General features: G+C 49.6%; 1 protein-coding gene across 1 annotated transcript; it reads left to right on the forward strand.

Annotated features, from left to right (window-relative positions):
* The first annotated feature begins 21,237 nt into the window (after nucleotides 1–21,237).
* Nucleotides 21,238–93,491, forward strand: LOC139547255 (unconventional myosin-X-like). The gene is made up of 18 exons (XM_071356316.1): nucleotides 21,238–21,297; nucleotides 23,377–23,500; nucleotides 26,949–27,192; nucleotides 29,500–29,595; nucleotides 64,817–64,910; nucleotides 65,415–65,613; nucleotides 67,498–67,686; nucleotides 68,008–68,165; nucleotides 68,373–68,496; nucleotides 69,231–69,528; nucleotides 74,054–74,261; nucleotides 77,410–77,546; nucleotides 81,372–81,495; nucleotides 83,602–83,772; nucleotides 84,117–84,251; nucleotides 84,922–85,083; nucleotides 89,382–89,573; nucleotides 92,557–93,491. The coding sequence occupies exons 1-18, from the start codon at nucleotides 21,238–21,240 to the stop codon at nucleotides 92,659–92,661; spliced, it is 2,820 nt and encodes a 939-aa protein (XP_071212417.1). The 3' UTR covers nucleotides 92,662–93,491.
* Nucleotides 93,492–126,065: the final 32,574 nt, after the last annotated feature.

Below are 126,065 nucleotides of genomic sequence, written 5' to 3' on the forward strand. Positions count from 1 at the left end.
CAGGGTTGGAGAGACCATGGCATACAGAGTACTGGGTAGCTGCATGAACAGGGTAGGAGAGCCCATGGCATACAGAGTACTGGGTAGCTGCAGGAACAGGGTTGGAGAGACCATGGCATACAGAGTACTGGGTAGGAAAAGGGTTGGAGAGACCATGGCATACAGAGTACTGGGTAGGAACAGGGTAGGAGAGCCCATGGCATACAGAGTACTGGGTAGCTGCAGGAACAGGGTTGGAGAGCCCATGGCATACAGAGTACTGGGCAGCTGCAGGAACAGGGTTGGAGAGACCATGGCATACAGAGTACTGGGTAGCTGCAGGAACAGGGTTGGAGAGACCATGGCATACAGAGTACTGGGTAGCTGCAGGAACAGGGTTGGAGAGCCCATGGCATACAGAGTACTGGGTAGCTGCAGGAACAGGGTTGGAGAGCCCATGGCATACAGAGTACTGGGTAGCTGCAGGAACAGGGTTGGAGAGACCATGGCATACAGAGTACTGGGTAGGAACAGGGTTGGAGAGCCCATGGCATACAGAGTACTGGGTAGCTGCAGGAACAGGGTTGGAGAGCCCATGGCATACAGAGTACTGGGTAGGAACAGGGTTGGAGAGCCCATGGCATACAGAGTACTGGGTAGCTGCAGGAACAGGGTTGGAGAGACCATGGCATACAGAGTACTGGGTAGCTGCAGGAACAGGGTTGGAGAGACCATGGCATACAGAGTACTGGGTAGCTGCAGGAACAGGGTTGGAGAGACCATGGCATACAGAGTACTGGGTAGGAACAGGGTTGGAGAGCCCATGGCATACAGAGTACTGGGTAGGAACAGGGTTGGAGAGCCCATGGCATACAGAGTACTGGGTAGGAACAGGGTTGGAGAGCCCATGGCATACAGAGTACTGGGTAGGAACAGGGTTGGAGAGCCCATGGCATACAGAGTACTGGGTAGGAACAGGGTTGGAGAGCCCATGGCATACAGAGTACTGGGTAGCTGCAGGAACAGGGTTGGAGAGACCATGGCATACAGAGTACTGGGTAGCTGCAGGAACAGGGTTGGAGAGCCCATGGCATACAGAGTACTGGGTAGCTGCAGGAACAGGGTTGGAGAGACCATGGCATACAGAGTACTGGGTAGCTGCAGGAACAGGGTTGGAGAGACCATGGCATACAGAGTACTGGGTAGGAACAGGGTTGGAGAGCCCATGGCATACAGAGTACTGGGTAGGAACAGGGTTGGAGAGCCCATGGCATACAGAGTACTGGGTAGGAACAGGGTTGGAGAGCCCATGGCATACAGAGTACTGGGTAGGAACAGGGTTGGAGAGCCCATGGCATACAGAGTACTGGGTAGCTGCAGGAACAGGGTTGGAGAGCCCATGGCATACAGAGTACTGGGTAGCTGCAGGAACAGGGTTGGAGAGACCATGGCATACAGAGTACTGGGTAGCTGCAGGAACAGGGTTGGAGAGCCCATGGCATACAGAGTACTGGGTAGGAACAGGGTAGGAGAGCCCATGGCATACAGAGTACTGGGTAGCTGCAGGAACAGGGTTGGAGAGCCCATGGCATACAGAGTACTGGGCAGCTGCAGGAACAGGGTTGGAGAGACCATGGCATACAGAGTACTGGGTAGCTGCAGGAACAGGGTTGGAGAGACCATGGCATACAGAGTACTGGGTAGCTGCAGGAACAGGGTTGGAGAGCCCATGGCATACAGAGTACTGGGTAGCTGCAGGAACAGGGTTGGAGAGCCCATGGCATACAGAGTACTGGGTAGCTGCAGGAACAGGGTTGGAGAGACCATGGCATACAGAGTACTGGGTAGGAACAGGGTTGGAGAGCCCATGGCATACAGAGTACTGGGTAGCTGCAGGAACAGGGTTGGAGAGCCCATGGCATACAGAGTACTGGGTAGGAAACAGGGTTGGAGAGCCCATGGCATACAGAGTACTGGGTAGCTGCAGGAACAGGGTTGGAGAGACCATGGCATACAGAGTACTGGGTAGCTGCAGGAACAGGGTTGGAGAGCCCATGGCATACAGAGTACTGGGTAGCTGCAGGAACAGGGTTGGAGAGACCATGGCATACAGAGTACTGGGTAGGAACAGGGTTGGAGAGCCCATGGCATACAGAGTACTGGGTAGGAACAGGGTTGGAGAGCCCATGGCATACAGAGTACTGGGTAGGAACAGGGTTGGAGAGCCCATGGCATACAGAGTACTGGGTAGCTGCAGGAACAGGGTTGGAGAGACCATGGCATACAGAGTACTGGGTAGCTGCAGGAACAGGGTTGGAGAGCCCATGGCATACAGAGTACTGGGTAGCTGCAGGAACAGGGTTGGAGAGACCATGGCATACAGAGTACTGGGTAGCTGCAGGAACAGGGTTGGAGAGCCCATGGCATACAGAGTACTGGGCAGCTGCAGGAACAGGGTTGGAGAGACCATGGCATACACAGAGTACTGGGTAGCTGCAGGAACAGGGTTGGAGAGCCCATGGCATACAGAGTACTGGGTAGCTGCAGGAACAGGGTTGGAGAGCCCATGGCATACAGAGTACTGGGTAGCTGCAGGAACAGGGTTGGAGAGCCCATGGCATACAGAGTACTGGGTAGCTGCAGGAACAGGGTTGGAGAGACCATGGCATACAGAGTACCGGGTAGCTGCAGGAACAGGGTTGGAGAGACCATGGCATACAGAGTACTGGGTAGCTGCAGGAACAGGGTTGGAGAGACCATGGCATACAGAGTACTGGGTAGCTGCAGGAACAGGGTTGGAGAGACCATGACATACAGAGTACTGGGTAGCTGCAGGAACAGGGCTGGAGAGCCCATGGCATACAGAGTACTGGGTAGCTGCATGAACAGGGTTGGAGAGACCATGACATACAGAGTACTGGGTAGCTGCAGGAACAGGGCTGGAGAGACCATGGCATACAGAGTACTGGGTAGCTGCAGGAACAGGGTTGGAGAGACCATGGCATACAGAGTACTGGGTAGCTGCAGGAACAGGGTTGGAGAGCCCATGGCATACAGAGTACTGGGTAGCTGCATGAACAGGGTTGGAGAGACCATGGCATACAGAGTACTGGGTAGCTGCAGGAACAGGGTTGGAGAGACCATGGCATACAGAGTACTGGGTAGCTGCATGAACAGGGTTGGAGAGCCCATGGCATACAGAGTACTGGGTAGGTGCAGGAACAGGGTTGGAGAGCCCATGGCATACAGAGTACTGGGTAGCTGCAGGAACAGGGTTGGAGAGACCATGGCATACAGAGTACTGGGTAGGAACAGGGTTGGAGAGCCCATGGCATACAGAGTACTGGGTAGGAACAGGGTTGGAGAGACCATGGCATACAGAGTACTGGGTAGGAACAGGGTTGGAGAGACCCTGGCATACAGAGTACTGGGTAGGAACAGGGTTGGAGAGCCCATGGCATACAGAGTACTGGGTAGGAACAGGGTTGGAGAGCCCATGGCATACAGAGTACTGGGTAGGAACAGGGTTGGAGAGCCCATGGCATACAGAGTACTGGGTAGCTGCAGGAACAGGGTTGGAGAGCCCATGGCATACAGAGTACTGGGTAGCTGCAGGAACAGGGTTGGAGAGACCATGGCATACAGAGTACTGGGTAGCTGCAGGAACAGGGTTGGAGAGCCCATGGCATACAGAGTACTGGGTAGCTGCAGGAACAGGGTTGGAGAGACCATGGCATACAGAGTACTGGGTAGCTGCAGGAACAGGGTTGGAGAGCCCATGGCATACAGAGTACTGGGCAGCTGCAGGAACAGGGTTGGAGAGACCATGTCATACAGAGTACTGGGTAGCTGCAGGAACAGGGTTGGAGAGCCCATGGCATACAGAGTACTGGGTAGCTGCAGGAACAGGGTTGGAGAGCCCATGGCATACAGAGTACTGGGTAGCTGCAGGAACAGGGTTGGAGAGCCCATGGCATACAGAGTACTGGGTAGCTGCAGGAACAGGGTTGGAGAGCCCATGGCATACAGAGTACTGGGTAGGAACAGGGTTGGAGAGACCATGGCATACAGAGTACTGGGTAGGAACAGGGTTGGAGAGACCATGGCATACAGAGTACTGGGTAGGAACAGGGTTGGAGAGACCATGGCATACAGAGTACTGGGCAGGAACAGGGTTGGAGAGACCATGGCATACAGAGTACTGGGTAGCTGCAGGAACAGGGTTGGAGAGACCATGGCATACAGAGTACTGGGTAGCTGCAGGAACAGGGTTGGAGAGCCCATGGCATACAGAGTACTGGGTAGGAACAGGGTTGGAGAGACCATGGCATACAGAGTACTGGGTAGCTGCAGGAACAGGGTTGGAGAGCCCATGGCATACAGAGTACTGGGTAGGAACAGGGTTGGAGAGACCATGGCATACAGAGTACTGGGTAGCTGCAGGAACAGGGTTGGAGAGCCCATGGAATACAGAGTACTGGGTAGCTGCAGGAACAGGGTTGGAGAGACCATGGCATACAGAGTACTGGGTAGCTGCAGGAACAGGGTTGGAGAGACCATGACATACAGAGTACTGGGTAGCTGCAGGAACAGGGTTGGAGAGACCATGGCATACAGAGTACTGGGTAGGAACAGGGTTGGAGAGACCATGGCATACAGAGTACTGGGTAGCTGCAGGAACAGGGTTGGAGAGACCATGGCATACAGAGTACTGGGTAGCTGCAGGAACAGGGTTGGAGAGACCATGGCATACAGAGTACTGGGTAGCTGCAGGAACAGGGTTGGAGAGACCATGGCATACAGAGTACTGGGTAGGAACAGGGTTGGAGAGCCCATGGCATACAGAGTACTGGGTAGGAACAGGGTTGGAGAGACCATGGCATACAGAGTACTGGGTAGGAACAGGGTTGGAGAGCCCATGGCATACAGAGTACTGGGTAGGAACAGGGTTGAAGAGCCCATGGCATACAGAGTACTGGGTAGGAACAGGGTTGGAGAGCCCATGGCATACAGAGTACTGGGTAGGAACAGGGTTGGAGAGCCCATGGCATACAGAGTACTGGGTAGGAACAGGGTTGGAGAGCCCATGGCATGCAGAGTACTGGGTAGCTGCAGGAACAGGGTTGGAGAGACCATGGCATACAGAGTACTGGGTAGGAACAGGGTTGGAGAGACCATGGCATACAGAGTACTGGGTAGGAACAGGGTTGGAGAGACCATGGCATACAGAGTACTGGGTAGCTGCAGGAACAGGGTTGGAGAGCCCATGGAATACAGAGTACTGGGTAGCTGCAGGAACAGGGTTGGAGAGACCATGGCATACAGAGTACTGGGTAGCTGCAGGAACAGGGTTGGAGAGACCATGGCATACAGAGTACTGGGTAGGAACAGGGTTGGAGAGCCCATGGCATACAGAGTACTGGGTAGGAACAGGGTTGGAGAGACCATGGCATACAGAGTACTGGGTAGGAACAGGGTTGGAGAGCCCATGGCATACAGAGTACTGGGTAGGAACAGGGTTGGAGAGCCCATGGCATACAGAGTACTGGGTAGGAACAGGGTTGGAGAGCCCATGGCATACAGAGTACTGGGTAGGAACAGGGTTGGAGAGCCCATGGCATACAGAGTACTGGGTAGGAACAGGGTTGGAGAGCCCATGGCATACAGAGTACTGGGTAGGAACAGGGTTGGAGAGCCCATGGCATACAGAGTACTGGGTAGCTGCAGGAACAGGGTTGGAGAGCCCATGGCATACAGAGTACTGGGTAGCTGCAGGAACAGGGTTGGAGAGACCATGGCATACAGAGTACTGGGTAGCTGCAGGAACAGGGTTGGAGAGACCATGGCATACAGAGTACTGGGTATCTGCAGGAACAGGGTTGGAGAGACCATGGCATACAGAGTACTGGGTAGCTGCAGGAACAGGGTAGGAGAGACCATGGCATACAGAGTACTGGGTAGCTGCAGGAACAGGGTTGGAGAGACCATGGCATACAGAGTACTGGGTAGGAACAGGGTTGGAGAGCCCATGGCATACAGAGTACTGGGTAGGAACAGGGTTGGAGAGACCATGGCATACAGAGTACTGGGTAGCTGCAGGAACAGGGTTGGAGAGCCCATGGCATACAGAGTACTGGGTAGCTGCAGGAACAGGGTTGGAGAGACCATGGCATACAGAGTACTGGGTAGCTGCAGGAACAGGGTTGGAGAGACCATGGCATACAGAGTACTGGGTAGCTGCAGGAACAGGGTTGGAGAGACCATGGCATACAGAGTACTGGGTAGGAACAGGGTTGGAGAGCCCATGGCATACAGAGTACTGGGTAGGAACAGGGTTGGAGAGACCATGGCATACAGAGTACTGGGTAGGAACAGGGTTGGAGAGCCCATGGCATACAGAGTACTGGGTAGGAACAGGGTTGGAGAGCCCATGGCATACAGAGTACTGGGTAGGAACAGGGTTGGAGAGCCCATGGCATACAGAGTACTGGGTAGCTGCAGGAACAGGGTTGGAGAGCCCATGGCATACAGAGTACTGGGTAGCTGCAGGAACAGGGTTGGAGAGACCATGGCATACAGAGTACTGGGTAGCTGCAGGAACAGGGTTGGAGAGCCCATGGCATACAGAGTACTGGGTAGCTGCAGGAACAGGGTTGGAGAGACCATGGCATACAGAGTACTGGGTAGCTGCAGGAACAGGGTTGGAGAGCCCATGGCATACAGAGTACTGGGCAGCTGCAGGAACAGGGTTGGAGAGACCATGGCATACAGAGTACTGGGTAGCTGCAGGAACAGGGCTGGAGAGACCATGGCATACAGAGTACTGGGTAGCTGCAGGAACAGGGTTGGAGAGACCATGGCATACAGAGTACTGGGTAGCTGCAGGAACAGGGTAGGAGAGCCCATGGCATACAGAGTACTGGGTAGCTGCAGGAACAGGGTTGGAGAGACCATGGCATACAGAGTACTGGGTAGCTGCAGGAACAGGGTTGGAGAGACCATGGCATACAGAGTACTGGGTAGCTGCAGGAACAGGGTTGGAGAGACCATGGCATACAGAGTACTGGGTAGGAACAGGGTTGGAGAGCCCATGGCATACAGAGTACTGGGTAGGAACAGGGTTGGAGAGCCCATGGCATACAGAGTACTGGGTAGGAACAGGGTTGGAGAGCCCATGGCATACAGAGTACTGGGTAGGAACAGGGTTGGAGAGCCCATGGCATACAGAGTACTGGGTAGCTGCAGGAACAGGGTTGGAGAGCCCATGTCATACAGAGTACTGGGTAGCTGCAGGAACAGGGTTGGAGAGACCATGGCATACAGAGTACTGGGTAGCTGCAGGAACAGGGTTGGAGAGACCATGGCATACAGAGTACTGGGTAGCTGCAGGAACAGGGTTGGAGAGACCATGGCATACAGAGTACTGGGTAGGAACAGGGTTGGAGAGCCCATGGCATACAGAGTACTGGGTAGGAACAGGGTTGGAGAGACCATGGCATACAGAGTACTGGGTAGGAACAGGGTTGGAGAGCCCATGGCATACAGAGTACTGGGTAGGAACAGGGTTGGATAGCCCATGGCATACAGAGTACTGGGTAGGAACAGGGTTGGAGAGCCCATGGCATACAGAGTACTGGGTAGGAACAGGGTTGGAGAGCCCATGGCATACAGAGTACTGGGTAGCTGCAGGAACAGGGTTGGAGAGCCCATGGCATACAGAGTACTGGGTAGCTGCAGGAACAGGGTTGGAGAGACCATGGCATACAGAGTACTGGGTAGTTGCAGGAACAGGGTTGGAGAGACCATGGCATACAGAGTACTGGGTAGCTGCAGGAACAGGGTTGGAGAGCCCATGGCATACAGAGTACTGGGTAGGAACAGGGTTGGAGAGCCCATGGCATACAGAGTACTGGGTAGGAACAGGGTTGGAGAGACCATGGCATACAGAGTACTGGGTAGCTGCAGGAACAGGGTTGGAGAGCCCATGGCATACAGAGTACTGGGTAGCTGCAGGAACAGGGTTGGAGAGACCATGGCATACAGAGTACTGGGTAGCTGCAGGAACAGGGTTGGAGAGACCATGGCATACAGAGTACTGGGTAGGAACAGGGTTGGAGAGCCCATGGCATACAGAGTACTGGGTAGGAACAGGGTTGGAGAGACCATGGCATACAGAGTACTGGGTAGGAACAGGGTTGGAGAGCCCATGGCATACAGAGTACTGGGTAGGAACAGGGTTGGAGAGCCCAATGCATACAGAGTACTGGGTAGGAACAGGGTTGGAGAGCCCATGGCATACAGAGTACTGGGTAGCTGCAGGAACAGGGTTGGAGAGCCCATGGCATACAGAGTACTGGGTAGCTGCAGGAACAGGGTTGGAGAGACCATGGCATACAGAGTACTGGGTAGCTGCAGGAACAGGGTTGGAGAGACCATGGCATACAGAGTACTGGGTAGCTGCAGGAACAGGGTTGGAGAGCCCATGGCATACAGAGTACTGGGTAGCTGCAGGAACAGGGTTGGAGAGACCATGGCATACAGAGTACTGGGTAGCTGCAGGAACAGGGTTGGAGAGCCCATGGCATACAGAGTACTGGGCAGCTGCAGGAACAGGGTTGGAGAGACCATGGCATACAGAGTACTGGGTAGCTGCAGGAACAGGGCTGGAGAGACCATGGCATACAGAGTACTGGGTAGCTGCAGGAACAGGGTTGGAGAGACCATGGCATACAGAGTACTGGGTAGCTGCAGGAACAGGGTAGGAGAGCCCATGGCATACAGAGTACTGGGTAGCTGCAGGAACAGGGTTGGAGAGACCATGGCATACAGAGTACTGGGTAGCTGCAGGAACAGGGTTGGAGAGACCATGGCATACAGAGTACTGGGTAGCTGCAGGAACAGGGTTGGAGAGACCATGGCATACAGAGTACTGGGTAGGAACAGGGTTGGAGAGCCCATGGCATACAGAGTACTGGGTAGGAACAGGGTTGGAGAGCCCATGGCATACAGAGTACTGGGTAGGAACAGGGTTGGAGAGCCCATGGCATACAGAGTACTGGGTAGGAACAGGGTTGGAGAGCCCATGGCATACAGAGTACTGGGTAGCTGTAGGAACAGGGTTGGAGAGCCCATGTCATACAGAGTACTGGGTAGCTGCAGGAACAGGGTTGGAGAGACCATGGCATACAGAGTACTGGGTAGCTGCAGGAACAGGGTTGGAGAGACCATGGCATACAGAGTACTGGGTAGCTGCAGGAACAGGGTTGGAGAGACCATGGCATACAGAGTACTGGGTAGGAACAGGGTTGGAGAGCCCATGGCATACAGAGTACTGGGTAGGAACAGGGTTGGAGAGACCATGGCATACAGAGTACTGGGTAGGAACAGGGTTGGAGAGCCCATGGCATACAGAGTACTGGGTAGGAACAGGGTTGGATAGCCCATGGCATACAGAGTACTGGGTAGGAACAGGGTTGGAGAGCCCATGGCATACAGAGTACTGGGTAGGAACAGGGTTGGAGAGCCCATGGCATACAGAGTACTGGGTAGCTGCAGGAACAGGGTTGGAGAGCCCATGGCATACAGAGTACTGGGTAGCTGCAGGAACAGGGTTGGAGAGACCATGGCATACAGAGTACTGGGTAGCTGCAGGAACAGGGTTGGAGAGAGCCCATGGCATACAGAGTACTGGGTAGCTACAGGAACAAGGTTGGAGAGACCATGGCATACAGAGTACTGGGCAGCTGCAGGAACAGGGTTGGAGAGACCATGGCATACAGAGTACTGGGTAGCTGCAGGAACAGGGTTGGAGAGCCCATGGCATACAGAGTACTGGGTAGCTGCAGGAACAGGGTTGGAGAGCCCATGGCATACAGAGTACTGGGTAGCTGCAGGAACAGGGTTGGAGAGCCCATGGCATACAGAGTACTGGGTAGCTGCAGGAACAGGGTTGGAGAGACCATGGCATACAGAGTACTGGGTAGCTGCAGGAACAGGGTTGGAGAGCCCATGGCATACAGAGTACTGGGTAGCTGCAGGAACAGGGTTAGAGAGACCATGGCATACAGAGTACTGGGTAGCTGCAGGAACAGGGTTGGAGAGACCATGGCATACAGAGTACTGGGTAGCTGCAGGAACAGGGTTGGAGAGACCATGGCATACAGAGTACTGGGTATCTGCAGGAACAGGGCTGGAGAGCCCATGGCATACAGCGTACTGGGTAGCTGCAGGAACAGGGTTGGAGAGCCCATGGCATACAGAGTACTGGGTAGCTGCAGGAACAGGGTTGGAGAGACCATGACATACAGAGTACTGGGTAGCTGCAGGAACAGGGCTGGAGAGCCCATGGCATACAGAGTACTGGGTAGCTGCATGAACAGGGTTGGAGAGACCATGACATACAGAGTACTGGGTAGCTGCAGGAACAGGGCTGGAGAGACCATGGCATACAGAGTACTGGGTAGCTGCAGGAACAGGGTTGGAGAGACCATGGCATACAGAGTACTGGGTAGGAACAGGGTTGGAGAGCCCATGGCATACAGAGTACTGGGTAGGAACAGGGTTGGAGAGCCCATGGCATACAGAGTACTGGGTAGGAACAGGGTTGGAGAGACCATGGCATACAGAGTACTGGGTAGGAACAGGGTTGGAGAGCCCATGGCATACAGAGTACTGGGTAGGAACAGGGTTGGAGAGCCCATGGCATACAGAGTACTGGGTAGGAACAGGGTTGGAGAGCCCATGGCATACAGAGTACTGGGTAGGAACAGGGTTGGAGAGCCCATGGCATACAGAGTACTGGGTAGCTGCAGGAACAGGGTTGGAGAGCCCATGGCATACAGAGTACTGGGTAGCTGCAGGAACAGGGTTGGAGAGACCATGACATACAGAGTACTGGGTAGGAACAGGGTTGGAGAGACCATGGCATACAGAGTACTGGGTAGCTGCAGGAACAGGGCTGGAGAGCCCATGGCATACAGAGTACTGGGTAGCTGCAGGAACAGGGTTGGAGAGCCCATGGCATACAGAGTACTGGGTAGCTGCAGGAACAGGGTTGGAGAGCCCATGGCATACAGAGTACTGGGTAGCTGCAGGAACAGGGTTGGAGAGACCATGGCATACAGAGTACTGGGTAGCTGCAGGAACAGGGTTGGAGAGCCCATGGCATACAGAGTACTGGGTAGCTGCAGGAACAGGGTTGGAGAGACCATGGCATACAGAGTACTGGGTAGCTGCAGGAACAGGGTTGGAGAGACCATGGCATACAGAGTACTGGGTAGCTGCAGGAACAGGGTTGGAGAGACCATGGCATACAGAGTACTGGGTATCTGCAGGAACAGGGCTGGAGAGCCCATGGCATACAGAGTACTGGGTAGCTGCAGGAACAGGGTTGGAGAGCCCATGGCATACAGAGTACTGGGTAGCTGCAGGAACAGGGTTGGAGAGACCATGACATACAGAGTACTGGGTAGCTGCAGGAACAGGGCTGGAGAGCCCATGGCATACAGAGTACTGGGTAGCTGCATGAACAGGGTTGGAGAGACCATGACATACAGAGTACTGGGTAGCTGCAGGAACAGGGCTGGAGAGACCATGGCATACAGAGTACTGGGTAGCTGCAGGAACAGGGTTGGAGAGACCATGGCATACAGAGTACTGGGTAGGAACAGGGTTGGAGAGCCCATGGCATACAGAGTACTGGGTAGGAACAGGGTTGGAGAGCCCATGGCATACAGAGTACTGGGTAGGAACAGGGTTGGAGAGACCATGGCATACAGAGTACTGGGTAGGAACAGGGTTGGAGAGCCCATGGCATACAGAGTACTGGGTAGGAACAGGGTTGGAGAGCCCATGGCATACAGAGTACTGGGTAGGAACAGGGTTGGAGAGCCCATGGCATACAGAGTACTGGGTAGGAACAGGGTTGGAGAGCCCATGGCATACAGAGTACTGGGTAGCTGCAGGAACAGGGTTGGAGAGCCCATGGCATACAGAGTACTGGGTAGCTGCAGGAACAGGGTTGGAGAGACCATGACATACAGAGTACTGGGTAGGAACAGGGTTGGAGAGACCATGGCATACAGAGTACTGGGTAGCTGCAGGAACAGGGCTGGAGAGCCCATGGCATACAGAGTACTGGGTAGCTGCAGGAACAGGGTTGGAGAGCCCATGGCATACAGAGTACTGGGTAGCTGCAGGAACAGGGTTGGAGAGACCATGACATACAGAGTACTGGGTAGCTGCAGGAACAGGGCTGGAGAGACCATGGCATACAGAGTACTGGGTAGCTGCAGGAACAGGGTTGGAGAGACCATGGCATACAGAGTACTGGGTAGCTGCAGGAACAGGGTTGGAGAGACCATGGCATACAGAGTACTGGGTAGCTGCAGGAACAGGGCTGGAGAGACCATGGCATACAGAGTACTGGGTAGCTGCAGGAACAGGGTTGGAGAGACCATGGCATACAGAGTACTGGGTAGCTGCAGGAACAGGGTTGGAGAGACCATGGCATACAGAGTACTGGGTAGCTGCAGGAACAGGGTTGGAGAGACCATGGCATACAGAGTACTGGGTAGCTGCAGGAACAGGGTTGGAGAGCCCATGGCATACAGAGTACTGGGTAGGAACAGGGTTGGAGAGCCCATGGCATACAGAGTACTGGGTAGCGGCAGGAACAGGGTTGGAGAGCCCATGGCATACAGAGTACTGGGTAGGAACAGGGTTGGAGAGCCCATGGCATACAGAGTACTGGGTAGGAACAGGGTTGGAGAGCCCATGGCATACAGAGTACTGGGTAGCTGCAGGAACAGGGTTGGAGAGCCCATGGCATACAGAGTACTGGGTAGCTGCAGGAACAGGGTTGGAGAGACCATGGCATACAGAGTACTGGGTAGCTGCAGGAACAGGTTTGGAGAGCCCATGGCATACAGAGTACTGGGTAGCTGCAGGAACAGGGTTGGAGAGCCCATGGCATACAGAGTACTGGGTAGCTGCAGGAACAGGGTTGGAGAGCCCATGGCATACAGAGTACTGGGTAGCTGCAGGAACAGGGTTGGAGAGCCCATGGCATACAGAGTACTGGGTAGCTGCAGGAACAGGGTTGGAGAGACCATGGCATACAGAGTACTGGGTAGCTGCAGGAACAGGGTTGGAGAGACCATGGCATACAGAGTACTGGGTAGCTGCAGGAACAGGGTTGGAGAGACCATGACATACAGAGTACTGGGTAGCTGCAGGAACAGGGCTGGAGAGCCCATGGCATACAGAGTACTGGGTAGCTGCAGGAACAGGGCTGGAGAGACCATGGCATACAGAGTACTGGGTAGCTGCAGGAACAGGGTTGGAGAGACCATGGCATACAGAGTACTGGGTAGCTGCATGAACAGGGTTGGAGAGACCATGACATACTGGGTAGCTGCAGGAACAGGTTTGGAGAGCCCATGGCATACAGAGTACTGGGTAGCTGCAGGAACAGGGTTGGAGAGCCCATGGCATACAGAGTACTGGGTAGCTGCAGGAACAGGGTTGGAGAGCCCCATGGCATACAGAGTACTGGGTAGCTGCAGGAACAGGGTTGGAGAGACCATGGCATACAGAGTACTGGGTAGCTGCAGGAACAGGGTTGGAGAGCCCATGGCATACAGAGTACTGGGTAGCTGCAGGAACAGGGTTGGAGAGCCCATGGCATACAGAGTACTGGGCAGCTGCAGGAACAGGGTTGGAGAGACCATGGCATACAGAGTACTGGGTAGCTGCAGGAACAGGGTTGGAGAGCCCATGGCATACAGAGTACTGGGTAGCTGCAGGAACAGGGTTGGAGAGCCCATGGCATACAGAGTACTGGGTAGCTGCAGGAACAGGGTTGGAGAGCCCATGGCATACAGAGTACTGGGTAGCTGCAGGAACAGGGTTGGAGAGACCATGGCATACAGAGTACTGGGTAGCTGCAGGAACAGGGTTGGAGAGCCCATGGCATACAGAGTACTGGGTAGCTGCAGGAACAGGGTTGGAGAGACCATGGCATACAGAGTACTGGGTAGCTGCAGGAACAGGGTTGGAGAGACCATGGCATACAGAGTACTGGGTAGCTGCAGGAACAGGGTTGGAGAGACCATGACATACAGAGTACTGGGTAGCTGCAGGAACAGGGTTGGAGAGACCATGGCATACAGAGTACTGGGTAGCTGCAGGAACAGGGTTGGAGAGACCATGGCATACAGAGTACTGGGTAGGAACAGGGTTGGAGAGCCCATGGCATACAGAGTACTGGGTAGGAACAGGGCTGGAGAGACCATGGCATACAGAGTACTGGGTAGGAACAGGGTTGGAGAGCCCATGGCATACAGAGTACTGGGTAGCTGCAGGAACAGGGCTGGAGAGACCATGGCATACAGAGTACTGGGTAGGAACAGGGTTGGAGAGACCATGGCATACAGAGTACTGGGTAGGAACAGGGTTGGAGAGCCCATGGCATACAGAGTACTGGGTAGCTGCAGGAACAGGGTTGGAGAGACCATGGCATACAGAGTACTGGGTAGCTGCAGGAACAGGGTAGGAGAGACCATGGCATACAGAGTACTGGGTAGCTACAGGAACAGGGTAGGAGAGACCATGGCATACAGAGTACTGGGTAGCTGCAGGAACAGGGTTGGAGAGCCCATGACATACAGAGTACTGGGTAGCTGCAGGAACAGGGTTGGAGAGACCATGGCATACAGAGTACTGGGTAGCTGCAGGAACAGGGTTGGAGAGACCATGGCATACAGAGTACTGGGTAGCTGCAGGAACAGGGTAGGAGAGACCATGGCATACAGCGTACTGGGTAGCTGCAGGAACAGGGTTGGAGAGACCATGGCATACAGAGTACTGGGTAGCAGCAGGAACAGGGTAGGAGAGACCATGGCATACAGAGTACTGGGTAGCTGCAGGAACAGGGTAGGAGAGACCATGGCATACAGAGTACTGGTTAGGAACAGGGTTGGAGAGCCCATGGCATACAGAGTACTGGGTAGGAACAGGGCTGGAGAGACCATGGCATACAGAGTACTGGGTAGGAACAGGGTTGGAGAGCCCATGGCATACAGAGTACTGGGTAGCTGCAGGAACAGGGCTGGAGAGACCATAGCATACAGAGTACTGGGTAGGAACAGGGTTGGAGAGACCATGGCATACAGAGTACTGGGTAGGAACAGGGTTGGAGAGCCCATGGCATACAGAGTACTGGGTAGGAACAGGGTTGGAGAGCCCATGGCATACAGAGTACTGGGCAGCTGCAGGAACAGGGTTGGAGAGACCATGGCATACAGAGTACTGGGTAGCTGCAGGAACAGGGTTGGAGAGACCATGGCATACAGAGTACTGGGTAGCTGCAGGAACAGGGTTGGAGAGCCCATGGCATACAGAGTACTGGGTAGCTGCAGGAACAGGGTTGGAGAGACCATGGCATACAGAGTACTGGGTAGCTGCAGGAACAGGGTTGGAGAGCCCATGGCATACAGAGTACTGGGTAGCTGCAGGAACAGGGTTGGAGAGACCATGGCATACAGAGTACTGGGTAGCTGCAGGAACAGGGTTGGAGAGACCATGGCATACAGAGTACTGGGTAGCTGCAGGAACAGGGTTGGAGAGACCATGACATACAGAGTACTGGGTAGCTGCAGGAACAGGGTTGGAGAGACCATGGCATACAGAGTACTGGGTAGCTGCAGGAACAGGGTTGGAGAGACCATGACATACAGAGTACTGGGTAGGAACAGGGTTGGAGAGCCCATGGCATACAGAGTACTGGGTAGGAACAGGGCTGGAGAGACCATGGCATACAGAGTACTGGGTAGGAACAGGGTTGGAGAGCCCATGGCATACAGAGTACTGGGTAGCTGCAGGAACAGGGCTGGAGAGACCATGGCATACAGAGTACTGGGTAGGAACAGGGTTGGAGAGACCATGGCATACAGAGTACTGGGTAGGAACAGGGTTGGAGAGCCCATGGCATACAGAGTACTGGGTAGCTGCAGGAACAGGGTTGGAGAGACCATGGCATACAGAGTACTGGGTAGCTGCAGGAACAGGGTAGGAGAGACCATGGCATACAGAGTACTGGGTAGCTACAGGAACAGGGTAGGAGAGACCATGGCATACAGAGTACTGGGTAGCTGCAGGAACAGGGTTGGAGAGCCCATGACATACAGAGTACTGGGTAGCTGCAGGAACAGGGTTGGAGAGACCATGGCATACAGAGTACTGGGTAGCTGCAGGAACAGGGTTGGAGAGACCATGGCATACAGAGTACTGGGTAGCTGCATGAACAGGGTAGGAGAGACCATGGCATACAGCGTACTGGGTAGCTGCAGGAACAGGGTTGGAGAGACCATGGCATACAGAGTACTGGGTAGCAGCAGGAACAGGGTAGGAGAGACCATGGCATACAGAGTACTGGGTAGCTGCAGGAACAGGGTAGGAGAGACCATGGCATACAGAGTACTGGTTAGGAACAGGGTTGGAGAGCCCATGGCATACAGAGTACTGGGTAGGAACAGGGCTGGAGAGACCATGGCATACAGAGTACTGGGTAGGAACAGGGTTGGAGAGCCCATGGCATACAGAGTACTGGGTAGCTGCAGGAACAGGGCTGGAGAGACCATAGCATACAGAGTACTGGGTAGGAACAGGGTTGGAGAGACCATGGCATACAGAGTACTGGGTAGGAACAGGGTTGGAGAGCCCATGGCATACAGAGTACTGGGTAGGAACAGGGTTGGAGAGCCCATGGCATACAGAGTACTGGGCAGCTGCAGGAACAGGGTTGGAGAGACCATGGCATACAGAGTACTGGGTAGCTGCAGGAACAGGGTTGGAGAGACCATGGCATACAGAGTACTGGGTAGCTGCAGGAACAGGGTTGGAGAGCCCATGGCATACAGAGTACTGGGTAGCTGCAGGAACAGGGTTGGAGAGCCCATGGCATACAGAGTACTGGGTAGGAACAGGGTTGGAGAGCCCATGGCATACAGAGTACTGGGTAGCTGCAGGAACAGGGTTGGAGAGCCCATGGCATACAGAGTACTGGGTAGGAACAGGGTTGGAGAGCCCATGGCATACAGAGTACTGGGTAGCTGCAGGAACAGGGTTGGAGAGACCATGGCATACAGAGTACTGGGTAGCTGCAGGAACAGGGTTGGAGAGACCATGGCATACAGAGTACTGGGTAGCTGCAGGAACAGGGTTGGAGAGACCATGGCATACAGAGTACTGGGTAGGAACAGGGTTGGAGAGCCCATGGCATACAGAGTACTGGGTAGGAACAGGGTTGGAGAGCCCATGGCATACAGAGTACTGGGTAGGAACAGGGTTGGAGAGCACATGGCATACAGAGTACTGGGTAGGAACAGGGTTGGAGAGCCCATGGCATACAGAGTACTGGGTAGCTGCAGGAACAGGGTTGGAGAGCCCATGGCATACAGAGTACTGGGTAGCTGCAGGAACAGGGTTGGAGAGACCATGGCATACAGAGTACTGGGTAGCTGCAGGAACAGGGTTGGAGAGACCATGGCATACAGAGTACTGGGTAGCTGCAGGAACAGGGTTGGAGAGCCCATGGCATACAGAGTACTGGGTAGCTGCAGGAACAGGGTTGGAGAGCCCATGGCATACAGAGTACTGGGCAGCTGCAGGAACAGGGTTGGAGAGACCATGGCATACAGAGTACTGGGTAGCTGCAGGAACAGGGTTGGAGAGCCCATGGCATACAGAGTACTGGGTAGCTGCAGGAACAGGGTTGGAGAGCCCATGGCATACAGAGTACTGGGTAGCTGCAGGAACAGGGTTGGAGAGCCCATGGCATACAGAGTACTGGGTAGCTGCAGGAACAGGGTTGGAGAGACCATGGCATACAGAGTACTGGGTAGCTGCAGGAACAGGGTTGGAGAGCCCATGGCATACAGAGTACTGGGTAGCTGCAGGAACAGGGTTGGAGAGACCATGGCATACAGAGTACTGGGTAGCTGCAGGAACAGGGTTGGAGAGACCATGGCATACAGAGTACTGGGTAGCTGCAGGAACAGGGTTGGAGAGACCATGACATACAGAGTACTGGGTAGCTGCAGGAACAGGGCTGGAGAGCCCATGGCATACAGAGTACTGGGTAGCTGCATGAACAGGGTTGGAGAGACCATGACATACAGAGTACTGGGTAGCTGCAGGAACAGGGCTGGAGAGACCATGGCATACAGAGTACTGGGTAGCTGCAGGAACAGGGTTGGAGAGCCCATGGCATACAGAGTACTGGGCAGCTGCAGGAACAGGGTTGGAGAGACCATGGCATACAGAGTACTGGGTAGCTGCAGGAACAGGGTTGGAGAGCCCATGGCATACAGAGTACTGGGTAGCTGCAGGAACAGGGTTGGAGAGACCATGGCATACAGAGTACTGGGTAGCTGCAGGAACAGGGTTGGAGAGCCCATGGCATACAGAGTACTGGGTAGCTGCAGGATCAGGGTTGGAGAGCCCATGGCATACAGAGTACTGGGTAGGAACAGGGTTGGAGAGACCATGGCATACAGAGTACTGGGCAGGAACAGGGTTAGAGAGACCATGGCATACAGAGTACTGGGTAGGAACAGGGTTGGAGAGACCATGGCATACAGAGTACTGGGTAGCTGCAGGAACAGGGTTGGAGAGACCATGGCATACAGAGTACTGGGTAGCTGCAGGAACAGGGTTGGAGAGACCATGGCATACAGAGTACTGGGTAGCTGCAGGAACAGGGTTGGAGAGCCCATGGCATACAGAGTACTGGGTAGCTGCAGGAACAGGGTTGGAGAGCCCATGGCATACAGAGTACTGGGTAGGAACAGGGTTGGAGAGACCATGGCATACAGAGTACTGGGTAGCTGCAGGAACAGGGTTGGAGAGACCATGGCATACAGAGTACTGGGTAGCTGCAGGAACAGGGTTGGAGAGACCATGGCATACAGAGTACTGGGTAGCTGCAGGAACAGGGCTGGAGAGACCATGGCATACAGAGTACTGGGTAGCTGCAGGAACAGGGTAGGAGAGACCATGGCATACAGAGTACTGGGCAGCTGCAGGAACAGGGTTGGAGAGACCATGGCATACAGAGTACTGGGTAGCTGCAGGAACAGGGTTGGAGAGACCATGACATACAGAGTACTGGGTAGGAACAGGGTTGGAGAGACCATGGCATACAGAGTACTGGGTAGGAACAGGGTTGGAGAGCCCATGGCATACAGAGTACTGGGTAGCTGCAGGAACAGGGTTGGAGAGCCCATGGCATACAGAGTACTGGGTAGCTGCAGGAACAGGGTTGGAGAGACCATGGCATACAGAGTACTGGGTAGCTGCAGGAACAGGGTTGGAGAGCCCATGGCATACAGAGTACTGGGTAGCTGCAGGAACAGGGTTGGAGAGACCATGGCATACAGAGTACTGGGTAGCTGCAGGAACAGGGTTGGAGAGACCATGGCATACAGAGTACTGGGTAGCTGCAGGAACAGGGTTGGAGAGACCATGGCATACAGAGTAATGGGTAGGAACAGGGTTGGAGAGCCCATGGCATACAGAGTACTGGGTAGGAACAGGGTTGGAGAGACCATGGCATACAGAGTACTGGGTAGGAACAGGGTTGGAGAGCCCATGGCATACAGAGTACTGGGTAGGAACAGGGTTGGAGAGCCCATGGCATACAGAGTACTGGGTAGGAACAGGGTTGGAGAGCCCATGGCATACAGAGTACTGGGTTAGAACAGGGTTGGAGAGCCCATGGCATACAGAGTACTGGGTAGCTGCAGGAACAGGGTTGGAGAGACCATGGCATACAGAGTACTGGGTAGCTGCAGGAACAGGGTTGGAGAGACCATGACATACAGAGTACTGGGTAGGAACAGGGTTGGAGAGACCATGGCATACAGAGTACTGGGTAGGAACAGGGTTGGAGAGACCATGGCATACAGAGTACTGGGTAGCTGCAGGAACAGGGTTGGAGAGCCCATGGCATACAGAGTACTGGGTAGCTGCAGGAACAGGGTTGGAGAGACCATGGCATACAGAGTACTGGGTAGCTGCAGGAACAGGGTTGGAGAGCCCATGGCATACAGAGTACTGGGTAGCTGCAGGAACAGGGTTGGAGAGACCATGGCATACAGAGTACTGGGTAGCTGCAGGAACAGGGTTGGAGAGACCATGGCATACAGAGTACTGGGTAGCTGCAGGAACAGGGTTGGAGAGACCATGGCATACAGAGTACTGGGTAGGAACAGGGTTGGAGAGCCCATGGCATACAGAGTACTGGGTAGGAACAGGGTTGGAGAGACCATGGCATACAGAGTACTGGGTAGGAACAGGGTTGGAGAGCCCATGGCATACAGAGTACTGGGTAGGAACAGGGTTGGAGAGCCCATGGCATACAGAGTACTGGGTAGGAACAGGGTTGGAGAGCCCATGGCATACAGAGTACTGGGTTAGAACAGGGTTGGAGAGCCCATGGCATACAGAGTACTGGGTAGGAACAGGGTTGGAGAGCCCATGGCATACAGAGTACTGGGTAGCTGCAGGAACAGGGTTGGAGAGCCCATGGCATACAGAGTACTGGGTAGCTGCAGGAACAGGGTTGGAGAGACCATGGCATACATAGTACTGGGTAGCTGCAGGAACAGGGTTGGAGAGACCATGGCATACAGAGTACTGGGTAGCTGCAGGAACAGGGTTGGAGAGCCCATGGCATACAGAGTACTGGGTAGCTGCAGGAACAGGGTTGAAGAGACCATGGCATACAGAGTACTGGGTAGCTGCAGGAACAGGGTTGGAGAGCCCATGGCATACAGAGTACTGGGTAGCTGCAGGAACAGGGTTGGAGAGCCCATGGCATACAGAGTACTGGGTAGCTGCAGGAACAGGGTTGGAGAGCCCATGGCATACAGAGTACTGGGTAGCTGCAGGAACAGGGTTGGAGAGACCATGGCATACAGAGTACTGGGTAGCTGCAGGAACAGGGTTGGAGAGCCCATGGCATACAGAGTACTGGGTAGCTGCAGGAACAGGGTTGGAGAGACCATGGCATACAGAGTACTGGGTAGCTGCAGGAACAGGGTTGGAGAGACCATGGCATACAGAGTACTGGGTAGCTGCAGGAACAGGGTTGGAGAGACCATGACATACAGAGTACTGGGTAGCTGCAGGAACAGGGCTGGAGAGCCCATGGCATACAGAGTACTGGGTAGCTGCATGAACAGGGTTGTAGAGACCATGACATACAGAGTACTGGGTAGCTGCAGGAACAGGGCTGGAGAGACCATGGCATACAGAGTACTGGGTAGCTGCAGGAACAGGGTTGGAGAGACCATGGCATACAGAGTACTGGGTAGCTGCAGGAACAGGGTTGGAGAGCCCATGGCATACAGAGTACTGGGTAGCTGCATGAACAGGGTTGGAGAGACCATGGCATACAGAGTACTGGGTAGCTGCAGGAACAGGGTTGGAGAGACCATGGCATACAGAGTACTGGGTAGCTGCATGAACAGGGTTGGAGAGCCCATGGCATACAGAGTACTGGGTAGGTGCAGGAACAGGGTTGGAGAGCCCATGGCATACAGAGTACTGGGTAGCTGCAGGAACAGGGTTGGAGAGCCCATGGCATACAGAGTACTGGGTAGGAACAGGGTTGGAGAGCCCATGGCATACAGAGTACTGGGTAGGAACAGGGTTGGAGAGACCATGGCATACAGAGTACTGGGTAGGAACAGGGTTGGAGAGCCCATGGCATACAGAGTACTGGGTAGGAACAGGGTTGGAGAGCCCATGGCATACAGAGTACTGGGTAGGAACAGGGTTGGAGAGACCATGGCATACAGAGTACTGGGTAGGAACAGGGTTGGAGAGACCATGGCATACAGAGTACTGGGCAGGAACAGGGTTGGAGAGACCATGGCATACAGAGTACTGGGTAGCTGCAGGAACAGGGTTGGAGAGACCATGGCATACAGAGTACTGGGTAGCTGCAGGAACAGGGTTGGAGAGACCATGGCATACAGAGTACTGGGTAGGAACAGGGTTGGAGAGCCCATGGCATACAGAGTACTGGGTAGGAACAGGGTTGGAGAGACCATGGCATACAGAGTACTGGGTAGCTGCAGGAACAGGGTTGGAGAGCCCATGGCATACAGAGTACTGGGTAGGAACAGGGTTGGAGAGACCATGGCATACAGAGTACTGGGTAGCTGCAGGAACAGGGTTGGAGAGCCCATGGAATACAGAGTACTGGGTAGGAACAGGGTTGGAGAGCCCATGGCATACAGAGTACTGGGTAGCTGCAGGAACAGGGCTGGAGAGACCATGGCATACAGAGTACTGGGTAGGAACAGGGTTGGAGAGACCATGGCATACAGAGTACTGGGCAGCTGCAGGAACAGGGTTGGAGAGACCATGGCATACAGAGTACTGGGTAGCTGCAGGAACAGGGTTGGAGAGACCATGGCATACAGAGTACTGGGTAGCTGCAGAAACAGGGTTGGAGAGACCATGACATACAGAGTACTGGGTAGCTGCAGGAACAGGGTTGGAGAGACCATGACATACAGAGTACTGGGTAGCTGCAGGAACAGGGTAGGAGAGACCATGGCATACAGAGTACTGGGTAGGAACAGGGTTGGAGAGCCCATGGCATACAGAGTACTGGATAGGAACAGGGTTGGAGAGCCCACTGTGTCTGATAAATGAACAAGTCTACATATCATGGAGCATAGCCAGATAACATAACATCACTAACAGAACCATACTATCCTAGCCTGGTCCCAGATCTATAACAGAACCATACTATCCTAGCGTGGTCCCAAACCTGTAACAGAACCATACTATCCTAGCCTGGTCCTAGACCTACATAACTAACAGAACCATACTATCCTAGCCTGGTCCAGATCTATAACATCACTAACAGAACCATACTATCCTAGCCTGGTCCCAGACCTACATCACTAACAGAACCATACTATCCTAGCCTGGTCCCAGACCTACATCACTAACAGAACCATACTATCCTAGCCTGGTCCAGATCTATAACAGAACCATACTATCCTAGCTTGGTCCCAGATCTGTAACATCACTAACAGAACCATACTATCCTAGCCTGGTCCCAGACCTATAACATCACTAACAGAACCATACTATCCTAGCCTGGTCCCAGATCAATAACATCACTAACAGAACCATACTACCAGAACCATACTATCCTAGCCTGGTCCCAGATCTATAACAGAACCATACTATCCTAGCCTGGTCCCAGACCTGCATCACTAACAGAACCATACTATCCTAGCCTGGTCCCAGATCTGTTTGTGCTCTGGCTAGACATTAGCTGTGTAATAATATGTCTATGTATGTGATGTTCAGTTTATAGACAGTGACACAAGCACCGATGGTTATGTGGACACAGACGAGGAGGTGTCCAATGGGAGGGTCAATCTACTGAACGGCTCTGGGCCTCCATACTTTCACAGCTACCTCTACATGAAGGGTGAGTACATTCACCAATGGCACCCTATTCCCTATATAGTGCACAACTTTTGACCAGGGCCCATAGGGGATAGGGTGCTATTTGGGACAGATGCTAGATAAACCACTGGTCGACAGGCATGTAGATGTTTCAGGCTTCTGTTATGTTGTAGTGGACTAGTAGTCTAGCAGGCTTCTGTTATGTTGTAGTGGACTAGTAGTCTAGCAGGCTTCTGTTATGTTGTAGTGGACTAGTAGTCTAGCAGGCTTCTGTTATGTTGTAGAGCTCTAGTAGTCTAGCAGGCTTCTGTTATGTTGTAGAGCTCTAGTAGTCTAGCAGGCTTCTGTTATGTTGTAGAGCTCTAGTAGTCTAGCAGGCTTCTGTTATGTTGTAGTGGACTAGTAGTCTAGCAGGCTTCTGTTATGTTGTAGTGGACTAGTAGTCTAGCAGGCTTCTGTTATGTTGTAGAGCTCTAGTAGTCTAGCAGGCTTCTGTTATGTTGTAGTGGACTAGTAGTCTAGCAGGCTTCTGTTATGTTGTAGAGCTCTAGTAGTCTAGCAGGATTCTGTTATGTTGTAGTGGACTAGTAGTCTAGCAGGCTTCTGTTATGTTGTAGAGCTCTAGTAGTCTAGCAGGCTTCTGTTATGTTGTAGAGCTCCAGTAGTCTAGCAGGCTTCTGTTATGCTGTAGAGCTCTAGTAGTCTAGCAGGCTTCTGTTATGTTGTAGTGGACTAGTAGTCTAGCAGGCTTCTGTTATGTTGTAGAGCTCTAGTAGTCTAGCAGGCTTCTGTTATGTTGTAGTGGACTAGTAGTCTAGCAGGCTTCTGTTATGTTGTAGAGCTCTAGTAGTCTAGCAGGCTTCTGTTATGTTGTAGAGCTCTAGTAGTCTAGCAGGCTTCTGTTATGTTGTAGAGCTCTAGTAGTCTAGCAGGCTTCTGTTATGTTGTAGAGCTCTAGTAGTCTAGCAGGCTTCTGTTATGTTGTAGTGGACTAGTAGTCTAGCAGGCTTCTGTTATGTTGTAGTGGACTAGTAGTCTAGCAGGCTTCTGTTATGTTGTAGAGCTCTAGTAGTCTAGCAGGCTTCTGTTATGTTGTAGAGCTCTAGTAGTCTAGCAGGCTTCTGTTATGTTGTAGAGCTCTAGTAGTCTAGCAGGCTTCTGTTATGTTGTAGTGGACTAGTAGTCTAGCAGGCTTCTGTTATGTTGTAGAGCTCTAGTAGTCTAGCAGGCTTCTGTTATGTTGTAGAGCTCCAGTAGTCTAGCAGGCTTCTGTTATGCTGTAGAGCTCTAGTAGTCTAGCAGGCTTCTGTTATGTTGTAGTGGACTAGTAGTCTAGCAGGCTTCTGTTATGTTGTAGAGCTCTAGTAGTCTAGCAGGCTTCTGTTATGTTGTAGTGGACTAGTAGTCTAGCAGGCTTCTGTTATGTTGTAGTGGACTAGTAGTCTAGCAGGCTTCTGTTATGTTGTAGAGCTCTAGTAGTCTAGCAGGCTTCTGTTATGTTGTAGTGGACTAGTAGTCTAGCAGGCTTCTGTTATGTTGTAGTGGACTAGTAGTCTAGCAGGCTTCTGTTATGTTGTAGAGCTCTAGTAGTCTAGCAGGCTTCTGTTATGTTGTAGAGCTCTAGTAGTCTAGCAGGCTTCTGTTATGTTGTAGAGCTCTAGTAGTCTAGCAGCCTTCTGTTATGTTGTAGTGGACTAGTAGTCTAGCAGGCTTCTGTTATGTTGTAGAGCTCTAGTAGTCTAGCAGGCTTCTGTTATGTTGTAGAGCTCCAGTAGTCTAGCAGGCTTCTGTTATGCTGTAGAGCTCTAGTAGTCTAGCAGGCTTCTGTTATGTTGTAGAGCTCTAGTAGTCTAGCAGGCTTCTGTTATGTTGTAGAGCTCCAGTAGTCTAGCAGGCTTCTGTTATGTTGTAGAGCTCCAGTAGTCTAGCAGGCTTCTGTTATGTTGTAGAGCTCTAGTAGTCTAGCAGGCTTCTGTTATGTTGTAGAGCTCTAGTAGTCTAGCAGGCTTCTGTTATGTTGTAGTGGACTAGTAGTCTAGCAGGCTTATGTTATGTTGTAGAGCTCTAGTAGTCTAGCAGGCTTCTGTTATGTTGTAGAGCTCTAGTAGTCTAGCAGGCTTCTGTTATGTTGTAGAGCTCTAGTAGTCTAGCAGGCTTCTGTTATGTTGTAGTGGACTAGTAGTCTAGCAGGCTTCTGTTATGTTGTAGAGCTCTAGTAGTCTAGCAGGCTTCTGTTATGTTGTAGAGCTCTAGTAGTCTAGCAGGCTTCTGTTATGTTGTAGAGCTCCAGTAGTCTAGCAGGCTTCTGTTATGTTGTAGAGCTCTAGTAGTCTAGCAGGCTTCTGTTATGTTGTAGAGCTCTAGTAGTCTAGCAGGCTTCTGTTATGTTGTAGTGGACTAGTAGTCTAGCAGGCTTCTGTTATGTTGTAGAGCTCCAGTAGTCTAGCAGGCTTCTGTTATGTTGTAGTGGACTAGTAGTCTAGCAGGCTTCTGTTATGTTGTAGAGCTCTAGTAGTCTAGCAGGCTTCTGTTATGTTGTAGAGCTCTAGTAGTCTAGCAGGCTTCTGTTATGTTGTAGAGCTCTAGTAGTCTAGCAGGCTTCTGTTATGTTGTAGAGCTCTAGTAGTCTAGCAGGCTTCTGTTATGTTGTAGTGGACTAGTAGTCTAGCAGGCTTCTGTTATGTTGTAGAGCTCTAGTAGTCTAGCAGGCTTCTGTTATGTTGTAGAGCTCTAGTAGTCTAGCAGGCTTCTGTTATGTTGTAGAGCTCTAGTAGTCTAGTACACATATTCTTGGTTGGGGAGTGGACCTCTCTCTCTCTCTCTCTTTCCCCCCCCCCCCCCCCTCTTTCTCTATTTCTCTCTCTCCCCTCTCTCTCTCTCCCCTATTTCTCTATTCCTCTCTATCTCCCCCTCTCTCTCCCCCATATTTCTCTCTCCTCTCTCTCCCCTCTCCCCTCTTTCTCTCTCTCTCCTCTCTCTTCCCTATTTCTCTATTCCTCTCTCTCTCTCCTCTCTCTCTTCCCTATATCTCTATTCTTCTCTCTCTCCCCCTCTCTCCCTATTTCTCTATTCCTCTCTCTCTCCTCTCTCTTCCCTATTTCTCTATTCCTCTCTCTCTCCTCTCTCTCTTCCCTATATCTCTATTCTTTTCTCTCTCCCCCTCTCTCCCTATTTCTCTATTCCTCTCTCCTCTCTCTTCCCTCTTTCTCTATTCCTCTCTCTCCCTTCTCTCTCCCTTCTCCCCCCCCCTCTCTCTCGCTCAATTCAGTTCAATTTAATACACTTTATTGGCATGGAAAGTTAACTTCCAAAGTAAACCTATAACCAAGCTGGTGGAAGAAGAGAGGTAATGTAATCTCTTTCCCCTCTCTCTCTCCTCTCTCCCCTCTCTCCCCTCTCTCTCTACCTCTCTCTCTCCTCTCTCTCCCCTCTCTCCCCTCTCTCCCCTCTCTCTCTCCTGTCTCTCCCAGGTGGACTGATGATCCCGTGGCGACGGAGGTGGTGTGTATTGAAGGACGACACCTTCATGTGGTTCAGGGCGAAGCAGGACAGTCTGAAGAGTGGCTGGCTGTATAAGAAGGGAGGCGGCATGTCCACTCTGTCCAGAAGGAACTGGAAGCAGCGTTGGTTCGTCCTGAGAGACGATAAACTGATGTACTTTGAGAACGACAGCGAGGAGAAACTGAAGGGGACCGTCGACATCCGCTCCGCCAAGTAAGAGCCTCTGTGTGTCCCAAATGGCACCCTATTCCCCTGTGTAGTGCACTACTTTTGACCAGGGCCCATAGTTCTCCTACACCCTATTCCCCTATGTAGTGCACTACTTTTGACCAGGGCCCATAGTTCTCCTACACCCTATTCCCCTGTGTAGTGCACTACTTTTGACCAGGACCCATAGTTCTCCTACACCCTATTCCCCTGTGTAGTGCACTACTTTTGACCAGGGCCCATAGTTCTCCTACACCCTATTCCCTATGTAGTGCACTACTTTTGACCAGGGCCCATAGTTCTCCTACACCCTATTCCCCTGTGTAGTGCACTACTTTTGACCAGGGCCCATAGTTCTCCTACACCCTATTCCATATGTAGTGCACTACTTTTGACCAGGGCCCATAGTTCTCCTACACCCTATTCCCCTGTGTAGTGCACTACTTTTGACCAGGGCCCATAGTTCTTCTACACCCTATTCCCTATGTAGTGCACTACTTTTGACCAGGGCCCATAGTTCTCCTACACCCTATTCCCCTGTGTAGTGCACTACTTTTGACCAGGGCCCATAGTTCTCCTACACCCTATTCCCTATGTAGTGCACTACTTTTAACCAGGGCCCATAGTTCTCCTACACCCTATTCCCTATGGAGTGCACTACTTTTGATGCTATAGGCCCTTGTCAAAAATAGTGCACTAGTGTTCCCTTTTGGACAGAGCCCTGGTGTCATTTCCGATTCAATGCAATGTTGGCCGACTGCAGTTAACCTAATTTCTCCAATTCATAACCTGTCTCTAACCTGTGGTGTCCTATCCTGCTGTCTTCAGGGACATAGTAGATAACCTGTCTCTAACCTGTGGTGTCCTATCCTGCTGTCTACAGGGACATAGTGGATAACCTGTCTCTAACCTGTGGTGTCCTATCCTGCTGTCTACAGGGACATAGTGGATAACCTGTCTCTAACCTGTGGTGTCCTATCCTGCTGTCTACAGGGACATAGTGGATAACCTGTCTCTAACCTGTGGTGTCCTATCCTGTTGTCTACAGGGACATAGTGGATAACCTGTCTCTAACCTGTGGTGTCCTATCCTGCTGTCTACAAGGACATAGTAGATAACCTGTCTCTAACCTGTGGTGTCCTATCCTGCTGTCTACAGGGACATAGTAGATAACCTGTCTCTAACCTGTGGTGTCCTATCCTGTTGTCTACAGGGACATAGTAGATAACCTGTCTCTAACCTGTTGTGTCCTATCCTGCTGTCTACAGGGACATAGTGGATAACCTGTCTCTAACCTGTGGTGTCCTATCCTGCTGTCTACAGGGACATAGTGGATAACCCGTCTCTAACCTGTGGTGTCCTATCCTGCTGTCTACAGGGACATAGTAGATAACCTGTCTCTAACCTGTTGTGTCCTATCCTGCTGTCTACAGGGACATAGTAGATAACCTGTCTCTAACCTGTGGTGTCCTATCCTGCTGTCTACAGGGACATAGTGGATAACCTGTCTCTAACCTGTTGTGTCCTATCCTGCTGTCTACAGGGACATAGTGGATAACCTGTCTCTAACCTGTGGTGTCCTATCCTGCTGTCTACAGGGACATAGTGGATAACCCGTCTCTAACCTGTGGTGTCCTATCCTGCTGTCTACAGGGACATAGTAGATAACCTGTCTCTAACCTGTGGTGTCCTATCCTGCTGTCTACAGGGACATAGTGGATAACCTGTCTCTAACCTGTGGTGTCCTATCCTGCTGTCTACAGGGACATAGTGGATAACCTGTCTCTAACCTGTGGTGTCCTATCCTGCTGTCTACAGGGACATTGTAGATAACCTGTCTCTAACCTGTGGTGTCCTATCCTGCTGTCTACAGGGACATAGTGGATAACCTGTCTCTAACCTGTGGTGTCCTATCCTGCTGTCTACAGGGACATAGTGGATAACCTGTCTCTAACCTGTGGTGTCCTATCCTGCTGTCTACAGGGACATAGTAGATAACCTGTCTCTAACCTGTGGTGTCCTATCCTGCTGTCTACAGGGACATAGTGGATAACCTGTCTCTAACCTGTGGTGTCCTATCCTGCTGTCTACAGGGACATAGTGGATAACCTGTCTCTAACCTGTGGTGTCCTATCCTGCTGTCTACAGGGACATAGTGGATAACCTGTCTCTAACCTGTGGTGTCCTATCCTGCTGTCTACAGGGACATAGTGGATAACCTGTCTCTAACCTGTGGTGTCCTATCCTGCTGTCTACAGGGACATAGTGGATAACCTGTCTCTAACCTGTGGTGTCCTATCCTGCTGTCTACAGGGACATAGTGGATAACCATGCCAAGGAGAATTCTCTGAACATCGTGACTGAAGAGAGAACATACCACATCTACGCAGAGACTCCTGAAGAAGCCAGGTATGTTCAGACTACGCCACACCAGCAGTCATGATTCATCAGGTCTTAACTGCCTGGTCTTCAGGGCTCTATTGTCCCTCCATCAGGTCCTAAGTGCCTGGTACTCAGGGCTCTATTGTCCCTCCATCAGGTCTTAACTGCCTGGTACTCAGGGCTCTATTGCCCCTCCATCAGGTCTTAATGGCCTGGTACTCAGTGCTCTATTGTCCCCTCCATCAGGTCTTAATGGCCTGGTACTCAGGGCTCTATTGTCCCCTCCATCAGGTCTTAATGGCCTGGTACTCAGGGCTCTATTGTCCCTCCATCAGGTCCTAATGGTCTGGTACTCAGGGCTCTATTGCCCCTCCATCAGGTCATAATGGCCTGGTACTCAGGGCTCTATTGTCCCTCCATCAGGTCCTAAAGGTCTGATACTCAGGGCTCTATTGCCCCTCCATCAGGACCTAATGTCCTGGTACTCAGGGCTCTATTATCCCTCCATCAGGTCCTAATGGTCTGGTACTCGGGGCTCTATTGTCCCTCCATCAGGTCCTAATGACCTGGTACTCAGGGCTCTATTGTCCCTCCATCAGGTCCTAATGACCTGGTACTCAGGGATATATTGTCCCTCCATCAGGTCCTAATGGCCTGGTACTCAGGGCTCTATTGTCCCTCCATCAGGTCCTAATGGTCTGGTACTCAGGGCTCTATTGCCCCCTCCATCAGGTCTTAACTGCCTGGTACTCAGGGCTCTATTGCCCCTCCATCAGGTCTTAATGGCCTGATACTCAGTGCTCTATTGTCCCCTCCATCAGGTCTTAATGGCCTGGTACTCAGGGCTCTATTGTCCCCTCCATCAGGTCTTAATGGCCTGATACTCAGGGCTCTATTGTCCCTCCATCAGGTCCTAATGGTCTGGTACTCATGGCTCTATTGCCCCTCCATCAGGTCATAATGGCCTGGTACTCAGGGCTCTATTGTCCCTCCATCAGGTCCTAAAGGTCTGATACTCAGGGCTCTATTGCCCCTCCATCAGGTCCTAATGACCTGGTACTCAGGGTTCTATTGCCCCCTCCATCAGGTCTTAATGGCCCGGTACTCAGGGCTCTATTGTCCCTCCATCAGGTCCTAATGGCCTGGTACTCAGGGCTCTATTTCCCCTCCATCAGGTCCTAATGACCTGGTACTTAGGGCTCTATTGTCCCTCCATCAGGTCTTAATGACCTGGTACTCAGGGCTCTATTGTCCCTCCATCAGGTCCTAATGGCCTGGTACTCAGGGCTCTATTGTCCCTCCATAAGGTCCTAACTGCCTGGTACTCAGTGTTAGTAGTTTGTAGATGAGTCTGTTAGTAGCTGGTAGATGGGTCTGTTAGTAGCTGGTAGATGGGTCTGTTAGTAGCTGGTAGATGGGTCTGTTAGTAGCTGGTAGATGGGTCTGTTAGTAGCTGGTAGATGGGTCTGTTAATAGCTGGTAGATGGGTCTGTTAGTAGTTAGTAGATGGGTCTGTTAGTAGCTGGTAGATGGGTCTGTTAGTAGCTGGTAGATGGGTCTGTTAGTAGATGGTAGATGGGTCTGTTAGTAGATGGCAGATGGGTCTGTTAGTAGTTGGTAGATGGGTCTGTTAATAGCTGGTAGATGGGTCTGTTAGTAGTTAGTAGATGGGTCTGTTAGTAGATGGGTCTGTTAGTAGATGGTAGATGGGTCTGTTAGTAGTTAGTAGATGGGTCTGTTAGTAGCTGGTAGATGGGTCTGTTAGTAGCTGGTAGATGGGTCTGTTAGTAGTTGGTAGATGGGTCTGTTAGTAGATGGGTCTGTTAGTAGTTGGTAGATGGGTCTGTTAGTAGCTGGTAGATGGGTCTGTTAGTAGCTGGTAGATGGGTCTGTTAGTAGCTGGTAGATGGGTCTGTTAGTAGTTAGTAGATGGGTCTGTTAGTAGTTAGTAGATGGGTCTGTTAGTAGCTGGTAGATGGGTCTGTTAGTAGCTGGTAGATGGGTCTGTTAGTAGCTGGTAGATGGGTCTGTTAGTAGATGGGTCTGTTAGTAGTTGGTAGATGGGTCTGTTAGTAGTTAGTAGATGGGTCTGTTAGTAGTTAGTAGATGGGTCTGTTAGTAGATGGGTCTGTTAGTAGATGGTAGATGGGTCTGTTAGTAGTTAGTAGATGGGTCTGTTAATAGCTGGTAGATGGGTCTGTTAGTAGCTGGTAGATGGGTCTGTTAGTAGTTAGTAGATGGGTCTGTTAGTAGCTGGTAGATGGGTCTGTTAGTAGTTGGTAGATGGGTCTGTTAGTAGTTAGTAGATGGGTCTGTTAGTAGCTGGTAGATGGGTCTGTTAGTAGTTAGTAGATGGGTCTGTTAGTAGCTGGTAGATGGGTCTGTTAGTAGTTGGTAGATGGGTCTGTTAGTAGTTAGTAGATGGGTCTGTTAGTAGCTGGTAGATGGGTCTGTTAGTAGCTGGTAGATGGGTCTGTTAGTAGCTGGTAGATGGGTCTGTTAGTAGTTGGTAGATGGGTCTGTTAGTAGTTAGTAGATGGGTCTGTTAGTAGCTGGTAGATGGGTCTGTTAGTAGTTAGTAGATGGGTCTGTTAGTAGCTGGTAGATGGGTCTGTTAGTAGCTGGTAGATGGGTCTGTTAGTAGTTGGTAGATGGGTCTGTTAGTAGTTAGTAGATGGGTCTGTTAGTAGTTAGTAGATGGGTCTGTTAGTAGTTGGTAGATGGGTCTGTTAGTAGATGGGTCTGTTAGTAGATGGGTATGTTAGTAGTTAGTAGATGGGTCTGTTAGTAGCTGGTAGATGGGTCTGTTAGTAGATGGGTCTGTTAGTAGCTGGTAGATGGGTCTGTTAGTAGCTGGTAGATGGGTCTGTTAGTAGCTGGTAGATGGGTCTGTTAGTAGTTAGTAGATGGGTCTGTTAGTAGCTGGTAGATGGGTCTGTTAGTAGCTGGTAGATGGGTCTGTTAGTAGTTGGTAGATGGGTCTGTTAGTAGATGGGTCTGTTAGTAGATGGGTATGTTAGTAGTTAGTAGATGGGTCTGTTAGTAGCTGGTAGATGGGTCTGTTAGTAGCTGGTAGATGGGTCTGTTAGTAGTTAGTAGATGGGTCTGTTAGTAGCTGGTAGATGGGTCTGTTAGTAGCTGGTAGATGGGTCTGTTAGTAGATGGGTCTGTTAGTAGCTGGTAGATGGGTCTGTTAGTAGCTGGTAGATGGGTCTGTTAGTAGATGGGTCTGTTAGTAGATGGGTCTGTTAGTAGTTAGTAGATGGGTCTGTTAGTAGCTGGTAGATGGGTATGTTAGTAGCTGGTAGATGGGTCTGTTAGTAGATGGGTCTGTTAGTAGATGGGTCTGTTAGTAGTTAGTAGATGGGTCTGTTAGTAGTTGGTAGATGGGTCTGTTAGTAGATGGGTCTGTTAGTAGCTGGTAGATGGGTCTGTTAATAGCTGGTAGATGGGTCTGTTAGTAGTTAGTAGATGGGTCTGTTAGTAGCTGGTAGATGGGTCTGTTAATAGCTGGTAGATGGGTCTGTTAGTAGTTAGTAGATGGGTCTGTTAGTAGCTGGTAGATGGGTCTGTTAGTAGATGGTAGATGGGTCTGTTAGTAGCTGGTAGATGGGTCTGTTAGTAGCTGGTAGATGGGTCTGTTAATAGCTGGTAGATGGGTCTGTTAGTAGTTAGTAGATGGGTCTGTTAGTAGCTGGTAGATGGGTCTGTTAGTAGATGGTAGATGGGTCTGTTAGTAGATGGCAGATGGGTCTGTTAGTAGTTGGTAGATGGGTCTGTTAATAGCTGGTAGATGGGTCTGTTAGTAGTTAGTAGATGGGTCTGTTAGTAGCTGGTAGATGGGTCTGTTAGTAGATGGTAGATGGGTCTGTTAGTAGATGGCAGATGGGTCTGTTAGTAGTTGGTAGATGGGTCTGTTAATAGCTGGTAGATGGGTCTGTTAGTAGTTAGTAGATGGGTCTGTTAGTAGATGGGTCTGTTAGTAGCTGGTAGATGGGTCTGTTAGTAGTTGGTAGATGGGTCTGTTAGTAGTTGGTAGATGGGTCTGTTAGTAGTTGGTAGATGGGTCTGTTAATAGCTGGTAGATGGGTCTGTTAGTAGTTAGTAGATGGGTCTGTTAGTAGATGGGTCTGTTAGTAGCTGGGTCTGTTAGTAGCTGGTAGATGGGTCTGTTAGTAGATGGTAGATGGGTCTGTTAGTAGCTGGTAGATGGGTCTGTTAGTAGCTGGTAGTGTCGTAGAAAATCACTTCAAATATAACTCTTACAAGAACTTTGTGAACTCAAATAAGATTTTTAATACAAATTGTATCACAATCTGGAATGTCCGCGGAACACACACTTTCTCAGAACTCCAGCTACTCTATTTATACACACAGTCTTGTCCGTCCCCTATGAAGTCATTCACCACCATCTGCTTTCAATTTGTTTATAATAGTGGCTGGACCCTCTATCCCAGCGTGTCCAATTACCTCTAGGCGTCACTCTGTCTGACATGTATGTTTGTAATAGAATGGTCAAACCATATGTCTAGTGTCCAATTGCTTTTAGGCGCCACTCTGTCTGACATGTATGTTATTATGTCTATGTCTGCTCTGGTACCCCAATGGTGGAACAAACTCCCTCACGACGCCAGGTCAGCGGAGTCAATCACCACCTTCCGAAGACACCTGAAACCCCACCTCTCCAAGGAATACCCAGGATAGGACAAAGTAATCCTTCTAACCCCCCCCCCCTTAAAAGAGTTAGATGCACCATTGTAAAATGGTTGTTCCACTGGATATCATAAGGTGAATACACCAAGTTGTAAGTCACTCTGGACAAGAGCGTCTGCTAAATGACCCAAATGCAAATGTAATTATACTGTTCACCTATCTTATACCTCTATATGTTATCCATGTGTGTAATTGTACTCCTACAATCCCACCTCTGGGGCTAATTAGCCACATAAATAACAGAAACATGACTTTGGGATAGTAAATGAAAATACCTACGATATACAAGAAAATACAAAAACAGAAGAAAGCACATAAACCAACTAGACCAAACAGTCTCAAATGATTAAAACTAAAATAGGAGTACAAGATCCAATTAGAAACATTAATAAAAACCGAACTAGACCAAACATCTCCAGTTTACATAAGAGTAAAAGATCTAATTAGGTGTAAAAATTAATAAAAACCTAACTAGACCAAACATCTCCAGTTTACATAAGAGTAAAAGATCTAATTAGGTGTAAAAATTAAGAAAGATAAAATATTACAGATTTGATGAAGCATGTGCGTGTAAGTACTTAGCCTTGCCTGAGGTTATCTCAGTTATGTGGAAAATCAAAATAATACACGGAGTATCATAACAAATGAATAAGGAAAAAATCAAAGACCAACATGCAGTTACAAAAGAAAATTGACACAACATCATTCTAAATTTAAGCATTTCAACATGATCCTCCCTCGCAGACACCTCTCTAATAAAGTGATATCAATGATACCAACCTTTGTTTAGAAGATTAAGGACATGGTCCATAGACACTTGTAACCGGAAAACCCTCTGTTACCTAACATGTTTTTTGAAATTAACCTAGTTTTTAGAAGGCATAACTAGCTTCAATTAAAGAAAAACATATATATATTCATTGATATACATATCTAAAAATTCAACCAAACATACAAAAACACAAATTTAAACAAAAATAGATATACTAAAATCCTGACATAGGAGCACAGTCCTCATCCTGACAGATTCTACAATCACCTCTTTGACATTTTGCGCAAAACACGGGGTCTCCATGATGGTCATGGCCTTCCACATTAAATTTTGTGCACCACTTGCACTTACGGCGCAAATGACACTCTTTGTGGACATGTACCAGTAGACATTTGTCTGCATTTGGGAATACAGCATATACAGGCAGACCATCCTTACTGAAATCATGGCAAGCAGAACCACCTCCCGGCATCACTCCATAGAGACAGTTTGGATTGCCAAAGGGGCAGTCCAGAGGTCCACCAACTGCATTGCAAAGTTTTCCATATTTATTGGTATAATGGCCTGGGCTCCCAGGTACAGGATTAATTATCACTGGAGGGTCAGCACTCCTTACAGACATCTGTTTAACTGTTGTCTGGACCACAAGTGATTTTATCAAGGGTAAAACACAACAAAATACAAGACCCAGAGCCAATAACCCCCCTCCCAGCACAATAGCCATCCTAGCAAACACAGCTCCCCACTTTCCTAATGCTAGATCCAACCAATCCCAAACATGAGAGTCAAACCCAGCATTTGCCTTAACCTCTGCTCGTAAACCTTTGAGTTTAGCCATAGCGATTGCGAAGGATCCATCAGTGTTATTGGGGATAAAGGTGCAACAGTCATCTCCAAACATAACACAAACTCCACCCTTCTCCGCTAAGAGCCAATTGAGAGCCTGTCTGTTTTGCCAAGTCATTTTACTGGTAGCCTGTACCTGTTCCCCCAATGCTGTTAGAGCCGAGTCGGTATAGTTAATAAATCTCTGTTGGTTATAGTAAATATAATTAATCCACTCTAAATTCTTATTAGGTGTTATCCACAAAAAGATTGATTCAAATCCTGATTTAATCTCATCTCTTGCTTTGTACTCGTTAGGAACACCTCTAGGTTGGCCTATTGCATCCAAATAGACCTTGGGGTCAGACTCATATTCTCTTTTTACTCTATTTTTAGTATTTTGTTGCCTAGCATCACTAGGATCCCATTCAATTATAGTTATCTGTTGAATCAACCTAACTCTTGCACAGAGACCTGTCCATCCCTTTGGCAATGTTGCCCTTAATCTCTTTCCCCCACATATCCAGAAGAAATCTGCAACTACCTTGGTCTGTTCTTCATATGGTGCAATTAAGGGTAGTGCTAGAGTTTGATTTTGACAACTATCATGAATGACCACTTTTCCCACCCAACTTCCAGCTGCTTGATAAGTAGCCCTTCTTGGAGTGTCTGCATTCCATGTGGTATCCGTAGTTAAGTGCCATGTGATCTCGCATTGACCTTTAAACTTCCCCATCTCATTCTGTCCTTTTGTGCTGTTAAAACATTCATATGTTTGTTGATAATCTATCCGATATTTATGTGGGACCTCTAGCTTCTGTACTTCCATCCTTATATCCAATTCTTTACACCACTTTCCCCAACCAGTTTGATTGTAATACCGATGATAATATGGATTACCCAAATATGACAAACATTCAGCTGGGCAATAAGGCCTTTCTGGTCTACTCAAATGACAAAAGTTCTTATTAAAATCAGCACAGTCCTTGTAATCATAAGGACTTGGTACCACCACTAATTCTGTCAGCGGAGAGGGTGCACATAGTAAGCAATTTGTCAATTTTAATTTCATTGCTGTATATTGAGCCCATTCATACCATTCATTACCTACTAATTTCTTCAATGATTTGTCCTTGTATAGTTCTGGGGTTAAAGCATCAGTTGGAGTCACATTGTCCTTTTCTCGAGGCAGATTGTTAGTGTTTTTCAGAAAGTTCCAAATGTCAGTAAAAAACCCTTTTGGTTCTGATGCCTCAGGTTTCTTTGTGGGTACATTAGACTGTTTGTTAATAGCAATGGATGATACCTTGGTAGTAACCGCTGTAATCCTTGCAGCAGTTTCCACTGTTGTTGTCGTTTTAGTTATCACCAGCTCTTCCTGTTTAGGTATTGGCGTAGGACCAATTCTAATGACTGTGGTGCTACTCCCTTTGGTCAATCTGGTTCTCGTTATTTCAACTATTAAGTCTTCACCTTCAACTGGTTCAATCTGATTCATGGTGAGCACCCACTCATCTACGTCTTTGGTTAATGTCAGGTCACATCCTTTTGGGTCCCAAATGACTTCTCCCTTTGTTTGGTGATGTGTCCATCCACAGAATGCAATCTCGGGTAGAGGCCTGATCCTTTTGATTGAGATTGTCTTCTGTTCTCCTGTTTCAGTTATGAGTTGAGGTGGAACAGAAATTCTAACCTTGTCAGTTTTTTTTAATTGTTCGGCTGATTCCTCTCTTCTCTTCCTGCCTCCACCATACTTCTTGATCGTGTGTGAGTCTGTTGTTTCTGTATTAGTGTTCATTATTACTTTTGCTATGTCAATGTCTTTCTTCCGCCATTCTAACTTAAATTGTTTGTTAGGGGGACCCTTCAAGAGTTGAAAAGTCAATTGTGGGGAAATCCCCTTCCCTCTCTTGTGAGGCTTCTCTTCCTCTTTCTTCCCCTGAGGCTCCCTCCTCAGGCCGGACTGGACTTTCATCTGGGAGGGTATCAATTTCAGGGAAGAGATGTTCCCATTCTGCAGGTGGTACTTCGGGATCCCATTGTGGAGGGCTTCTATCAAAGAGGTCTGCCACAGCAGGTATGTCATCAGGAGTAGCAGGCATGTTACTCCCCCCCATTTCTGGGCTCTCAGACCATACCTGAGGAAGCTTTGGTTGTTTGTCCCTTTCCTGTTTAGACTGTTTTCCCCTGGTACTTCTTCTGAGAGCTTTAATTGATGCACTCGTCGTATCTTGGCTTGTATCTGGTCTGCCATTTTCTTGACTCCTCCCTGGTGTTTTGATCGTTTCCTCTGCTCCTGCTCCCTCCGAGCTCCCGCCTGGTGTATCAGCATCCTCTGTGTTCTCATCTCTATGTGGTTGTATCCTTTTCTCTGTTGGGACTCGTGTGCAGTGGTTTAGATGATACCACGTCTTGCTTCCTTTCACCTGGACTGCTGTTTTTGTGGCTGCGGCCACCTCGTAGGGTCCTTCTCTCCTCGGCTGATCCCACTTCCTTCGGAACACTCGAACGTAGACCAGATCTCCTGGTATCACTGGGAGAGGTCCTTCAGGTCCAGGCTCCGGCACCGTCTTTTTCTCCTGTGAATATATAACTTTGTGTATTTTGGTTAGATACATCACATACGATTTTAATTCACTTTGCAATATATCCAAGGAGGGACCTTTATACAATCCTCCTAACATTGGTATAGGCATGGGTCGACCCGTAAGCATTTCATGCGGCGATAGATGCGTGTTTCTGTTAGTTTCCATGCGGCAACTCATTAGTGCAAGCGGTAAAGCATCCACCCAATTAAGCCCTGTAGATCTACAAATCTTTGTTATCTTGTTTTTCAGAAAACCGTTAACTCTCTCAACCATCCCCTGCGATTGGGGATGATAGACACATCCCAGCCTTTGTTTCATCCTTAGCTGCTGTATTATTGTTTTTACAACTTTTTGTATAAACGCTGAACCATTGTCTGAGCTAATTTCGGACGGAATCCCGAATCTGGGAATTACTTCTGTTGATAAGAATTTTATCACTGTTCCTGACCCCTGATCCACTGATGGTACTGCTTCCACCCATCTGCTGAACCTGTCTATGATAACTAACATGTACCTTTTACCCCTTATAGGTTTTATCATGTCTACATAGTCCATCACAATATGTCTAAATGGGCCTTCTGGAACCGGTATGTGACCTATAGGCGTAGCTATACCTTTACGTATGTTGTTTTTTGCACATATTTCACATTTTGACAAAATCTCATCTACTGTTGCCTGTAGATAAGGTGACCAAAAACCTTGTTTTTTGATTTTTCTTATCACCTCCCCCCTTGCACAATGATCAATATCATGTGCATCATTAATAAGTAGCGTCAGTAGAGTGGTGGTGGCCAATATGGCACCATCATGTGTTCTCCATATCCCATGTCTATCTACCGAGGCCCCCCTCTGTAGCCAGGTATTCTGTTCAGTAATACCAGCACGAGCCTGAATTTGAATTAGCTCAGCCGGAGATGTAAGAGGTGCAATAGCAACCATGTCCATTAATGGTGCAATGAGAATAGGAACAATACATTTAGATGCTTTTTTGGCAGCTTCATCCGCTGCATTATTGCCCCTAATAACAAAATCATTACCTTTTTTGTGCGCTTGACACTTGATTATAGCTAACTTCCGAGGATACATTAATGCTGTCATTAATTTAACAATTTGAGCATGATGTTGGATGGGAGTTCCATCACTCTTTCGAAAACCTCTCTGTTTCCAGACTGCACCAAACAAATGACATACGCCGTGTGCGTAAGCGGAATCAGTATAGATATTAACGGTTTTACCTCTTCCTAGCCCACATGCTGCAGTCAGAGCCTGCAATTCAGCTAGCTGGGCAGAGCAAGGCTGAGGACAATGCTCTAATATTTCCTCAGTGAAAGCTTTCCCCTTTTGCTTAACTACCGCAAACCCTGCATGAGTACCTGTATAATCTTTAAAACAAGAACCATCTACAAAGTAACTTTCCAGGTCATATCCCTCTCGACCTATTAATGGAATTGATTCTAAGTCTGGACGTAGTTTGGTAAATGTTAAAGCCTCGGCTACACAATCATGTGCTTCTCCTTCAAAATCAAATGGAATCCTTTCTGCCGGATTCACAGTGTTACATCTTTTAATGAAAACGTCAGGGTACGTGAGTAAGCTCATATAATCCATCGTCCTTGCATTAGTTAACACAAATTTACCCTGTTCTATCAACTCCACTATTTTATGATGAGTGCTGATAATCACCGGATACCCCATGGTTATAGTTGATGCTTTGTCATATGCATAATGCAATGCCGCTAATCCCTGATAACACGGTGGGTATCCCTGAGCTACCGGATCCAATTTAGAGCTATAATAAGCAATAGGTTGTTTCTTCCTACCACTACAAGTTTCTTGCATAAGAACAGCTGCTGCATAATTGTTGCACCTGTTTGCGACGTATAACAAGAATGGTTTAGTGTAATCTGGGGTGGCTAGAGCTGGTGCTGTTTGCATTTCTCTTTTAAGTGTTTCAAATGCAACCAACGCATCAGTGTTCCAATCTAGTCTTGCTCTTAGATTAAGCTGTCCAGCTTCTTTCATTATTTCTCTCAGAGGAGCTGTTTTAACTACATACTCTTCTATCCAATCAGAACTAAATCCTGTCATTCCCAAAAAGGTCATCATTTGAGCTACCGTTTGTGGTAACGGTGCTTTGCTAATACCCTCTAGCTGTCCAGGAGCTATTGCTTTAGTTCCATGAGCTATTGTTCTGCCTAAGTACTCAACCTGAGGTTGACAGTACTGTAGTTTTGTTTTAGAGACTTTGTGTCCTCCTTCTGCTAAGCGTTGCAGTACTTTTAGTGAGTCAGAATGACATTGTTCCAAAGTTGAGGCACAGATCAACAGGTCATCCACATATTGGATCAGTGTGCCATCTAACATTAATTCTTCCAGGTCTGCTCTCAATATCTGATTGAAAAAATGTGGACTATCCTTAAAACCCTGTGGGGTCCTAGTATAAGACAAAGTTTTGCCCCTATATCTAAATGCAAACAAATGTCTGCACTCCTCCGCCAGGGGTATACTAAAAAACGCTCCACATAGGTCAATAACCGTGAAGTATTTGGCCTCCGGGGGAACATTGGTCAGCAGAGTGTGAGGGTTTGGGACTTCAGCAGGACAATCCTGCACTATATCGTTAACAGCTCTTAGATCATGGACCAGTCTCCATTTTTTACCATTGGCTTTAAGAACAGGTAGCAAGGGTGTATTGCAATCACTGGGCATCTCTATCAATACTCCTGCCCTGAGCAGTCCTTCTATTGTCAATCTTATTCCTTCTTCAGCCTCAGGCTTCATAGGATACTGGGTTTTCCATGGAAGTTTGGCATTAGGTTTTATTTTGACAGAAACGGGACTAGCAGATTTAACTAGTCCTACGTCTGTATCATGTTGCGACCATACCTCAGTTGGTATGGTTTTCTCCATTTCTGCTCTAAGTTCACTGATTAATCCTATTCCTTCACCTAACACTACCTGCTGGCCTGCACTAACCTCTACCTCCCTTGGATCACCAATCAACATAGTAGTGGTAACTATTTTGATGAATGATTTATCCTTTGAATGAAAGATTAGTGGATTGTCAGTTTTATCCCACTTCTGTTTCCCAACTTCCTTCATCATCGATCCTAGATCTTTAGATGTATAACCCTGATTTACCAGTAAAGTAATGTGAGGAACAGAGTCAGAGACATTGAACCATGTCTTCACAAATTCAGACCCGTCTCCATCCATCACATCCATTGCGGCTCCCTGCTTTCCAATAACTATAATTTGAGACATTATTGGTGCTTTCCTTCCATATGCCCCCATAACCCAAAGTTGTTCAAGCAATGGGTCCAGATGTGGGTCAAATTGCATTGTGCAATGATATTCAGATTTAGCTCTAACTGCTTTAGGTATTTGGGCCTGGATGAATTTACCCCATTTCCTGACAGTTCTATCCACATCTGCTTCAATGCCTCCTAGCCAATATACATTAGCTGTTCCTTCTGTACCCATCACTGGTAATTGTAATCCTGTTTTTTCAATTATTACTCCATCAGGAGAACATTTAATTTGTAAGCCCAACTTGCATAGTGCGTCTCTTCCTAATAGATTAACTGGTGTTTGATCTGACACTAAAATTGGAATTGTGACTGATTTACCATCAGTCGTTAGCCGAACTGGAGCGGTCATTGGAATTAACTGCGTATTTCCCGAGAATCCTATTGTTTTGGCATATTTACCAGACATGGGGAGATGAGAGGCATAATTTGGACTCACACATGTATAAGTAGCTCCAGTATCTATCATCATGGGTGTACCTCTGTTTTCTATTTGAACCTGCAGTATAGGTTCTTGATCAGCCCTTGTTGTTATTATTGGAAACTGACCCTCCCCTTTGAGATTCCCTGGGCATCCCTAGTTTTGTTGATTAGGCCCTGACCATGTGTTCACAGGACCTGAAGGTTGGTTAGGGTTGCCCTGCCAATCGTTATGTTGATTCCAACCATTCTGATTTTGTTGGAAGTTTGGGGTATTATACGTCGGTGGCGATCTACTATTTCTATTTCCCTCAGTTCGATTCTGCCATGGGCGTGTAGGGCACTCTCGCCTGTTGTGTCCTGGTTGCCTACATCCCCAACAGGTGCCTGGTGGCCCTCGAGAGTCTACAAATCCCTTGCCTTTATCAAATTGTACAGTTTTCTGTTGTTTTTTCCCCCCATTCCAAATCGGGGGCTGTGTGTACACATTTACTACTGGCGGTGCAGGTAACACTTGAGCCCGACCAGGGCCGAACAGCTGTGGCTCTCCTGGGGAGACAGCAGCCATTGTTCCCATCTCTGGCCCAGGGGTAGTGACGACAGCCTGGACTTTCTTTTTCCCTTTGTTGGTTAGTTCATCCAACTGCAGCAGGGTCAGTCTTCTCTGAATGTCTTTGCCTTGATCTATCTGTCTCTGTTCATCTTTTCTGTATTTCTCTACTGCATGGACCACGTAGTCACAGAATTCCCTGTAAGGTTTTGATGTAAGTCCCACCACATCCTCCAGCCTTCTCCTTACTGGCTGGGGCATGGCTTCTATTATTGAATTTCGGAACATAGTTGTCATTAGTTCATTGCCCTCAGGGTCTTGCTCTGTTTCCATCCTCCACCTTTTCAACTGTCCATGTAGGTAGGTAGCTGGGTTTTCTGTGTCCCCGATAATTCCACCTCTTAGTGCTTTGGGATCCACTTTTGTTGGATATGTTTCTCTTAAAGCACGCCAGATGACTGGTCTGTATCTGTCGAACAGTAATCCATCATTTATCACTCCCCCATCTGTACCATCGATGCCACCGTCCTGCATGATCTCTCCCATAGTATGCATGCTCGTCACCCTGGCCAGTAGTGCCCTTATGTCCCCCACCGCCAGCAATTTCCCCACTGTATGTTCTTCAAATGTTCTGATCCATTTACCTGCCCCCTCATGTAAATCAGGTAGACGGACAACCAAACCCTCCAAATCCTGTGTAGCCCATGGCGTATAATGTCCCTGATCGCCTTTTATCAGAATCGGACATTGTTTTCCATAAAAGCCAGATTCTTTTCTTGACCCTTCTCTACGAGCCCTGGGGTAGTTTTCCACCAACTCATCAGTTAAATCCTTATTGGTGCTGCGGGCCCGAGCTTTTTCTTGTTTATCTAGTCTTCTCTTGCTTTCTTCTAGGTTTGATTTTAATAGTCCCAATTCCTTATCTATTTTTTGTCCAAGTAATTGACCCTCTTCTTCTAGTCTGTCCCTATATTGTCTATCACTATCTTCCTCTTCTTCTTCTGATAACTCCTTATCTACTCTAGCTGTTTCTAATGCTGCCAGAGCCTTTCTTAAACCCCCATAACAATTGAAGCCATCTCCCTCAATCCTAGAATCTCTTGTAGTCTTTCTCTGGTCCTTGTCTGCTGAATAAGATGATGCACATGCTGCTTCAGGCTCAGCCCTTTCTTCCCCTTCTGTTAAGTCTATTTCGCCTTGTATATCCAAATGACCCTTTATCATTGGAAATTGTCCATTGAAATAAGGTGGGGGGTTAAGCATCCATTCATTTTTCATTTTCATTGTTTTATCATCTTTCTTCAGCATTTCTCTTGCCTTTTTCATGCTTTTTAACAAACCAGATCCTTCTTCTTTGAACATTTTTAGTATTTCATTTTCTCTTTCTCGTTTATTTCTTCTTTTTTGTTTCTTGTCATTTGGTTTGTGGTTCTTTATTAGTGTCTCCATTTCCTCACACACCGAGACATCCAACGTTCCCACCGCTGGCCATTTGGTATTTAGTTTTCTTGTGCGTTTCTCCCATTTTATTGAAGTTTTTATTATTTCTTTTTTACTCAAGGGATGCCTTGCCCCTAAGATCTCTACTGGTGTTCTATTCATTTTATTATAGTTCTAATCAATTTTATGATTTCTTTTTAATACCTTATCTTTATCTTTATTTATTTATATTGTTTATACTTTCTTACCTCTACTTCATGTTCCTTATTGCTTGATCCTAAATTCAATTGATTAGTGTATCAAGCCTCCCCTTGTCTCCTTTTTATCCTGGTCACTCGATTTTGCACCACTGTCTACTCATCAGGCTATTTTTAGACCGTAGCTTCTGTAGACACAGAGTGTCTGACGGCCTGTTTTTTCCTCTTTCTTTGTTCCTCCGTACGCGAATTCTTAATATGTCCTGGATTCCACTATTTATCTTAACCAACCTAGATTCATTTTTAACTTTATAGTATAATTTCAATTTATTGGCGCTCCTACTTTCTGTTTTGTTTCACACTTTTCTATCCGTATTTATACTATTCGGTTAACGCCTTTTTAAGTATTTTTATTTATTCTTTGTTTTGACACCTTTTTTAGTAATTCTACTATGGTCGCTTATTACTTTATCACATCAGTGTTTTTATCCTTGATTACAACTTATTTTACTTCGATGTTTCTTAACTTCTTTCCCTCTGCCTAATAGCAGTTAACGACACCCTTCATCAATTCTACTCTGTCACAGGAGAGCTGCGCGCACCCTCTTCAGGACGCTCTGCCTACACGCACACAACCTGTCCTATCTTTCTTCCTAATCTTCTATTTTTACACAGATCTACTCATTTCTTACAACATTATCATTCATCCTTTTATGTTTCATCCGTTCATTCAATCCCTTTGTTTTTACCTCAAAACAACTCAGTCTTTCTTTTTTGACTTAATTCACTTCCACCTACATAAGCCTAGACTTCTTACAATATGACGAGACTACTGTCTAATCGGATCAGCTTGTCTTCATATCCTATTCAACCCCCAATACTTATCTTTTCTTCTATTATTAGGGTAGTATTGTGGCGTGACCTACTGAATTACCAAACCCTGGTAGCTAGACAGAGCGGTTTTTTATTCGCAGGATTTCTTTTGCATTTGAACGCCGCACAATCGGGCCAACGTTTTTCCTGCACCTACTACTTCACTCATACAGTCCTCTTTTCAGAGCGGAAACTATGAATATTTATTTAACTACTGATTTATGTTTTGACCGTATAAGTTACTTTTGCAGTTGAACGCCGCACAATCGGGCCAACGTTTTCCTACAACCTACCGATTTATGCTTTGACCGTATAAGTTACTTTTGCAGTTGAACGCCGCACAATCGGGCTAACGTTTTCCTACAACCTACTGTTTTATGCTTTGACTGTATAAGCTACTTTTGCAGTTGAACGCCGCACAATCGGGCTAACGTTTTCCTACAACCTACTGTTTTATGCTTTGACTGTATAAGCTACTTTTTCAGTTGAACGCCGCACAATCGGGCTAACGTTTTCCTACAACCTACTGTTTTATGCTTTGACTGTATAAACTACTTGTTGTAGCCCTGCGCCGCTCAACTAGAGAGTACAAACAGTTGCGCCGATCAGCCCACACAAGGCTGCTCAAAATGAATGGTCCGACGAGAGGGGCAGTCCGAATCACACACACCCAACACGAGTCGCCCGCTCAGGTTGACTGAGGTGTGTTTACGCACATCCCAAAACAGATCCTGATACGGTCGAACCCGGCCAAGCAGAATCAGACGGAACAACTCCCCCAATCAAACCAGACACATGAACCTGTCTCGAGCAGTCCAACCAGAACAAATGCCCGCTCCCCCCAGCCAAACACCCGACACAATCAAAGTTCACAGTTCCAGTTCACTCAATCTCCAGACATGCGCATTCATACAAAACCCAAACTCACACATGCATGCACATTTATTTGAATTCAAAAGTTCTTTCGTTTTTATCGTTTTTAGGAAATTTGAGAGAGAGACCTACATGACATTCCTCCCGCTGAGACAGGACTCTGAAGCAATCCACACAAACATTTCAACTATTGTAAGAACTTGCTTACCGTATATAGTTGGGTGGCCACCTCTGTTTGTTTAGATTGTCCAAAGAACCCGCCAGCCAAGAACGTCACCGTCCCTGTCACTCCTGGCAAGCTCGCCAATTATGTCGTAGAAAATCACTTCAAATATAACTCTTACAAGAACTTTGTGAACTCAAATAAGATTTTTAATACAAATTGTATCACAATCTGGAATGTCCGCGGAACACACACTTTCTCAGAACTCCAGCTACTCTATTTATACACACAGTCTTGTCCGTCCCCTATGAAGTCATTCACCACCATCTGCTTTCAATTTGTTTATAATAGTGGCTGGACCCTCTATCCCAGCGTGTCCAATTACCTCTAGGCGTCACTCTGTCTGACATGTATGTTTGTAATAGAATGGTCAAACCATATGTCTAGTGTCCAATTGCTTTTAGGCGCCACTCTGTCTGACATGTATGTTATTATGTCTATGTCTGCTCTGGTACCCCAATGGTGGAACAAACTCCCTCACGACGCCAGGTCAGCGGAGTCAATCACCACCTTCCGAAGACACCTGAAACCCCACCTCTCCAAGGAATACCCAGGATAGGACAAAGTAATCCTTCTAACCCCCCCCCCCTTAAAAGAGTTAGATGCACCATTGTAAAATGGTTGTTCCACTGGATATCATAAGGTGAATACACCAAGTTGTAAGTCACTCTGGACAAGAGCGTCTGCTAAATGACCCAAATGCAAATGTAATTATACTGTTCACCTATCTTATACCTCTATATGTTATCCATGTGTGTAATTGTACTCCTACAGTAGATGGGTCTGTTAGTAGATGGGTCTGTTAGTAGCTGGGTCTGTTAGTAGATGGTAGATGGGTCTGTTAGTAGTTAGTAGATGGGTCTGTTAGTAGCTGGGTCTGTTAGTAGATGGTAGATGGGTCTGTTAGTAGTTAGTAGATGGGTCTGTTAGTAGCTGGGTCTGTTAGTAGATGGTAGATGGGTCTGTTAGTAGTTAGTAGATGGGTCTGTTAGTAGCTTGTAGATTGGTCTGTTAGTAGCTGGTAGATGGGTCTGTTAGTAGATGGTAGATGGGTCTGTTAGTAGATGGCAGATGGGTCTGTTAGTAGTTGGTAGATGGGTCTGTTAATAGCTGGTAGATGGGTCTGTTAGTAGTTAGTAGATGGGTCTGTTAGTAGATGGGTCTGTTAGTAGCTGGTAGATGGGTCTGTTAGTAGCTGGTAGATGGGTCTGTTAGTAGTTGGTAGATGGGTCTGTTAGTAGTTGGTAGATGGGTCTGTTAGTAGTTGGTAGATGGGTCTGTTAATAGCTGGTAGATGGGTCTGTTAGTAGTTAGTAGATGGGTCTGTTAGTAGATGGGTCTGTTAGTAGCTGGGTCTGTTAGTAGATGGTAGATGGGTCTGTTAGTAGCTGGTAGATGGGTCTGTTCGTAGCTGGTAGATGGGTCTGTTAGTAGATGGGTCTGTTAGTAGCTGGGTCTGTTAGTAGATGGTAGATGGGTCTGTTAGTAGTTAGTAGATGGGTCTGTTAGTAGCTGGGTCTGTTAGTAGATGGTAGATGGGTCTGTTAGTAGATGGGTCTGTTAGTAGCTGGGTCTGTTAGTAGATGGTAGATGGGTCTGTTAGTAGCTGGTAGATGGGTCTGTTAGTAGCTGGTAGATGGGTCTGTTAGTAGCTGGTAGATGGGTCTGTTAGTAGCTGGTAGATGGGTCTGTTAGTAGCTGGTAGATGGGTCTGTTAGTAGCTGGTAGATGGGTCTGTTAGTAGCTGGTAGATGGGTCTGTTAGTAGCTGGTAGATGGGTCTGTTAGTAGATGGTAGATGGGTCTGTTAGTAGCTGGTAGATGGGTCTGTTAGTAGTTAGTAGATGGGTCTGTTAGTAGCTGGTAGATGGGTCTGTTAGTAGTTAGTAGATGGGTCTGTTAGTAGTTAGTAGATGGGTCTGTTAGTAGATGGGTCTGTTAGTAGATGGTAGATGGGTCTGTTAGTAGATGGGTCTGTTAATAGCTGGTAGATGGGTCTGTTAGTAGCTGGTAGATGGGTCTGTTAGTAGTTAGTAGATGGGTCTGTTAGTAGCTGGTAGATGGGTCTGTTAGTAGCTGGTAGATGGGTCTGTTAGTAGCTGGTAGATGGGTCTGTTAGTAGCTGGTAGATGGGTCTGTTAGTAGTTGGTAGATGGGTCTGTTAGTAGTTAGTAGATGGGTCTGTTAGTAGCTGGTAGATGGGTCTGTTAGTAGTTAGTAGATGGGTCTGTTAGTAGCTGGTAGATGGGTCTGTTAGTAGCTGGTAGATGGGTCTGTTAGTAGTTGGTAGATGGGTCTGTTAGTAGTTAGTAGATGGGTCTGTTAGTAGTTAGTAGATGGGTCTGTTAGTAGTTGGTAGATGGGTCTGTTAGTAGCTGGTAGATGGGTCTGTTAGTAGCTGGAAGATGGGTCTGTTAATAGCTGGTAGATGGGTCTGTTAGTAGCTGGTAGATGGGTCTGTTAGTAGTTGGTAGATGGGTCTGTTAGTAGATGGGTCTGTTAGTAGATGGGTATGTTAGTAGTTAGTAGATGGGTCTGTTAGTAGCTGGTAGATGGGTCTGTTAGTAGCTGGTAGATGGGTCTGTTAGTAGATGGGTCTGTTAGTGTCGTAGAAAATCACTTCAAATATAACTCTTACAAGAACTTTGTGAACTCAAATAAGATTTTTAATACAAATTGTATCACAATCTGGAATGTCCGCGGAACACACCCCGCGGCACACACACCGCGGAACACCCCCCCTTCCCAGAGCCTTAGCTCCTATATTTATACACACATAGCACTATGTCCATCCCTTATGCAAATGAAGTCTCCCTTCTCCAGTCATTCGCCACCACTATCCTCTAGTTCAAGCTTCCCGCTTGTTCACGCCCAATAACGCCCACATCTGCTCTCAGCTAGACTACAATGGTGGCCGGACCCTCCATCCTAGTGTGTCAGCATAATGTGTCAATGTACTCTTTGTTTTGTTTGCCTTTATTGGAATCAGCAGATTCAGCCCTATAGGCCTTCTTTTTAGAAGCAGCTGACTATGGATCCCTCTATCTTTAGTGTGTCAGCATAATGTGTCAATGTACTCTTTGTTCAGTTTGCCTTTATTGGAATCAGCAGATTCTGTACTATACGCCTTCTTTTTAGAAGGAGCTGACTATGGGTCCTTTTTATCATTAGTGTGTCAGGTCAGCAGACCATGTGTCTCCCCCTTTCATTAATGTGTCCAATTGTCTTAGGCATATTTCTCTGGTATGTGTCTTATTGGAATTGTCAGACTATATGTCTCTTCTACCATTAGCATCCAGTTGCCTTATGTTACTACTACAATCCCCCCTCTGGGGCTATTTAGCCACATAAATGATACAAATAAGACTTTGGGATAGTAAAAGAAAATACCTATGATAAACAAGAAAATACAAAAAATAAAAACAAAGTGAAGCATATAAACCAACTAGACCAAACATCTCCAATGTGAAATAGGAGTAAAAGATCTAATCAGAAACATAAAAAAACAAAAACTAACTAGACCAAACATCTCCAATTGTCATAAGAGTAATAGATCAAATTTGGTATAAAAAATATAAGGATAAAATATTACATATTTGATGAAGCATGAGATATATCTAATTCTGTTGCTTTTTCAATGTTCTTATCTTGAGGTAGATCATTAGAGTTTATCAGAAAGTTTCAAATATCAGTAAAAACTCTCCTGACTGATGTCTCAGATTGCTTTGTTGGCACGGTGGTCTGCTTGGTAAGGGCAGTCGATGTCATCTAGTGGTAGCTACTGTGGTCGTCACATCAGCCGCCACCCTTGTTGTTGTCACAGGTTCTTCCTGTTCAGGTGCAGGGGTAGGTCTTCACCTTCCACTGGTTCAATCTTGTTCATGATGAGCACCTACTCGTCTTTTTCTTTGATTCATGTCAGGTCACATCCTTTCGGGTCCCAAACGACTTCTCCCTTTGTTTGATGATGTGTCCATCCACAGAGTGCAATCTCCGATAAGGGTTTGATCCTTATGATTGAGATAGACTTCAGTTCTCCTGCTTCTGTTATACATTGAGGTGGAACATAGATTCTAACCTTGTCAGTCTTTTTGGATTGTTCAGCTGATTCCATTCTTCTCTTCCTGCTCCCACCATACATCTTGATTGTGCATTAGTCTGTTGTTTCTATACTAGCATTCACTGTTGCTTCTGTTATGTCAATGTCATTATTCTTTTGTTGTTCTAACATCAATTGTCTGTAAAGGAGGCCATTCAAAAGTTTAAAAGTCAATTATGGGGTAATCCCCATTTTCTTCAGCTTGCGGGACTTTTCCTCCTCTTTCTTCACCTGAAGCTCCCTCCTCAGGCCGGACTTAGCTTCCATCTGGAAGGGTTTCAATTTTAGGAAAGAAACGTTCTTATTCTGTTCCTTGTGAGGCCTCTCCTCCTCTTCTGAGTGCATTAGTCGGTGCACGTGTCATATTTTGGCTTTCACTTGATTTACTGTTTTCTTGGCTCCTCCCTGGCATCTCAATCGTTTCCGCTGCTCCTGCTCCCTCCAGGCTCCCTCCTGGTGAATCAGCATCCTCAGTGTCCTCATCTCTATGTGGTTGTATCCTTCTCTCTGTTGGGACTCAGCTGCAGTGGTTCAGATGGTACCACGTCTGGCTTCTTTTCACTTGGACGGCCGTTCTTGTTGCTTTGGCCACCTCATAGGGTCCTTCTCTCCTCGGTTGATCCCACTTCCTCCGGAACACTCGAACGTGGACTAGATCTCCTGGTATCACTGGGAGAGGTCCTTCTGGTCCCCTTGGATCATCAGACGCAGAACCTCTCGTCCTAGTTCAGGTTTCTGCCTACTTTCTGTAAGGCATTCATACTTAGAGACTTATGGCCTCTGTTCTATGATTGCACCATACATCCTCTTACTTCCATCACTCATCACACAATAAACTGACATTCCAGCTGAAGCTGGCGAACCCCTCTCCTTCTGGTTTCCTAAACATAAGACTTGGAAAACAACAGACAAAACATAACAGCATTGACAATGTTATGTGTTATGCATAAATATATTCATGCAAACTGAAATCTGAGACCATGACAATTCCCACTCTCTCTTTACCTGACTCTATGCCTCCAGGATACTTTTCTGCTGGACTCCACAAAAATAAAAGCCCTAAAAAGCTTCCTCATGCTTCCACCCAGTCTTCCCCTTTCGGCCACAGGTTCTGAGAGGTGTTCCCAAATCATGTCAATTTTTACTTAGTTTCCCATCTGCTCCATTTTAACTGATAATCATGTGCATAACCTACAATTAACATTATCTCTTCTTGAATTAATTCAACACTGTTTATGCTTTCATATCAATCCCTTTAACATGTTTGTTTAGAGTATAATATCCTATAATCTATTCTTTTTCACATGATGTATTAAAAAATGAAACAAGTAACCTCCAAACTCAACCCAGTATGTCTATAGTGGAATCTAATCTCTCTCTCTCTCTCTCTCTGATTCCACATCCTCTGTCATGGTGTTGTCAAGCTCATCCATTATTCAACTGGACCTTACTTCTCGTGAGACTTATGCACCCACCAAAGAGAGACATGAAGAATTTTACCACTGCAGTGTTGTAAGAAGTATACCACCAGCCTGGTGTATCTTGATGTACACTCAATCTCCAGAATGCAGCCCAAGCCCTTCCATTTCTGGCTGTTTTTTCCTGAGGACATACACACTAACACATGGGTTATTCCCTGACAACAGACTTCCTTCTTATAGCAAGATCACTAAATCTTAATTTTTAATAACAGCCCTATGTAACCATTCTGCCTCAAATACCTGGCCTCCTGCCACAGAAATATTCATAATGATAGTCAAATGATTGTCCCTACAGCAACTGCTGTAAAATAACATATAATCATTCAAGCGTTTTCCAGTTGGATTAATATCCAATCCTAACAAAACTATGTCATAAGTTTCTTAAACTTTTGCTCTAATGTTCAAAATGCCACCACTTATTCTTTTTACCATATCTTTAGATATGTGAATTGTTCTATTTACTTTTAGAATTGTCCCTATATTTTCTTACCTCTTCTCTATATTCTTATTGTTTCATTGTCTTTTATCCCATTTTACTGTTTAATTCCTGATTCACGGTTTTAGTGAAACCAACCTCTCATATTCTGGTCTCTGTCCTTCAGGCTATTTTTAGACCGTAGCTTCTGTAGACACAGAGTGATCGACGGCCTGTTTTTTCCTCTTCCTTTGTTACACCGTTCGTGAATCCTTAATCTGTCCTGAATTTCACTATTTATCACTATTTATCTTAACTAACCTAGATTCGTTTTTAACTTTATAGTACAATTTCATTTTATCAACGATTCTACTTTCTGTTTTGTTACACACTTTTCTATCCGTATTTATACTATTCGGTTAACGCCTTTTTAAGTATTTTTATTTATTATTTGTTTTGACACCGTTTTTAGTAATTCTACTATGGTCGCTTATTACTTTATCACATCAGTGTTTTTATCCTTGATTACAACTTATTTTACTTCGATGTTTCTTAATTTCGTTCCCTCTATCTTAGTATTTAGAGGCACCCTTTCTTTACGTTCTACTCTGTCACAGGAAGGCTGCGCGCACCCTCTTCAGGACGCTCTGCCTACACGCACACAACCTGTCCTATCTTTCTTCCTAATGTTCTATCTTTACACAGATCCACTCATTTCTTACAACATTTTCATTCATCCTTTTATGTTTCATCCGTTCATTCAATCCCTTTGTTTTTACCTCAAAACAACTCAGTCTTTCTTCATTGACTTAATTCACTTCCTCCTACATAAGCCTAGACTTCTACAATATGACGAGACTACTGTCTAATCGGATCAGCTTGTCCTCATATCCTATTCAACCCCCAATACTTATCTTCTCTTCTATTATTAGAGTAGTATTGTAGCGTGACCCACTGAATTACCAAACCCTGGTAGCTAGACAGAGCGGTTTTTTATTCGCAGGATTTCTTTTGCATTTGAACGCCGCACAATCGGGCCAACGTTTTTCCTGCACCTACTACTTCACTCATACAGTCCTCCTTTCAGAGCGGAAACTATGAATATTTATTTAACTACTGATTTATGTTTTGACCGTATAAGTTACTTTTGCAGTTGAACGCCGCACAATCGGGCTAACGTTTTCCTACAACCTACTGATTTATGCTTTGACTGTATAAGTTACTTTTGTAGTTGAACGCCGCACAATCGGGCTAACGTTTTCCTACAACCTACTGATTTATGCTTTGACCGTATAAGCTACTTTTGCAGTTGAACGTCGCACAATCGGGCTAACGTTTTCCTACAACCTACTGTTTTATGCTTTGACTGTATAAGCTACTTTTGCAGTTGAACGCCGCACAATCGGGCTAACGTTTTCCTACAACCTACTGTTTTATGCTTTGACTGTATAAGCTACTTTTGCAGTTGAACGCCGCACAATCGGGCTAACGTTTTCCTACAACCTACTGTTTTATGCTTTGACTGTATAAGCTACTTTTGCAGTTGAACGTCGCACAATCGGGCTTACGTTTTCCTACAACCTACTGTTTTATGCTTTGACTGTATAAGCTACTTTTGCAGTTGAACGTCGCACAATCGGGCTAACGTTTTCCTACAACCTACTGTTTTATGCTTTGACTGTATAAGCTACTTTTGCAGTTGAACGCCGCACAATCGGGCTAACGTTTTCCTACAACCTACTGATTTATGCTTTGACCGTATAAGCTACTTTTGCAGTTGAACGCCGCACAATCGGGCTTACGTTTTCCTACAACCTACTGTTTTATGCTTTGACTGTATAAGCTACTTTTGCAGTTGAACGTCGCACAATCGGGCTTACGTTTTCCTACAACCTACTGATTTATGCTTTGACTGTATAAGCTACTTTTGCAGTTGAACGTCGCACAATCGGGCTTACGTTTTCCTACAACCTACTGTTTTATGCTTTGACTGTATAAGCTACTTGTTGTAGCCCTGCGCCTGAGCCCAGCCGCTCAACTAGAGAGTACAAACAGTTGCGCCGATCAGCCCACACAAGGCTGCTCAAAATGAATGGTCCGACGAGAGGGGCAGTCCGAATCACACACACCCGACACGAGTCGCCCGCTCAGGTTGACTGAGGTGTGTTTACGCACATCCCAAAACAGATCCTGATACGGTCGAACCCGGCCAAGCAGAATCAGACGGAACAACTCCCCTAATCAAACCAGACACATGAACCTGTCTCGAGCAGTCCAACCAGAACAAATGCCCGCTCCCCCCAGCCAAACACCCGACACAATCAAAGTTCACAGTTCCAGTTCACTCAATCTCTAGACATGCGCATTCATACAAAACCCAAACTCACACATGCATGCACATTTATTTGAATTCAAAAGTTCTTTCGTTTTTATCGTTTTTAGGAAATTTGAGAGAGAGACCTACATGACATTCCTCCCGCTGAGACAGGACTCTGAAGCAATCCACACAAACATTTCAACTATTGTAAGAACTTGCTTACCGTATATAGTTGGGTGGCCACCTCTGTTTGTTTAGATTGTCCAAAGAACCCGCCAGCCAAGAACGTCTCCGTCCCTGTCACTCCTGGACCAGCTCGCCAATTATGTCGTAGAAAATCACTTCAAATATAACTCTTACAAGAACTTTGTGAACTCAAATAAGATTTTTAATACAAATTGTATCACAATCTGGAATGTCCGCGGAACACACCCCGCGGCACACACACCGCGGAACACCCCCCCTTCCCAGAGCCTTAGCTCCTATATTTATACACACATAGCACTATGTCCATCCCTTATGCAAATGAAGTCTCCCTTCTCCAGTCATTCGCCACCACTATCCTCTAGTTCAAGCTTCCCGCTTGTTCACGCCCAATAACGCCCACATCTGCTCTCAGCTAGACTACAATGGTGGCCGGACCCTCCATCCTAGTGTGTCAGCATAATGTGTCAATGTACTCTTTGTTTTGTTTGCCTTTATTGGAATCAGCAGATTCAGCCCTATAGGCCTTCTTTTTAGAAGCAGCTGACTATGAATCCCTCTATCTTTAGTGTGTCAGCATAATGTGTCAATGTACTCTTTGTTCAGTTTGCCTTTATTGGAATCAGCAGATTCTGTACTATACGCCTTCTTTTTAGAAGGAGCTGACTATGGGTCCTTTTTATCATTAGTGTGTCAGGTCAGCAGACCATGTGTCTCCCCCTTTCATTAATGTGTCCAATTGTCTTAGGCATATTTCTCTGGTATGTGTCTTATTGGAATTGTCAGACTATATGTCTCTTCTACCATTAGCATCCAGTTGCCTTATGTTACTACTACAGTAGATGGGTCTGTTAGTAGCTGGAAGATGGGTCTGTTAATAGCTGGTAGATGGGTCTGTTAGTAGCTGGTAGATGGGTCTGTTAGTAGTTGGTAGATGGGTCTGTTAGTAGATGGGTCTGTTAGTAGATGGGTATGTTAGTAGTTAGTAGATGGGTCTGTTAGTAGCTGGTAGATGGGTCTGTTAGTAGTTAGTAGATGGGTCTGTTAGTAGATGGGTCTGTTAGTAGCTGGGTCTGTTAGTAGATGGTAGATGGGTCTGTTAGTAGCTGGTAGATGGGTCTGTTAGTAGCTGGTAGATGGGTCTGTTAGGAGATGGGTCTGTTAGTAGCTGGTAGATGGGTCTGTTAGTAGCTGGTAGATGGGTCTGTTAATAGCTGGTAGATGGGTCTGTTAGTAGTTAGTAGATGGGTCTGTTAGTAGTTAGTAGATGGGTCTGTTAGTAGCTGGTAGATGGGTCTGTTAGTAGCTGGTAGATGGGTCTGTTAGTAGCTGGTAGATGGGTCTGTTAGTAGCTGGTAGATGGGTATGTTAGTAGCTGGTAGATGGGTCTGTTAGTAGCTGGTAGATGGGTCTGTTAGTAGCTGGTAGATGGGTATGTTAGTAGCTGGTAGATGGGTCTGTTAGTAGCTGGTAGATGGGTCTGTTAGTAGCTGGTAGATGGGTCTGTTAATAGCTGGTAGATGGGTCTGTTAGTAGTTAGTAGATGGGTCTGTTAGTAGCTGGTAGATGGGTCTGTTAGTAGCTGGTAGATGGGTCTGTTAGTAGTTGGTAGATGGGTCTGTTAATAGCTGGTAGATGGGTCTGTTAGTAGTTAGTAGATGGGTCTGTTAGTAGATGGGTCTGTTAGTAGCTGGTAGATGGGTCTGTTAGTAGCTGGTAGATGGGTCTGTTAGTAGTTGGTAGATGGGTCTGTTAGTAGTTGGTAGATGGGTCTGTTAGTAGTTGGTAGATGGGTCTGTTAATAGCTGGTAGATGGGTCTGTTAGTAGTTAGTAGATGGGTCTGTTAGTAGATGGGTCTGTTAGTAGCTGGGTCTGTTAGTAGATGGTAGATGGGTCTGTTAGTAGCTGGTAGATGGGTCTGTTAGTAGCTGGTAGATGGGTCTGTTAGTAGATGGGTCTGTTAGTAGCTGGGTCTGTTAGTAGATGGTAGATGGGTCTGTTAGTAGTTAGTAGATGGGTCTGTTAGTAGCTGGGTCTGTTAGTAGATGGTAGATGGGTCTGTTAGTAGTTAGTAGATGGGTCTGTTAGTAGCTGGGTCTGTTAGTAGATGGTAGATGGGTCTGTTAGTAGTTAGTAGATGGGTCTGTTAGTAGCTTGTAGATTGGTCTGTTAGTAGATGGCAGATGGGTCTGTTAGTAGTTGGTAGATGGGTCTGTTAATAGCTGGTAGATGGGTCTGTTAGTAGTTAGTAGATGGGTCTGTTAGTAGATGGGTCTGTTAGTAGCTGGTAGATGGGTCTGTTAGTAGCTGGTAGATGGGTCTGTTAGTAGTTGGTAGATGGGTCTGTTAGTAGTTGGTAGATGGGTCTGTTAGTAGTTGGTAGATGGGTCTGTTAGTAGCTGGTAGATGGGTCTGTTAATAGCTGGTAGATGGGTCTGTTAGTAGTTAGTAGATGGGTCTGTTAGTAGTTAGTAGATGGGTCTGTTAGTAGCTGGTAGATGGGTCTGTTAGTAGCTGGTAGATGGGTCTGTTAGTAGCTGGTAGATGGGTCTGTTAGTAGCTGGTAGATGGGTATGTTAGTAGCTGGTAGATGGGTCTGTTAGTAGCTGGTAGATGGGTCTGTTAGTAGCTGGTAGATGGGTATGTTAGTAGCTGGTAGATGGGTCTGTTAGTAGCTGGTAGATGGGTCTGTTAGTAGCTGGTAGATGGGTCTGTTAATAGCTGGTAGATGGGTCTGTTAGTAGTTAGTAGATGGGTCTGTTAGTAGCTGGTAGATGGGTCTGTTAGTAGCTGGTAGATGGGTCTGTTAGTAGTTGGTAGATGGGTCTGTTAATAGCTGGTAGATGGGTCTGTTAGTAGTTAGTAGATGGGTCTGTTAGTAGATGGGTCTGTTAGTAGCTGGTAGATGGGTCTGTTAGTAGCTGGTAGATGGGTCTGTTAGTAGTTGGTAGATGGGTCTGTTAGTAGTTGGTAGATGGGTCTGTTAGTAGTTGGTAGATGGGTCTGTTAATAGCTGGTAGATGGGCTGTTAGTAGTTAGTAGATGGGTCTGTTAGTAGATGGGTCTGTTAGTAGCTGGGTCTGTTAGTAGATGGTAGATGGGTCTGTTAGTAGCTGGTAGATGGGTCTGTTAGTAGCTGGTAGATGGGTCTGTTAGTATATGGGTCTGTTAGTAGCTGGGTCTGTTAGTAGATGGTAGATGGGTCTGTTAGTAGTTAGTAGATGGGTCTGTTAGTAGCTGGGTCTGTTAGTAGATGGTAGATGGGTCTGTTAGTAGTTAGTAGATGGGTCTGTTAGTAGCTGGGTCTGTTAGTAGATGGTAGATGGGTCTGTTAGTAGTTAGTAGATGGGTCTGTTAGTAGCTTGTAGATTGGTCTGTTAGTAGATGGCAGATGGGTCTGTTAGTAGTTGGTAGATGGGTCTGTTAATAGCTGGTAGATGGGTCTGTTAGTAGTTAGTAGATGGGTCTGTTAGTAGATGGGTCTGTTAGTAGCTGGTAGATGGGTCTGTTAGTAGCTGGTAGATGGGTCTGTTAGTAGTTGGTAGATGGGTCTGTTAGTAGTTGGTAGATGGGTCTGTTAGTAGTTGGTAGATGGGTCTGTTAATAGCTGGTAGATGGGTCTGTTAGTAGTTAGTAGATGGGTCTGTTAGTAGATGGGTCTGTTAGTAGCTGGGTCTGTTAGTAGATGGTAGATGGGTCTGTTAGTAGCTGGTAGATGGGTCTGTTAGTAGCTGGTAGATGGGTCTGTTAGTAGATGGGTCTGTTAGTTGCTGGGTCTGTTAGTAGATGGTAGATGGGTCTGTTAGTAGTTAGTAGATGGGTCTGTTAGTAGCTGGGTCTGTTAGTAGATGGTAGATGGGTCTGTTAGTAGTTAGTAGATGGGTCTGTTAGTAGCTGGGTCTGTTAGTAGATGGTAGATGGGTCTGTTAGTAGTTAGTAGATGGGTCTGTTAGTAGCTTGTAGATTGGTCTGTTAGTAGCTGGTAGATGGGTCTGTTAGTAGCTGGTAGATGGGTCTGTTAGTAGCTGGTAGATGGGTCTGTTAGTAGCTGGTAGATGGGTCTGTTAGTAGCTGGTAGATGGGTCTGTTAGTAGATGGTAGATGGGTCTGTTAGTAGCTGGTAGATGGGTCTGTTAGTAGCTGGTAGATGGGTCTGTTAGTAGCTGGTAGATGGGTCTGTTAGTAGCTGGTAGATGGGTCTGTTAGTAGTTAGTAGATGGGTTTGTTAGTAGCTGGTAGATGGGTCTGTTAGTAGCTGGTAGATGGGTCTGTTAGTAGTTGGTAGATGGGTCTGTTAGTAGTTGGTAGATGGGTCTGTTAGTAGTTAGTAGATGGGTCTGTTAGTAGTTAGTAGATGGGTCTGTTAGTAGTTAGTAGATGGGTCTGTTAGTAGATGGTAGATGGGTCTGTTAGTAGATGGTAGATGGGTCTGTTAGTAGATGGTAGATGGGTCTGTTAGTAGCTGGTAGATGGGTCTGTTAGTAGCTGGTAGATGGGTCTGTTAGTAGCTGGTAGATGGGTCTGTTAGTAGCTGGTAGATGGGTCTGTTAGTAGATGGGTCTGTTAGTAGATGGTAGATGGGTCTGTTAGTAGTTGGTAGATGGGTCTGTTAGTAGCTGGTAGATGGGTCTGTTAGTAGCTGGTAGATGGGTCTGTTAGTAGATGGGTCTGTTAGTAGTTAGTAGATGGGTCTGTTAGTAGTTAGTAGATGGGTCTGTTAGTAGATGGTAGATGGGTCTATTAATAGCTGGTAGATGGGTCTGTTAGTAGATGGGTCTGTTAATAGCTGGTAGATGGGTCTGTTAGTAGCTGGTAGATGGGTCTGTTAGTAGTTAGTAGATGGGTCTGTTAGTAGCTGGTAGATGGGTATGTTAGTAGCTGGTAGATGGGTCTGTTAGTAGCTGGTAGATGGGTCTGTTAGTAGATGGGTCTGTTAGTAGTTAGTAGATGGGTCTGTTAGTAGTTGGTAGATGGGTCTGTTAGTAGCTGGTAGATGGGTCTGTTAGTAGTTGGTAGATGGGTCTGTTAGTAGCTGGTAGATGGGTCTGTTAGTAGTTGGTAGATGGGTCTGTTAGTAGTTGGTAGATGGGTCTGTTAGTAGTTGGTAGATGGGTCTGTTAGTAGTTGGTAGATGGGTCTGTTAGTAGTTAGTAGATGGGTCTGTTAGTAGTTAGTAGATGGGTCTGTTGGTAGATGGGTCTGTTAGTAGTTGGTAGATGGGTCTGTTAGTAGTTAGTAGATGGGTCTGTTAGTAGTTAGTAGATGGGTCTGTTAGTAGTTGGTAGATGGGTCTGTTAGTAGCTGGTAGATGGGTCTGTTAGTAGATGGGTCTGTTAATAGCTGGTAGATGGGTCTGTTAGTAGCTGGTAGATGGGTCTGTTAGTAGCTGGTAGATGGGTCTGTTAGTAGTTGGTAGATGGGTCTGTTAGTAGTTGGTAGATGGGTCTGTTAGTAGTTAGTAGATGGGTCTGTTAGTAGTTGGTAGATGGGTCTGTTAGTAGCTGGTAGATGGGTCTGTTAGTAGATGGGTCTGTTAGTAGCTGGTAGATGGGTCTGTTAGTAGCTGGTAGATGGGTCTGTTAGTAGCTGGTAGATGGGTCTGTTAGTAGCTGGTAGATGGGTCTGTTAGTAGCTGGTAGATGGGTCTGTTAGTAGTTGGTAGATGGGTCTGTTAGTAGTTGGTAGATGGGTCTGTTAGTAGTTGGTAGATGGGTCTGTTAGTAGTTGGTAGATGGGTCTGTTAGTAGTTAGTAGATGGGTCTGTTAGTAGTTAGTAGATGGGTCTGTTGGTAGATGGGTCTGTTAGTAGTTGGTAGATGGGTCTGTTAGTAGCTGGTAGATGGGTCTGTTAGTAGATGGGTCTGTTAGTTGCTGGGTCTGTTAGTAGATGGTAGATGGGTCTGTTAGTAGTTAGTAGATGGGTCTGTTAGTAGCTGGGTCTGTTAGTAGATGGTAGATGGGTCTGTTAGTAGTTAGTAGATGGGTCTGTTAGTAGCTGGGTCTGTTAGTAGATGGTAGATGGGTCTGTTAGTAGTTAGTAGATGGGTCTGTTAGTAGCTTGTAGATTGGTCTGTTAGTAGCTGGTAGATGGGTCTGTTAGTAGCTGGTAGATGGGTCTGTTAGTAGCTGGTAGATGGGTCTGTTAGTAGCTGGTAGATGGGTCTGTTAGTAGCTGGTAGATGGGTCTGTTAGTAGCTGGTAGATGGGTCTGTTAGTAGCTGGTAGATGGGTCTGTTAGTAGATGGTAGATGGGTCTGTTAGTAGCTGGTAGATGGGTCTGTTAGTAGCTGGTAGATGGGTCTGTTAGTAGCTGGTAGATGGGTCTGTTAGTAGCTGGTAGATGGGTCTGTTAGTAGTTAGTAGATGGGTTTGTTAGTAGCTGGTAGATGGGTCTGTTAGTAGCTGGTAGATGGGTCTGTTAGTAGTTGGTAGATGGGTCTGTTAGTAGTTGGTAGATGGGTCTGTTAGTAGTTAGTAGATGGGTCTGTTAGTAGTTAGTAGATGGGTCTGTTAGTAGATGGTAGATGGGTCTGTTAGTAGATGGTAGATGGGTCTGTTAGTAGATGGTAGATGGGTCTGTTAGTAGCTGGTAGATGGGTCTGTTAGTAGCTGGTAGATGGGTCTGTTAGTAGCTGGTAGATGGGTCTGTTAGTAGCTGGTAGATGGGTCTGTTAGTAGATGGGTCTGTTAGTAGATGGTAGATGGGTCTGTTAGTAGTTGGTAGATGGGTCTGTTAGTAGCTGGTAGATGGGTCTGTTAGTAGCTGGTAGATGGGTCTGTTAGTAGATGGGTCTGTTAGTAGTTAGTAGATGGGTCTGTTAGTAGTTAGTAGATGGGTCTGTTAGTAGATGGTAGATGGGTCTATTAATAGCTGGTAGATGGGTCTGTTAGTAGATGGGTCTGTTAATAGCTGGTAGATGGGTCTGTTAGTAGCTGGTAGATGGGTCTGTTAGTAGTTAGTAGATGGGTCTGTTAGTAGCTGGTAGATGGGTATGTTAGTAGCTGGTAGATGGGTCTGTTAGTAGCTGGTAGATGGGTCTGTTAGTAGATGGGTCTGTTAGTAGTTAGTAGATGGGTCTGTTAGTAGTTGGTAGATGGGTCTGTTAGTAGCTGGTAGATGGGTCTGTTAGTAGTTGGTAGATGGGTCTGTTAGTAGCTGGTAGATGGGTCTGTTAGTAGTTGGTAGATGGGTCTGTTAGTAGTTGGTAGATGGGTCTGTTAGTAGTTGGTAGATGGGTCTGTTAGTAGTTGGTAGATGGGTCTGTTAGTAGTTAGTAGATGGGTCTGTTAGTAGTTAGTAGATGGGTCTGTTGGTAGATGGGTCTGTTAGTAGTTGGTAGATGGGTCTGTTAGTAGTTAGTAGATGGGTCTGTTAGTAGTTAGTAGATGGGTCTGTTAGTAGTTGGTAGATGGGTCTGTTAGTAGCTGGTAGATGGGTCTGTTAGTAGATGGGTCTGTTAATAGCTGGTAGATGGGTCTGTTAGTAGCTGGTAGATGGGTCTGTTAGTAGCTGGTAGATGGGTCTGTTAGTAGTTGGTAGATGGGTCTGTTAGTAGTTGGTAGATGGGTCTGTTAGTAGTTAGTAGATGGGTCTGTTAGTAGTTGGTAGATGGGTCTGTTAGTAGCTGGTAGATGGGTCTGTTAGTAGATGGGTCTGTTAGTAGCTGGTAGATGGGTCTGTTAGTAGCTGGTAGATGGGTCTGTTAGTAGCTGGTAGATGGGTCTGTTAGTAGCTGGTAGATGGGTCTGTTAGTAGCTGGTAGATGGGTCTGTTAGTAGTTGGTAGATGGGTCTGTTAGTAGTTGGTAGATGGGTCTGTTAGTAGTTGGTAGATGGGTCTGTTAGTAGTTGGTAGATGGGTCTGTTAGTAGTTAGTAGATGGGTCTGTTAGTAGTTAGTAGATGGGTCTGTTGGTAGATGGGTCTGTTAGTAGTTGGTAGATGGGTCTGTTAGTAGTTAGTAGATGGGTCTGTTAGTAGTTAGTAGATGGGTCTGTTAGTAGTTGGTAGATGGGTCTGTTAGTAGCTGGTAGATGGGTCTGTTAGTAGATGGGTCTGTTAGTAGTTAGTAGATGGGTCTGTTGGTAGATGGGTCTGTTAGTAGTTGGTAGATGGGTCTGTTAGTAGTTAGTAGATGGGTCTGTTAGTAGTTAGTAGATGGGTCTGTTAGTAGTTGGTAGATGGGTCTGTTAGTAGCTGGTAGATGGGTCTGTTAGTAGATGGGTCTGTTAATAGCTGGTAGATGGGTCTGTTAGTAGCTGGTAGATGGGTCTGTTAGTAGATGGGTCTGTTAGTAGTTAGTAGATGGGTCTGTTAGTAGTTGGTAGATGGGTCTGTTAGTAGCTGGTAGATGGGTCTGTTAGTAGATGGGTCTGTTAGTAGTTAGTAGATGGGTCTGTTGGTAGATGGGTCTGTTAGTAGTTGGTAGATGGGTCTGTTAGTAGTTAGTAGATGGGTCTGTTAGTAGTTAGTAGATGGGTCTGTTAGTAGCTGGTAGATGGGTCTGTTAGTAGATGGGTCTGTTAATAGCTGGTAGATGGGTCTGTTAGTAGCTGGTAGATGGGTCTGTTAGTAGATGGGTCTGTTAGTAGTTAGTAGATGGGTCTGTTAGTAGTTGGTAGATGGGTCTGTTAGTAGCTGGTAGATGGGTCTGTTAGTAGATGGTAGATGGGTCTGTTAGTAGCTGGTAGATGGGTCTGTTAGTAGCTGGTAGATGGGTCTGTTAGTAGTTGGTAGATGGGTCTGTTAGTAGTTGGTAGATGGGTCTGTTAGTAGTTAGTAGATGGGTCTGTTAGTAGTTGGTAGATGGGTCTGTTAGTAGTTAGTAGATGGGTCTGTTAGTAGCTGGTAGATGGGTCTGTTAGTAGTTAGTAGATGGGTCTGTTAGTAGCTGGTAGATGGGTCTGTTAGTAGATGGGTCTGTTAATAGTTAGTAGATGGGTCTGTTAGTAGCTGGTAGATGGGTCTGTTAGTAGATGGGTCTGTTAGTAGTTAGTAGATGGGTCTGTTAGTAGCTGGTAGATGGGTCTGTTAGTAGATGGGTCTGTTAATAGCTGGTAGATGGGTCTGTTAGTAGCTGGTAGATGGGTCTGTTAGTAGATGGGTCTGTTAGTAGTTAGTAGATGGGTCTGTTAGTAGTTGGTAGATGGGTCTGTTAGTAGCTGGTAGATGGGTCTGTTAGTAGTTGGTAGATGGGTCTGTTAGTAGCTGGTAGATGGGTCTGTTAGTAGCTGGTAGATGGGTCTGTTAGTAGTTGGTAGATGGGTCTGTTAGTAGTTGGTAGATGGGTCTGTTAGTAGTTAGTAGATGGGTCTGTTAGTAGTTGGTAGATGGGTCTGTTAGTAGCTGGTAGATGGGTCTGTTAGTAGATGGGTCTGTTAGTAGCTGGTAGATGGGTCTGTTAGTAGCTGGTAGATGGGTCTGTTAGTAGCTGGTAGATGGGTCTGTTAGTAGCTGGTAGATGGGTCTGTTAGTAGTTGGTAGATGGGTCTGTTAGTAGATGGTAGATGGGTCTGTTAGTAGCTGGTAGATTGGTCTGTTAGTAGTTGGTAGATGGGTCTGTTAGTAGTTGGTAGATGGGTCTGTTAGTAGTTAGTAGATGGGTCTGTTAGTAGTTGGTAGATGGGTCTGTTAGTAGCTGGTAGATGGGTCTGTTAGTAGTTGGTAGATGGGTCTGTTAATAGCTGGTAGATGGGTCTGTTAGTAGCTGGTAGATGGGTCTGTTAGTAGATGGGTCTGTTGGTAGATGGGTCTGTTAGTAGCTGGTCGATGGGTATGTTAGTAGCTGGTAGATGGGTCTGTTAGTAGCTGGTAGATGGGTCTGTTAGTAGCTGTTTTTTTGGCCTTTGATGCTGTTTAGAAAATAATGTGTAGATGTTGTATATCCCTAGTGGTCCACCAGTGTATTGCTCTGTGGAATCCTCACCTCTCTCCCCCTCTCTCTCCCTCCAGTGGCTGGTTCAATGTGCTGAGTCGTGTCCATAGTGCCAGTCCAGACCAGCTGATGGAGATACATCATGAGCAGGCCAACCCCAAGAACGCTGTGGTCAGTATCACCTCCGTCACGTCAGTGGAGGCTCCTCAGAGGAGGAAGGGGAGGAATACAACTTGTGAAATATTAAAAGTGATCCTTTTTAGATAAAACTGTACTAAATATCTAGTCACCAAAATACTGATTAAAGCACGCTGTTTTGCAAAGAAGGTTTACAGTAGCCTCAACAGCACACTGTAGGGTAGCACCATGGTGTAGCCGGAGGACAGCTTGCTTCCGTCCTCCTCTGGGTACATTTACTTCAATACAAAACCTAGGAGGCTCATGGTTCACACCCCCTTCCATAGACGTACACAGTAATTATGACAACTTCCGGAGGACGTCCTCCAACCTATCAGAGCTCTTGCAGCATGAACTGACATGTTGTCCACCACAGGAGATCGGTGGGTCCTTAGTTGGGTTCGTGGTAATAACAGTTATTAAATTAACAGTGACAACAACTGTCGGTCTAGGAGTTACAGACAGTGTTCATGTTGTTTGACGATATTCTGAAAACAGGGAACTGTGGATGTTGGACTGATCGACTCGGTGTGCGCGTCAGACAACCCTGACAGACCCAACTCGTTTGTCATCATCACCGCTAACCGTGTGATCCACTGCAACACTGAGATGCCTGAAGAGATGCACCACTGGATCGGCCTGCTGCAGAAACCCAAAGGAGACGCCAGGATAGACGGACAGGACTTCCTCGTCAGAGGTTAGTGACCTACACTACCGTTATTATTATTATGAGCCGTCCTCCCCTCACCAGCCTCCACTGATTCTTATCCGGCGGCAGCGTAGCCTAGTGGTTAGAGCGTTGGACTAGTAACCAGCAGGTAGTCTAGTGGTTAGAGCGTTGGACTAGTAACCAGCAGGTAGCCTAGTGGTTAGAGCGTTGGGCTAGTAACCAGCAGGTAGCCTAGTGGTTAGAGCGTTGGACCAGTAACCAGCAGGTAGCCTAGTGGTTAGAGTGTTGGACTAGTAACCAGCAGGTAGCCTAGTGGTTAGAGTGTTGGACCAGTAACCAGCAGGTAACCTAGTGGTTAGAGTGTTGGACTAGTAACCAGCAGGTAGCCTAGTGGTTAGAGCGTTGGACTAGTAACCAGCAGGTAGCCTAGTGGTTAGAGTGTTGGACTAGTAACCAGCAGGTAGCCTAGTGGTTAGAGTGTTGGACCAGTAACCAGCAGGTAACCTAGTGGTTAGAGCGTTGGGCCAGTAACCAGCAGGTAGCCTAGTGGTTAGAGCGTTGGACCAGTAACCAGCAGGTAGCCTAGTGGTTAGAGTGTTGGACTAGTAACCAGCAGGTAGCCTAGTGGTTAGAGTGTTGGACCAGTAACCAGCAGGTAACCTAGTGGTTAGAGTGTTGGACTAGTAACCAGCAGGTAGCCTAGTGGTTAGAGCGTTGGACTAGTAACCAGCAGGTAGCCTAGTGGTTAGAGCGTTGGACTAGTAACCAGCAGGTAGCCTAGTGGTTAGAGCGTTGGACTAGTAACCAGCAGGTAGCCTAGTGGTTAGAGCGTTGGACTAGTAACCAGCAGGTAGACTAGTGGTTAGAGCGTTGGACTAGTAACCAGCAGGTAGCCTAGTGGTTAGAGCGTTGGACTAGTAACTGAAAGGTTGCAAGTTCAAACCCCCGAGCTGACAAGGTACAAATCTGTCGTTCTGCCCCTGAACGTACCTGTATCCATACGTACCTGGGTCCATACGTACCTGGGTCCATACGTACCTGGGTCCATACGTACCTGTGTCCATACGTACCTGGGTCCATACGTACCTGTATCCATACGTACCTGTGTCCATTCGTACCTGGGTCCATTCGTACCTGGGTCCATACGTACCTGTATCCATACGTACCTGTGTCCATACGTACCTGGGTCCATACGTACCTGGGTCCATACGTACCTGGGTCCATACGTACCTGTGTCCATACGTACCTGGGTCCATACGTACCTGTATCCATACGTACCTGTATGGTGTCTTTAAGGTGATATTACACTGGGCAGCACTAGAGCATAAAGTGGAGTGATCCTTTTCAATAAGAATATCTTATAATAGATCTGCCAATATACTCTATAATTGTTTATACAGTCAGTTTGTTGTCTGTTCTCAGTACTGGACATAACCTTACTGTCCTTCTAGTTAACCCTTCTCTCTCTCTCCCCAGGTTGGCTTCACAAGGAGATGAGGGCTAAGAGTCTAGTTAACCCTTCTCTCTCTCTCTCCCCAGGTTGGCTTCACAAGGAGGTGAGGGCTAAGAGTCTAGTTAACCCTTCTCTCTCTCTCTCCCCAGGTTGGCTTCACAAGGAGGTGAGGGCTAAGAGTCTAGTTAACCCTTCTCTCTCTCTCCCCAGGTTGGCTTCACAAGGAGGTGAGGGCTAAGAGTCTAGTTAACCCTTCTCTCTCTCTCTCCCCAGGTTGGCTTCACAAGGAGGTGAGGGCTAAGAGTCTAGTTAACCCTTCTCTCTCTCTCCCCAGGTTGGCTTCACAAGGAGGTGAGGGCTAAGAGTCTAGTTAACCCTTCTCTCTCTCTCTCCCCAGGTTGGCTTCACAAGGAGGTGAGGGCTAAGAGTCTAGTTAACCCTTCTCTCTCTCTCCCCAGGTTGGCTTCACAAGGAGGTGAGGGCTAAGAGCACTAGTCTGAAGCTGAAAAAGAGGTGGTTTGTCTTAACCTCTAACTCTCTGGACTACTACAAGTCTTCAGAGCGCAGTGTGTCCAAGCTGGGGACCCTGGTCCTCAACAGTCTCTGCTCTGTGGTCCAGCCCGACGAGAAGGTCTTCAAGGACACAGGTAAGGGTAGAGACTGAGAACAGGACACGGGTCAAAGGTAGTGTTCAATGACACAAACACATCTGGGACCAGGCTAATGCATTCCAGCAAGAATGTATCTGTCTACCATCATAGCATATATATATTATTTGAATGCTCCTTGAGTCACTCAGTATGTGTCAAGATAGTGAACTAGGAAATAGGAACTAGGAAATAGTGAACTAGGAAATAGGAACTAGGAAATAGGAAATATGAACTAGGAAATAGGGGGCCATTTGTTTTGTGATGCAGCCCCAGACTTTTCTACGTTCTTAAACTTCCTTCCTGTCTCTCCCCCTCCAGGTTACTGGAGCATCGTCGTCCACGGCCGTAAACACTCGTACCACCTCTACACCAAACTAGTGAACGAGGCTATGCGCTGGGCGTCGGCCATACAGGGGGCTGTCGACAGCAAGGCTCCCATAGAGACACCCACGCAGCAACTCATCAGGGACATCAAGGTACAGCCAATCACCAGTCTGCATACTGAGATGTGGTCATGTTATGTCAGGTGAAGCCTGGTCCCAGATCTGTTTGTGCTATCTTAATCTGCCATTGTTATATTGTTGGCTACAAAGAGAGGGACCCGGCTCAGGAGATGGTAGTGATGATGAAGGAACGTGAGGCATACCTCTGACCTTTAACCCCTGACCTTCGCCCCCCCCCAGGAGAGCAGTCTGAACGTGGAGGCCGTGGATCAGACGTACTGGAGGAACCCTATCCTCAGATATACCCAGCACCCCCTCCACGCCCCCCTGCTGCCTCTGCCTTACGGGGAGGTCAACATCCACCGTGAGTTGTCCACCGATAAGAGCCTGGAGGGACTTATTACAGCTAGTTTATATTTTACAAGGACTTGATTTACTTCTTTTAACTCCTGGTGGAGCAGCAACGGGTGTCGTTTATTTGACTACAGTTGTCTTAACCATTTTGATAGAAATTAAATGCATAAAGCAGTGACCACCATAACTCTCCCCCTCTCTTGCTCTCCCCCTCTCTCGCTCTCCCCCTCTCTCGCTCTCCCCCTCTCTCGCTCTCCCCCTCTCTCGCTCTCCCCCTCTCTCGCTCTCCCCCTCTCTCGCTCTCCCCCTCTCTCGCTCTCCCCCTCTCTCGCTCTCCCCCTCTCTCGCTCTCCCCCTCTCTCGCTCTCCCCCTCTCTCGCTCTCCCCCTTTCTCGCTCTCCCCCTCTCTCGCTCTCCCCCTCTCTCGCTCTCCCCCTCTCTCGCTCTCCCCCTCTCTCGCTCTCCCCCTCTCCCCCTCTCTCGCTCTCCCCCCTCTCTCGCTCTCCCCCTCTCTCGCTCTCCCCCTCTCTCGCTCTCTCGCTCTCTCGCTCTCCCGCTCTCTCGCTCTCCCGCTCTCTCGCTCTCCCCCTCTCTCGCTCTCCCCCTCTCTCGCTCTCCCCCTCTCTCGCTCTCCCCCTCTCTCGCTCTCCCCCTCTCTCGCTCTCCCCCTCTCTCGCTCTCCCCCTCTCTCGCTCTCTCGCTCTCCCCCTCTCTCCCTCTCTCGCTCTCCCCCTCTCCCCCCAGTCCATAAGGAGAAGGGATATGCCAGCCTGCAGGACGAGGCAGTGAAGATCTTCAACTCTCTGCAGGAGATGGAGGCAGTGTCTGATCCGGTCCCGATCATCCAGGGCATCCTCCAGACCTGCCACGACCTGCGTCTGCTCCGAGACGAGGTCTACTGTCAGCTCATCAAGCAGACCAATCACGTGCCTCAGCCCAACAGCTCGGCCAATCGTGCCCACTGGCACCTCCTCACCTGTATGAGCTGTACCTTCCTGCCCAGCCGGGGCATCCTGCGCTACCTCAAGTTCCACCTTAAAAGGTACTTTTACGACAAGTTCCACCTTAAATGGTACTTTTACGACAAGTTCCACCTTAAAGGGTACTTTTACGACAAGTTCCACCTTAAATGGTACTTTTACGACAAGTTCCACCTTAAAAGGTACTTTTACGACAAGTTCCACCTTAAATGGTACTTTTACAACAAGTTCCACCTTAAAAGGTACTTTTACGACAAGTTCCACCTTAAAAGGTACTTTATTTACCTCCAGTTCCACCTTAAAAGGTACTTTATTTACCTAAAGTTCCACCTTAAAAGGTACTTTTACGACAAGTTCCACCTTAAATGGTACTTTTACGACAAGTTCCACCTTAAAAGGTACTTTTACGACAAGTTCCACCTTAAAAGGTACTTTTACCTTCAAAATGCAGATGTGGGGAAAACACAGCTTTGGAAGCTTCGTCCCCTTGTCCTTGTTGAAGAGAGGAGGATCTCAGATTTCTGTAGATGTAAATATTTTTCTTAGAAAGATGCTGAGCTGCAAGCAGAATGTGTTCCCTCCCTATAGCTCGTAGTAGCAGAATGTGTTCCCTCCCTATAGCTCGTAGTAGCAGAATGTGTTCCCTCCCTATAGCTCGTAGTAGCAGAATGTGTTCCCTCCCTATAGCTCGTAGTAGCAGAATGTGTTCCCTCCCTATAGCTCGTAGTAGCAGAATGTGTTCCCTCCCTATAGCTTGTAGTAAGCAGAATGTGTTCCCTCCCTATAGCTCGTAGTAGCAGAATGTGTTCCCTCTCTATAGCTTGTAGTAGCAGAATGTGTTCCCTCCCTATAGCTCGTAGTAGCAGAATGTGTTCCCTCCCTATAGCTTGTAGTAGCAGAATGTGTTCCCTCCCTACAGCTTGTAGTAAGCAGAATGTGTTCCCTCCCTATAGCTCGTAGTAGCAGAATGTGTTCCCTCCCTATAGCTCGTAGTAAGCAGAATGTGTTCCCTCCCTATAGCTCGTAGTAAGCAGAATGTGTTCCCTCCCTATAGCTCGTAGTAAGCAGAATGTGTTCCCTCCCTACAGCTCGTAGTAAGCAGAATGTGTTCCCTCCCTATAGCTTGTAGTAGCAGAATGTGTTCCCTCCCTACAGCTCGTAGTAGCAGAATGTGTTCCCTCCCTACAGCTCGTAGTAGCAGAATGTGTTCCCTCCCTACAGCTCGTAGTAGCAGAATGTGTTCCCTCCCTACAGCTTGTAGTAGCAGAATGTGTTCCCTCCCTATAGCTTGTAGTAGCAGAATGTGTTCCCTCCCTACAGCTTGTAGTAGCAGAATGTGTTCCCTCCCTACAGCTTGTAGTAGCAGAATGTGTTCCCTCCCTACAGCTCGTAGTAGCAGAATGTGTTCCCTCCCTATAGCTTGTAGTAGCAGAATGTGTTCCCTCCCTACAGCTCGTACTAGCAGAATGTGTTCCCTCCCTATAGCTTGTAGTAGCAGAATGTGTTCCCTCCCTATAGCTCGTAGTAAGCAGAATGTGTTCCCCACGTACAGCTCGTAGTAGCAGAATGTGTTCCCTCCCTATAGCTCGTAGTAAGCAGAATGTGTTCCCTCCCTATAGCTCGTAGTAAGCAGAATGTGTTCCCTCCCTATAGCCTGTAGTAGCAGAATGTGTTCCCTCCCTATAGCTTGTAGTAAGCAGAATGTGTTCCCTCCCTATAGCTCGTAGTAGCAGAATGTGTTCCCTCCCTATAGCTTGTAGTAGCAGAATGTGTTCCCTCCCTATAGCTCGTAGTAAGCAGAATGTGTTCCCTCCCTATAGCTCGTTGTAAGCAGAATGTGTTCCCTCCCTACAGCTTGTAGTAAGCAGAATGTGTTCCCTCCCTATAGCTCGTAGTAAGCAGAATGTGTTCCCTCCCTATAGCTCGTAGTAAGCAGAATGTGTTCCCTCCCTATAGCTTGTAGTAAGCAGAATGTGTTCCCTCCCTATAGCTTGTAGTAAGCAGAATGTGTTCCCTCCCTATAGCTCGTAGTAGCAGAATGTGTTCCCTCCCTATAGCTCGTAGTAAGCAGAATGTGTTCCCTCCCTATAGCTCGTAGTAAGCAGAATGTGTTCCCTCCCTATAGCTCGTAGTAAGCAGAATGTGTTCCCTCCCTATAGCTCGTAGTAAGCAGCATGTGTTCCCTCCCTATAGCTTGTAGTAAGCAGAATGTGTTCCCTCCCTATAGCTTGTAGTAAGCAGAATGTGTTCCTTCCCTATAGCTCGTAGTAGCAGAATGTGTTCCCTCTCTATAGCTTGTAGTAGCAGAATGTGTTCCCTCCCTACAGCTCGTAGTAGCAGAATGTGTTCCCTCTCTATAGCTTGTAGTAGCAGAATGTGTTCCCTCCCTACAGCTCGTAGTAAGCAGAATGTGTTCCCTCCCTACAGCTCGTAGTAAGCAGAATGTGTTCCCTCCCTATAGCTCGTAGTAAGCAGAATGTGTTCCCTCCCTACAGCTCGTAGTAAGCAGAATGTGTTCCCTCCCTACAGCTCGTAGTAAGCAGAATGTGTTCCCCTCCTATAGCTCGTAGTAAGCAGAATGTGTTCCCCTCCTATAGCTTGTAGTAGCAGAATGTGTTCCCTCCCTACAGCTCGTAGTAAGCAGAATGTGTTCCCTCCCTATAGCTTGTAGTAGCAGAATGTGTTCCCTCCCTATAGCTCGTAGTAAGCAGAATGTGTTCCCCACGTACAGCTCGTAGTAGCAGAATGTGTTCCCTCCCTATAGCTCGTAGTAAGCAGAATGTGTTCCCTCCCTATAGCTCGTAGTAAGCAGAATGTGTTCCCTCCCTATAGCCTGTAGTAGCAGAATGTGTTCCCTCCCTATAGCTTGTAGTAAGCAGAATGTGTTCCCTCCCTATAGCTCGTAGTAGCAGAATGTGTTCCCTCCCTATAGCTTGTAGTAGCAGAATGTGTTCCCTCCCTATAGCTCGTAGTAAGCAGAATGTGTTCCCTCCCTATAGCTCGTTGTAAGCAGAATGTGTTCCCTCCCTACAGCTTGTAGTAAGCAGAATGTGTTCCCTCCCTATAGCTCGTAGTAAGCAGAATGTGTTCCCTCCCTATAGCTCGTAGTAAGCAGAATGTGTTCCCTCCCTATAGCTCGTAGTAGCAGAATGTGTTCCCTCCCTATAGCTCGTAGTAAGCAGAATGTGTTCCCTCCCTATAGCTCGTAGTAAGCAGAATGTGTTCCCTCCCTATAGCTCGTAGTAAGCAGAATGTGTTCCCTCCCTATAGCTCGTAGTAAGCAGCATGTGTTCCCTCCCTATAGCTTGTAGTAAGCAGAATGTGTTCCCTCCCTATAGCTTGTAGTAAGCAGAATGTGTTCCTTCCCTATAGCTCGTAGTAGCAGAATGTGTTCCCTCTCTATAGCTTGTAGTAGCAGAATGTGTTCCCTCCCTACAGCTCGTAGTAGCAGAATGTGTTCCCTCTCTATAGCTTGTAGTAGCAGAATGTGTTCCCTCCCTACAGCTCGTAGTAAGCAGAATGTGTTCCCTCCCTACAGCTCGTAGTAAGCAGAATGTGTTCCCTCCCTATAGCTCGTAGTAAGCAGAATGTGTTCCCTCCCTACAGCTCGTAGTAAGCAGAATGTGTTCCCTCCCTACAGCTCGTAGTAAGCAGAATGTGTTCCCCTCCTATAGCTCGTAGTAAGCAGAATGTGTTCCCCTCCTATAGCTTGTAGTAGCAGAATGTGTTCCCTCCCTACAGCTCGTAGTAAGCAGAATGTGTTCCCCTCCTATAGCTTGTAGTAGCAGAATGTGTTCCCTCCCTACAGCTCGTAGTAAGCAGAATGTGTTCCCCTCCTATAGCTTGTAGTAGCAGAATGTGTTCCCTCCCTACAGCTCGTAGTAAGCAGAATGTGTTCCCCTCCTATAGCTTGTAGTAAGCAGAATGTGTTCCCCTCCTATAGCTTGTAGTAGCAGAATGTGTTCCCTCCCTACAGCTCGTAGTAAGCAGAATGTGTTCCCTCTCTATAGCTTGTAGTAGCAGAATGTGTTCCCTCCCTACAGCTCGTAGTAAGCAGAATGTGTTCCCTCCCTACAGCTCGTAGTAAGCAGAATGTGTTCCCTCCCTACAGCTTGTAGTAAGCAGAATGTGTTCCCTCCCTACAGCTTGTAGTAAGCAGAATGTGTTCCCTCCCTACAGCTCGTAGTAAGCAGAATGTGTTCCCTCCCTACAGCTCGTAGTAAGCAGAATGTGTTCCCTCCCTACAGCTCGTAGTAAGCAGAATGTGTTCCCTCCCTACAGCTTGTAGTAAGCAGAATGTGTTCCCCTCCTATAGCTTGTAGTAGCAGAATGTGTTCCCTCCCTACAGCTCGTAGTAAGCAGAATGTGTTCCCTCTCTATAGCTTGTAGTAGCAGAATGTGTTCCCTCCCTACAGCTCGTAGTAAGCAGAATGTGTTCCCTCCCTATAGCTTCTAGTAAAAATAGGCGTATTTTCTGTGATTGATTTTGTATGGATGGGTAAACTGGACAGTATGACATCAGTAACGTTGATTTGCTCATCCTCTACACCTCAGTAACCCTCTGTCTGTTTGTCTGTTCTTCTCCAGGGTGAAGGAGCAGTTTCCTGGAACAGAGGTGGACATGTTTGCCCATTTCATTGGTGAGTCTTTGAAGAGGACCAAGGTCAGGGACTATGTTCCGTCTCAGGAGGAGATCGTAGCCCTACTGACCAGGCAGGAAATGACTACGACAGTCTACTGCCACGGAGGAGGATCCTGCAAGATCTCCATCAACTCCCACACCACCGCTGGAGAGGTAACTAATGCAGTGTTGCTTTGACATGTCCACATCTAAGCTACGCTGTTCTGTTCTATCTTCTGTGGATTATACACTGCTCAAAAAAATAAAGGGAACACTTAAACAACACAATGTAACTCCAAGTCAATCACACTTCTGTGAAATCAAACTGTCCACTTAGGAAGCAACACTGATTGACAATAAATTTCACATGCTGTTGTGTAAATGGAATAGACAACAGGTGGATATTATAGACAATTAGCAAGACACCCCCAATAAAGGAGTGGTTCTGCAGGTGGTGACCACAGACCACTTCTCAGTTCCTATGCTTCCTGGCTGATGTTTTGGTCACTTTTGAATGCTGGCGGTGCTTTCACTCTAGTGGTAGCATGAGACGGAGTCTACAACCCACACAAGTGGCTCAGGTAGTGCAGCTCATCCAGGATGGCACATCAATGCGAGCTGTGGCAAGAAGGTTTGCTGTGTCTGTCAGCGTAGTGTCCAGAGCATGGAGGCGCTACCAGGAGACAGGCCAGTACATCAGGAGACGTGGAGGAGGCCGTAGGAGGGCAACAACCCAGCAGCAGGACCACTACCTCCGCCTTTGTGCAAGGAGGTGCACTGCCAGAGCCCTGCAAAATGACCTCCAGCAGGCCACAAATGTGCATGTGTCTGCTCAAACGGTCAGAAACAGACTCCATGAGGGTGGTATGAGGGCCCGACGTCCACAGGTGGGGGTTGTGCTTACAGCCCAACACCGTGCAGGACGTTTGGCATTTGCCAGAGAACACCAAGATTGGCAAATTCGCCACTGGCGCCCTGTGCTCTTCACAGATGAAAGCAGGTTCACACTGAGCACATGTGACAGACGTGACAGTCTGGAGACGCCGTGGAGAACGTTCTGCTGCCTGCAACATCCTCCAGCATGACCGGTTTGGCGGTGGGTCAGTCATGGTGTGGGGTGGCATTTCTTTGGGGGGCCGCACAGCCCTCCATGTGCTCGCCAGAGGTAGCCTGACTGGCATTAGGTACCGAGATGAGATCCTCAGACCCCTTGTGAGACCATATGCTGGTGCGGTTGGCCCTGGGTTCCTCCTAATGCAAGACAATGCTAGACCTCATGTGGCTGGAGTGTGTCAGCAGTTCCTGCAAGAGGAAGGCATTGATGCTATGGACTGGCCCGCCCGTTCCCCAGACCTGAATCCAATTGAGCACATCTGGGACATCATGTCTCGCTCCATCCACCAAAGCCACGTTGCACCACAGACTGTCCAGGAGTTGGCGGATGCTTTAGTCAAGGTCTGGGAGGAGATCCCTCAGGAGACCATCCGCCACCTCATCAGGAGCATGCCCAGGCGTTGTAGGGAGGTCATACAGGCACGTGGAGGCCACACACACTACTGAGCCTCATTTTGACTTGTTTTAAGGACATTACATCAAAGTTGGATCAGCCTGTAGTGTGGTTTTCCACTTTAATTTTGAGTGTGACTCCAAATCCAGACCTCCATGGGTTGATAAATTTGATTTACATTGATCATTTTTGTGTGATTTTGTTGTCAGCACATTCAACTATGTAAAGAAAAAAGTATTTAATAAGAATATTTCATTCATTCAGATCTAGGATGTGTTATTTTAGTGTTCCCTTTATTTTTTTGAGCAGTGTACTATAAAAATTGTTTTCCACAAGAAGTAGTAGCTGTAAAAATAGTCATTTCTGCCAGTAGCTGTAAAAATAGTCATTTCTGCCAGTAGCTGTAAAAATACAGACATTTCTGCCAGTAGCTGTAAAAATAGTCATTTCTGCCAGTAGCTGTAAAAATACAGACATTTCTGCCAGTAGCTGTAAAAATACAGTCATTTCTGCCAGTAGCTGTAAAAATAGTCATTTCTGCCAGTAGCTGTAAAAATAGTCATTTCTGCCAGTAGCTGTAAAAATACAGACATTTCTGCCAGTAGCTGTAAAAATACAGACATTTCTGCCAGTAGCTGTAAAAATACAGACATTTCTGCCAGTAGCTGTAAAAATAGTCATTTCTGCCAGTAGCTGTAAAAATACAGACATTTCTGCCAGTAGCTGTAAAAATACAGACATTTCTGCCAGTAGCTGTAAAAATAGTCATTTCTGCCAGTAGCTGTAAAAATACAGACATTTCTGCCAGTAGCTGTAAAAATACAGTCATTTCTGCCAGCAGCTGTAAAAATAGTCATTTCTGCCAGTAGCTGTAAAAATACAGACATTTCTGCCAGTAGCTGTAAAAATACAGTCATTTCTGCCAGTAGCTGTAAAAATACAGTCATTTCTGCCAGTAGCTGTAAAAATACAGTCATTTCTGCCAGTAGCTGTAAAAATAGTCATTTCTGCCAGTAGCTGTAAAAATACAGACATTTCTGCCAGTAGCTGTAAAAATACAGTCATTTCTGCCAGTAGCTGTAAAAATACAGTCATTTCTGCCAGTAGCTGTAAAAATACAGTCATTTCTGCCAGTAGCTGTAAAAATAGTCATTTCTGCCAGTAGCTGTAAAAATACAGACATTTCTGCCAGTAGCTGTAAAAATACAGTCATTTCTGCCAGTAGCTGTAAAAATACAGTCATTTCTGCCAGTAGCTGTAAAAATACAGTCATTTCTGCCAGTAGCTGTAAAAATACAGTCATTTCTGCCAGTAGCTGTAAAAATACAGTCATTTCTGCCAGTAGCTGTAAAAATACAGTCATTTCTGCCAGTAGCTGTAAAAATACAGTCATTTCTGCCAGTAGCTGTAAAAATACAGTAATCTCTGCCAGGGTCAATCCATACATCCATTTTCTCCACCCCCGTCCCTCAGCTGTTCAGTGACGGCGTGACAGTTTAGTTGTTTTTTATCCCAGATTGCTCCTTTAAGTATCTCTGTGTGCTTTGCTGTGTCCAGGTGGTTAGGTTTAGTCAGATGTGTTAATGTCCCACCGTCCTGCCTGTGTCCAGGTGGTGAGGTTTAGTCAGATGTGTTAATGTCCCTCTGTCCTGCCTGTCCCCAGGTGGTGAGGTTTAGTCAGATGTGTTAATGTCCCTCTGTCCTGCCTGTCCCCAGGTGGTGGAGAAGTTGATCCGAGGCCTGGCCATGGAGGACAGTAGGTACATCCATTTTCTCCAGCCTGTGTTAATGTCCCTCTGTCCTGCCTGTCCCCAGGTGGTGGAGAAGTTGATCCGAGGCCTGGCCATGGAGGACAGTAGAAACATGTTTGCCCTGTTTGAACACAACAACACTATGGACCGGGCTGTGGAGAGCAGAGTCATCGTCGCTGACGTACTCGCCAAGTTCGAGAGGTCAGAGTTCATCTGGTCAGAGAGATTTACAGAGAATAGATTCACAGAGAATAGATTCACAGAGAATAGATTCACAGAGAATAGATTCACAGAGAATAGAAGACAGAGGATAGAAGACAGAGGATAGAAGACAGAGGATAGAAGACAGAGGATAGAAGACAGAGGATAGAAGACAGAGGATAGAAGACAGAGGATAGAAGACAGAGGATAGAAGACAGAGGATAGCTTCACAGAGAATAGCTTCACAGAGAATAGCTTCACAGAGAATAGAAGACAGAGAATAGAAGACAGAGAATAGAAGACAGAGAATAGAAGACAGAGAATAGAAGACACAGAGGATAGAAGACAGAGGATAGAAGACAGAGGATAGAAGACAGAGGATAGAAGACAGAGGATAGAAGACAGAGGATAGAAGACAGAGGATAGCTTCACATAGAATAGCTTCACAGAGAATAGCTTCACAGAGAATAGAAGACAGAGAATAGAAGACAGAGAATAGATACACAGAGGATAGAAGACAGAGGATAGAAGACAGAGGATAGAAGACAGAGGATAGAAGACAGAGGATAGAAGACAGAGGATAGAAGACAGAGGATAGATACACAGATAGAATAGCCTGGTCCTTGATCTGTTTCTGCTGTCAAATCAAATCAAATGTTATTTTATTTGTCACATGCTTGGTAAAAAACTGGTGTAGACTAACAGTGAAATGCTTACTAATAACGGTCCTTCCCAACAATGCAGAGACAATAGACAAATAATAGAAAAGATAATAACACAAGGAATAAATCCACAATGAGTAACAATAACTTGTCTATATACACGAGATACCAGTATCAAGACCATGTGCAGGGGTACGAGGTAATTGAGGTAGATATCTACATATAGGTAGGGGTAAAGTGACTAAGTGACCTCCTCCCTATAGGCTGTCTCGTTGTTGTCGGTGATCAGGCCTACCACTGTTGTGTCGTCTGCAAACCTAATGATGGTGTTGGAGTCGTGCCTGGCCATGCAGTCGTGGGTGAACAGGGAGTACAGGAGGGGACTGAGCACGCACCCCTGTGGAGCTCCAGTGTTAAGGATCAGCGTGGTAGATGTGTTGTTGCCTACCCTTACCACCTGGGGGTGGCCCGTCAGGAAGTCCAGAATCCAGTTGCAGAGGGAGGTGTTCAGTCCCAGGGTCCTGAGCTTAGTGATGAGCTTGGAAAGCACTATGGTGATGAATGCTGAGCTGTAGTCAATGAACAACATTCTCACATAGGTGTTCATCTTATCAAGGTGTGAAAGGACAGAAGTGGAGTGCAATAGAGATTGCGTCATCTGTGAATCTGTTGGGGCGGTATGCGAATTGGAGTGGATCCAGGGTGTCTGGGATGATGTGAGCCATGACCAGCCTTTCAAAGTATTTAGAAGCTACAGATGTGACTGCTATTGGGCCATAGTCATTTGGATAGGTTACCTTGGAGTTCTTGGACATATGGTGGCCTACTTGAAACAAGTTGGTATTTAGACAGGGTCAGGGAGAGGTTGAAAATGTCAGTGAAGACACTTGCCAGCTGGTCAGGGCATGCTCTGAGTATGTGCCCTGGTAATCCATCTGGCCCTGGGGCATTGTGAATGTTAACCGTAGCCGATGGTAGTGAGATAGCGAAATCACACAGCCGTCCGGAATAGCTGGTGTTCTCATGCATGGTTCAGTGTTGCTTGCCTCGAAGCAAGCATAGAAGGCATTTAGCTTGTCTGGTAGGCTCACGTCACTGGGCAGCTCGCAGCTGGGTTTCCCCTTTGTAATCCATGATAGTTTGCAAGCTCTGCCACATCCAACAAGCATCAGAGTAGGATGCGTAGTAGGATTCAATCTGTATTGATGCTTTTCCTGTTTGATGGTTCGTCAGAGGTCATAGTAGGATTTCTTATACGCGTCCGGGTTAGTGTCCCGCTCCTTGTAAGCGCCATTTCTAGCCTATAGCTCAGTGCAGATGTTGTCTGTAATGGATGGCTTCTGATTGGGATATGTACGTACGGTCACTGTGGGGACGACGGCATCGATGCACTTATTAAACCCATAGAGTCAATTGATGCACCGGTGCATCAACTTAATTAACATAATAAAAACACCCCCATCAAATTCCGTCAGTTTAAACTAGAAATACCGATTTTGCATTGGATGCGTTTCAATCCACTGCATCCGCCAATGTTGCGCTTTTAAATCTGCGGTGAAAGCTGGCAGATCTAGAGCGATGGTTGTCAGACCGACCATGAGACATCCCGAAAATCGGTTGTCTCACAAAAACATCTGTAGTGTCCGAACGGTTTGGCCTACAAACTATTGTGACCACTCTATGGAAAGGGGAGACTCTCAAATGGCAGGGGACTTGTCTGAAGTCGGTACCGTCGATATGCCATCTTCTGTTTGGTAGCGTCCGAACCGTGTGGGCTACAAACTAATGGGACTCTATTGTGGAAAGGGGAGATTCTTACGAACACAATGGTGTTCCCTGTTTTACTCTACAAACCCCACAAGTGTCACAGGACTCCTCTGAAGGTATCCACTACCGGTTTTAAAAAACAATTGGAAGTATGAAGGTAGTTATGTACCTACTCCAAAAAAAAGGTGACATACTGTATGTGTAATAAAATATAGATATATTTCCTGACTTTTCTTATATCTCCTAGATTTAGGACAGACACTTCAAAACGTTGTGGTCTTATGATTTATTTTTTGACTGACCTTTTCTGACATTTATGAATGTGTTATTCAATGCGTTTCTACGGGCTATAGTAGTAAAGACCAAAAACAATTTTTATATATCTTTTTTTTATACCTTTTAAGGGGTCCTAAAATTCAAAATCAAATAGCTATAAATGATCCATAGTATGACCATATTAAACCAATATGTCAGCTTAGCCCCAATGTCTTAGACTCTAAAGAATTACTGATGTTACTGATGTGGTCTACTCCTCATATTCCAGTCTGTGCTAGCGAAACAGTCCTGTAGCATAGCACCTACCCAATGTCTTAGACTCTAAAGAATTACTGATGTTACTGATGTGGTATACTCCTCCTATTCCAGTCTGTGCTAGCGAAACAGTCCTGTAGCATAGCACCTACCCAATGTCTTAGACTCTAAAGAATTACTGATGTTACTGATGTGGTATACTCCTCATATTCCAGTCTGTGCTAGCGAAACAGTCCTGTAGCATAGCACCTACCCAATGTCTTAGACTCTAAAGAATTACTGATGTTACTGATGTGGTATACTCCTCCTATTCCAGTCTGTGCTAGCGAAACAGTCCTGTAGCTTAGCATCCGCGTCATCGGACCACTTCCGTATTGAGCACGTCGCTGGTACTTCCTGTTTGAGTTTTTGCTTGTAAGCAGGAACCGGGAGGATAGTTATGGTCATATTTGTCAAAGGGAGGGCCAGGGAGAGCCTTATATGCGTTTCTTGCCAAATCCTTTGGTCATTGTCACGCTGTTGTGGCGTTAGCAAGACAGCTCAAACAGATCTGGGCCCAGACTACCCACAGAGAGATATCAGAAATCAGCATGACAAGACAGTACAAACAGATCTGGGCCCAGACTACCCACAGAGAGATATCAGAAATCAGCATGACAAGACAGTACAAACAGATCTGGGACCAGACTACCCAGAGATATCAGCAATCAGCATGACACATACATGATTAAATACTGTAGCTCTCATCTCTGACCCAAACACTTCTTGATTTTATTACTGTACATTTGCTGAGAAAAATGTTTGATATTGGTTGGTTGATTGATTGGCTGATTAATAGTTTTTTTCTTGATTGACTAATTTCCAGGCTGTCAGGCAGTGAGGAGGTAGAGGAGGAGGGACAGTGGAAGCTCTACTTCAAACTCTACTGTTTCCTGGATGTAGAGAGCATGCCCAAGGAAGGGGTGGAGTTCGCTTTCATGTTCGAACAGGTCAGTTACTTCCTGGTCTTCCATTTTGCTACTATTAGACAGCACCTGGACAGAGAAATACAGTGTGAACACCTGGATAGAGAAATACAGTGTCGACACCTGGACAGAGAAATACAGTGTCGACACCTGGACAGAGAAATACAGTGTCGACACCTGGACAGAGAAATACAGTGTCGACACCTGGACAGAGAAATACAGTGTCGACACCTGGACAGAGAAATACAGTGTCGACACCTGGAGAGAGAAATACAGTGTCGACACCTGGACAGAGAAATACAGTGTCGACACCTGGACAGAGAAATACAGTGTCGACACCTGGACAGAGAAATACAGTGTCGACACCTGGACAGAGAAATACAGTGTCGACACCTGGACAGAGAAATACAGTGTCGACACCTGGACAGAGAAATACAGTGTCGACACCTGGACAGAGAAATACAGTGTCGACACCTGGATAGAGAAATACAGTGTCGACACCTGGATAGAGAAATACAGTGTCGACACCTGGATAGAGAAATACAGTGTCGACACCTGGATAGAGAAATACAGTGTCGACACCTGGATAGAGAAATACAGTGTCGACACCTGGATAGAGAAATACAGTGTCGACACCTGGATAGAGAAATACAGTGTCGACACCTGGATAGAGAAATACAGTGTCGACACCTGGATAGAGAAATACAGTGTCGACACCTGGATAGAGAAATACAGTGTCGACACCTGGATAGAGAAATACAGTGTCGACACCTGGATAGAGAAATACAGTGTCGACACCTGGATAGAGAAATACAGTGTCGACACCTGGACAGAGAAATACAGTGTCGACACCTGGACAGAGAAATACAGTGTCGACACCTGGACAGAGAAATACAGTGTCGACACCTGGATAGAGAAATACAGTGTCGACACCTGGACAGAGAAATACAGTGTCGACACCTGGATAGAGAAATACAGTGTCGACACCTGGATAGAGAAATACAGTGTCGACACCTGGATAGAGAAATACAGTGTCGACACCTGGACAGAGAAATACAGTGTCGACACCTGGACAGAGAAATACAGTGTCGACACCTGGATAGAGAAATACAGTGTCGACACCTGGACAGAGAAATACAGTGTCGACACCTGGATAGAGAAATACAGTGTCGACACCTGGATAGAGAAATACAGTGTCGACACCTGGATAGAGAAATACAGTGTCGACACCTGGATAGAGAAATACAGTGTCGACACCTGGATAGAGAAATACAGTGTCGACACCTGGACAGAGAAATACAGTATCGACACCTGGACAGAGAAATACAGTGTCGACACCTGGACAGAGAAATACAGTGTCGACACCTGGACAGAGAAATACAGTGTCGACACCTGGACAGAGAAATACAGTGTCGACACCTGGACAGAGAAATACAGTGTCGACACCTGGATAGAGAAATACAGTGTCGACACCTGGATAGAGAAATACAGTGTCGACACCTGGACAGAGAAATACAGTGTCGACACCTGGACAGAGACATACAGTGTCGACACCTGGACAGAGACATACAGAATACCTGGATGTAAATGTATTTTAATGTTCCTATAAATGTAGTGTTTTGTAAATATATTTTAATGATAATATCAATGTAATATTATGTAAATATAATTTAATGTTAATATAAATGTAATGTTATGTAAATACAATTTAATGTTAATATAAATGTTATGTTATGTAAATGTATTTTAATGATACTATCAATGTGATATTATGTTAATGTAATTTATTGATAATATAAATGTAGTGTAAATATAATTTTATGTTAATATAAATGTAAAATTATGTAAATATAATTTAATGTTAATATAAATGTCATGTTATGTAAATATAATTTAATGTTAATATAAATGTAATGTTATGTAAATATAATTTATTGATAATATAAATGTCATGTTATGTAAATATAATTTAATGTTAATATAAATGTAATGTTATGTAAATATAATTTAATGTTAATATAAATTTAATGTTATGTAAATATAATTTATTGATAATATAAATGTAATGTTATGTAAATATAATTTAATGATAATATAAATTTAATGTTGTAATATACATGTCTCGTCCAGGCTCATGAGTCTCTGACCAGCGGTCACCTCCCGGCCCCAGAAGAAACCCTGCAGCACCTGGCTGCTCTCAGGCTCCAGTTCCTCCACGGGGACAAGGCCCGGGTCAGCTGGTCTCTGGACAACGTCTACCCTGTAGGGAGGCTACGCGCTCGCATCCTGCACTTCACCAAGGTAGGTAACATCCAGGGGGTGCTGCTCTGCGGCTTGACCCTCTGTGTGTTTGTGTGTGTGTGTGTGTGTGTGTGTGTGTGTGTGTGTGTGTGTGTGTGTGTGTGTGTGTGTGTGTGTGTGTGTGTGTGTGTGTGTGTGTGTGTGTGTGTGTGTGTGTGTGTGTGTGTGTGTGTGTGTGTGTGTGTGTGTGTGTGTGTGCGCATTGCGTGTCTGTGTCTGAGTGCTATTTGGGGAGGTTGACAACTGAGGAAGTTCCACATTTCCGGTGTTCACTGTAACAAATGGACAATTTTTTGTTATTGTTTTGCTTTGGTGGACTAATACAAGTGTATTGTTTTGTATAGGTGAGCGCGGCCGGCGGGACGGGGCCAGGGGGCCACACCCTGGAGCGGAGGCGGACCAGCTTCCTGGACGGGACCCTGCGCCGCAGCGGGCTGAAGACGGGCTCCATGAAGAAACAGAAGATGGAGGAGGAACAGGTAGCCTAGCGGTTAGAGGAGGAACAGGTAGCCTAGCGGTTAGAGGAGGAACAGGTAGCCTAGCGGTTAGAGGAGGAACAGGTAGCCTAGCGGTTAGAGGAGGAACAGGTAGCCTAGCGGTTAGAGGAGGAACAGGTAGCCCAGCGGTTAGAGGAGAAACAGGTAGCCCAGCGGTTAGAGGAGGAACAGGTAGCCTAGCGGTTAGAGGAGGAACAGGTAGCCTAGCGGTTAGAGGAGGAACAGGTAGCCTAGCGGTTAGAGGAGGAACAGGTAGCCTAGCGGTTAGAGAAGGAACAGGTAGCCTAGCGGTTAGAGGAGGAACAGGTAGCCTAGCGGTTAGAGGAGGAACAGGTAGCCCAGCGGTTAGAGGAGGAACAGGTAGCCTAGCGGTTAGAGGAGGAACAGGTAGCCTAGCGGTTAGAGGAGGAACAGGTAGCCTAGCGGTTAGAGAAGGAACAGGTAGCCTAGCGGTTAGAGGAGGAACAGGTAGCCTAGCGGTTAGAGGAGGAACAGGTAGCCTAGCGGTTAGAGAAGCGTTCGAATCCCAGCTCCAACTAGAAACATCTGGTGTAGTCAGTGAAACCTGTGGGTTGCTGACATCATCCTGGATATTGTCACCTGTTGTTATGCCCTTGAGCAAGGTACTAAGTCTTGTCTGGTTCTTGTTCAGATGCTAGAAATGTGGGTGAAGGAGGAGACCTCAGCCACCAGAACCTCCATCTTAGAGAAGTGGTCCCGTCTCCAGGGACTGGACCAGCACACAGCCATGCTCAAATACATGAACATCATCAAGGAGTGGCCTGGATATGGGTCCACACTGTTCGACGTGGAGGTAAATACGTACATTACATGTTATTGACACCATATATAGGTACTGATAGTACAGGTCCAAAGTTAATGTCAAGTATTCTACTGTGGTGAATGACCTTGTATCAGGATGAAAACAGGTTACTGTGTTCCACTGCTAGGGATGATACTGTGGTGAATAGGGCTAGGGATGATACTGTGGTGAACAGGGCTAGGGATGATACTGTGGTGAACAGGGCTAGGGATGATACTGTGGTGAATAGGGCTAGGGATGATACTGTGGTGAATAGGGCTAGGGATGATACTGTGGTGAATAGGGCTAGGGATGATACTGTGGTGAATAGGGCTAGGGATGATACTGTGGTGAATAGGGCTAGGGATGATACTGTGGTGAATAGGGCTAGGGATGATACTGTGGTGAACAGGGCTAGGGATGATACTGTGGTGAACAGGGCTAGGGATGATACTGTGGTGAACAGGGCTAGGGATGATACTGTGGTGAATAGGGCTAGGGATGATACTGTGGTGAACAGGGCTAGGGATGATACTGTGGTGAACAGGGCTAGGGATGATACTGTGGTGAACAGGGCTAGGGATGATACTGTGGTGAACAGGGCTAGGGATGATACTGTGGTGAACAGGGCTAGGGATGATACTGTGGTGAATAGGGCTAGGGATGATACTGTGGTGAATAGGGCTAGGGATGGGTCTGTGGTGAATAGGGCTAGGGATGGGTCTGTGGTGAATAGGGCTAGGGATGATACTGTGGTGAATAGGGCTAGCGATGATACTGTGGTGAATGGGGCTAGGGATGATACTGTGGTGAATGGGGCTAGGGATGATACTGTGGTGAATGGGGCTAGGGATGATACTGTGGTGAATGGGGCTAGGGATGATACTGTGGTGAATGGGGCTAGGGATGATATTGTGGTGAATGGGGCTAGGGATGATACTGTGGTGAATGGGGCTAGGGATGATACTGTGGTGAATGGGGCTAGGGATGATACTGTGGTGAATGGGGCTAGGGATGATACTGTGGTGAATGGGGCTAGGGATGATACTGTGGTGAATGGGGCTAGGGATGATACTGTGGTGAATGGGGCTAGGGATGATACTGTGGTGAATGGGGCTAGGGATGATACTGTGGTGAATGGGGCTAGGGATGATACTGTGGTGAATGGGGCTAGGGATGATACTGTGGTGAATGGGGCTAGGGATGATACTGTGGTGAATGGGGCTAGGGATGATACTGTGGTGAATGGGGCTAGGGATGATACTGTGGTGAATGGGGCTAGGGATGATACTGTGGTGAATGGGGCTAGGGATGATACTGTGGTGAATGGGGCTAGGGATGATACTGTGGTGAATGGGGCTAGGGATGATACTGTGGTGAATGGGGCTAGGGATGATACTGTGGTGAATGGGGCTAGGGATGATACTGTGGTGAATGGGGCTAGGGATGATACTGTGGTGAATGGGGCTAGGGATGATACTGTGGTGAATAGGGCTAGGGATGATACTGTGATGAATAGGGCTAGGGATGATACTGTGGTGAATAGGGCTAGGGATGATACTGTGGTGAATGGGGCTAGGGATGATACTGTGGTGAACGGGGCTAGGGATGATACTGTGGTGAACGGGGCTAGGGATGATACTGTGGTGAATGGGGCTAGGGATGATACTGTGGTGAATAGGGCTAGGGATGATACTGTGGTGAATAGGGCTAGGGATGATACTGTGGTGAATAGGGCTAGGGATGATACTGTGGTGAATAGGGCTAGGGATGATACTGTGGTGAACAGGGCTAGGGATGATACTGTGGTGAACAGGGCTAGGGATGATACTGTGGTGAACATGGCTAGGGATGATACTGTGGTGAACAGGGCTAGGGATGATACTGTGGTGAATAGGGCTAGGGATGATACTGTGGTGAATAGGGCTAGGGATGGGTCTGTGGTGAATAGGGCTAGGGATGGGTCTGTGGTGAATAGGGCTAGGGATGGGTCTGTGGTGAATAGGGCTAGGGATGATACTGTGGTGAATGGGGCTAGGGATGATACTGTGGTGAATGGGGCTAGGGATGATACTGTGGTGAATGGGGCTAGGGATGATACTGTGGTGAATGGGGCTAGGGATGATACTGTGGTGAATGGGGCTAGGGATGATACTGTGGTGAATGGGGCTAGGGATGATACTGTGGTGAATGGGGCTAGGGATGATACTGTGGTGAATGGGGCTAGGGATGATACTGTGGTGAATGGGGCTAGGGATGATACTGTGGTGAACGGGGCTAGGGATGATACTGTGGTGAACAGGGCTAGGGATGATACTGTGGTGAATAGGGCTAGGGATGATACTGTGGTGAATAGGGCTAGGGATGATACTGTGGTGAATAGGGCTAGGGATGATACTGTGGTGAATAGGGCTAGGGATGATACTGTGGTGAATAGGGCTAGGGATGATACTGTGGTGAATAGGGCTAGGGATGATACTGTGGTGAACAGGGCTAGGGATGATACTGTGGTGAACAGGGCTAGGGATGATACTGTGGTGAACAGGGCTAGGGATGATACTGTGGTGAATAGGGCTAGGGATGATACTGTGGTGAACAGGGCTAGGGATGATACTGTGGTGAACAGGGCTAGGGATGATACTGTGGTGAACAGGGCTAGGGATGATACTGTGGTGAACAGGGCTAGGGATGATACTGTGGTGAATAGGGCTAGGGATGATACTGTGGTGAATAGGGCTAGGGATGGGTCTGTGGTGAATAGGGCTAGGGATGGGTCTGTGGTGAATAGGGCTAGGGATGATACTGTGGTGAATAGGGCTAGCGATGATACTGTGGTGAATGGGGCTAGGGATGATACTGTGGTGAATGGGGCTAGGGATGATACTGTGGTGAATGGGGCTAGGGATGATACTGTGGTGAATGGGGCTTGGGATGATACTGTGGTGAATGGGGCTAGGGATGATATTGTGGTGAATGGGGCTAGGGATGATACTGTGGTGAATGGGGCTAGGGATGATACTGTGGTGAATGGGGCTAGGGATGATACTGTGGTGAATGGGGCTAGGGATGATACTGTGGTGAATGGGGCTAGGGATGATACTGTGGTGAATGGGGCTAGGGATGATACTGTGGTGAATGGGGCTAGGGATGATACTGTGGTGAATGGGGCTAGGGATGATACTGTGGTGAATGGGGCTAGGGATGATACTGTGGTGAATGGGGCTAGGGATGATACTGTGGTGAATGGGGCTAGGGATGATACTGTGGTGAATGGGGCTAGGGATGATACTGTGGTGAATGGGGCTAGGGATGATACTGTGGTGAATGGGGCTAGGGATGATACTGTGGTGAATGGGGCTAGGGATGATACTGTGGTGAATAGGGCTAGGGATGATACTGTGATGAATAGGGCTAGGGATGATACTGTGGTGAATAGGGCTAGGGATGATACTGTGGTGAATGGGGCTAGGGATGATACTGTGGTGAACGGGGCTAGGGATGATACTGTGGTGAACGGGGCTAGGGATGATACTGTGGTGAATGGGGCTAGGGATGATACTGTGGTGAATAGGGCTAGGGATGATACTGTGGTGAATAGGGCTAGGGATGATACTGTGGTGAATAGGGCTAGGGATGAAACTGTGGTGAACAGGGCTAGGGATGATACTGTGGTGAACAGGGCTAGGGATGATACTGTGGTGAACAGGGCTAGGGATGATACTGTGGTGAATAGGGCTAGGGATGATACTGTGGTGAATAGGGCTAGGGATGGGTCTGTGGTGAATAGGGCTAGGGATGGGTCTGTGGTGAATAGGGCTAGGGATGATACTGTGGTGAATGGGGCTAGGGATGATACTGTGGTGAATGGGGCTAGGGATGATACTGTGGTGAATGGGGCTAGGGATGATACTGTGGTGAATGGGGCTAGGGATGATACTGTGGTGAATGGGGCTAGGGATGATACTGTGGTGAATGGGGCTAGGGATGATACTGTGGTGAATGGGGCTAGGGATGATACTGTGGTGAATGGGGCTAGGGATGATACTGTGGTGAATATGGCTAGCGATGATACTGTGGTGAATAGGGCTGATACTGTGGTGAATAGGGCTAGGGATGATACTGTGGTGAACAGGGCTAGGGATGATACTGTAGTGAACAGGGCTAGGGATGATACTGTAGTGAACAGGGCTAGGGATGATACTGTGGTGAACAGGGCTAGGGATGATACTGTGGTGAATAGGGCTAGGGTATTTGATTCATTCATTCCTTTAACTTTGTATCTGACCTGCTGTATGTCTCTGTCTCCTCAGTGTAAAGAGGGAGGCTTTCCTCACGACCTGTGGCTGAGTGTGAGTGCAGAGAACGTGTCGGTCTACAAGAGAGGAGAGCCCAAACCTCTAGAGACGTTCCCCTACGAACACATCATCTTCTTCGGAGCTCCCCAGGCCACGACCTATAAGATCACAGTGGACGACAGAGAGATGTTCTTTGAGACACCTCTGGTACAGTATTACACCATAATACACCATTATAGAGGTAGTAGCCTGGTCCCAGGTCTGTTTATTACACCATAATACACCATTATAGAGGTAGTAGCCTGGTCCCAGGTCTGTTTATTACACCATAATACACCATTATAGAAGTAGTAGCCTGGTCCCAGGTCTGTTTATAACACCATAATACAACATTATAGAAGTAGTAGCCTGGTCCCAGGTCTGTTTATTACACCATAATACAACATTATAGAAGTAGTAGCCTGGTCCCAGGTCTGTTTATAACACCATAATACAACATTATAGAAGTAGTAGCCTGGTCCCAGGTCTGTTTATTACACCATAATACAACATTATAGAAGTAGTAGCCTGGTCCCAGGTCTGTTTATAACACCATAATACAACATTATAGAGGTAGTAGCCTGGTCCCAGGTCTGTTTATTACACCATAATACACCATTATAGAAGTAGTAGCCTGGTCCCAGGTCTGTTTATTACACCATAATACACCATTATAGAAGTAGTAGCCTGGTCCCAGGTCTGTTTATTACACCATAATACAACATTATAGAAGTAGTAGCCTGGTCCCAGGTCTGTTTATAACACCATAATACAACATTATAGAAGTAGTAGCCTGGTCCCAGGTCTGTTTATTACACCATAATACACCATTATAGAAGTAGTAGCCTGGTCCCAGGTCTGTTTATTACACCATAATACACCATTATAGAAGTAGTAGCCTGGTCCCAGGTCTGTTTATTACACCATAATACAACATTATAGAAGTAGTAGCCTGGTCCCAGGTCTGTTTATAACACCATAATACAACATTATAGAAGTAGTAGCCTGGTCCCAGGTCTGTTTATTACACCATAATACACCATTATAGAAGTAGTAGCCTGGTCCCAGGTCTGTTTATAACACCATAATACAACATTATAGAAGTAGTAGCCTGGTCCCAGGTCTGTTTATAACACCAGATTATAAATGACCACTAGTAGCCTGGTCCCAGGTCTGTTTATAACACCAGATTATAAATGACCAGTAGTAGCCTGGTCCCGGATCTGTTTATAACACCAGATTAGAAATGACCAGTAGTAGCCTGGTCCCGGATCTGTTTATAACACCAGATTAGAAATGACCAGTAGTAGCCTGGTCCCGGATCTGTTTATAACACCAGATTAGAAATGCCTTGCAGCCTTTCAGTAGCCTGGTCCCGGATCTGTTTATAACACCAGATTAGAAATGCCTTTCAGTAGCCTGGTCCCGGATCTGTTTATAACACCAGATTAGAAATGCCTTTCAGTAGCCTGGTCCCGGATCTGTTTATAACACCAGATTATAAATGCTTTGCAGCCTTTCAGTAGCCTGGTCCCGGGTCTGTTTATAACACCAGATTAGAAATGCTTTGCAGCCTTTCAGTAGCCTGGTCCCGGGTCTGTTTATAACACCAGATTAGAAATGCTTTGCAGCCTTTCAGTAGCCTGGTCCCGGGTCTGTTTATAACACCAGATTAGAAATGCCTTGCAGCCTTTCAGTAGCCTGGTCCCGGGTCTGTTTATAACACCAGATTAGAAATGCTTTGCAGCCTTTCAGTAGCCTGGTCCCGGGTCTGTTTATAACACCAGATTAGAAATGCTTTGCAGCCTTTCAGTAGCCTGGTCCCGGGTCTGTTTATAACACCAGATTAGAAATGCTTTGCAGCCTTTCAGTAGCCTGGTCCCCGTTCTGTTTATAACACCAGATTAGAAATGCTTTGCAGCCTTTCAGTAGCCTGGTCCCGGGTCTGTTTATAACACCAGATTAGAAATGCTTTGCAGCCTTTCAGTAGCCTGGTCCCGGGTCTGTTTATAACACCAGATTAGAAATGCTTTGCAGCCTTTCAGTAGCCTGGTCCCGGGTCTGTTTATAACACCAGATTAGAAATGCTTTGCAGCCTTTCAGTAGCCTGGTCCCGGGTCTGTTTATAACACCAGATTAGAAATGCTTTGCAGCCTTTCAGTAGCCTGGTCCCGGGTCTGTTTATAACACCAGATTAGAAATGCTTTGCAGCCTTTCAGTAGCCTAGTCCCCGTTCTGTTTATGCTCATACCAAGATGTTTGTCAAGACAATGAATGACAGGGAGTTGACATGACAGCAAATAGACTGGTACCCCAGGCTAGCCTTTCTGGAACATCAACCAACAAGGCCTTGGCTGTTATGATGCTTCTAAACACATACACTACTGTTCAAAAGTTTGGGGTCACTTAGAAATGTTCTTGTTTTTGAAAGAAAAGCAAATGTTTTGTTCATTAAAATAACATCAAATTGATCAGAAATACAGTGTAGACATTGTTAATGTTGTAAATGACTATTGTAGTTGGAAACGGCTGATTTTTAATGGAATATCTACATAGGCGTACAGAGGCCCGTTATCAGCAACCATCACTCCTGTGTTCCAATGGCACGTTGTGTTAGCTAATACAAGTTTATCATTTTAAAAAGGGTAATTGATCATTAGAAAACCCATTTGCAATTATGTTAGCACAGCTGAAAACTGTTGTTCTGATTAAAGAAGCAATAAAACTGGCCTTCTTTAGAATAGTTGAAGGGAGTAGTACACAGCGTTGTACGAGATCTTCAGTTTCTTGGAAATGTCTCGCATGGAAAAGCCTTTATTTCTGAGAACAAGAATAGACTGACGAGTTTCAGAAGAAAGTTCTTTGTTTCTGGCCATTTTGAGCCTGAATCGAACCCAGAAGTGTTGATGCTCCAGATACTCAACTAGTCTAAAGAAGGCCAGTTTTATTGCTTCTTAAATCAGAACAACAGTTTTCAGCTGTGCTAACATAATTGCAAAAGGGTTTTCTAATGATCAATTAGCCTTAAAATTATAAACTTGGATTAGCTAACACAACGTGCCATTGGAACACAGGAGTGATGGTTGCTGATAATGGGCCTCTGTACGCCGTTTTCCCTGCTGTTAAAACGGTATCCTCTGTGGTGTTTCAGGTTGGAGAGATCACCAAGATCATGAAAGCCTACATCAACATGATAGTGAAGAAGAGGTGCAGTGTCAGATCTGTGTCCAGCTACGGAACCAACTGGATCAGGTGATTGGGGACAGGACAGGACACAGCCCAGCTGGCTTCCCACTGCCACAGGCTAACAGGACAGGACACAGCCAATTTGACTTCCCACCGCCCCAGGCTAACAGACTAAAAGGCTGACAGGACAGGACACAGCCCAGCTGGCTTCCCACTGCCACAGGCTAACAGGACAGGACACAGCCCATTTGACTTCCCACCGCCCCAGGCTAACAGACTAAAAGGCTGACAGGACAGGACACAGCCCAGCTGGCTTCCCACTGCCCCAGGCTAACAGACTAAAAGGCTGACAGGACAGGACACAGCCCATTTGACTTCCCACCGCCCCAGGCTAACAGACTAAAAGGCTGACAGGACAGGACACAGCCCAGTTGACTTCCCACCGCCCCAGGCTAACAGACTAAAAGGCTGACAGGACAGGACACAGCCCAGTTGACTTCCCACCGCCCCAGGCTAACAGACTAAAAGGCTGACAGGACAGGACACAGCCCAGTTGACTTCCCATCGTCTCAAGCTAACAGACTAAAAGGCTAAAAGGACAGGACACAGTCCAGTTGGCTTCCCATCGCCCCAGGCTAACAGGCTAAAGGCTAACACTACAAGGCTAAAATTCTATGAAGACAAGAGGGACTGTTCTCCTCAACCCAGATGTCTGGATAACTGAAAGCTGTTAATCAGCTACTCAATAACTTGTTCACCTCCATTGACAACAAGGAATCTCATCTAGAAGATTCTAAGAACTGTAGAACCATAGTGTGTCTCTCATTGCATATATACAGTGGGGAGAACAAGTATTTGATACACTGACGATTTTGCAGGTTTTCCTACTTACAAAGCATGTAGAGGTCTGTAATTTTTATCATAGGTACACTTCAACTGTGAGAGAAGGAATCTAAAACAAAAATCCAGAAAATCACATTGTATGATTTTTAAGTAATTAATTTGCATTTTATTGCATGACATAAGTATTTGATACATCAGAAAAGCAGAACTTAATATTTGGTACAGAAACCTTAGTTTGCAATTACAGAGATCATACGTTTCCTGTAGTTCTTGACCAGGTTTGCACACACTGCAGCAGGGATTTTGGCCCACTCCTCCATACAGACCTTCTCCAGATCCTTCAGGTTTCGGGGCTGTCGCTGGGCAATACGGACTTTCGGCTCCCTCCAAAGATTTTCTATTGGGTTCAGGTCTGGAGACTGGCTAGGCCACTCCAGGACCTTGAGATGCTTCTTACGGAGCCACTCCTTAGTTGCCCTGGCTGTGTGTTTCGGGTCGTTGTCATGCTGGAAGACCCAGCCACGACCCATCTTCAATGCTCTTACTGAGGGAAGGAGGTTGTTGGTCAAGATCTCGCGATACATGGCCCCATCCATCCTCCCCTCAATACGGTGCAGTCGTCCTGTCCCCTTTGCAGAAAAGCATCCCCAAAGAATGATGTTTCCACCTCCATGCTTCACGGTTGGGATGGTGTTCTTGGGGTTGTACTCATCCTTCTTCTTCCTCCAAACACGGCGAGTGGAGTTTAGACCAAAAAGCTCTATTTTTGTCTCATCAGACCACATGACCTTCTCCCATTCCTCCTCTGGATCATCCAGATGGTCATTGGCAAACTTCAGACGGGCCTGGACATGCGCTGGCTTGAGCAGGGGGACCTTGCGTGCGCTGCAGGATTTTAATCCATGACGGCGTAGTGTGTTACTAATGGTTTTCTTTGAGACTGTGGTCCCAGCTCTCTTCAGGTCATTGACCAGGTCCTGCCGTGTAGTTCTGGGCTGATCCCTCACATTCCTCATGATCATTGATGCCCCACGAGGTGAGATCTTGCATGGAGCCCCAGACCGAGGGTGATTGACCGTCATCTTGAACTTCTTCCATTTTCTAATAATTGTGCCAACAGTTGTTGCCTTCTCACCAAGCTGCTTGCCTATTGTCCTGTAGCCCATCCCAGCCTTGTACAGGTCTACAATTTATCCCTGATGTCCTTACACAGCTCTCTGGTCTTGGCCATTGTGGAGAGGTTGGAGTCTGTTTGATTGAGTGTGTGGACAGGTGTCTTTTATACAGGTAACGAGTTCAAACAGGTGCAGTTAATACAGGTAATGAGTGGAGAACAGGAGGGCTTCTTAAAGAAAAACGAACAGGTCTGTGAGAGCCGGAATTCTTACTGGTTGGTAGGTGATCAAATACTTATGTCATGCAATAAAATGCAAATTAATTACTTAAAAATCATACAATGTGATTTTCTGGATTTTTGTTTTAGATTCCGTCTCTCACAGTTGAAGTGTACCTATGATAAAAATGACAGACCTCTACATGCTTTGTAAGTAGGAAAACCTGCAAAATCGGCAGTGTATCAAATACTTGTTCTCCCCACTGTATGTGGTGAAGAGGTCAATGGAACTCGACCAAAACAATGGAAATGCCATGGAAACGTGTGGGGGAAAGATCCCGATTCTCCTCATTGCCCCCCCAGCAACATTAGCCTACGTTTAGGCTATTGTTTCACACTGTGTTGAGGTAGAAATCGAAGTATAATGCTTGTATTGATGTCAACCCCAATACATGTTAATTTCATCGTCACCAATCAAGTTGAAAACGACTTTAACGACCACTACCAATGTCTGTATGCTAGCTATGCTACCAGCTTATACCAATGGGAGTTAGCATTTAGCAGTCACTTCTTCTAAATCTGAAAAGGGACAACTTCTACATGTTATGCAGTGAAAACAGCCAAATGTATCCAAATCAGATTTAAATGACCACATTTTGAACCTATTGCAATACATCAATTATGACAGATTTGACAAATATTCACTTTGTTAGATCAGTGCACCAATCCAGCGTTGTCCTTCAATCCCCCCCCCTGTCTGCATTCCATTGACCTCTTTACCAGAACATTCAGAACATTCTAGAAAGTGTATAATTAAAATGTCTAACTGCTTTCCCTCAACCATTGCATATAGCTTTTCTCCAGCTGTCGACAGAGTGGATAACCAACCATGTTATTTTCTGCAAATGATTTACATCACTTTATCAATGGTATGGACCGATCAAGTATCACGTCACATCAGATGTCCTTGTGCTTCCAAGTTTGAGCATTTCAAATACCTTTCCAATGGACTGAGATTTAGATTGACTGAGAAGTGTCACTGTCAAGCCCTTCCTGACTCTCGCTCCCCGGTTGTGTCTTATTTTGACATTGCAATTGTGTTATTGTTATTCTAACGTATGAGTTGTTGATGCACAACTATACCATTCTATATTTATAATGAGAAGAAGTGATTTGTCTATCTAAGGATATACTATGTGATTATTATTGATCCTCAGGGCAGTCATTACTCATTACAATACTCTGTTTAGTAGCTACTCTATTGCCACAGAATAGGGAAATGAGGTTTGTAGACTTCCCCCTCGGGTTTGATGAGCAATACGAGTCCAATTTCAGACCACAGACCCAAGGAGTTGAACCTCTTTACATTTTAATGCCTTAAATAGTTTCACTGCTTCCACCCATGTTGTTATTTGACTACTTTGGACTGTAAGTAACAGTTTCACTGCTTCCACCCATGTTGTTATTCGACTACTTTGGACTGTAAGTAACAGTTTCACTGCTTCCACCCATGTTGTTATTCGTCTACTTTGGACTGTAAGTAACAGTTTCACTGCTTCCACCCATGTTGTTATTCGACTACTTTGGACTGTAAGTAACAGTTTCACTGCTTCCACCCATGTTGTTATTCGACTACTTTGGACTGTAAGTAACAGTTTCACTGCTTCCACCCATGTTGTTATTCGACTACTTTGGACTGTAAGTAACAGTTTCACTGCTTCCACCCATGTTGTTATTCGACTACTTTGGACTATAAGTAATAGTTTTGCCTTTCAGGAATGGCGTCCCCCAACAAGTGTATGTCAGGGTTAATAACTTGGTGGTTATAATCAGTTATAACCAGTTATAACACAGGTGGTCGAGGCTGCCATTCTACCCAGTGCCTGAGAAGCAGGGTTTAAACCACATGGTTTGAAATCTGGTGAAATGACACTTGCCTTTTATATATGACTAGAACAAACCAATATATATATGACTAGAACAAACCAATATATATATGACTAGAACAAACCAATATATAGTCCGTTGCTTCTTCCTACTACTAGATGGTAGGCTGTTTATTTACACTAAAGGCTGTGGTTAATATAAACATGTGCTTATTTCTGTAAACCATGATTATAGAATTTAGTCTCCAGTATTTTAAATAATTTAAACGGTTATATTTTCATCATTTTTTTTTGTCTTCGTAATGATTGTTACTGAAACTGTTGTTTAATGAGAGCGTGATGTTTTGATAAGACAAGCAGGATATTGCTTGGTACTTCTGTTCCTGAAGGATGTATTGTTATTTTGGTCATTATGGGGGGGGGGGGTGACATTGTCTCACGTCAGATGGCGTCACTCCTCCGCGATGCTTGTACCTCAACCGGTCGGTCTTGTAGGACGTGGAACTCATATTCAAATTTGAATATTGAGCATCCGCCATTCAACAAATTAAAACATAGTCCCTTATTTATTTTTACATCACAGCGCTCTCATATGATTCTCCATGAAATAGGCAGAATAACTTGCTAGCTAAATTATTACAAACGTTGTGACAGTGATTTAATAGTTTGCAATTGTGAGAAAATAAAAACAGTGGTTACCTTCTGCTCAAATTCTGTGGCAGGACGTTGCTCGCCAGGACGTTGCTCGCCAGGACGTTGCTCGCCAGGACGTTGCTCGCCAGGACGTTGCTCGCCAGGACGTTGCTCGCCAGGCAGTGACTTGATCAGCTATGTTGCTATCTGTTGTAGCTCGCTAGCTTACTGACATAGTTAGCTAGCTAGTCAGCTAGCTCTTCCGTCACTGACATTAAAAGCTTGCTTAGCCTGTTTAAATGACCCTGAAGTTGTAGACATGCAGCCCCACAATGAATAGGAAGTGGCTGTTAACAGAAATCAGTCTATAGATCAGCATGTTTCTCCGGATCGTATTGTTGGGTCAGCTGAGCACAGCAGCTGACTCGAGAGGCTACTGCTTCATGAAAACTCAGAATAATGGAAGCATTAGCACTACTAGCTACAGTAGCTTGCTAGCTAGCTTTTGTTGGAAGATTCATTGTGTCTGCAGCACTAAGAAGGTAGCTGGTTGGTTAGCAGTGTTGTTTCAGTCAAGATGATTTCAGGGACTGGCTCAGCTGTTTGGACAAATGTATGCTTTCGTGCCCATTGTCAAACTTCAGAAATACTGCTCATTGAAACAAAATAATCATTAGCTAGATGTAAAATGGGGCGACTAAGACTTCCTCACCAGAAAACATCAACATTATTGACATACTGTATTTGTGGTTTTAACATAGCTGAATTCAGACAGTTCTGAGGCAGGAATGAGGTTCCGCAGACGATGTCTCCTAGGTAATATATGTTCTAACGTCGTGACAGCCCATTGTAGCCTTGGCTGTTTTTGATCTGTCCCATGATCCTTTGCGAGGTACAAGACGGATCAGTGCAGGCGGAATCCACGTGCTATCTGATGGAAGACAATGGGAGGGTGGGGTATTTACTGGGTGTAATTATAATAGTCAGGAAGAGAGGGTCAGGACTATAAGCAGACACGGGCTGTTTCTCAGCTCTCTGTGGGCGCGTCTGAACTGGCACCCTATTCCCTTTATAGTGCACTACTTTTGACCAGGGCCCTATGGCACCCTATTCCCTATATAGTGCACTACTTTAGACCAGGCCCTATAGGGAATAGGGTGCCATTAGGGATGCCCCCTATGTCTGTTTTTCCTGGCCAGCTGCCGGCAGCCACACCAGAACTACTGGTATGTTCCCCTTGATCATTACTGTACTTATGACGTGTTTCTGTTTATTTGGAGAGAGAGAGAGACAATCTGGAAGTGATTTTGTTTTGTAACTGGATTTACAAGATGCTTTAATAAATGATTGTATTTATAACCTGTTTGGCGTCGTCTGTACAGTGCTGTCTGGATACCAACATGTAGCTACAGTACTATGACACAAAAGCAGTTTCTGGCCATTGGAATAACAAAAACAGCTTTGAAACTAATGTAGCTACATCTTACACAAAATCCTGCCTTTTTAGAAAATGTTGCTTCTTCAGAAAAATTATAAGAAAGATATTTTGCAAGTAGCTAATATTTCACAAAAGAGAAGCAAAAGGCACACTGACATCACTAGAAAATTCATGCAACCAAGCAACACAGCCCTGAGGAGCTCGACTAGGAACACAGCCCTGAGGAGCTCAACTAGGAACACAGCCCTGAGGAGCTCGACTAGGAACACAGCCCTGAGGAGCTCGACTAGGAACACAGCCCTGAGGAGCTCAACTAGGAACACAGCCCTGAGGAGCTCGACTAGGAACACAGCCCTGAGGAGCTCGATTAGGAACACAGCCCTGAGGAGAGGCTAGGAACACAGCCCTGAGGAGCTCGACTAGGAACACAGCCCTGAGGAGCTCGACTAGGAACACAGCCCTGAGGAGCTCGACTAGGAACACAGCCCTGAGGAGCTCGACTAGGAACACAGCCCTGAGGAGCTCGACTAGGAACACAGCCCTGAGGAGCTCGACTAGGAACACAGCCCTGAGGAGCGGCTAGAAACACAGCCCTGAGGAGCTCGACTAGGAACACAGCCCTGAGGAGCTCGACTGGGAACACAGCCCTGAGGAGCTCGACTAGGAACACAGCCCTGAGGAGCTCAACTAGGAACACAGCCCTGAGGAGCTCGACTAGGAACACAGCCCTGAGGAGCTCGACTAGGAACACAGCCCTGAGGAGCTCGACTAGGAACACAGCCCTGAGGAGCTCGACTAGGAACACAGCCCTGAGGAGCTCGACTAGGAACACAGCCCTGAGGAGCTCGACTAGGAACACAGCCCTGAGGAGCGGCTAGGAACACAGCCCTGAGGAGCTCGACTAGGAACACAGCCCTGAGGAGCTCGATTAGGAACACAGCCCTGAGGAGCGACTAGGAACACAGCCCTGAGGAGAGGCTAGGAACACAGCCCTGAGGAGCTCGACTAGGAACACAGCCCTGAGGAGCGACTAGGAACACAGCCCTGAGGAGAGGCTAGGAACACAGCCCTGAGGAGCTCGACTAGGAACACAGCCCTGAGGAGCGACTAGGAACACAGCCCTGAGGAGAGGCTAGGAACACAGCCCTGAGGAGCTCGACTAGGAACACAGCCCTGAGGAGCTCAACTAGGAACACAGCCCTGAGGAGCTCGACTAGGAACACAGCCCTGAGGAGCTCAACTAGGAACACAGCCCTGGGGAGCTCGACTAGGAACACAGCCCTGAGGAGCTCAACTAGGAACACAGCCCTGGGGAGCTCGACTAGGAACACAGCCCTGAGGAGCTCGACTAGGAACACAGCCCTGAGGAGCTCGACTAGGAACACAGCCCTGAGGAGCGGCTAGGAACACAGCCCTGAGGAGCTCGACTAGGAACACAGCCCTGAGGAGCTCGACTAGGAACACAGCCCTGGGGAGCTCGACTAGGAACACAGCCCTGAGGAGCTCGACTAGGAACACAGCCCTGAGGAGCTCAACTAGGAACACAGCCCTGAGGAGCTCGACTAGGAACACAGCCCTGAGGAGCTCGACTAGGAACACAGCCCTGAGGAGCTCGAATAGGAACACAGCCCTGAGGAGCTCGACTAGGAACACAGCCCTGAGGAGCTCGACTAGGAACACAGCCCTGAGGAGCGGCTAGGAACACAGCCCTGAGGAGCTCGACTAGGAACACAGCCCTGAGGAGAGGCTAGGAACACAGCCCTGAGGAGCTCGACTAGGAACACAGCCCTGAGGAGCTCGACTAGGAACACAGCCCTGAGGAGCTCGACTAGGAACACAGCCCTGAGGAGCTCGACTAGGAACACAGTCCTGAGGAGCTCGACTAGGAACACAGCCCTGAGGAGCTCGACTAGGAACACAGCCCTGAGGAGCTCGACTAGGAACACAGCCCTGAGGAGCTCGACTAGGAACACAGCCCTGAGGAGCTCAACTAGGAACACAGCCCTGGGGAGCTCGACGAGGAACACAGCCCTGAGGAGCTCGACTAGGAACACAGCCCTGAGGAGCTCGACTAGGAACACAGCCCTGAGGAGCTCAACTAGGAACACAGCCCTGAGGAGCTCAACTAGGAACACAGCCCTGAGGAGCTCAACTAGGAACACAGCCCTGAGGAGCTCGACTAGGAACACAGCCCTGAGGAGCTCGACTAGGAACACAGCCCTGAGGAGAGGCTAGGAACACAGCCCTGAGGAGCTCGACTAGGAACACAGCCCTGAGGAGCTCGACTAGGAACACAGCCCTGAGGAGCTCGGCTAGGAACACAGCCCTGAGGAGAGGCTAGGAACACAGCCCTGAGGAGAGGCTAGGAACACAGCCCTGAGGAGCTCGACTAGGAACACAGCCCTGGGGAGCTCGACTAGGAACACAGCCCTGAGGAGCTCGACTAGGAACACAGCCCTGAGGAGCTCGACTGGGAACACAGCCCTGAGGAGCTCGACTGGGAACACAGCCCTGAGGAGCTCGACTAGGAACACAGCCCTGAGGAGCTCGACTAGGAACACAGCCCTGAGGAGCTCGACTAGGAACACAGCCCTGAGGAGCTCGACTAGGAACACAGCCCTGAGGAGCTCGACTAGGAACACAGCCCTGAGGAGCTCGACTAGGAACACAGCCCTGAGGAGCTCGACTAGGAACACAGCCCTGAGGAGCTCGACTAGGAACACAGCCCTGAGGAGAGGCTAGGAACACAGCCCTGAGGAGCTCGACTAGGAACACAGCCCTGAGGAGCTCGACTAGGAACACAGCCCTGAGGAGCTCAACTAGGAACACAGCCCTGAGGAGCTCGACTAGGAACACAGCCCTGAGGAGCTCGACTAGGAACACAGCCCTGAGGAGCGGCTAGGAACACAGCCCTGAGGAGCTCAACTAGGAACACAGCCCTGAGGAGCTCGACTAGGAACACAGCCCTGAGGAGCTCGACTAGGAACACAGCCCTGAGGAGCTCGACTAGGAACACAGCCCTGAGGAGCTCAACTAGGAACACAGCCCTGAGGAGCTCGACTAGGAACACAGCCCTGAGGAGCTCGACTAGGAACACAGCCCTGAGGAGCTCGACTAGGAACACAGCCCTGAGGAGCTCGACTAGGAACACAGCCCTGAGGAGAGGCTAGGAACACAGCCCTGGGGAGCTCGACTAGGAACACAGCCCTGAGGAGCTCAACTAGGAACACAGCCCTGAGGAGCTCAACTAGGAACACAGCCCTGAGGAGCTCGACTAGGAACACAGCCCTGAGGAGCTCAACTAGGAACACAGCCCTGGGGAGTTCGACTAGGAACACAGCCCTGAGGAGCTCAACTAGGAACACAGCTCTGAGGAGCTCGACTAGGAACACAGCCCTGAGGAGCTCGACTAGGAACACAGCCCTGAGGAGCTCGACTAGGAACACAGCCCTGAGGAGAGGCTAGGAACACAGCCCTGAGGAGCTCGACTAGGAACACAGCCCTGAGGAGCGGCTAGAAACACAGCCCTGAGGAGCTCGACTAGGAACACAGCCCTGAGGAGAGGCTAGGAACACAGCCCTGAGGAGCTCAACTAGGAACACAGCCCTGAGGAGCTCGACTAGGAACACAGCCCTGAGGAGCTCGACTAGGAACACAGCCCTGAGGAGCTCGACTAGGAACACAGCCCTGAGGAGCTCGGCTAGGAACACAGCCCTGAGGAGCTCAACTAGGAACACAGCCCTGAGGAGCTCGACTAGGAACACAGCCCTGAGGAGCTCGACTAGGAACGCAGCCCTGAGGAGCGGCTAGGAACACAGCCCTGAGGAGCTCGACTAGGAACACAGCCCTGAGGAGCTCGACTAGGAACACAGCCCTGAGGAGCTCGACTAGGAACACAGCCCTGAGGAGCGGCTAGGAACACAGCCCTGAGGAGCTCGACTAGGAACACAGCCCTGAGGAGAGGCTAGGAACACAGCCCTGAGGAGCTCAACTAGGAACACAGCCCTGAGGAGCTCAACTAGGAACACAGCCCTGAGGAGCTCAACTAGGAACACAGCCCTGAGGAGCTCAACTAGGAACACAGCCCTGAGGAGCTCGACTAGGAACACAGCCCTGAGGAGCTCAACTAGGAACACAGCCCTGGGGAGTTCGACTAGGAACACAGCCCTGAGGAGCTCAACTAGGAACACAGCTCTGAGGAGCTCGACTAGGAACACAGCCCTGAGGAGCTCGACTAGGAACACAGCCCTGAGGAGCTCGACTAGGAACACAGCCCTGAGGAGAGGCTAGGAACACAGCCCTGAGGAGCTCGACTAGGAACACAGCCCTGAGGAGCGGCTAGAAACACAGCCCTGAGGAGCTCGACTAGGAACACAGCCCTGAGGAGAGGCTAGGAACACAGCCCTGAGGAGCTCAACTAGGAACACAGCCCTGAGGAGCTCGACTAGGAACACAGCCCTGAGGAGCTCGACTAGGAACACAGCCCTGAGGAGCTCGACTAGGAACACAGCCCTGAGGAGCTCGGCTAGGAACACAGCCCTGAGGAGCTCAACTAGGAACACAGCCCTGAGGAGCTCGACTAGGAACACAGCCCTGAGGAGCTCGACTAGGAACGCAGCCCTGAGGAGCGGCTAGGAACACAGCCCTGAGGAGCTCGACTAGGAACACAGCCCTGAGGAGCTCGACTAGGAACACAGCCCTGAGGAGCGGCTAGGAACACAGCCCTGAGGAGCTCGACTAGGAACACAGCCCTGAGGAGAGGCTAGGAACACAGCCCTGAGGAGCTCGACTAGGAACACAGCCCTGAGGAGCTCAACTAGGAACACAGCCCTGAGGAGCGGCTAGGAACACAGCCCTGAGGAGCGATTAGGAACACAGCCCTGAGGAGCTCGGCTAGGAACACAGCCCTGAGGAGCGATTAGGAACACAGCCCTGAGGAGCTCGACTAAGAACACAGCCCTGAGGAGCTCAACTAGGAACACAGCCCTGGGGAGCTCGACTAGGAACACAGCCCTGAGGAGCTCGACTAGGAACACAGCCCTGAGGAGCTCGACTAGGAACACAGCCCTGAGGAGCTCAACTAGGAACACAGCCCTGAGGAGCTCGACTAGGAACACAGCCCTGAGGAGCTCGACTAGGAACACAGCCCTGAGGAGCTCGACTAGGAACACAGCCCTGAGGAGCTCGACTAGGAACACAGCCCTGAGGAGCTCGACTAGGAACACAGCCCTGAGGAGAGGCTAGGAACACAGCCCTGGGGAGCTCGACTAGGAACACAGCCCTGAGGAGCTCAACTAGGAACACAGCCCTGAGGAGCTCGACTAGGAACACAGCCCTGAGGAGCTCAACTAGGAACACAGCCCTGGGGAGCTCGACTAGGAACACAGCCCTGAGGAGCTCAACTAGGAACACAGCTCTGAGGAGCTCGACTAGGAACACAGCCCTGAGGAGCTCGACTAGGAACACAGCCCTGAGGAGCTCGACTAGGAACACAGCCCTGAGGAGAGGCTAGGAACACAGCCCTGAGGAGCTCGACTAGGAACACAGCCCTGAGGAGCGGCTAGAAACACAGCCCTGAGGAGCTCGACTAGGAACACAGCCCTGAGGAGAGGCTAGGAACACAGCCCTGAGGAGCTCAACTAGGAACACAGCCCTGAGGAGCTCGACTAGGAACACAGCCCTGAGGAGAGGCTAGGAACACAGCCCTGAGGAGCTCGACTAGGAACACAGCCCTGAGGAGCTCGGCTAGGAACACAGCCCTGAGGAGCTCAACTAGGAACACAGCCCTGAGGAGCTCGACTAGGAACACAGCCCTGAGGAGCTCGACTAGGAACGCAGCCCTGAGGAGCGGCTAGGAACACAGCCCTGAGGAGCTCGACTAGGAACACAGCCCTGAGGAGCTCGACTAGGAACACAGCCCTGAGGAGCTCGACTAGGAACACAGCCCTGAGGAGCGGCTAGGAACACAGCCCTGAGGAGCTCGACTAGGAACACAGCCCTGAGGAGAGGCTAGGAACACAGCCCTGAGGAGCTCGACTAGGAACACAGCCCTGAGGAGCTCAACTAGGAACACAGCCCTGAGGAGCGGCTAGGAACACAGCCCTGAGGAGCGATTAGGAACACAGCCCTGAGGAGCTCGGCTAGGAACACAGCCCTGAGGAGCTCGGCTAGGAACACAGCCCTGAGGAGCTCGACTAGGAACACAGCCCTGAGGAGCTCGGCTAGGAACACAGCCCTGAGGAGAGGCTAGGAACACAGCCCTGAGGAGAGGCTAGGAACACAGCCCTGAGGAGCTCGACTAGGAACACAGCCCTGGGGAGCTCGACTAGGAACACAGCCCTGAGGAGCTCGACTAGGAACACAGCCCTGAGGAGCTCGACTGGGAACACAGCCCTGAGGAGCTCGACTGGGAACACAGCCCTGAGGAGCTCGACTAGGAACACAGCCCTGAGGAGCTCGACTAGGAACACAGCCCTGAGGAGCTCGACTAGGAACACAGCCCTGAGGAGCTCGACTAGGAACACAGCCCTGAGGAGCTCGACTAGGAACACAGCCCTGAGGAGCTCGACTAGGAACACAGCCCTGAGGAGCTCGACTAGGAACACAGCCCTGAGGAGCTCGACTAGGAACACAGCCCTGAGGAGAGGCTAGGAACACAGCCCTGAGGAGCTCGACTAGGAACACAGCCCTGAGGAGCTCGACTAGGAACACAGCCCTGAGGAGCTCAACTAGGAACACAGCCCTGAGGAGCTCGACTAGGAACACAGCCCTGAGGAGCTCGACTAGGAACACAGCCCTGAGGAGCGGCTAGGAACACAGCCCTGAGGAGCTCAACTAGGAACACAGCCCTGAGGAGCTCGACTAGGAACACAGCCCTGAGGAGCTCGACTAGGAACACAGCCCTGAGGAGCTCGACTAGGAACACAGCCCTGAGGAGCTCAACTAGGAACACAGCCCTGAGGAGCTCGACTAGGAACACAGCCCTGAGGAGCTCGACTAGGAACACAGCCCTGAGGAGCTCGACTAGGAACACAGCCCTGAGGAGCTCGACTAGGAACACAGCCCTGAGGAGAGGCTAGGAACACAGCCCTGGGGAGCTCGACTAGGAACACAGCCCTGGGGAGCTCGACGAGGAACACAGCCCTGAGGAGCTCGACTAGGAACACAGCCCTGAGGAGCTCGACTAGGAACACAGCCCTGAGGAGCTCAACTAGGAACACAGCCCTGAGGAGCTCAACTAGGAACACAGCCCTGAGGAGCTCAACTAGGAACACAGCCCTGAGGAGCTCGACTAGGAACACAGCCCTGAGGAGCTCGACTAGGAACACAGCCCTGAGGAGAGGCTAGGAACACAGCCCTGAGGAGCTCGACTAGGAACACAGCCCTGAGGAGCTCGACTAGGAACACAGCCCTGAGGAGCTCGGCTAGGAACACAGCCCTGAGGAGAGGCTAGGAACACAGCCCTGAGGAGAGGCTAGGAACACAGCCCTGAGGAGCTCGACTAGGAACACAGCCCTGGGGAGCTCGACTAGGAACACAGCCCTGAGGAGCTCGACTAGGAACACAGCCCTGAGGAGCTCGACTGGGAACACAGCCCTGAGGAGCTCGACTGGGAACACAGCCCTGAGGAGCTCGACTAGGAACACAGCCCTGAGGAGCTCGACTAGGAACACAGCCCTGAGGAGCTCGACTAGGAACACAGCCCTGAGGAGCTCGACTAGGAACACAGCCCTGAGGAGCTCGACTAGGAACACAGCCCTGAGGAGCTCGACTAGGAACACAGCCCTGAGGAGCTCGACTAGGAACACAGCCCTGAGGAGCTCGACTAGGAACACAGCCCTGAGGAGAGGCTAGGAACACAGCCCTGAGGAGCTCGACTAGGAACACAGCCCTGAGGAGCTCGACTAGGAACACAGCCCTGAGGAGCTCAACTAGGAACACAGCCCTGAGGAGCTCGACTAGGAACACAGCCCTGAGGAGCTCGACTAGGAACACAGCCCTGAGGAGCGGCTAGGAACACAGCCCTGAGGAGCTCAACTAGGAACACAGCCCTGAGGAGCTCGACTAGGAACACAGCCCTGAGGAGCTCGACTAGGAACACAGCCCTGAGGAGCTCGACTAGGAACACAGCCCTGAGGAGCTCAACTAGGAACACAGCCCTGAGGAGCTCGACTAGGAACACAGCCCTGAGGAGCTCGACTAGGAACACAGCCCTGAGGAGCTCGACTAGGAACACAGCCCTGAGGAGCTCGACTAGGAACACAGCCCTGAGGAGAGGCTAGGAACACAGCCCTGGGGAGCTCGACTAGGAACACAGCCCTGAGGAGCTCAACTAGGAACACAGCCCTGAGGAGCTCAACTAGGAACACAGCCCTGAGGAGCTCGACTAGGAACACAGCCCTGAGGAGCTCAACTAGGAACACAGCCCTGGGGAGTTCGACTAGGAACACAGCCCTGAGGAGCTCAACTAGGAACACAGCTCTGAGGAGCTCGACTAGGAACACAGCCCTGAGGAGCTCGACTAGGAACACAGCCCTGAGGAGCTCGACTAGGAACACAGCCCTGAGGAGAGGCTAGGAACACAGCCCTGAGGAGCTCGACTAGGAACACAGCCCTGAGGAGCGGCTAGAAACACAGCCCTGAGGAGCTCGACTAGGAACACAGCCCTGAGGAGAGGCTAGGAACACAGCCCTGAGGAGCTCAACTAGGAACACAGCCCTGAGGAGCTCGACTAGGAACACAGCCCTGAGGAGCTCGACTAGGAACACAGCCCTGAGGAGCTCGACTAGGAACACAGCCCTGAGGAGCTCGGCTAGGAACACAGCCCTGAGGAGCTCAACTAGGAACACAGCCCTGAGGAGCTCGACTAGGAACACAGCCCTGAGGAGCTCGACTAGGAACGCAGCCCTGAGGAGCGGCTAGGAACACAGCCCTGAGGAGCTCGACTAGGAACACAGCCCTGAGGAGCTCGACTAGGAACACAGCCCTGAGGAGCTCGACTAGGAACACAGCCCTGAGGAGCGGCTAGGAACACAGCCCTGAGGAGCTCGACTAGGAACACAGCCCTGAGGAGAGGCTAGGAACACAGCCCTGAGGAGCTCGACTAGGAACACAGCCCTGAGGAGCTCAACTAGGAACACAGCCCTGAGGAGCTCAACTAGGAACACAGCCCTGAGGAGCTCAACTAGGAACACAGCCCTGAGGAGCTCGACTAGGAACACAGCCCTGAGGAGCTCAACTAGGAACACAGCCCTGGGGAGTTCGACTAGGAACACAGCCCTGAGGAGCTCAACTAGGAACACAGCTCTGAGGAGCTCGACTAGGAACACAGCCCTGAGGAGCTCGACTAGGAACACAGCCCTGAGGAGCTCGACTAGGAACACAGCCCTGAGGAGAGGCTAGGAACACAGCCCTGAGGAGCTCGACTAGGAACACAGCCCTGAGGAGCGGCTAGAAACACAGCCCTGAGGAGCTCGACTAGGAACACAGCCCTGAGGAGAGGCTAGGAACACAGCCCTGAGGAGCTCAACTAGGAACACAGCCCTGAGGAGCTCGACTAGGAACACAGCCCTGAGGAGCTCGACTAGGAACACAGCCCTGAGGAGCTCGACTAGGAACACAGCCCTGAGGAGCTCGGCTAGGAACACAGCCCTGAGGAGCTCAACTAGGAACACAGCCCTGAGGAGCTCGACTAGGAACACAGCCCTGAGGAGCTCGACTAGGAACGCAGCCCTGAGGAGCGGCTAGGAACACAGCCCTGAGGAGCTCGACTAGGAACACAGCCCTGAGGAGCTCGACTAGGAACACAGCCCTGAGGAGCGGCTAGGAACACAGCCCTGAGGAGCTCGACTAGGAACACAGCCCTGAGGAGAGGCTAGGAACACAGCCCTGAGGAGCTCGACTAGGAACACAGCCCTGAGGAGCTCAACTAGGAACACAGCCCTGAGGAGCGGCTAGGAACACAGCCCTGAGGAGCGATTAGGAACACAGCCCTGAGGAGCTCGGCTAGGAACACAGCCCTGAGGAGCGATTAGGAACACAGCCCTGAGGAGCTCGACTAAGAACACAGCCCTGAGGAGCTCAACTAGGAACACAGCCCTGGGGAGCTCGACTAGGAACACAGCCCTGAGGAGCTCGACTAGGAACACAGCCCTGAGGAGCTCGACTAGGAACACAGCCCTGAGGAGCTCAACTAGGAACACAGCCCTGAGGAGCTCGACTAGGAACACAGCCCTGAGGAGCTCGACTAGGAACACAGCCCTGAGGAGCTCGACTAGGAACACAGCCCTGAGGAGCTCGACTAGGAACACAGCCCTGAGGAGCTCGACTAGGAACACAGCCCTGAGGAGAGGCTAGGAACACAGCCCTGGGGAGCTCGACTAGGAACACAGCCCTGAGGAGCTCAACTAGGAACACAGCCCTGAGGAGCTCGACTAGGAACACAGCCCTGAGGAGCTCAACTAGGAACACAGCCCTGGGGAGCTCGACTAGGAACACAGCCCTGAGGAGCTCAACTAGGAACACAGCTCTGAGGAGCTCGACTAGGAACACAGCCCTGAGGAGCTCGACTAGGAACACAGCCCTGAGGAGCTCGACTAGGAACACAGCCCTGAGGAGAGGCTAGGAACACAGCCCTGAGGAGCTCGACTAGGAACACAGCCCTGAGGAGCGGCTAGAAACACAGCCCTGAGGAGCTCGACTAGGAACACAGCCCTGAGGAGAGGCTAGGAACACAGCCCTGAGGAGCTCAACTAGGAACACAGCCCTGAGGAGCTCGACTAGGAACACAGCCCTGAGGAGAGGCTAGGAACACAGCCCTGAGGAGCTCGACTAGGAACACAGCCCTGAGGAGCTCGGCTAGGAACACAGCCCTGAGGAGCTCAACTAGGAACACAGCCCTGAGGAGCTCGACTAGGAACACAGCCCTGAGGAGCTCGACTAGGAACGCAGCCCTGAGGAGCGGCTAGGAACACAGCCCTGAGGAGCTCGACTAGGAACACAGCCCTGAGGAGCTCGACTAGGAACACAGCCCTGAGGAGCTCGACTAGGAACACAGCCCTGAGGAGCGGCTAGGAACACAGCCCTGAGGAGCTCGACTAGGAACACAGCCCTGAGGAGAGGCTAGGAACACAGCCCTGAGGAGCTCGACTAGGAACACAGCCCTGAGGAGCTCAACTAGGAACACAGCCCTGAGGAGCGGCTAGGAACACAGCCCTGAGGAGCGATTAGGAACACAGCCCTGAGGAGCTCGGCTAGGAACACAGCCCTGAGGAGCTCGGCTAGGAACACAGCCCTGAGGAGCTCGACTAGGAACACAGCCCTGAGGAGCTCGGCTAGGAACACAGCCCTGAGGAGAGGCTAGGAACACAGCCCTGAGGAGAGGCTAGGAACACAGCCCTGAGGAGCTCGACTAGGAACACAGCCCTGGGGAGCTCGACTAGGAACACAGCCCTGAGGAGCTCGACTAGGAACACAGCCCTGAGGAGCTCGACTGGGAACACAGCCCTGAGGAGCTCGACTGGGAACACAGCCCTGAGGAGCTCGACTAGGAACACAGCCCTGAGGAGCTCGACTAGGAACACAGCCCTGAGGAGCTCGACTAGGAACACAGCCCTGAGGAGCTCGACTAGGAACACAGCCCTGAGGAGCTCGACTAGGAACACAGCCCTGAGGAGCTCGACTAGGAACACAGCCCTGAGGAGCTCGACTAGGAACACAGCCCTGAGGAGCTCGACTAGGAACACAGCCCTGAGGAGCTCGACTAGGAACACAGCCCTGAGGAGAGGCTAGGAACACAGCCCTGAGGAGCTCGACTAGGAACACAGCCCTGAGGAGCTCGACTAGGAACACAGCCCTGAGGAGCTCGACTAGGAACACAGCCCTGAGGAGCTCGACTAGGAACACAGCCCTGAGGAGCTCGACTAGGAACACAGCCCTGAGGAGCTCGACTAGGAACACAGCCCTGAGGAGCTCGACTAGGAACACAGCCCTGAGGAGCTCGACTAGGAACACAGCCCTGAGGAGCTCGACTAGGAACACAGCCCTGAGGAGAGGCTAGGAACACAGCCCTGAGGAGCTCGACTAGGAACACAGCCCTGAGGAGCTCGACTAGGAACACAGCCCTGAGGAGCTCAACTAGGAACACAGCCCTGAGGAGCTCGACTAGGAACACAGCCCTGAGGAGCTCGACTAGGAACACAGCCCTGAGGAGCGGCTAGGAACACAGCCCTGAGGAGCTCAACTAGGAACACAGCCCTGAGGAGCTCGACTAGGAACACAGCCCTGAGGAGCTCGACTAGGAACACAGCCCTGAGGAGCTCGACTAGGAACACAGCCCTGAGGAGCTCAACTAGGAACACAGCCCTGAGGAGCTCGACTAGGAACACAGCCCTGAGGAGCTCGACTAGGAACACAGCCCTGAGGAGCTCGACTAGGAACACAGCCCTGAGGAGCTCGACTAGGAACACAGCCCTGAGGAGAGGCTAGGAACACAGCCCTGGGGAGCTCGACTAGGAACACAGCCCTGAGGAGCTCAACTAGGAACACAGCCCTGAGGAGCTCGACTAGGAACACAGCCCTGAGGAGCTCAACTAGGAACACAGCCCTGGGGAGTTCGACTAGGAACACAGCCCTGAGGAGCTCAACTAGGAACACAGCTCTGAGGAGCTCGACTAGGAACACAGCCCTGAGGAGCTCGACTAGGAACACAGCCCTGAGGAGCTCGACTAGGAACACAGCCCTGAGGAGAGGCTAGGAACACAGCCCTGAGGAGCTCGACTAGGAACACAGCCCTGAGGAGCGGCTAGAAACACAGCCCTGAGGAGCTCGACTAGGAACACAGCCCTGAGGAGAGGCTAGGAACACAGCCCTGAGGAGCTCAACTAGGAACACAGCCCTGAGGAGCTCGACTAGGAACACAGCCCTGAGGAGCTCGACTAGGAACACAGCCCTGAGGAGCTCGACTAGGAACACAGCCCTGAGGAGCTCGGCTAGGAACACAGCCCTGAGGAGCTCAACTAGGAACACAGCCCTGAGGAGCTCGACTAGGAACACAGCCCTGAGGAGCTCGACTAGGAACGCAGCCCTGAGGAGCGGCTAGGAACACAGCCCTGAGGAGCTCGACTAGGAACACAGCCCTGAGGAGCTCGACTAGGAACACAGCCCTGAGGAGCTCGACTAGGAACACAGCCCTGAGGAGCGGCTAGGAACACAGCCCTGAGGAGCTCGACTAGGAACACAGCCCTGAGGAGAGGCTAGGAACACAGCCCTGAGGAGCTCGACTAGGAACACAGCCCTGAGGAGCTCAACTAGGAACACAGCCCTGAGGAGCTCAACTAGGAACACAGCCCTGAGGAGCTCAACTAGGAACACAGCCCTGAGGAGCTCGACTAGGAACACAGCCCTGAGGAGCTCAACTAGGAACACAGCCCTGGGGAGTTCGACTAGGAACACAGCCCTGAGGAGCTCAACTAGGAACACAGCTCTGAGGAGCTCGACTAGGAACACAGCCCTGAGGAGCTCGACTAGGAACACAGCCCTGAGGAGCTCGACTAGGAACACAGCCCTGAGGAGAGGCTAGGAACACAGCCCTGAGGAGCTCGACTAGGAACACAGCCCTGAGGAGCGGCTAGAAACACAGCCCTGAGGAGCTCGACTAGGAACACAGCCCTGAGGAGAGGCTAGGAACACAGCCCTGAGGAGCTCAACTAGGAACACAGCCCTGAGGAGCTCGACTAGGAACACAGCCCTGAGGAGCTCGACTAGGAACACAGCCCTGAGGAGCTCGACTAGGAACACAGCCCTGAGGAGCTCGGCTAGGAACACAGCCCTGAGGAGCTCAACTAGGAACACAGCCCTGAGGAGCTCGACTAGGAACACAGCCCTGAGGAGCTCGACTAGGAACGCAGCCCTGAGGAGCGGCTAGGAACACAGCCCTGAGGAGCTCGACTAGGAACACAGCCCTGAGGAGCTCGACTAGGAACACAGCCCTGAGGAGCTCGACTAGGAACACAGCCCTGAGGAGCGGCTAGGAACACAGCCCTGAGGAGCTCGACTAGGAACACAGCCCTGAGGAGAGGCTAGGAACACAGCCCTGAGGAGCTCGACTAGGAACACAGCCCTGAGGAGCTCAACTAGGAACACAGCCCTGAGGAGCGGCTAGGAACACAGCCCTGAGGAGCGATTAGGAACACAGCCCTGAGGAGCTCGGCTAGGAACACAGCCCTGAGGAGCGATTAGGAACACAGCCCTGAGGAGCTCGACTAAGAACACAGCCCTGAGGAGCTCAACTAGGAACACAGCCCTGGGGAGCTCGACTAGGAACACAGCCCTGAGGAGCTCGACTAGGAACACAGCCCTGAGGAGCTCGACTAGGAACACAGCCCTGAGGAGCTCAACTAGGAACACAGCCCTGAGGAGCTCGACTAGGAACACAGCCCTGAGGAGCTCGACTAGGAACACAGCCCTGAGGAGCTCGACTAGGAACACAGCCCTGAGGAGCTCGACTAGGAACACAGCCCTGAGGAGCTCGACTAGGAACACAGCCCTGAGGAGAGGCTAGGAACACAGCCCTGGGGAGCTCGACTAGGAACACAGCCCTGAGGAGCTCAACTAGGAACACAGCCCTGAGGAGCTCGACTAGGAACACAGCCCTGAGGAGCTCAACTAGGAACACAGCCCTGGGGAGCTCGACTAGGAACACAGCCCTGAGGAGCTCAACTAGGAACACAGCTCTGAGGAGCTCGACTAGGAACACAGCCCTGAGGAGCTCGACTAGGAACACAGCCCTGAGGAGCTCGACTAGGAACACAGCCCTGAGGAGAGGCTAGGAACACAGCCCTGAGGAGCTCGACTAGGAACACAGCCCTGAGGAGCGGCTAGAAACACAGCCCTGAGGAGCTCGACTAGGAACACAGCCCTGAGGAGAGGCTAGGAACACAGCCCTGAGGAGCTCAACTAGGAACACAGCCCTGAGGAGCTCGACTAGGAACACAGCCCTGAGGAGAGGCTAGGAACACAGCCCTGAGGAGCTCGACTAGGAACACAGCCCTGAGGAGCTCGGCTAGGAACACAGCCCTGAGGAGCTCAACTAGGAACACAGCCCTGAGGAGCTCGACTAGGAACACAGCCCTGAGGAGCTCGACTAGGAACGCAGCCCTGAGGAGCGGCTAGGAACACAGCCCTGAGGAGCTCGACTAGGAACACAGCCCTGAGGAGCTCGACTAGGAACACAGCCCTGAGGAGCTCGACTAGGAACACAGCCCTGAGGAGCGGCTAGGAACACAGCCCTGAGGAGCTCGACTAGGAACACAGCCCTGAGGAGAGGCTAGGAACACAGCCCTGAGGAGCTCGACTAGGAACACAGCCCTGAGGAGCTCAACTAGGAACACAGCCCTGAGGAGCGGCTAGGAACACAGCCCTGAGGAGCGATTAGGAACACAGCCCTGAGGAGCTCGGCTAGGAACACAGCCCTGAGGAGCGATTAGGAACACAGCCCTGAGGAGCTCGACTAAGAACACAGCCCTGAGGAGCTCAACTAGGAACACAGCCCTGGGGAGCTCGACTAGGAACACAGCCCTGAGGAGCTCAACTAGGAACACAGCCCTGAGGAGCTCGACTAGGAACACAGCCCTGAGGAGAGGCTAGGAACACAGCCCTGAGGAGCTCGACTAGGAACACAGCCCTGAGGAGCTCAACTGGGAACACAGCCCTGAGGAGCTCGACTAGGAACACAGCCCTGAGGAGCTCGACTAGGAACACAGCCCTGAGGAGCGGCTAGGAACACAGCCCTGAGGAGCTCGACTAGGAACACAGCCCTGAGGAGCTCGACTAGGAACACAGCCCTGAGGAGCGGCTAGGAACACAGCCCTGAGGAGCTCGACTAGGATCACAGCCCTGAGGAGCGATTAGGAACACAGCCCTGAGGAGCGATTAGGAACACAGCCCTGAGGAGCTCGACTAGGAACACAGCCCTGAGGAGCGATTAGGAACACAGCCCTGAGGAGCTCAACTAGGAACACAGCCCTGAGGAGCTCGACTAGGAACACAGCCCTGAGGAGCTCGACTAGGAACACAGCCCTGAGGAGCTCGACTAGGATCACAGCCCTGAGGAGCGATTAGGAACACAGCCCTGAGGAGTTCGGCTAGGAACACAGCCCTGAGGAGCTCGACTAGGAACACAGCCCTGAGGAGCGATTAGGAACACAGCCCTGAGGAGCTCAATTAGGAACACAGCCCTGAGGAGTTCGGCTAGGAACACAGCCCTGAGGAGCTCGACTAGGAACACAGCCCTGAGGAGCGATTAGGAACACAGCCCTGAGGAGCTCAACTAGGAACACAGCCCTGAGGAGCTCAACTAGGAACACAGCCCTGAGGAGCTCAACTAGGAACACAGCCCTGAGGAGCTCAACTAGGAACACAGCCCTGAGGAGCTCGGCTAGGAACACAGCCCTGAGGAGCTCGACTAGGAACACAGCCCAGAGGAGCTCGACTAGGAACACAGCCCTGAGGAGCTCGACTAGGAACACAGCCCTGAGGAGCTCAACTAGGAACACAGCCCTGAGGAGCTCGACTAGGAACACAGCCCTGAGGAGCTCAACTAGGAACACAGCCCTGAGGAGCGGCTAGGAACACAGCCCTGAGGAGCTCGGCTAGGAACACAGCCCTGAGGAGCTCGACTAGGAACACAGCCCTGAGGAGCTCGACTAGGAACACAGCCCTGAGGAGCTCGACTAGGAACACAGCCCTGAGGAGCTCGACTAGGAACACAGCCCTGAGGAGAGGCTAGGAACACAGCCCTGAGGAGCTCGACTAGGAACACAGCCCTGAGGAGCTCAACTAGGAACACAGCCCTGAGGAGCTCGGCTAGGAACACAGCCCTGAGGAGCTCGACTAGGAACACAGCCCTGAGGAGCGGCTAGGAACACAGCCCTGAGGAGCTCAACTAGGAACACAGCCCTGAGGAGCTCAACTAGGAACACAGCCCTGAGGAGCGGCTAGGAACACAGCCCTGAGGAGCGGCTAGGAACACAGCCCTGAGGAGCTCAACTAGGAACACAGCCCTGAGGAGCTCGACTAGGAACACAGCCCTGAGGAGCTCGACTAGGAACACAGCCCTGAGGAGCTCAACTAGGAACACAGCCCTGAGGAGCTCGACTAGAAACACATCCCTGAGGAGCTCAACTAGGAACACAGCCCTGAGGAGCGGCTAGGAACACAGCCCTGAGGAGCTCGACTAGGAACACAGCCCTGAGGAGCTCGGCTAGGAACACAGCCCTGAGGAGCTCGACTAGGAACACAGCCCTGAGGAGCTCGACTAGGAACACAGCCCTGAGGAGCTCGACTAGGAACACAGCCCTGAGGAGCTCAACTAGGAACACAGCCCTGAGGAGCTCGACTAGGAACACAGCCCTGAGGAGAGGCTAGGAACACAGCCCTGAGGAGCTCGACTAGAAACACAGCCCTGAGGAGCTCGACTAGAAACACAGCCCTGAGGAGCTCGACTAGGAACACAGCCCTGAGGAGCGATTAGGAACACAGCCCTGAGGAGCTCGACTAGGAACACAGCCCTGAGGAGCTCGACTAGGAACACAGCCCTGAGGAGCTCGACTAGGAACACAGCCCTGAGGAGCGGCTAGGAACACAGCCCTGAGGAGCTCAACTAGGAACACAGCCCTGAGGAGCTCGACTAGGAACACAGCCCTGAGGAGCTCGACTAGGAACACAGCCCTGAGGAGCTCGACTAGGAACACAGCCCTGAGGAGCTCAACTAGGAACACAGCCCTGAGGAGCTCGACTAGGAACACAGCCCTGAGGAGCTCGACTAGGAACACAGCCCTGAGGAGCTCGACTAGGAACACAGCCCTGAGGAGCTCGACTAGGAACACAGCCCTGAGGAGAGGCTAGGAACACAGCCCTGGGGAGCTCGACTAGGAACACAGCCCTGAGGAGCTCAACTAGGAACACAGCCCTGAGGAGCTCGACTAGGAACACAGCCCTGAGGAGCTCAACTAGGAACACAGCCCTGGGGAGTTCGACTAGGAACACAGCCCTGAGGAGCTCAACTAGGAACACAGCTCTGAGGAGCTCGACTAGGAACACAGCCCTGAGGAGCTCGACTAGGAACACAGCCCTGAGGAGCTCGACTAGGAACACAGCCCTGAGGAGAGGCTAGGAACACAGCCCTGAGGAGCTCGACTAGGAACACAGCCCTGAGGAGCGGCTAGAAACACAGCCCTGAGGAGCTCGACTAGGAACACAGCCCTGAGGAGAGGCTAGGAACACAGCCCTGAGGAGCTCAACTAGGAACACAGCCCTGAGGAGCTCGACTAGGAACACAGCCCTGAGGAGCTCGACTAGGAACACAGCCCTGAGGAGCTCGACTAGGAACACAGCCCTGAGGAGCTCGGCTAGGAACACAGCCCTGAGGAGCTCAACTAGGAACACAGCCCTGAGGAGCTCGACTAGGAACACAGCCCTGAGGAGCTCGACTAGGAACGCAGCCCTGAGGAGCGGCTAGGAACACAGCCCTGAGGAGCTCGACTAGGAACACAGCCCTGAGGAGCTCGACTAGGAACACAGCCCTGAGGAGCTCGACTAGGAACACAGCCCTGAGGAGCGGCTAGGAACACAGCCCTGAGGAGCTCGACTAGGAACACAGCCCTGAGGAGAGGCTAGGAACACAGCCCTGAGGAGCTCGACTAGGAACACAGCCCTGAGGAGCTCAACTAGGAACACAGCCCTGAGGAGCTCAACTAGGAACACAGCCCTGAGGAGCTCAACTAGGAACACAGCCCTGAGGAGCTCGACTAGGAACACAGCCCTGAGGAGCTCAACTAGGAACACAGCCCTGGGGAGTTCGACTAGGAACACAGCCCTGAGGAGCTCAACTAGAAACACAGCTCTGAGGAGCTCGACTAGGAACACAGCCCTGAGGAGCTCGACTAGGAACACAGCCCTGAGGAGCTCGACTAGGAACACAGCCCTGAGGAGAGGCTAGGAACACAGCCCTGAGGAGCTCGACTAGGAACACAGCCCTGAGGAGCGGCTAGAAACACAGCCCTGAGGAGCTCGACTAGGAACACAGCCCTGAGGAGAGGCTAGGAACACAGCCCTGAGGAGCTCAACTAGGAACACAGCCCTGAGGAGCTCGACTAGGAACACAGCCCTGAGGAGCTCGACTAGGAACACAGCCCTGAGGAGCTCGACTAGGAACACAGCCCTGAGGAGCTCGGCTAGGAACACAGCCCTGAGGAGCTCAACTAGGAACACAGCCCTGAGGAGCTCGACTAGGAACACAGCCCTGAGGAGCTCGACTAGGAACGCAGCCCTGAGGAGCGGCTAGGAACGCAGCCCTGAGGAGCTCGACTAGGAACACAGCCCTGAGGAGCTCGACTAGGAACACAGCCCTGAGGAGCTCGACTAGGAACACAGCCCTGAGGAGCGGCTAGGAACACAGCCCTGAGGAGCTCGACTAGGAACACAGCCCTGAGGAGAGGCTAGGAACACAGCCCTGAGGAGCTCGACTAGGAACACAGCCCTGAGGAGCTCAACTAGGAACACAGCCCTGAGGAGCGGCTAGGAACACAGCCCTGAGGAGCGATTAGGAACACAGCCCTGAGGAGCTCGGCTAGGAACACAGCCCTGAGGAGCGATTAGGAACACAGCCCTGAGGAGCTCGACTAAGAACACAGCCCTGAGGAGCTCAACTAGGAACACAGCCCTGGGGAGCTCGACTAGGAACACAGCCCTGAGGAGCTCGACTAGGAACACAGCCCTGAGGAGCTCGACTAGGAACACAGCCCTGAGGAGCTCAACTAGGAACACAGCCCTGAGGAGCTCGACTAGGAACACAGCCCTGAGGAGCTCGACTAGGAACACAGCCCTGAGGAGCTCGACTAGGAACACAGCCCTGAGGAGCTCGACTAGGAACACAGCCCTGAGGAGCTCGACTAGGAACACAGCCCTGAGGAGAGGCTAGGAACACAGCCCTGGGGAGCTCGACTAGGAACACAGCCCTGAGGAGCTCAACTAGGAACACAGCCCTGAGGAGCTCGACTAGGAACACAGCCCTGAGGAGCTCAACTAGGAACACAGCCCTGGGGAGCTCGACTAGGAACACAGCCCTGAGGAGCTCAACTAGGAACACAGCTCTGAGGAGCTCGACTAGGAACACAGCCCTGAGGAGCTCGACTAGGAACACAGCCCTGAGGAGCTCGACTAGGAACACAGCCCTGAGGAGAGGCTAGGAACACAGCCCTGAGGAGCTCGACTAGGAACACAGCCCTGAGGAGCGGCTAGAAACACAGCCCTGAGGAGCTCGACTAGGAACACAGCCCTGAGGAGAGGCTAGGAACACAGCCCTGAGGAGCTCAACTAGGAACACAGCCCTGAGGAGCTCGACTAGGAACACAGCCCTGAGGAGAGGCTAGGAACACAGCCCTGAGGAGCTCGACTAGGAACACAGCCCTGAGGAGCTCGGCTAGGAACACAGCCCTGAGGAGCTCAACTAGGAACACAGCCCTGAGGAGCTCGACTAGGAACACAGCCCTGAGGAGCTCGACTAGGAACGCAGCCCTGAGGAGCGGCTAGGAACACAGCCCTGAGGAGCTCGACTAGGAACACAGCCCTGAGGAGCTCGACTAGGAACACAGCCCTGAGGAGCTCGACTAGGAACACAGCCCTGAGGAGCGGCTAGGAACACAGCCCTGAGGAGCTCGACTAGGAACACAGCCCTGAGGAGAGGCTAGGAACACAGCCCTGAGGAGCTCGACTAGGAACACAGCCCTGAGGAGCTCAACTAGGAACACAGCCCTGAGGAGCGGCTAGGAACACAGCCCTGAGGAGCGATTAGGAACACAGCCCTGAGGAGCTCGGCTAGGAACACAGCCCTGAGGAGCGATTAGGAACACAGCCCTGAGGAGCTCGACTAAGAACACAGCCCTGAGGAGCTCAACTAGGAACACAGCCCTGGGGAGCTCGACTAGGAACACAGCCCTGAGGAGCTCAACTAGGAACACAGCCCTGAGGAGCTCGACTAGGAACACAGCCCTGAGGAGAGGCTAGGAACACAGCCCTGAGGAGCTCGACTAGGAACACAGCCCTGAGGAGCTCAACTGGGAACACAGCCCTGAGGAGCTCGACTAGGAACACAGCCCTGAGGAGCTCGACTAGGAACACAGCCCTGAGGAGCGGCTAGGAACACAGCCCTGAGGAGCTCGACTAGGAACACAGCCCTGAGGAGCTCGACTAGGAACACAGCCCTGAGGAGCGGCTAGGAACACAGCCCTGAGGAGCTCGACTAGGATCACAGCCCTGAGGAGCGATTAGGAACACAGCCCTGAGGAGTTCGGCTAGGAACACAGCCCTGAGGAGCTCGACTAGGAACACAGCCCTGAGGAGCGATTAGGAACACAGCCCTGAGGAGCTCAACTAGGAACACAGCCCTGAGGAGCTCAACTAGGAACACAGCCCTGAGGAGCTCGACTAGGAACACAGCCCTGAGGAGCTCGACTAGGATCACAGCCCTGAGGAGCGATTAGGAACACAGCCCTGAGGAGTTCGGCTAGGAACACAGCCCTGAGGAGCTCGACTAGGAACACAGCCCTGAGGAGCGATTAGGAACACAGCCCTGAGGAGCTCAATTAGGAACACAGCCCTGAGGAGTTCGGCTAGGAACACAGCCCTGAGGAGCTCGACTAGGAACACAGCCCTGAGGAGCGATTAGGAACACAGCCCTGAGGAGCTCAACTAGGAACACAGCCCTGAGGAGCTCAACTAGGAACACAGCCCTGAGGAGCTCAACTAGGAACACAGCCCTGAGGAGCTCAACTAGGAACACAGCCCTGAGGAGCTCGGCTAGGAACACAGCCCTGAGGAGCTCGACTAGGAACACAGCCCAGAGGAGCTCGACTAGGAACACAGCCCTGAGGAGCTCGACTAGGAACACAGCCCTGAGGAGCTCAACTAGGAACACAGCCCTGAGGAGCTCGACTAGGAACACAGCCCTGAGGAGCTCAACTAGGAACACAGCCCTGAGGAGCGGCTAGGAACACAGCCCTGAGGAGCTCGGCTAGGAACACAGCCCTGAGGAGCTCGACTAGGAACACAGCCCTGAGGAGCTCGACTAGGAACACAGCCCTGAGGAGCTCGACTAGGAACACAGCCCTGAGGAGCTCGACTAGGAACACAGCCCTGAGGAGAGGCTAGGAACACAGCCCTGAGGAGCTCGACTAGGAACACAGCCCTGAGGAGCTCAACTAGGAACACAGCCCTGAGGAGCTCGGCTAGGAACACAGCCCTGAGGAGCTCGACTAGGAACACAGCCCTGAGGAGCGGCTAGGAACACAGCCCTGAGGAGCTCAACTAGGAACACAGCCCTGAGGAGCTCAACTAGGAACACAGCCCTGAGGAGCGGCTAGGAACACAGCCCTGAGGAGCGGCTAGGAACACAGCCCTGAGGAGCTCAACTAGGAACACAGCCCTGAGGAGCTCGACTAGGAACACAGCCCTGAGGAGCTCGACTAGGAACACAGCCCTGAGGAGCTCAACTAGGAACACAGCCCTGAGGAGCTCGACTAGAAACACATCCCTGAGGAGCTCAACTAGGAACACAGCCCTGAGGAGCGGCTAGGAACACAGCCCTGAGGAGCTCGACTAGGAACACAGCCCTGAGGAGCTCGGCTAGGAACACAGCCCTGAGGAGCTCGACTAGGAACACAGCCCTGAGGAGCTCGACTAGGAACACAGCCCTGAGGAGCTCGACTAGGAACACAGCCCTGAGGAGCTCAACTAGGAACACAGCCCTGAGGAGCTCGACTAGGAACACAGCCCTGAGGAGAGGCTAGGAACACAGCCCTGAGGAGCTCGACTAGAAACACAGCCCTGAGGAGCTCGACTAGAAACACAGCCCTGAGGAGCTCGACTAGGAACACAGCCCTGAGGAGCGATTAGGAACACAGCCCTGAGGAGCTCGACTAGGAACACAGCCCTGAGGAGCTCGACTAGGAACACAGCCCTGAGGAGCTCGACTAGGAACACAGCCCTGAGGAGCTCGACTAGGAACACAGCCCTGAGGAGCTCGACTAGGAACACAGCCCTGAGGAGCTCGACTAGGAACACAGCCCTGAGGAGCGGCTAGGAACACAGCCCTGAGGAGCTCAACTAGGAACACAGCCCTGAGGAGCGGCTAGGAACACAGCCCTGAGGAGCTCGACTAGGAACACAGCCCTGAGGAGCTCGACTACGAACACAGCCCTGAGGAGCTCGACTAGGAACACAGCCCAGAGGAGCTCGACTAGGAACACAGCCCTGAGGAGCTCGACTAGGAACACAGCCCTGAGGAGCTCGACTAGGAACACAGCCCTGAGGAGCTCGACTAGGAACACAGCCCTGAGGAGCTCGACTAGGAACACAGCCCTGAGGAGCTCGACTAGGAACACAGCCCTGAGGAGCGATTAGGAACACAGCCCTGAGGAGCGGCTAGGAACACAGCCCTGAGGAGCTCGACTAGGAACACAGCCCAGAGGAGCTCGACTAGGAACACAGCCCAGAGGAGCTCGACTAGGAACACAGCCCTGAGGAGCGGCTAGGAACACAGCCCTGAGGAGCGGCTAGGAACACAGCCCTGAGGAGCTCGACTAGGAACACAGCCCTGAGGAGCTCGACTAGGAACACAGCCCTGAGGAGCGGCTAGGAACACAGCCCTGAGGAGCTCAACTAGGAACACAGCCCTGAGGAGCGGCTAGGAACACAGCCCTGAGGAGCTCAACTAGGAACACAGCCCTGAGGAGCTCGACTAGGAACACAGCCCTGAGGAGCTCGACTAGGAACACAGCCCAGAGGAGCTCGACTAGGAACACAGCCCTGAGGAGTTCGACTAGGAACACAGCCCTGAGGAGCTCGACTAGGAACACAGCCCTGAGGAGCTCGACTAGGAACACAGCCCTGAGGAGCGGCTAGGAACACAGCCCTGAGGAGCTCGACTAGGAACACAGCCCTGAGGAGCTCGACTAGGAACACAGCCCTGAGGAGCTCGACTAGGAACACAGCCCTGAGGAGCTCGACTAGGAACACAGCCCTGAGGAGCTCGACTAGGAACACAGCCCTGAGGAGCTCGACTAGGAACACAGCCCTGAGGAGCTCGACTAGGAACACAGCCCTGAGGAGCGATTAGGAACACAGCCCTGAGGAGCGGCTAGGAACACAGCCCTGAGGAGCTCGACTAGGAACACAGCCCTGAGGAGCTCGACTAGGAACACAGCCCTGAGGAGCTCGACTAGGAACACAGCCCTGAGGAGCTCGACTAGGAACACAGCCCTGAGGAGCTCGACTAGGAACACAGCCCTGAGGAGCGGCTAGGAACACAGCCCTGAGGAGCTCGACTAGGAACACAGCCCTGAGGAGCTCAACTAGGAACACAGCCCTGAGGAGCTCGACTAGGAACACAGCCCTGAGGAGCTCGACTAGGAACACAGCCCTGAGGAGCTCGGCTAGGAACACAGCCCTGAGGAGCTCGACTAGGAACACAGCCCTGAGGAGCTCAACTAGGAACACAGCCCTGAGGAGAGGCTAGGAACACAGCCCTGAGGAGCTCGACTAGGAACACAGCCCTGAGGAGCTCAACTAGGAACACAGCCCTGAGGAGCGGCTAGGAACACAGCCCTGAGGAGCTCGACTAGGAACACAGCCCTGAGGAGCTCGACTAGGAACACAGCCCTGAGGAGCTCGACTAGGAACACAGCCCTGAGGAGCTCGACTAGGAACACAGCCCTGAGGAGCTCGACTAGGAACACAGCCCTGAGGAGCGGCTAGGAACACAGCCCTGAGGAGCTCGACTAGGAACACAGCCCTGAGGAGCTCGATTAGGAACACAGCCCTGAGGAGCTCGACTAGGAACACAGCCCTGAGGAGCTCGACTAGGAACACAGCCCTGAGGAGCGACTAGGAACACAGCCCTGAGGAGAGGCTAGGAACACAGCCCTGAGGAGCTCGACTAGGAACACAGCCCTGAGGAGCTCAACTAGGAACACAGCCCTGAGGAGCTCGACTAGGAACACAGCCCTGAGGAGCTCAACTAGGAACACAGCCCTGGGGAGCTCGACTAGGAACACAGCCCTGAGGAGCTCAACTAGGAACACAGCCCTGGGGAGCTCGACTAGGAACACAGCCCTGAGGAGCTCGACTAGGAACACAGCCCTGAGGAGCTCGACTAGGAACACAGCCCTGAGGAGCGGCTAGGAACACAGCCCTGAGGAGCTCGACTAGGAACACAGCCCTGAGGAGCTCGACTAGGAACACAGCCCTGGGGAGCTCGACTAGGAACACAGCCCTGAGGAGCTCGACTAGGAACACAGCCCTGAGGAGCTCGACTAGGAACACAGCCCTGAGGAGCTCGACTAGGAACACAGCCCTGAGGAGCTCGACTAGGAACACAGCCCTGAGGAGAGGCTAGGAACACAGCCCTGAGGAGCTCGACTAGGAACACAGCCCTGAGGAGCGGCTAGGAACACAGCCCTGAGGAGCTCGACTAGGAACACAGCCCTGAGGAGCTCAACTAGGAACACAGCCCTGAGGAGCTCGACTAGGAACACAGCCCTGAGGAGCGGCTAGGAACACAGCCCTGAGGAGCGGCTAGGAACACAGCCCTGAGGAGCTCGGCTAGGAACACAGCCCTGAGGAGCTCGACTAGGAACACAGCCCTGAGGAGAGGCTAGGAACACAGCCCTGAGGAGCGGCTAGGAACACAGCCCTGAGGAGCTCGACTAGGAACACAGCCCTGAGGAGCTCAACTAGGAACACAGCCCTGAGGAGCTCAACTAGGAACACAGCCCTGAGGAGCTCGACTAGGAACACAGCCCTGAGGAGCGGCTAGGAACACAGCCCTGAGGAGCTCGGCTAGGAACACAGCCCTGAGGAGCTCGACTAGGAACACAGCCCTGAGGAGCTCGACTAGGAACACAGCCCTGAGGAGAGGCTAGGAACACAGCCCTGAGGAGCGGCTAGGAACACAGCCCTGAGGAGCGGCTAGGAACACAGCCTTGAGGAGCTCGACTAGGAACACAGCCCTGAGGAGCTCGACTAGGAACACAGCCCTGAGGAGCGGCTAGGAACACAGCCCTAAGGAGCTCAACTAGGAACACAGCCCTGAGGAGCTCGACTAGGAACACAGCCCTGAGGAGCTCAACTAGGAACACAGCCCTGAGGAGCTCGACTAGGAACACAGCCCTGAGGAGCGGCTAGGAACACAGCCCTGAGGAGCGGCTAGGAACACAGCCCTGAGGAGCTCGGCTAGGAACACAGCCCTGAGGAGCTCGACTAGGAACACAGCCCTGAGGAGAGGCTAGGAACACAGCCCTGAGGAGCGGCTAGGAACACAGCCCTGAGGAGCTCGACTAGGAACACAGCCCTGAGGAGCTCAACTAGGAACACAGCCCTGAGGAGCTCAACTAGGAACACAGCCCTGAGGAGCTCGACTAGGAACACAGCCCTGAGGAGCGGCTAGGAACACAGCCCTGAGGAGCTCGGCTAGGAACACAGCCCTGAGGAGCTCGACTAGGAACACAGCCCTGAGGAGCTCGACTAGGAACACAGCCCTGAGGAGAGGCTAGGAACACAGCCCTGAGGAGCGGCTAGGAACACAGCCCTGAGGAGCGGCTAGGAACACAGCCCTGAGGAGCTCGACTAGGAACACAGCCCTGAGGAGCTCGACTAGGAACACAGCCCTGAGGAGCGGCTAGGAACACAGCCCTAAGGAGCTCAACTAGGAACACAGCCCTGAGGAGCTCGACTAGGAACACAGCCCTGAGGAGCTCGACTAGGAACACAGCCCTGAGGAGCGGCTAGGAACACAGCCCTGAGGAGCTCAACTAGGAACACAGCCCTGAGGAGCTCGACTAGGAACACAGCCCTGAGGAGCTCGACTAGGAACACAGCCCAGAGGAGCTCGACTAGGAACACAGCCCTGAGGAGTTCGACTAGGAACACAGCCCTGAGGAGCTCGACTAGGAACACAGCCCTGAGGAGCTCGACTAGGAACACAGCCCTGAGGAGCGGCTAGGAACACAGCCCTGAGGAGCTCGACTAGGAACACAGCCCTGAGGAGCTCGACTAGGAACACAGCCCTGAGGAGCTCGACTAGGAACACAGCCCTGAGGAGCTCGACTAGGAACACAGCCCTGAGGAGCTCGACTAGGAACACAGCCCTGAGGAGCTCGACTAGGAACACAGCCCTGAGGAGCTCGACTAGGAACACAGCCCTGAGGAGCGATTAGGAACACAGCCCTGAGGAGCGGCTAGGAACACAGCCCTGAGGAGCTCGACTAGGAACACAGCCCTGAGGAGCT

This window comes from Salvelinus alpinus, chromosome 20 (genome assembly GCF_045679555.1).
Source record: "Salvelinus alpinus chromosome 20, SLU_Salpinus.1, whole genome shotgun sequence".
NCBI lineage: Eukaryota > Metazoa > Chordata > Actinopteri > Salmoniformes > Salmonidae > Salvelinus > Salvelinus alpinus.

Excerpts from the sequence above, each read along its gene's own strand:
- LOC139547255 (XM_071356316.1), top strand. The coding sequence starts at position 21,238 with ATGACATACAGAGTACTGGGTAGCTGCAGGAACAGGGCTGGAGAGACC. Across the intron at positions 29,596-64,816 it reads GAGACTCCTGAAGAAGCCAG|TGGCTGGTTCAATGTGCTGA; the intron begins GTATGTTCAGAC and ends CTCTCCCTCCAG. Across the intron at positions 83,773-84,116 it reads GCATCCTGCACTTCACCAAG|GTGAGCGCGGCCGGCGGGAC; the intron begins GTAGGTAACATC and ends TGTTTTGTATAG.